At 44.9% G+C, this 144,179-nt stretch overlaps 1 protein-coding gene and 1 long non-coding RNA gene across 4 annotated transcripts; both read right to left on the reverse strand.

The window, feature by feature from the left end:
- Positions 1–7,866: 7,866 nt before the first annotated feature.
- On the reverse strand, positions 7,867–88,579 carry LOC150005647 (uncharacterized). Of its 3 annotated transcripts, none has more exons than XR_016511693.1 (5): positions 88,499–88,579; positions 85,675–85,775; positions 42,814–42,914; positions 40,587–40,784; positions 7,867–7,923 (listed from the first exon to the last, which is right to left on the reverse strand). It is a non-coding gene; the product is annotated as an uncharacterized LOC150005647 (long non-coding RNA). The 3 variants fall into 3 exon arrangements; XR_016511691.1 differs by lacking the exon at positions 7,867–7,923 and adding an exon at positions 37,905–38,702; XR_016511692.1 differs by lacking the exons at positions 7,867–7,923; positions 85,675–85,775; positions 88,499–88,579 and adding exons at positions 37,905–38,702; positions 44,114–45,027.
- A 5,079-nt stretch (positions 88,580–93,658) lies between these two features.
- Positions 93,659–100,023, reverse strand: OSR1 (odd-skipped related transcription factor 1). Its single transcript, XM_090280171.1, has 3 exons — positions 99,753–100,023; positions 94,641–95,340; positions 93,659–93,875 (listed from the first exon to the last, which is right to left on the reverse strand). Exons 2-3 carry the CDS (start codon positions 95,306–95,308, stop codon positions 93,740–93,742), a joined length of 804 nt encoding a protein of 267 aa, XP_090136297.1. The 5' UTR covers positions 95,309–95,340; positions 99,753–100,023; the 3' UTR covers positions 93,659–93,739.
- Between the last annotated feature and the right edge of the window lie 44,156 nt (positions 100,024–144,179).

The following is a 144,179-nucleotide window of genomic DNA, read 5'->3' on the forward strand; positions in this document are numbered from 1 at the left end:
TCCTGAACTCTGTGAACAATCATCATTCCTCTGAGGAAAAAACATCTGTATCCTCTTTACCCGGAAACGGAACCACCAAGATGTTGCAAATACCCTGCAGAACCATCTTCACCTAGGAAGCTCCGCATGCCGAGAAGCAGCCCTGAGCCGCAGAAGTGAGGTCCCCGCCCCTGTGTGTGATGCTGCTGCTGCCCTCACCCCAGCCGGAAGCTTGTTAAGGCCGGGCGCTCCATGCTGTGTCTGTCCCCTTCAGTTCTGACGGTGCCACTGGGTCTTCAACACTGACTCCCTGAAAGGTGGGCTCAGAGCCTCCCCTGAGCCGTATGCCTTTCCCTGCCCCTACGGGTGTTCTGTCTGACCCCTGTGGAACCTGGGATGTGACCCTTCCCTTAGTCCCCGGCCTGGTCCTAGTGGGGCTAAGACAACACGTCTTTTCCAAGCCCAGCTCTGAGGACCCCGTGTGGCTTTGCCCCCTCTGTGCACCAGCCATGCTCTGCACCACGGGGCCCAGGCCAGCCCTGCTCAAGCCTCAAGCTTCCGGGAAGAGAAGCGAGAGAAGCAAGAGAAAAGCAGCAAAGTATGTCTTTCTTTTTTCACTTTCAGCTTCACAATAGTTACAAGGGCCGTCCCTGGTCTCAAGGGATGAAGCACAGAGCTGGCCTGTGGCAGCCAGGAGTCGGTCAAGATGATACACGACTCTCGATGCTTTTCAGAATAATTACTGAAAGGCCCAATTTAAAATAACACTTAAGATACATACAAAAATCAATAAAACAGTAACACATGAAAACCTAATTCCATTAATGTAGTTTCTAGTTTCTATCCTTAAAGAAGAAGTTCAGCTCTTCAGTTCTGGGTACTTCCATGACGTCTCCCGTCCTGGAAGAACTTAAGAAAGAGGGAACAACGTTTAACAGAAGTCGTTCCTGAAGCCAGGCCGGCAGGGTAAACACCCTGGTGACGGAGAGCTGTGCGGCGTGAGCTCAGCTACGGGAACTGGGGGGGCACAGTCTCTCCGGACACATCCTGGTCTGCGGCACGGAGGGCTTTTGTCGCTGCCCCCACACAGGTGGCAGCGCACACCCATGAAGTGCTCTCTAAGGGCCTCTGCCATGATGAGTGTGGCACATACTATCTCACTTAACCCTCAGTGACAACCCTATGAGAAGGTTCTTATTCTCTTTTTACAAAAAAGGACTCTGAGACTTTAGAGGCTAACCATTTGTAGGCGACAGACCTGGAATGAAAATTCAAGTCTGTGTCTATCACTCAAAATCTTTCCCCACTTAAGTACTGTATCCTCTTAACTGCTCCTTACGAAGTGCAGAGCTAGATCCTTAGGTTTCTCTATTGCATTTCCCAATATAATGTGTTGCACTTACCACAAAGCATGTTTTGGCTGTGTTTATTATTGTCCTCGTGATTTATGAAAAACATCATAAACAATTATTACTACTATTGTTAAAACCAACATGTATTTATATGTCACTTATAGATTATACTGTCCTTTTACAAAGGTTATACGACTAAGTTTCCAACAACTCTATGATGCAGGCATGTCCTTGTTTCATAGATGGGCAACAACTTCAGAGCTTAAATGCTGTGTACAGTCTGTCACCCAGGCAGCCCCCACAGTAGCGCCAGCCTGACAGTGATGCCTGCATAAATTCTGAGCCATCAGTGCTTGCTTGTCTCACCCTGAGCCCTGCCCTCTACCTCAGTTCACTTCTCTTATGCAGAGTATACAATTTCCATCATTAGCCCTGGCTGGTTTAGCTCAGTGGATTGAGCGTCGGCCTGCGAGCTAAGTGTCGCTGGTTCGATCTTCCAGTCAGGGCACATCAGAGAAGGAAAACTCTGACTCCAAAAAACCTCCGCTGCCTTGCGGCATACCTCTTCAGGGGAAAGGCTAAGGGAGTAAACCCCGACAGAAAATCCGGTGCCGGAGTCCCTAAGGCGGTTTGACGTTGTAGTCAACACCGGCAACTCCTGCGGCGCACCTGAAGCCAAGCTGTATTGACTCCGTCTTTCCCTTGGACCCTTCAGCTGTGAAGAGAGGGAGGGTCTGCTGCATGGGCAACAGCAGACCCTCCATATTACCCTGCCCAGGCTCTGTAGCTTCAGCGTCATCGCAAGATGTCGATTCAACACGGGAGGAGACAGATACCGTGTCACTCCCGAGTCGGACTGCACAGCCATTCTCGGAGGTGCAGATAGACTCTTAAGAAGCTACACCATCGTCTCTCGAGACGGACGGCTGCCGACGACGACAATTTCCATCATAATAAGATATTGATGTTCCCAATTCCTTACAAAAGATGGATGCAGAAGCAGCTGTGCACCACTCATCTCTGTACCCCCAGCCTTGGCCATGGGCTTGATGCACAGTGAATACTTAATACTTTCTGAACGATGAATGAATAAATCCATCAACAAACACGTCTGAGCAGAGAGCTCTTCAGTCCCTTCCTACCCTAGTGCTTCATCTTTCGACTTGTTCCTACCATTAGGAGGAGATGGAAGGAAAGCAGGCAGCCTTGCGGAGTCCCACGCCAGGCAGGACGTGAGTAAAAGACATTCAGCTCAAGCTTCCATTCCCAACCCTCTTTGCCTGCCATGTCTGCCTGCTCCTTGCTGACTCAGATCCCTGACCCCCAGGTGCTTCTCTCTGTCCTCTTGGAGGTCACTGGGCAGAAGTTCTTGCAGTTACAGAGGAGCCCATTCACCTCCGCTTTCCTGTCCCCAATTATTCTCAGAGAAAACTGGGCACTTTTCATCTGCAATCCAGGGGCTTCCACCCCTTTGGAGAATATTAAGATCCAATTTTACATAAAGAAGGGCTTCTTTTATTTCTTTTTTCTATTTTAGGGAGAAAGAGAAGCAAGATTGATCCCAGTTTGTAACATGGATTGAAAATGGAGTTTTGCCAGTTTTCTATATTTTTACCCTGCCGTGCTCTGCCAGCCAAGGCAGGGGAGGAACAAGCAGCCTGTGTTCCTGGAGCGTTTTTCTGAGAACAGGAAAATGTCAGTGATTTGGATAATTGAATGTCTGGATTAAAATTTACCTATGCCACATCTCTGAAGAAAAAGGGTTTTGATTAAATAATATCAGCAAAGCAAACAGGATGATAAAGTAGAATTTCTGTCTGATTTAATGAATTTTTTGTATTGATTGTATATGTAAGTAATGTTAATTGTGATCCAATTGAAACTCCTTATTAAAAACATATCCCATAAGGCCCTGTACTAAACATTTATTAGTCTAGTCTGGGTATAGAAATGGCTTCCTTGCCTTCTGTTACTTTCAACAATTCAGAGATTGTCAGGTCAGTGAGATTTCACTGGCAAAGGGCTCCCAGGAAGGACTGGGGACAGTTGTTCTGCCAGAGAGTGTTTGTCAAGACCAACGCTGGCCTGAGAAAGATGAAGCTGCCTGGCTGCTCCGATGTATGGGGTAGGGACACTAAGGGCGGTGAAAGAACACGGACTACATACAGAAAGGTCTTTGGACAGAATTCCCAAAGCAGACAAAGCTACATACTTTGGTTATGCAATCTTCAGTAGCATTGAGATCTTTCAGCATGCTGCTTCATGTGATAAAATGTTTAAAAGAGGGGAAGAAATTGGCCTGTGATGCAAATAATTCCATCTGTGCCCAAATATCTTGTAAACAAGAGAAGATTCTGAGTGCAGAGTGACTCTGCACTTGGGGGCTTCCAGGGCAAGGCAGAGCTGACAGAAGGAGCTGACGGAAGGAGCTGACGAAGAGCAGAGGGAGTGTGATGAGGGCCCTTTTCCTTCCTGGCCCAGAGGATCCTGCCAACCATCTGTGGGCACCCTGACTCCCCTCACAAAATAAGTCTGGCCTCAGAGCTGAAAGGATCTCCAGATATTACCTGGCAACAGCATTACCACTGGCTTAAATATAAATATCTCCTTAAGACACCTCAGTTCCCTGATGAGACCAACTGAAAATTAGTGATACTAGGAAAGGAGAAACTCAGATTTTCTGCCACTTCAGCTGAAGGAAATTGTGTAACTCTACTCTGCTTTCCATGGCCCTAAGTGTTTGCAGAGGAAACATCAGTTTATAATATCAAAATCAATCATGCATTTTCAAGCATCACAAATAGAGTTGTACCATGATTTACCAAATAAGTAGCCTCCAGTGCCTGTGGACTCCCCTCTCTTCTGTCCTCCTCTTACACACACACACACACACACACACACACACACACACACACACACAGCTTTATATTGTCCAAGCTCCTCTTCAACACTTTCCTGGGCCATGCCTACCACAGTGGTTTCTCCATTATATGGACACCCAAGGAACTCAATATTCTCTTTGCCAGAGATTTCTTGTCACTCCCAATAAAATTGTAAGTTCTCAATCAAACACTTCAATCTCTCACAATGCCTCACACTTAGCTGGCACTTAGTTGAGACTTTCTGGTTGACTGAATAATTTCAGAAGAGTAAATGAGCAAACTGAAGTTACTTCTCCTTCCCTCTCACCTCCTTGTGTATCCCATCCCATACCTTCCAGGACCCTGGGTGGTTCCAGGTCTGTCCAGTCTTTGTGTGATTGGGGATTAGTCCTGTTCCCTCTCAGTTTCCTCAGTATAAACTAATGGGGTTGGGCTTACGGTCTGCAAGAATCTTTTCTGGTTTAACCATATGGTTTTATGTGATACTAGACTTTACAAATGGTCATTCAGTTAGTTTCTCAGGCAGCAGTTTCATAATTTCATTTCCAACATTTTAATGCAGATTTAAAAGGAAGTGTTTTGGTTTTTTGGGGGGGGCTCATTCGTCCTCCTGGATTCTTGTTTTCCTCTTGATTATCCCTGGAAAAATGTGAAACACTGTCCTGAGTGTTATCCTCTGACCTACTAAGCACCACTCCCCACTACTCACCCCTGCCCTGACCCTTCCTGCAGCGATTCATGCAGAATGCCCTCCTCCTATGCCTGGGTTGTACCGCTGCCCCCACCCAAGCTCTCTGCCCCTTTGTCTTCTCCTGACCTTCTCTTGGGCAGTCCCACCTGCCCACCACACTGTCACCTGAATGATGAAGGCTCTGAGCACTCTGCCTCAAACAGGCCCTGCTGCCCAACCTGTCCAGACTGCCACCTCCTATTTGAAAGTTGTGTTGTTGTTGATGTTCACGTGTTTTCTATTTGCAGGCCCCTCTTACTTTCCTCTCCATCCATACTCTGCCTTCCCCGACATGTCCCTTTCCTCTGGATCTTGGATGAACCTCATGTCAAGGTGACCACAACTACTCTCCAGGCTTCTGCTCTCCACTCACCTACAACCCCAATCAACCAAGCATGCAATCATAACAGCATCCTCAATCCCCAAAATAGCTTCTTTCCAACTGAGAGATGCAAAGTCAACTGGCATGTCAACGTGAACCCTGTCAACCTACACAAGGCCTGGTGTCCTCCAAAGGGGAGTCACACCTGCCCAGACACACTTGTCCTGCTCCTACCCCAGGCCACCGGAATGCTCCCATGAAGTCTACAACCATCCTTGTTACAAAATCCAGAGTGTTATAATTACATGCCCCTGCTTCCTAGACTGTAACTCGCAGGAAACTGAAACTATATCTCAGTCATTTCACAGTCCCCACCCATTCAGGACTAGCGCATAGTCATGATCGGCAAATTTCGTTGAATGAATGAGTAGCCATTTGGGCCATACTCCTTTCTCACACACGGATTTCTTATTTCCTCGACCTTACAAGTCCTTCAAACTCATGCCCTGCAAACTACGACTGGCTTCTTGTCCTACCCCCTCCCCATTCTGTTCTCACTGCCTACTGCAATAATACTTGTGAACGACAAGTTACCCCTCTAGGATTTAAACTAAGCAGTATCAATTCTTTTGCCTTTCTTCACAAAACTTGCCTTTTCACCATTATCTTCCTTCTCTTTGGACTCTCTCCAAATGGTCCGCCTCCCTTCTGAGTTGTAAAGCTGAGAAAGAGGTTAGGTTTGTAAAGCCAAACCATTAGGTTTTATCTACTCAGATGGAAGCCCCTGAGAGTTTGGCTTCTTGCTCCCAGATGCTTTCATAAGTTTCAATTAGCCGGAATGACAAAATGACTTCAAGAGCAGCCAGTCACTTCTATGCACTGGTCATAGCTGCAGTGGGGTGTGAGCACTGCTCATCATTTTATGAGCATGACCTAGGACGGCTTTGTCACAGTGAGGGCTGCATCTTTACAACCAAGGTAGGAATTAATTGACAAGAGTGTGCTTATCCAGGATACTATTGTGGTCTCTGCACTTCCACTGGGAGGCTTATCATCCTCTTCTGTTTACCAAGGCTTTTTAAAAATTATTATTATTAAACACCTAGGATTGTAGGGTTCATGAGCTGCATGATAGGAAGGCTTAAGCTCAAGTTGTCTGAGTTGCTTTTGGAAGAGGATCAAAACCCAGGCTGAAGCTCCTTCCCGCCTGACTCACAAGGCCATTGTTATTGTGTTTAGCTTTGGATAAACTTTCCTAGGGAAGGTGATTGCTCACAGCAGTTCATTTTAAATGTGCAGGCTTAGATCTGGCTTCATGTGTGAGCGCAGGCCTGTCATCGTGCATTCCAGGTCACTCTCCGAAATGAATTTGTCTTTCCTCAATGTTCCTCAGAGCCGGGGAGCAGACATTCCTTCGGCTCTGCATTAATCCAATTACTAAACACCTGCAGACATGCAATAACAGTTTGGGTGCCAAGAGCCTTAGAAATGGTTTTATAGACGAATGTAATCGGCTGTCCTGCTATCAGGAGTCACGTTACACACCTGCCAAGATCCAAGCAGAAAAAATAACATTCACGCTTCTCACTCCGGGCAGGAATGTTTGGTGCACATTAGAGAGACAAAGTGACAGGCATGTTAGCCTGACTGCCACAGAGCCCATTAAACATTCTGAACTTTAGTAATTGTATTCAAAGTCATTTTAGTACTAAAATATTTACCAAAAAAAAAAAAAAAAAGGTATGACAAAACCGGATTCTTTTTCTCCCGGCGACAGCGAAGGCAGACTCCTCCCCGACCCACAAGCATTCAACGAGACCAACAGCTAATGCTGATCCCCGGTGCTTCGCAGCATGTCAGAGGTGGCTTCTCCGGGGATCATCCCCAGGATGCCCCGTGGCCACAAGGATGCCTGAAATGAGAAAATAATCCCATCCCACCTCCTCATTCTACCTCACTGCAAAGCTTCTCCGTGATTGAGATATTCAGAAACCACGGAGGCCTGGTTTTCCTGAAGACCCTGAGCTGAAGCCTAAAATAGTGCTGCGCGGGGAGGCATAGGGACACCTGCCTCCGACACACCTACCTCTAATGAAACAAAGACCGGAGAGCTGTCTTTTTCCCCCCGTAAGATTAGAGCAGGAAGCATGTTTATTTTTTCATTGTTGTTTTTTTTTATTTTTTTCCCATTACAGTTTACATTCAATGTTATTTTGTATTAGTTTCAGGTGCACAGCACAGTGGTTAGATAATCATCTCCAAGAGCTCTTTTTGAGAGTTTGTCAGAACAACCCAAATCGATCGGAGCCCTGACTGAGAATTACTTTTTTCCCCTGAACGTGCATTAAAGAAATCCTATGGCTGCCTAGCGCAACTCCCGTAGTCGAGTGCCTTTTCACAGGAAATAAATGGCTTTACAACCGGAGCGGCCATGTTATTTAATTTCCACCCACCTGCGCTCTTGGAGGGTAGAGACGTGCCCCTCCTTCCTGTTCAGCAGGATCGCTGGAGACTCCGCCACCGGAAATGCGCGGGCCGACCGGAAGGTTGGCGGAATTCATTCCTGGGTGAAGGGTCATTTCCCATGAGGCGCCGCGCTCGGCTAAGCGCACATCCAAGTACTTGGGAGCGGTCCTTTCCCTCTTCCGCGTTACTGGTCTGCAAAGCAAAAAACAAACAAAAAACACTGGAAACATTAGTACCAGGACGTGAGCACTGAGTGTCCCGGGGAAGAACGCAGAAAAGAGCGTTGACCTTTCCACGGCCTCCTTTGCGTTAACCCCGTCGCCTTTGAACTAAGCCTCACTTCGAACCTGGGCTCCCCAAACACCCCGGACAGCCCGCTGCTTTCCCCACCGGAGCACTTGGGGTGTGCACCCCTCGCCGGCACTGCGGCAGCGATGAGCAACGAGGCGTAGGCGGCTAGCTGCATGGGTGTGAGCCCCGTCTTCCCAGGGCAGGACGTGGCGGGACGCTTCTCACCTCCTTCGGGTTTTGTGCCGCACGGCGCCAGCCGCCCAGACGCTCAGCAAATGGGGCCCCTGGGAGTTTAATCTCCGTGGGTTTTCTTTCTAAAAATTTCTACAGCTGAGAGGACGCATCGAACTTGGTTTGCAGCTATGTCCTGGGTCCTTGCTAAGCAAAAGGTGGTCCCTGGACCAACGGCACTGGCATCACCTGGGAGCCTGTGAAAACGGCAGAATGTGAAGCCCCAAACTAAACCCACTGAGTCAGGAGCTGCACTTCAGGGAGAGTCCCCAGGACATTCAGATGCATCGCAACGGCCGGGGGCCTAGTTAAACTACAGCCCTCCTACGAAGGAAACCCTGCAGCGCCCTGAGGGTCCTCCCGCTTTGGCAGAGAAGGGCTCAAAGCGGAGTTGTCTGTGTGACCCACAAGCCACCCAGCGCAGTGCAGCCCCCATAATGGACCAAGAGGTCTGAGCCCGAAGAGAAGAGACAGACGGCAGCATCACCACGACGTGCTGGAGAGGACAGATTGCGGTCCAGAGCCAGGGATCGCACAGCCAGACACCAGGCGGCCAGAGGCTGGCTCCCGGGCAGCATTCTGAGGCTGGGGCTCAGTCCGCCAACCCCTCCCACGCAGCCCCGCGTTTCCAGCCCACATGTAACCTTCAGCCCCTGCCCAGAGTAGTCAGCGTGACTGTAATAATAGTAGTCACAAGAAAATGCAACCTCGATCACGCTAACAACTTTTGAAAAGTAAAATGCTGGGGATATGATTTCAATTAAAACTCACATTGTCTGACTTGTCTCTCGCATAGCAAAAGTTCACTTCCTTTCGCTCTCTTAGCTCCTCTTTTCAAAACTAAGGCAGACAGGAGGAGGTGTATAAATGCCTGCTCCCACCTAAGGTGCCGGGGTCTGTGTGCCTGGCATCACTTCCCATGCCCAGGCCTGCTGAGCTCCCTCGGCAAAAAATGGCCTTCATGTTGACCTCACCCCGAATAAATCCCAGGGGTTCCAAACAAAGTCTGAGTCTCTCTCTCTCTCTCTCTCTCTCTCTCTCTCTCTCTCTCTCTCTCTCTCTCTCTCTCTCTCTCTCTGTCTCTCTCTCTCTCTCTCTCTGTCTCTCTCTCTCTGTCTCTCTCTCGGAATAAACAACTCGCAAAAGGAAACTGTTCCTACACAAATAGAGTCTAAATTCTTTACCAGGGATTGTCTCATTCAGACAACCTAAATGATCTACCTAACTTGTGCTGAAGGTGGCTTTTCTGAATCAATTCTGATCATCTAGCAGGTGAGTGCCAGAGAGCCAAGTGGGGATGGGGAGACACTGGCCTAGTCAGAATCCTGGAGCGTAATTTCCCCAAGGAAACAGAACTGCTGTCATCCTGGAGATCTCCAGTGTTCCCTTTCAACAAGACCTAAATAGAATTCAACAAACAAGGCCAGCATCTGAGCTACTTGGTGACAAGAAGACAATCAAACTTAGGCTTCCTACGAAATTCATGAACAAATATTTGTTGAATGTTTGACCCTCTTTCTGAATGTCTATTCATTTCTTATAATTAGCTCAAATGCTATCTACACTAAAATTTTTCCAAATCCTACCCAAATTTCCCCAAAGCTCTCCCATTCTGCTTAGGGCTAGTATCTTCCTCTGATGAGGTTTTTCAGGAAAAACAAAATGAGCCATTGTTGCTGAGATGGTATCTGTCTATTGCTGTGAAGCTTTGAAATTCAAATGAAGGAATTTCTGTTATAATGTCATATATATGTTCCTGATAAACCTCACATTTTATAAAACCATACATTAAAAGCAGCAGGAAAATAAGGTTAAGGGAAGACCACTTAAAACACATGAAATTTTAACCAGAGCACTGACAGAAACAGTAATAATTAGTAATACAAACAACAGAGTCATTAAATTGCCACTGATATTTGCTGCTGGTGTCAAAACATTCCATCCTTTCCATGTTTAATTTAATTTTTAATTTAATTTATTTAATTTCTGCTTTTGAGACATAGGTCTTGAAAGGCATTTGCATCTAACAAAGACCTAACAGAGTTTCATTAAAATAAAATGTATGATCCAAGGTGTAAACCCTCTTCATCAGTTATTAATTTTTTTTTTTTAACATGAGGAGCAATCTATTTGCAGGTTGGCTATTTTACCTTACAGTTCAGCAAATAGCTTAAAACAAAAGAGAGTGTACTGGTACTTACAGCCCTCATATCAGTCACATTTTGCTCTAAAATAAAGCCTTCTGGGGAACTTTCATCTTTTTAATTAAGGTCTTCATATATCACAGAGGCTTTCTCTTTACTTGAGAACAAAGTTGCCCCTTTTTAAAAACCATAAAATGTTCAGTTAAAAATCACCATTATTTCTGAAACCATTTTTCTTATTCAAAGAAACATGTTACAGCAAAACAGACTATATAAACATTTGCAACTAATATTATGTGAGACTAATGTCCCTTAAATAGCAAGAGGCTTGACTTTGTAATTAAGTTAATGATTGTATAATGAGAAGATTTTCTTGGGTTATCTCGGTTGGCCCAAGGTAATAACAAGGGTGTAGAAGGGGGCAATGTGATGACAGCAGCAAATGTTCAGGTGATGTGCGACCACAAACCAAGGAATGCAGGCAGCCTCTACCAGCCAGCAAAGTCAAAGAGATGGTGTCTTCTCTGGGGCTTCCATTGGAACACAGTCCTGCTGACCCAGTTTATACTTCTGACCTCTAGAACTGTAAGAGAATAGATTTGTGCTGTTTTCAGCCACTACATTAATGATAATCTGTTATAGCGGCAATTGGAAACTAACGAAGATAGAAAAACCAACACAGTAAAGTCAATATTAGTCATTATTCCTTCATCTATCTTATTTACAATCATCACCTCCACAATTTTTCAGCTGGGGAACCATTATAAAATTGTTACTGTGGGTATACCACCTTAAGAATTTTGAAAGTATTGTTTCATAACAGATCTTCATGTACTCAAAGACTGAGAGAATAAAGTGATTATAATCAAAAAGTCCTTTGTCAGATATTCAATATAAACCAAACAAATCCTTATACTTACTTTTTAAAGTCCCTAATTAAAAAATCCCTCAAGGTACTGCCCTGAACAATATTTAGACCAAAGGAGTCCATCTAGCTACTGATTTCAAGGTCTTAGAACCAATTATGTGAATAATAGGTATAATGGGGCCTGAACTTGATGATATCCAGTCTGGGAGAACTATGCATTATACTTGCACGGCACATTGCTACTACCCAAGAGACTGCAAATCAGGAATAAGCTGGAGCCTCATTCCCAGACTGCATAAACAGGAGACCCCATGGCTTGAGCCACCACCCAGGGGTTAGTGCCTCAACCTCACCTCCTTACTCCAAGCTAAGCCCACATCTTCAGATTACCCCCCCCACCATTTTTTAACAAAAGTATATAAAATCCAATGCACACTACAAAATATCATTCTCAAATCAACTCCATCAATTTTCTATTGAACCTCTTCTCAATGAAAAAAGAGAAAAGAGACATGGCCAGAGACCTTTAGCACCTCCTCAAGGAAGCTCCAAGGCCATTCTGACTGATCTCAGATTTCCCAGCATTCACAGACTGTACCACTCAGAGTTTCCGCTCATCTTTCTACCACTCTTTCCAGTCCGCGTATCATGTTCATAGCTTTACTTCTTGGTGTGGGACAAAAAAGCCTCAGTCCTTCACTTTCCCTGTGCTGATTCAATACCCTTTCAGATGAAAAACTGACTTAGTGAGATGTAGTAACCAATTGTCAGTCAACAAGCATAAAAAGCAGCCCTGGGGTTCTATCAAAGTCCAAATAGAAACATGAACCTGGCTTATTGGATAGATCTGAGTAGTGCCTGGCAGACCTCAAAATATACATCCCTCTTCCATCTCACCCCAGTTCTCACCATTACTGATCCCCTCTCATTCCCTAATATTTTCAGATTGGTCTAAAAGGGAACTTCAATTTCTTCCACAAAACCAGGAAAAATTAGTTCTTTTCTTCTGGAACTCAGGAGTCCCAAGCATGCTGCCGATTCATCTGGTCACCCATTGTTGCAGGAGCCCAATCCATGGCGAGGGGCTAATCGTCCACGTGATATTTCCAAACACACCCCCATTCCTGCAACCTCACACCACCCTTCCTGCCAAGAGGCGTAGTCTGCTTTCTGCCCTCGAAATATCCAGCTGCCCTGTGATTTTCTTTAAGCAACAGAACGTGATGGAAGGCAGTTCTGGGCCAGGCCTACGAGGCCAGGCAGCTTCTGCTCTCTGTCTCCCAGAAGTCAGCCTCCACACAGAGATGCTCAGGTTGACAATGGGATGGTGAGTGACCACACAGAGAGAATGGCCACATGGGAGGAAACAAGGCTCCCAGCCAAAGCCACCTGACACAGAAAGCAACATCTCGTCATGTCCCACCCACATCATACAGTCATGAGCAAATATATGGTGGTGGTTATTTAGCCAATACATTTTGGGGAGATTTGTTACGTAGCAATAGAAAACTGATAGGAAGGCTGGCATGGGTGAAAACTAAGATCTCTTCTTGTCCTAAAATCCTTTGCTGTTCATTATTTCTCAACACAAAGTCATCACCTGAAATTGCCCAAACTAAGATGTGATATGTTGAGAGGACATTATTTGAGGAGACATCCTCCTACGTCCACCCCAGAGGGGCTCTGCTGTTATCGCCCAGTGACAACTGAGAGGTAAGAGGCTGAGCTGGCTGCCACCGAGCATTGGCCCCAGGCTTCTTACCAGAAAGAGGTGTCAGGGGATGGGATGCCCAGAGCCCCAGACAGCGAAAGGAAGGAAGAAGTGAAACCGTTACAGAAAAGCTGGGTGGATAACTGGAGGAGGATTATGCTAGGATAACAACGAGGATTGGATTTCATAAAATCCTCAGTTCACAAGTTCACGGCTAGAAACAAGGCCTCCCCCGGCCCCCCGAAGCAGTTAGTTCAGCAGTCTTGAAAAGCCAGCCCAGCTTTTACATCTCTGCTTTCTCTGCTCTGCTAATAAGACCAAGTCTGCAACTACAGTCCAGCAGGACAGCAAGTGAGAAAACACAGCTTGGTCCAGTGAGGTGGAAAAGCAGCTGCCCACCTGGTGTGACTTAGAAACGCCATCCAGAGAGAGAGGGCAGAGGCTGCGACCCATCCCGGGTGCCTGTGACTAAGGAAAAGAGGGAGGGAGACCAGTCAGATCCTGGGGGAAAATAAAAACACAATGAGCCTCGACAAAAGGAGGTCGGAAGAGCGATCCAGAAAACACCTCCCGACACACGTTTACAGTTTAGGGATTTCTGCGTTTAATGATGTCAGAGGTTGTTTCGAGGGTTACCTGGCAGAGGTGGAAAGCGTGTGATTTGGGTAATAACAACCACATTGCTCAGACTTGCCTCACAGAGGAGCAGAGCCTGGCTGCCCAGGAGTCCCCGGGGAGCAGCCAGCCTCAGCTCTGTGAGGCCAGTGAGCACACACAGTCACTCCAATCTGGAACCGAGCCCATGACTCACGCATGCAGTGTAGGCCCCAGGTCCTGCCTGAGGATAAACTTGAAGAGAGGCAGAAAGGCACAGGGCCGTGACCCTACCAGGACACCCGGGCCCCAGCTGCGTGGCCCGGGACAAATCCTCAGCAATTCTTACTGCACATGGTTTGGTCTCCAAGATCTGTTTCTCTAGTCTCGAGTCCCTCCACTGTACGTGGAGAGAGTTGAGCAGAATGATGGCTTAAGAATCTTTTCTAACTCTGTGGTTCTTTTTCTTGTTTTAATCATTTGATTGATTTCTTTCTAAAAAATAACATGAAGTTGCCGCATAAATTTCTATGCTCCCCTGCTGGGGAATATTATTATATTTCATATTGTTCCCCTTGTTCTGAAAATTATAACAGCAGAGAACAGGAAAATGCTTGTCTTCAAAGACAAGGCCATGCTGGTCTGAGTGGAAGGAGTGGGAGTTCACATAGGGCCTCATCTAATGACTGATCACTTTATTAGTTACTTTTTATTAAAGCCTTTTGGTCGGACATTGTGGTCAGTACAATGTTTTTGTTGTTGTTCTTGTTTTGTTGTTTTGTTTTACTGAGATGTTCTTTGGGCCACAGAACAGGAATAACTCAATGTTGTAAGTGTCCCAAAGACACTTACAAAGGAGAAACTTTACCTGTAAGGACATAAAGTGACTTGCTAATGTAGACAATTCAGCCTTGTTATTTAACCCAGACATCTCGGTCCTTATTCACGCTTTCCTGTTCTGTTTATTCCCTAAACCTATTAGACACTGATAGCGCTATGTTAAAATCTAGCACAACGATCTTGTTGTTGATGTTTCCTCAGGTGTATTAATATTAGCACTGCCTATGTGGGTGCTGTTATTCATAACATGCAAATTCATGAATATGAATTAATTATCTGACCAATATAGAATGACCCTTTGTGATCCCCTCTACCACCCTAAATGCTTTTTGCCTTAATTTCTACTTTATCTGATATCAATGTCAGCCATCTGATTTCTTTTGGTTTGTTTCCCTGATACACTGTTGTTTTTTCTTTTTTAATCTTTTTTTTTTGTTGTTGTTGTTATTTTGCCTTGAATGGTCTCTTAACATCTAACTTCATTTAAACCAATATGTGATTTTTTCCCCCTGGTAATATAAATCTGTTATATTTGTCCTTGTTTTTGCTATTTAATCTTTTTTTTCTTTTTCTTGCCATCTCTTTCAACCAGGGAGTTTCTTTTATTATTTAGTTATTTTTATCCCTGCTTCACCTTCACTGTTTTCTCCTTTAGGAATTCTTACTGTGCAGAGTTTTGTATCCAAGATCTATTTCCCACATCTTTTCATCAATCTCATATCATTTTCATTTCAATTTTTTTTTTTTTTTTTTAGTATTCCAGAAGACTTTTTCAAGCTCTTGTCTTCTCATTAGTTGTTTTCTAGAGTATCAAGCTACCTATTCACCATTGCAAAATTAACTTTAAATTTTTGATGAAGTACTTCATCCAGAGAGGGTACATATCTTCGTTTGTTCCCTTTTACCGATGTGCTCCACAGCCTCTGCTCCCTATTGAGTTTAAGAATATTCAACAAGCACTTTCTCAACTGTTCTTGTTTTCTTGCAGCAGAGTTATTTCAGAGCAAGAACTTCTGAATCGCCTCCTGACATGCAGGAAGCTCTCGAAGGTCTGAAGTGTTGTCCTGTCTCATGACCTCACAGAAATTTCCCACTTTTCATGGTGGCTGGTGCTCACTTCTCTACCCAAAGTACTCAGGGAGATCTTCCAAGGTCTCCTCCTACTTGCTCCTTAGTCAAGACTTACCAGTTCAAAGTGGAAAGTGGCCATAAAGTTAGTACAAACTAGATGAAATAGGGTTGTGGGGAATACACAATAATACTTCCCTCATACACCGTCATCTCAGCTGGCAAGTCAACAGCACTGACATTCTCAATAATTAACAAGTAATACAGCTCGGGCTATCGCAATGGCCACTGAAGCCAAATTCTGGGGACCTCTGCATTATGCCAAGCATTATCCTGTTATTTGCTCAGTTGTGGGGAAACTGAAGGGTCCCCAGGGGAGGAATCCACCTGGATGCCAAGGCCAGCATCAGAGCACACAGAGGCTCCAGGAAGTGGCTGTCTACCAATCAATATGGAAGCACCTCAACATTTTCACAGTTGGTTTGGTCATTCCACGATATACGGGCTGCATTTGGTCCCATGAACCTGGACTCTAACAAAATTCCCCAAGTGTCTAGCATATGGATGATACCCTTCACTGTTCATCATGACAAGGAAGATTTCTTTTCCATTTTTAACATATTCCATTGATTGTTTCAAGATGAATTTGAGAGGGAATAGTTAAACATCAGTTCTCATGTTAACAGCTTGCCTAGAAATCTCTGGAATTTTTAAGATAACATTTTTCATTAAAAACCAAACCTCATGGAAGCCTGGAAACTCAGGGAATGGCTCTGGTCCCTGCAGCTGAATGTGTCTCTGCTTCCAGGATGCCCAGGGACACCAGGGAGAAATATGAATTCAACATTTGAGAGCAAATGTTCTTTGCATCATGAGCCAGAAAAGTGAGTCCCAAATATTTGATGTTGTTGCCTCTAAAAATCTAGTAAAAACACAGATGTGGGTCTTTTAAGGTTTTGTTGTGTTTATTTTGTCATTGTTATTTCATGATTTTGCTTAAGGTTTACCGAAACTGAAAACCAGAATGAAATATTCCTCACAACCCACTAACTGCTCTACAGACGAACCTTTCTGTTCCTTCCTAATCTCAGCTGGACTCAGCCCAACTGGACGAACGTAGTGAGCTCTGTCAAGCCTATTACCCCCTCTACCCCACACATATGTTCCCTCCTCATTCCCCAAATGACCACATACTTTAAAGAAAAAGACTACAACTGATATCTCTAAGATATTTCAACTCGTTTAAATATATATATAATATCCTTTCCTAGAGTCATTGCATTTCTGTTTCTCTGTCTCTCTCAGAGCTAACAGAATTCTCTGAATTTTTTTCCCATAAAAACACCTTCAGCATGAATAGCACCCCACCCCCCAACACTGGGCCATATACTGTAGAATCAGTCAATTTTTAAAGTAATAAAAAGTATTCTTTATTAGCAAAACATTGAGGTGCTTTTAGGTTATTTCCGACATATGTGGAATTCCTATTTTAAAATAGAAGAAGTCCAGATGCTTTAGGAAACATGTGTACTAAAGTGGAAAAGAATACCACGTCTTCTGAGAAAGCATCACCCACCTCTTCCTTTGTCCATGCTGCGTTGGCCATCCTTGGTTAGTGATGCCTGCTGGGCCTGTGCCAGGTTTATCTTTCCTGCTTCCTGGAGTCATTTACCTTTCCTGCTTCCTAGGTTCCAGGCCTCTCCTTCATAAACCTCAGGTTTTGTTGTAGACCATGCAATTCCAGAGTATGTTCCAGGTTTTGGAGGACAGACGCACAAACCACAAGCCCATCCTGCTAAGCCTAATGGGGTCAGCTTCCTGCACAAGTATCCAGAGAGCTCTAGGTAGGACTCAGAGTACATGGAGCTCTTTGCTGATCTGGTCCCTACTCTCTTTCAATCTTCTCTCATACTGCAACCCTCATGTACCCTGGACCTTGAATGCATCAAATGATTCTCTATTCTACACACACACACACACACACAAGATAATTCTTCTCATGTTCTCGTCATCTGAAATCCTCTCCTTCCACTTCACCTATTGAAACATTAACACCGAATCCATACGGTAAATAATATAGAGCCAGGTAAACTGTGAGCATTCATTGACTACCAACTGCTCTTCTTCTTCTTCTTCCTCTCTCTTACTTCCTCTCCCCTTTTTCTTCCTCCCTCTTCCTCCCTCCTCTTCTTCTTGATCATCATCCATCATCAATTGTCATCACAACTACCCACCATTATGCTTACAATTATCATCCTCAGAGATGTATTTCAAATCCACCTCTTCTGAAAAAGGCCTTTGTGATCCTGTCATCAGAATTAAACCACTTCTTCATACTCAGTGCTTCTTCGTGTTAGCTCATTACTTATTCCATTTTACTTTGCATTATAGTCAGTCTGTTGTTGTCATTGCGACTGTTGTTATTTTTGTAAGTAAGCTCACCCATTAATGTCCGCTGTCCCTGAAAACAGGAATCACCTCTGATTTTTCAGAATATTATATCTACCTGCATCCCAATCATGCTTGATGCTTTCCCGTAATAGCCACTTAGTAAACATTAGTTGAAATAAGTTGTCAGTAAGATTATCTTTTTTTGTTGATGTTTTAATACTTGATCTGGGTTCTTAATTTTGCTGTACTGCATCAGATATTCTGTAACTTTTTTACAAAGGCAAACATGCTTATTGTCGCAAATATTTATTTTATAAATAGATTCTGAGACTGGTACATTAATGTTCTCAATAATATAATTTGGATACTCTAAAATGAACTTTATGCTGTGCAAAAGTGATTTCCTTTTGGATCTATATAGAAATAAAAGATTAGGTTGCTCTTAATATTTTCACAGGATATCCTCTGACCCCTAAATTAATTTAAGAGTGCTGTAGGAAGCAGCAAAAGTTTTGTTTGGGTTTCAATTCCCAAAACCTGACCCCTCTAATGCTCAGCACCAAACTACACAGGAAATTTCTAACAGTAAATCAGAGGCAAAAGTGCATTTATGACAGAGCCAAAGAAAAGGAGAGCGAAGACAGGGAATGACCAATACGATCGTATTTATTACAGTTTAAAGATAACCTGTCAGCATAGCAGAAATCTAGTCATTGGCTGCAGAGTGTAATGGTGTCATTCTTTACAAGAAGACTCAGTCGCCCCATCTTCATCCTCAGCCACTGCAACAAGGGCTTATACTCCCTGGAAATGGAGGTCTGGAGAATTCACAGGCAATGTGTGCTATTCCCTAACCAAAGAATTCATTATTCAAGGTCCAGACATCAGTTCTTGGCTTTTATCTAGTCTATCTCTGTCCAATCCCTGTATTTAGATCTTACTTCTATGCAACAGATTCTTAAATTTATAATTTAAATCCAGCCTCATCAAATTTAAGTTCATATACCAACTCAACACCTCCAACTGCATAATCCACAAGGATTCACAATCAAATGTCTGAAGCTACTGTCCAAAACTCAGTCTTCAAAATAGACCCCCCACCCCAGACTGACCCTATTAACATCATGCCACGTCTCCTGGAATGGATGTTGCTGAGCTCCTTCTGAGACACATTTTCTTCCTCACATCCAATTAATTGTCATAGTTTATGATTCCTAGGCTACACTTCTCATTCAAATGCTGTGGCAGTTCCCTAAGTGCCTTGTCAAATTACCGCATGTGTGGTACCCCTTGAAACATAGCTCTGGCCATGTTTCTCCCCTCCTGAAAAACTTCCCATGGCTCCTCATTTTCTCTTCAGTCTAGCATCCTAGGCTGGCCAGTCATCCTGATCTCCATCCTAATCTCCATCCTAATCTCCATGCACACTAACCACAGATGTCTTACGTTATAGTTACATATATTCTCTACAAAGGCATGTTTTCTTCATCTCTGCACCCCTCATATCCTTGCACTGAGCACATAGTAGATGTCATTACATATTTATGAACTGAATCTCACATGCCCATCTTGATTCCAGAGCCCTATGTTGGGAGCCCCCTCAAACAAAACCTTCCATTTTTCATACACTATTCTGTACCTGACCCAGATGTCCCTAATTGGAATTGCTGATAATTTGGGCATAAGTCAGGCTAGATAATATCTCTGTAATAGCTACTTGAAAAATAAATTAAGCATGTTAATTAGCTAGCATGACATATTTCACCTACTTAAAAATAAACATTTTAAAGCATTGGGAAGGACTTTTATAGACCCAGTTAGTAAGCTTTTAATAGCTTTTTAAATATATACTTATACCTCTCTAACTCTGAATGCACTTAAATATATCAAGATGCACTTCTCACTAAATGTGTTATAATCAGACCAATCTCACTCCAATGACTCAAATCAGTGAGACTTTACTGTGTGTATAACGATTATACAACTGTCTCTCTTCCTTGATGGCCTACTTTTTAGTGATAAATGCAAAGGGAATATCATCGGCATAACATCAATCTTGACTACCCTTTTCTACCTTAAATTCACGTCAAACTCTCACTGCAAGACTCAGATATCCTACTGGAGGCCAGAGCAGCAGCTGCACGATGTGGAGCCCCCTGCCTGGGACAGCTGGTGTGATGTCCTTGTGCTCTGTGGGTTCCTCATCTGAAAAGGATAATGATGATTGCTGCTCTTGTGTCTAGGCTCCAGCATGGCCTGGCCTTGTGAACCCAGAAGCATCCCCCTTTGTCCAAGCCATGAGGACTGGTTGGCTGAGTTGCAAAGAATAAATTCTTACTCCTGGTTACTGCCAGGTGGGCATATCTGGCTCTGGAACTAGCCTGGGATCAGATTTTACCTTTTTACCCTAATCTGCTGTCCACGCCTCCTCCGCAGACTGATGAAAGTTCTATTATTCCAATTGCCCCCAGAAAATAGTAGTCAATCATTGCTGCCTCTAGCACAACATGGGAGTCATTGGGAACATTCTAGGTTACAATGCCTACATACATCATCGAACCGAGAGAAAATGCTGTGGTGGGATGCTTCATATGGCATTAATTAAAAACAACCTGAATTTTTACAATGCAGTTCTACTGCCCACTTCCCTCCTCCGCAGTTTCCGGTTCGCAACTGTAAAAAGTCTCTGTCCCTTTAACTTCACAGAAACCGCCCGTAACTCGCTCCAAGTCACAGAATTCCAAAGGATCGGTTCTTAATTAATCTGTGTAGGGGAGACATTTTCCCATGCAAGTTACCATGTGAATGATAACCTCGTGTTGCAATATCCCACCCCATTTGCCTTTGCATTCACACAAGCAAGAAACTTGAGACCTAAGGAAACCGGCAACTCCTTGGAAGAATGCCATCTACTATCAAGTTACTTCAGCCCCGAGGCTGCCCTTCAGGATATATCACATTAGGAAAGACTTTCCTGGGAAAGGGGAGCTTCAGGCCAAATTATCCAGTGTGGGCTCATGTCTACACACACAGATATTTAGGCAAGACCTTGATGTGTTCATTTAACTCTCTAGGCCTTTGTCTTCTCATCTGTTCAATAGAGAGAATGAATCATTTCCACTCGCTTTTCAAGATCATTTAAAAATAAATGGCCCTCATTAGTAAACAGCAACTCAACATGCAACGCCAGTCAGGAGAAGCTAGCCCAGCGCCTTCTTTGCAAATGTGAGCACCTCGCTGATCTTATCTGCCACCAGGCCCAAAGTCTCCTTTCTCCCTTCCTCAGACACAAGCAGGCAACACCAACGACAGGGGAATTGCGCCAGACGCTTACGTAAAAGGAAAAGGACAGATTTAAAGTAAGTGTTTTTCACGCACCCAGTATGTTTAGTGTATTTTAATAGAGGGATAAAGTGGGGCAGCCCATGGGTAGCAAGAATATTCTGCGTTCTAAATCAAACCGTTAAGATGGCAAGGGTCATATACTCGAACAAACATGATTCAACGTTGCCAAGAAGAACAGATGTACAATAGATATAGTAGGACACAGGCACACACTGTGTCAAATGGTTTAACTAGGTAAAAACTGGCTACAGTGACCATTAAGGACAGGTATGGAAGGCAAAACAATCAGAACATGGCAGAATGGCAACCTGAATGCTGGGCGTGGAAGCACACAGAGCTCAACCGTTGTGGTTTGCAATGGGAGTTGTTAAGTGTCTCTAGGATTGTTGTAGGTAGTTTCTGTTCTTTTCAATGCCTTAGAGGGCCACCTCTTTTGCTCACCATCAGAAGCATCTCTGTGTCCCTTCCCTTACTGTCACTTTGGTGGTTTAGGCACTAGTGTTTCATGATTTAAAATGATCTTTGGCTGGTAGAAATAACAGAAGAGAATGTGGCCAACAAAGTTATGTCTTAGGTGAGTGTTTGGGGGGACTGATGGTGCATAGTGGTGTTTGAGCTCAGAAATGGTAAGCATTATAAAGGTCCCTACAGAACACATGGTCCAAATATCTCATTTCTCGTTGTCAGGTGGAGGCATTAACACTTAAAGAGACCTACCCAAGGTTAAGGCCAGTGAAGGAGAAAGATCATAGGCATCCATTGAGTAAGGCTGGCCTCCCATCACACGTGAACAGAAGGAATCACCTCTGTTTTCCAAAGGATTGATGCTCAGGCCACCTAAAGCCATTGTTACTCCATTGAGTAACAGATCATTTAATTGACAATAGGTAGTTGAAAATGAAAATTGGTAGCAATAAAAATCTTTATCACTAGTTTTCCTCAGAAATTTTGGGGCATGATATGAGCAATTTCTCAAAATTTTAGCTTTTACATCATAATCATATATTTCATAAAATTCTTGGTTTTTTTTCCTTTTATTTTATGATATTTTACAGGCGAATATTTTGCCTTCCATTAGGTGTATATATATTTAATTTAGCTTCTCTCTCCAAATGAATCATCTAAAACAAATTTGTCAAAAATGAATGTTTGCAATCACCACTTCACATTAAATCTGTGTACAATGAACACTAATGTGCCCATTTTTTCTTAAATTCTAGCAATTCTACTCCCTCGGTAATTTTGCCTTTTTCCTAAATTTAAATTAATTTCTGCCAGCATTTCCTACTTTATATCGTTAGTGATTTTCCCACCAGGCTTTCATGCTTTAGACACTCTTACATAACCCTTCTGCAACAGTATGTTTATTTTCTAAAACTGGAGGCTATAAGGAAAAGCAGGAAAAGCCTCAGCAAAGATTCAAGACTAGCTGAGCCTGCACTTTTGGATGCATTGGCATTAAAGGTACAAACAAATGCAGAGAGAGAGATGTGACCAGCAAGCCATCTTCTGAGGGAAGGAAGGGCAGGCTAGCAGCTGGGTATCCCGAAGGGTCCCATTGCTGCCAGTCTGAGCCCAGAAATCTACACGGCACATTTGTTGAAGAGTTGGAAACTGAAAACTGAGTATCAATATTGAGAAATATTGCCCAATATGATACAGCAGAGGTAAATTCCACAGATTATACATTTAATGTAATGAAAATAGGCCTCTCTACAAAAAAAACCCACACACAGATATTTATAGCAGCTTTATTCATAATTACCACAAGCTGGAAGTGACCAAGATTTTCTTTAGTAGGTGAATAAATAAGCAGACTATGGTGTACCCAGACAATGAAATATTATTCAGCAATAAAAAGAAATGAGCCATCAAGCCATGAAGAGACCTGGGGGAACTTAAATGCATCTCACTAAGTGGGAGATGTCAATACACAAAGGCTACGTACTGTATGATTCCAACCATCTGACATTCCTGAAAAGGCAAAACTATAGACACAGTAAAAACATCGGCAGCCGCCGGGGGTTCGCGGAGAGGAGGAGTGAACAGGCAGAGCACAGAGCGTTTTCAGGGCAGTGAAATGACTTTGTATGATCCCATACTGGTGGGCAATGTCCTTATATACTTGTCCAAACCCACAGAGTGAACACCACCAAGAGTGAACCACGATGTAAACCACAGACTTTGGGTAATAATGACATCAATGTAGGTGTATTAATTTTAACCAAGGTACCACCATGGCGCAGAATGTTGCTAATGGAGGAGGTTGTGCATGGGTAGGGGCAGGGGTGTATGGGAAACTTCCGTACCTTCCCCTCAATTTTGCTGTGAACCAAAAACTGCTCTTAAAAATAAAGTTTAGTCCTGGCTGGTGTGGCTCACTGTATTGAGCACTGGCCTGTGAACCAAAAGGCTGCCAGTTTGATTCCCAGTCAGGGTACATGTCTGGGTTGTGGGCCAGGTCCTGGTCTGGGGGTGTGCAAGAGGCAGCCAATCAATATTTCTCTTTCTCACTCCCTTTCCCTCTCTCTGAAAATAACTAAATAATCCTTTTTAAAAAGTTTATTACAAAAAATAACCCACCTTGATTACCTTTATTAATAATAATAACAGCTGACACTGTTTACTTAGTGCCAGACATCACTCTTAATCCTTTACATATATCAATTCATTTAATCCTCAAAAGAGCCCTGCAAGGTACGTACTGGTGGGACCTGCATTTCGCTGGTCGAGAAGCTTAGTAACATGCACAAGGTCCCATGGCTACAGTGCTCACATGCAGGGCGTCGTGCTCCCGATTGGTGTCAGGCTGCAGGTTTTAGTTTCTTCCCTTGTCTCCGAGGCTTTATACTGAACTTCACATCTGAATAGCCATTGTCATATGAAGGGGAAGGAATGAATCATTCAAAACCTGGATTGTCAGGAGTCTTTCCAAAGCAAAGACAAAGAGACCCCCCCAGTTGTAGCTGCACCGTGGCCTTTGCTGAGGGGCTCCCAAGCCCTTGCCCACATCAGCATGGCTATGGCCGGAGGCCTATACAAGCACACTGCCTGCGGGACTCTGCCTCACAGCCCAGGGTGAACTCTGGGGCTCATGTGCAGGTCCTCACCCCTACAGAAGGACCTGATTGAAGCCATGGCATGCACTGGAAGCTCATGGCGACTTCGCAGCTGCCTCTTCTGACTTGGGCAAAGGGCACCCTTGTTTGTTTTCATGAGAACTGAGCTGGAGGAGCAAAAGGTGTTTCCAATGAAGGCCCACCTGCATCATGTTAAGGAACACACAGGAACCACGGCTTTGAACTTCAGCACCAATGAACGAGTATTTGTTTTTCATGTGAGAAATGGAAGAGCAGCCTGTGGGTATCCACAGGGTCCAGAGTGGGCTGAGGATCACTGCGGCCCGCAGACACAGCAGACCTACCCATCACGTTGGCTCCAGACTGACCTTGCCATGATGGGGATCCATCACTTCGGCACAGGAGGCTGCTCTGTTTCCAAAACCAAGTAAACACACACCACTCAGCCTAGCATCCCTCTGTCAGAACATCCCTAGGCTGGACAGTCTCTCCTCAAGAAGGTCAACATGCAGGAAGCCCTCATTCCGCTTTGCTTCCTCCCTGAACAACCTCAGAAATATGGAGGTGATGTCTGAGTTATCCAAGATCAGATGGGCCTCAAAGCCTGCGAGCCAGGAGCACCAGTTGTAGAGGCAAAGCTTCTCCACGCCCCCCCAGCATCCCCTTACGCAGCCTCCCCACAGTGTGGCCGACTGGTCTACTGTCCTGAAACACACAGCAGGCACCAAAGTCCTACAACAGTAGCAAACAAGCAAGCAAAACTTACATCACCTTAGAGTTGGATTCTTTCCCCAAGCCCTCAAAGGAGAGTAATTGATAACCCAGCCAATACAGCAGCAATATTAATTGGCAGCTCCCAATTTATGTCTTCCTCCCTACAGGCATCCTGGGCTTAAACAGAGAACTGAAACAGGCAATGTTTAACCCAAAAGATGATTTTGCCAACAGTGGGGTTTCTGGGATTGTGATCTTGGACTGGTTTTTGGCAACATGGAAGCCCCTCTAAGGCCCTGTGGGTGCCCTTCCATCATCCACATTTTCAATTTCCCACTCAAACTACAGCGAAGGTTAGCCCCTGAGCCCACAGGCTGAGTGGCTGCAAACTGAAGGCACTGCACGAATTCAGGGCCACGAGAGCTGTCTCATTCTCTGAACCACGTCTGTGTCATTTAGCAAGTCGCAGTGGACAACGCGGGTTTGAGTTCTAGGCCTTCCCAGGGGACAGCTCTGCTGTGTTGGGGGACTAAATGCATAAGCCTGAAGGGTAGCTGCACTAACACAAAACTGTGATATAACAAAGGTATATGCCTCCGAAGTTCACCGTGAAGACCCAGTGAAGCACTAGGAAATGTTTTGTGAACTATAAATACTGCAGAGGTAAGAATGCCTAAGATGTTAAAACATATTAAAAAGTCCCTTGGGAATGTAGCTTCAGGTGTAAATGCCCATTCGTAATTTTAGTTTTATTCTTCCAGGCGGCAGCACTGCACGCGGATGAATTCCTCCATGCCCAGCATCATGTTCTGTGCCACAGGAAAAGCATAGCAGACGTGAGACACAGTTCCTGCCCTCCCTGCTCCTACAGTCTGGTTGGGAGGCCAAAACACACAAGCAGTATAGCACGGACAGCCTCAGGGCTGGTACCTCGTTTACAAACGCAGACTTCAAAGCAGTTCACACTCAGCAGCCGTTGACCATCTGAGCTCTTTCACCAGCACAGCTGTCCAGGACTCTTGGGCAGGACCCCCCACCATTGACCCAATTTCTATTCTACCCCCACTGTTCCTGCCTCCATGCCAGAGGCTCTCCCTACCCTGAGTCTGGGGCAGAAACATGGGTTTTGAATCATCCCAAATTGGGGCTTGGAACTGTTCTTCCAGAGGAGCAATGAGCCCAGTGGTATTAACAGGGCCTGCCCCTCTGGGCTGGTCCAGATGCCCTTTGTCTGGGATCCCAGGAGCCCTCCCTCACTGCACTAGGTACACATACTTGTAACTCCCTGAGACCAGGATCGGAATCCAGTTCATCTTTGTATCTACAATGGCTTTCACAGGACCTGGTACAAAATATTTATAGAGAAAACAAATGAAGAATAAACCATGTCACGGACTAAATGAGTTTGGGGAGGCTAGCTTGAGAACCAACCCCATATACTAGCCTGAGAATTTGTGTCCAACTAGAAGCATAAAGAAAGGAGGGTTAAAATGACACAAAATAGTAAAAATATATCTGGGTATATGTGTTTTTATGTAAGTACACAAGCATAGAAAAAACTGGGGGAAAAACATTGAGGGGCAGGAATAAGAGAAAGAGGAAGTCAAAGATAAAAAATAATTAAGGATGTCAGGTATTGTGATTCCTCTTCCTTTGTTCTTCTTAAGACTGCTGAGGCTACCTGGGGTCTTTTTTGGTTCCATATAAATTTTGGAAGTATTTGCACCCCTATATTTATAGCAATGCTATTTACAGTAGCCAAGTGCTGGAAACAGCCTAAGTGTTCATCTGTGGATGAATGGATAAAAAATCTGTGGTACATTTACACAATAGAACACTACACAGCAGAGAGAAAGAAGGAACTCCTATCTTTTGCGACAGCATGGATAGAACCGGAGAGAATTACGCTTAGTGAAATAAGCCAGGTGGTGAAAGACAAATACCATATGATCTCACCTAATACAGGAGTCTAATGAACAAAACAAAAAAATGAGCAAAACAGAACCAGAGGCATGGGAACAAGGAACAGACTGACAGTGACTATAGGGGAGTGGGGAAGAGGAGAAGTGGGGGAAGAAGGGGAAGGGTCTAGTCAAGGAACTAATATAATGACCCATGGATATGGACAACGGGGTGGAGACTGACTGTGGGGGAGGGGCAGGGGTGGGCAGGGCAGGGGAAAGCAACTGGGGGAAAATGGCACACCTGTAACAGAAGGACAATCGGAAAAGAAAAAGAATTAAAGAAATTCCTGTAGAATGTATCATGGAAAATAAGGGAAATGACAATTCTCTGGTAGGAGCCAATGAAGTAAGACTCAACCCAAGTAAGGAGTTGAGATGAAAACTCCCCAACATGTATGGGAAGAAATGAGAACCGAGGCCAGGAACCCAACGGGCACCTTCATAACAGCAATGCTTGGACTAGGGTGCTCCCCAAAAGATGCAGGGCCCCCAGATTATTGGCTATGGAGGCTCCAAGTTTTCCCACTAGCATGTCCAACTCAAGCCAAGGACGGGTCCAAATAAAATGGTTCACACAGCTATGCCTGCATCATATGAGCTCAGCTAATATCAACAATTACATCAGAAAAAATGTGTTTACCTTGGTTTCCCGCCATTGAAAATGGGTCCAAAATGATGTTGAACATACGCCTTTCATTCCTGCTTCTATTAGAAGGACAAATAATTTAACAGGTGGGACTCAGAATTCCATGGTTCTGTTTTTCTTTTATTCTTTCTTTCTTTCTTTCTTTCTTTTTTTTTTTTTTACTGTGGAGTATTAAACATTCCATTTTTGGTCAGTGGAATCTGGAACCCTTCTTAACAGACCTTGGCAAGCTCTGTTTATTTTGCAAAAGCCCTCCTAATGCTCACATGAGCAGTGAATTGGAAAAGCCTGGTGAGTCCAATCAGACTATAACTTTCACATGTTATCAGTACAATATGTTGCTTCAATTGAGAGACCAAAGTCTCCAACTCCTCCAAGAATTGATCCAGACAGCAAAAAGAGAGGAAATCCATTCTGTTTTAACAAGGCAATTGGTCCAGACTTCATACAATATCATTTCAGTCTAGAATTTTCATCATCACTGCCAAAAACATCAAACAGAAACCTTCCAGGACGCACTCCATTTTCATTCTCCTAAGAAGAGCCATCTTGTTCTAGGCCTGAGCAGGAAGAAAGGACTTCAAGGGAGATGGGGTGGGGATAGTCACATGCAGCACTTAACTTTGGCAGTGACTGATTTTTAAGCTTCACAATTATTCATGAGAAGTTAATAAAGTTTTGCAACTAAGGACAACCAGAAGTTTCCCCATATATCAAATGCTCTCCTCTTAAGGACTTTCCAACCATATCCAGATTATCTGATGCATCTTTCTCTTTCACTTATCTGTCCTGTATAATCCTTTAATAGATTACTCAAAGAATTCCAATGTTGATGCTAGATATCAGTTGGAAAGTATCCCAATGATACATCCATACAAATTATCACATCAGTGATACACCCATACATAATGGTACAATGAACAAGCCCAAAAACATTCAATTGTCCAACACAACATGATTGAATAACTTACATAAAGTCCAAAAAAGGGAGTAGAGATTCGTGGTGGGCCTTCCGCATGGGACTCAGAGGCCTGTGGTCTTTTTATCGCATGCTAGGTTCTCTGCTTTGACCATGGAGTCCTCTGTGTTCAGCCAGCAGACAGGGGGTCAGAGAGCAGAAAATCTAAATCCACTACTTGAAAACCTCAGCCCAGAATGATACCCATGGCTCCCACTCAGGATCCATTGGTTAGAACTCAATTACCTAACTACAAAGAAGGCTAAGGAATATTGTCTAGCTGTGTGTTCTGAAAGAACAGGAAACACTTTTAATAAAAAGCTAGCCACGGTCTGCCATAGACAACTAACTGGAATAATCCATGCTCTAAATTCTACTCATGCTATACTTAACATAGCAATTTGGGAATATTTTGGCTCTGTGTATTTGTGTGTGTGTGTGTGTGTGTGTGTGAGAGAGAGAGAGAGAGAGAGAGAGAGAGAGATAGAGAGAGAGAGAGAGATCCAGATAGCTGGACTATAATGACCTAGCTTCAGAATCAGACACAAAGTTCAACACCTGCCACCTTCCATTGATAAACATTCATGGAATCCTGAAGTGGTACCTTACTATAAAATTGAAGCCCAAAGTGACTCAGATACACTATGACAATCCAAACTCTGGGGTGGAGAGATTGTCTGAGTAAGAATTTGGGAAACAATATGCCAAGCACTCTGCCTTGACATGGCCAGACCGGATGCTCATGTGCTCCAGGCCTGCTGTACAGACTCCCACAGGTGTTGCATGGACAGGTACAATAGCTACTGTGCTCTAGCTTGTTACAGGTCACAAAGCATATCAATAATTCTCCTTTGACCTAAAAACAAAAAACAAACAAGTAAAAAACCTTTGAGTAATAATCAGAGCAGGAATTACTGTCTTATTTATTATTATTATTATTATCATTATTATTATCAAGCTGGAAACTGAAAGTCTAAATGGCCTAAAGGTAAATCAGAGGTGGGACTTAAACTAAAAAAAAAAAAAAAAAAGACTGTTGTCCCCCAACACCAGCCATATCAGTTCCCTAGAAAGACTTTGACTCCAGTTATCCCAACGGAACAACTGGCTTCTTATTTCCACACTTTCATCAGATCATTCCTATTGCTTTTATTTAACAAAAGAAAAATCTACCACACACTGTTACTCTAGCATGATGGAATCCTGTCAAACAAAAATACATCCTAAACTTCGTTACTCCGAGTATGGTGCATGGACCAGCAGCACTGGAAGCTCTGCGAGTTTGTTAGAAAGGTAGGTTCTTGGGCCCGTTCCATGATCCCCCCATTGAACTGGATTATCTGTTCAAACAAGATCCCCAAGTGCTACTTAGGCACATTAAAGTCTGAGTAACATTGCTCTAGGATACCCTTTATTATACTAACTTGAATGCTTAGAAGAAGGGAAATGACCTAATATAAAAAGAGTTCCTATAATCAATAAGACAAAGAAAAACAAATAGAAAATAGACAAAATATAAGAACAGTTAATTCAATATGCAGAAGAAATGCAAATGAACAATAAACATAAATATAAAATGCTCATCTTCAGAAATTTGGGAAATGCAAATTTAAAAAATATGGTATCATTTTTACCAACTGGATTTTCAACACTTAAAAAGTTTGATAATCTCCAAATTGAAAACTCATTGGGTAAAGGGCATGTTGTCATACTTTGGAAGCTTAAATTGTTATCATCTCTTTGGAAGACAACTTTTCAACATCTTTTTGTTGTTGTTGGTTTCAAAGATTTTCACAAAAAAACTCCATTTTTAGAAATACCTGTTAAAGTGTCAAAGACAAATGTAAAGAACCTTTGTTACTCTATTTGAATTGTGAAATATAATTGAAATCTAAATATGCATCTAGAAGGAAATAGTGCAGTAAATTAGTGGCATCAATACCAGGAAACTATGCGATAAATAAAAAGTGTAGTGTCATAAGAAATGTCCGTGGCATAACACTGAATGCATGAACACACCATAGTACAGTATATGCATTCTTCCTCTATTTTAAAACCATACAGGACAGAGGTATGTATATTTGTTACAACTTAGCAAACACTAAACTCAAAGGCAGCGCATTTTATTTTAGGGAAATCGTGCCTCAATAAAGTTGACAAACAGAACTGTATGGACATATGTTAGTGGGTGTTGTGTACACACTTGCAGACCTCCAGACCGACGAAAACAAACTGGAAGGGAACAGCACACTTTACAAGTGGCAGAAGCCTGGGGGAGGAGAACATGAGTGGAAATTTTCTGTAGTGTTAGTATTTTGCCACATCCACGTACACTGCTTTCATGTTAAAAAGCACACGTTAAAAATCTGAATGAAATAATGGAGTCTTTTGTGGTAAGCCTGAATCAATATGGAAATCCATTCCAGCTTGGCCTTATTATTTGCGTCCACTGGCTAAGGTTAGTCTCTTGGTGTCTGGTATGAGACATTCATATGGGTTGTCAATGTGACACACACCATCGCCGGACTGGCCCTTTCTAAACACCTGTTGATTACTTCATACATAACTATACCTACTGCACACCCTTAAACATCAAGCTCTATGACAAAAACCTGTATGGAAATTTGACATCAAAATGAAGACACAGCTCCAATCCCTACTTTATCGCTCTTCTACTGAAAAAGCTTAAAAGTAGTCTGTACAAGATAGTGTAATAAACTCTAAATTTGCTAATTCAGCTTTAAAGACCCTTCTCCCTGCCTCACCCATTAAGCATTGGTAATAGTTATTTCTCTTTGTTGCCTGTCTACTCTGCTAAGACTGACCTTTATGCTGTCCTAAAAATAACCCAGCTTTTTCTTCTGCCAGTCCTCTTGCTTGGAACCCCTGTCTCCCCCATTACACATGCTCCCATCCACCCAACAAGCTCCATCCCCATCCCTCAAGGAAGCTGTGGCTAATCCCCTGAACCCTCAGTCCCTGCGCCTCCCCTCCCCACAAGCTGCTTTATGCGTTGGATAGTCTTGTCTCTGTCAACAGGGAGAAAGGGAGCCATGTTTCTCTCTTCCCTATCCTTCCCCTTGTCTTGTACAATGCCAAGGACATGAACTGACAGCTAACAATGATTTATCGCTTTATATTGATAATTTTTAAATGTTGGATGAAAGAGAGAAAATTAAGAGGAAATAGGTGCTTTTCCAAAAACCTGGAGAGGTAGGTATTTTTCCCATTTTATAGATGGTAAATTTAGGCTAGGTGGGGCCAGGAGAGTTGGTGGGGCTCATACAGCTCATAAATATTAATAATAGGGCCCATCTCCAAACCAGTTTCCAAATATCTCTAAAGCCCAGTCTTTCCTCTGCACCATGCTGCCTTCCTAACTTGTCACTTAGGTGATCTTGTTGAATTCTCACATTGCTGTCTCAAGAAATAGTTGTTGACTGACTGGTGACATTTTCAGCAGCAATGTGGTCCAGCTGAGGGGTTTCCCACAGCAGAATTTGATGAAAAGCCCCTGCTATGCTCAGAGACATTTCACCTGCTTCAAGCTCTGGCTTTCCCACAGCATCGTCAGTCTCAATCCCAAGACCTGTGCAATACACACCGTGAAGTTTTATATACTCTCAGGGCTAAGAAACAACATCTGTGATGAGCCCAGGGCAAGGGTTCCGTGCTGGGGAGCCCACCACCCCTCTGCTGCCTGCAGTTCCCTCTGGCAGTTGCTCGGCCATGCGTGGGTTGAGCTGTCTGGAACAAGCTTCTTGGACTTCATCTCCTGAGAAGTAGATTTGGGGCACATCAGCACAGAATGCTGGAGTCCCCAGGAGCCTGGGGTCACAGTGACAGCACAAGGCCATCACTGGACACTCCAGAGTCAACACACTGGGCTTCAGGGACAGTTCTCCATTAACCAGCAGTGTGCTCTTGGGCAAAACAGTCAACATTTCTGGGCCAGTTCACTCAGTATACTATGAGAATCATAGCACATTTCCTGTCTACCCTTTAAGAGATTAAGAGAATCAGAGAGATTCTATTTATAGAAAAATTATACAAACACAAATCCCTGCCTGAATAACATATGCTGAAGAATAATTGTCATTAGAGGAGGTGGCATGCTGCCATGGACAAAGCACCGTGCAAAAAAAAAAAAAAAAAAATCAAGAGATCAGGTGTGTCCACTCCTAAATGAGCTGCCAAATCTCTTCATATTATAATAGCCAGGATGCTCTGGACTCAGAAACCCTGTAGGTCAGAAAGATATATTTCCAAGTCTGCTTTACTGGAAAAAACATATTCTTACTAGCAGAGTATTGCAGAGGACAACCTTAAGAAGCTGGAATGCATGTGGATAAGTCACAGTCTCTCAGGTTAATTTTAGCTGCAACATCCTGGGATTCTGGGACACCAGACATAACATCAACCATCTACCTCCATCTTGGTGCCTAAACCCTCTCTTTTGTGTCAGTTTCATTATTTTCAATTCTGTTGTTATCTTAGCCATCTTGATTTAAGTGCATTTTAATCCTGTAAGCCATCTCAAATCCTTTTTTGAACCATGTCATCTGTAAAACACATCAATTAACAAGCAACTTGCTTTCATCTTAGTAAGTCACAGCTTTCAGAGCTGGAAAGAACTCAGAAATCAAATTCAGCCTCATGTGTTATAAGTGGAAAGATAGAGACCCAGAGAGAGAAAAGGATGTGTCCAAAATCACACATCTAGTTAGAGGCAGAGCCAGGGTGCAACCTCAGGGCTCCCGGTTCACAGTTCATTCCTCCCTTTCTCATTATATAGTAGGAGCCTGGGTCTCTGTTCCTCCAGCTATAAAATGGAAATAATAATATTGTGGTCTTGCAACATTGTACATCAATGCTATATAAAGAAAACCCTTAATTATTACATGTGATTTCCCAAAACTTTAATAATACCTAAATAATGTTCTTCCTGAAAACTCAGGGACAGATTCTTGGGAACATGAGAACACTGAGTAAACTTGACTTGTCTCCTGAACCAGTACACTCTGAACTGGGCTCTTCAGACTTGTCATTTGGACGCTGCATAAAGCTGCCCCTTCCTGGCTGCTGTGCCTCAGTGAATTGAGTGTCGGCCTGCGAGCCAAATGTCGCTGGTTCGATTCCCAGTCAGGGCACATGACTAGGTTGCAGGTCAGGTCCCCAGTTGGGGGAGCGAGTGAGAGGCAACCACACAGTGATGTTTCTCTCCCTCTCTTTCTCCTTTCCCCTCTCTCTAAAAATAAGTAAATAAATAAACAAATAAATAAATAATTTTTTTAAAGATGGAAAATATTTTTTTAAAAAATGCTGCACCTTGAAGGGGCCTGTGAAAACCTGTGCAGACCAGTTGCAGACTGACAGTGGAGACCAGTGTGGCATGGAGAAAACTCACTCACAGGTAACTCAAAAAAATTCCTGTTATTTTTGAAACAGACAGAAATACTTGGGGCTTTGCATTGGAGGGTCTTCAGAAAACACGCTGCCCCTCCCTGACCCAGCAGCGACACAGGCCCCAGAGCTCCCTGATCAAGAACAGGGATGAGCAGTCAAAACACAGACTGAAATGCTAATGTGGCCACTTACTCACTCTGTGTCAAGAACAAGTCACATGTCATCTTTGCTCAGGTTCCTCATTTATAAAATAAGAATAAAAATAATACCTACCGCATGGATGTTCAAGAAAACTAGATAAGTTAATCATGTCAACTGCTTAAAACAATGACTAGTGCATGGTAAGTATCCACTAAATGGCAGCTCTTATCCGTTATTGCAGGTAAAGTATGCTAAACGTCACAGTAGCCTGAGTCACTAGACATGAATCTCAGGCCCTCATGTCCCAGGTTCTTCATGGACTTGATGGTTGACAGGTTTAAAAGATCCATTTCCAGTGCCAATTTCAGAACTACATGACTGGGACTTTCTGTTCTACGTTGCTACTCACAGGAAAGAATTGGGCAAAGGAGAGCATCCCGAACGTGTGAGGAGGGCACATGCACCTATTTGGTGGTTTGTATTCAGGGACGTCTCCCTGCCCATGAAAACGCCTCGTGAGGAAGAGCATAAGCACCGAGACAACACTCCTGGGCCTTTTGGCAATGGCCAGCCTGCTTTTTGGCCACACAAACCCTCATGACATCCCTCGCTCTGCCTGTGACTTCATGGTGGACCCTGGATAAATCCCCAGCCCTCCAGGGTCCTCAGTTTCCTCCATTTGTGAAAGGAGAACGTGGTCTAAATAATCTCTATGTTTCTTCTGGCTTAACTTTTTCTTTTTCAATTACTCTACTTGCTACTCTTTTCCAATGAGAAGAAATCCTGACTAATTGCCACAGAAACGTATTGTGGAGCAATTGAGAGGTGTGAAGCAGTTTCTATAAAATACCTAGGAATTGCAATTGTTCTTTAACAAAAGGACAGAGGCCCAATGCACACTCATACAGTGCTGGAAATGAAATCTTTAAAACTCTCAGTCAGTGCCTTGGAACTGGTCAAGCAGGTCCATGCAGGCCACGGGTGGGCTTAGGAACATTCCAGCCAGGGAAACAAACCTCTCCCTACCTCTCCATTCTCCTAATGTTTGTATCACAAAAATTGTTCACGGTTCTCCACTTAGAGAGCTGAGGTTCTGTTTCTGCAGGTCTCTACAGAATACGAAAGACCGGCTGAATCAAGTGCAAACAAAGCAGTACTCAAGGCCCAGTTGGGTGTGGCAAGACTTTGGTCACTCACCAAAACAGCACAGACCTGGCCAACCTGGGGTACACAAAGACACTTAAAAGGTCCTCAAAGCTGGAGCCAGACCTTTTTTTAAAGCAATTCCAGAAGACTCAACATTATTTATCCAGGGTGGCTCTGCAGGGAAATACCTCATTTTTTAAAAACCCAAAGTAAAATCCAACAGCAGCAAATATAGAGCTTAACAATAGAAGGCTCTTGCAAGTCACTGGAATAAATACATTCATTTATTTAGACTTCTAGGTCTGTGGCAGAAACATGGAGGCAATATATCCTTCTTTGTAGTCTTGAGTGTGCGGAGTAGACCAGTGCTTCTCTGCAGAAACCTGAGAGGCACGGCCCTCCATTCCATCATTCTCCAGTACATGGGGAACATGTTCCGTTTCCCAACCCCAGAGGACTTTGCGGCAAAGAAGGTGAACCTTCCTTCTTCCACCCACAATAGACTCAGGAAGTTGGCGTGTCTCTCAGGGCCTCTCCATTAGACAGGGTCTATGATGCAGGCCGCTGGTCATTCCGTCTTCACATGAGTATCATCCTCTGCTGTGTGAACAAATATGGTTATGTCTACTTTATGCCAGCAACACGTGTACACACTGAGAACACCGTAATTAAGAAGCCATTTAATTTACTTTAAATGTGCAGCTTTAAAGTGGACAAGTCATTTCAGGTAGTGAGACCTGGTCTGAAGAAAAGAAAGCAGAGGCATGGGCTAGAGCGTGACTGGTGGCTGGGGAACCGCTGGTTAGGAGAGAGGCTGCGGAGCAGAAACTTGTCCCATCCAGAGTGACATGCCTCACTGCACGATGTGACACTTGTCAGCCCACCCTCCCTTTTCACCCAGCCCCCCTCACATGCGCATGCCACACGCTTCAGTCAGGCCCGGTTGTGCATTCACTTGAGCCCCTGGGTTGGCCCCAAACTTCTATACCTTGGGCTGGCAGAATCTCTTTAGATTGCCCGTCCATGCTTCCCTGATTGGCGGCCCCTCACTAGGTCTGTCCTGATCTGTCATCTGTCCCCGCTGCACTTTTCTCTCTCCTTTCACTGAACCCTGCACATATACGCACCCACCCCGTCTCTTCTGACACTTGGTCACATCCCCCACGCTGCATTAGAATGATTGCGTCAGTCGTCTATGTTATTAGGCAACAGACCCCACTTCACGGGTCTGGCATCTCTCCCTGCACTTGGCCCTCCGCACCCTGTGGCACAGCCAACTGTGAGCCTCGCAAAGGTTCAGACGGCATCAATCCCGACTACACGTGAGGACACGAAGGCGCAGAGAGGTGAGCTCGTTTCCAGAAGGTCACGCGGCTACTCAATGGCTGAAGCTGGGATTTCAAACGAGGTTTTCTAAAGCCAACTCCTACACATAGAGGGGTCAGTATCCAGGGAAGCAGGGCCAGCGAGGGAGAGGCCGGCCCCACTGGCGGCCCCAGCACAGGTGTCACTTTGAGCCTCCGCAGGTCTCTGCCTGAGCCCCTTTCCGCCGCCGGCCAGAAACTGAAGCTTATCTGTGGCATTTAAAGGGCCGAGGAACTGGGCAAAGTTTCGTGATAGGGGTGGAAATGTTGTCTGCTTCTGTCAAATTTCAAAATCTTGCTGTAGTTGTCTTTTTTTTTTTTTTTTTTAATGTCCTTCATTCTAAAAATATTCTCCGCACTCCCCCTCCAAGAAATTCCATTTTGTCATGTACAAGTTCAGAGAAAATGCTGAAGAGACCAAGAAGTGGCAATTCGGGGGGAGCCGACCAGAGCAGCCCCCGTCTCGGAGGCCTGAGCAGTCCCTGAGGCCAGGGGCAGAGGTCCCGCTGGAGGAGCTGGTGTTTCCTTGAAGAGCCATTCATTCTCCCACCGCTGCAGGGAACACAGGCTTCAGGAGCATGCTCTCCCTGAGATCCAGGTCCCTGTGGGGATCTCAGGTGATAACCCCAGTCCCTTCCATGTCCCACCATCACCTGTCCGCCCCAGAAGGCAGGACCCTCCTCTCTTAGTTCATATCTTTACCACCCCCAGGCCCAGTTTTCCCGGAAGTCTTCTGCTGTCTCCGCTGGCCCTTCCTGTCTTTGGCCACTTACACTGCTGTTCTCTTTTCGGACGGACCCATTTGAGGGCAGGCCTGTGCCTGAACCCCTTTGCGTTGTGGGGACGCAATGTCACACACACTCCACTGTGGCCAGGCAGCGCTGGACGCTGTCCGTCACTCACTTTAGCCTCTGGAAAGCCTGGCCCATGCTAAGTCGAGGTGCATCCCGTTGCTGTCAACTCCCGTCCAGCCTCCTGCTCCGGGGCACGCAGCGACGGACTGGAGAGCTGTATTGGTGAGGAACATGGGCCCCATCAGCCTCTCGTCAGTCCCCCATTTCCTTCTCCAGTGCCAAAACCACCTGCCTCCTTCTGCGGATCTCTAATACCTGGACCTACTAGTTATGTCCACCTCAGCCATTAGACCACAACCCTATCTCCTATCTTCCTGAAAAAACTGGGCCTTCAGTGACTACTGCATCAACAAGAAAGACCAAATAAACATGTTTCATCTCTAAAATGCTGCTTTATTATGCATTTTATGGAACATCTTGGCAAGAAGCTGGTGTGGCTGGTTACTGTCATTTTCTCAACCTAAGACAACTATAAAAAACTGAGCGGTCTTAAGAAAACGGATGCCTGAGGGCATGTCCACACTGTGAGTAACATTTAGGAAAGCAGACACTAGAGGCCTGCTTCTTGGGCAGGCTTCCTTTCGGTTCTCCATATAAAGGGGCCTAATTCACACAGGATACCTAGGATTAGAGAATTAAATATTAACCAGCACCATATTCTGCAGAAGAATGAATTCCTTCTGGCAGTATAAGCACTGGGGCTCCTTATCTTAGGAAACAATCAAGGCAGAGTTAGGCCTGGGGGCCAGCCTTGCTCTCCTTCACTGACGGAAAGTGCGCATGGACCTGGCTGCCATTTCAGTTGGAATTACTCTGCATTGCTCCCAAGATTTACTTCACAGAAACCTTGGCAACTAGACTAGCAAAGTCACCATATAAAGTATGTTGAGTTATTCCTTTGAGAGAGATGACTGGAGAAACCGAGTCTTCACGCCCTCCCTATGTCTCCTGAGGGCCATACGATGTAGTTACGGTGGCTGGCATTATGTGGCATCCACAGGCAGAGGACAACCCCCCTTTCTCTTCTGTGAAGGTGGCTGATGTCTAATTGGAAATAAGAAATGCAGTGAAGTCCATTGGCCCTGACTCCCAGCAACTGAGTTCATCTTCCCCAGATCACAGACGGCCCTACTGCAGACTGAAGTCCTACCAGGCTTCGCTTTTTTCATCTTGCCAAAAGAACGGTATGATAAGTTATGTTGCCAATGGCACCATCTGCAATATGATAGTAAAATACAGATCAGTGCCTCTTGGTCCTAGATATAACCACAGTGCTTTTATAGATCCAAATTCTGAAAGCTACGATAGTGAACATCTTGTTCACATTGATTTTGGCAACTCCCAAAGATGTTGTATATATCTTTCTGCCACTCACTAAATCTCCCTCCCTTGCCACTTCATCAGTGACTCCAAATATATAAAGAAAATCTGCATAAGAAAAATCCCCACTCCTCATAAAAGCAAGATCTCTATACACAAGAATGTTTTATAGGAAAAGTAATTTCAAATGAAAGTTCTAAAAAATATTTAAACAAGGATTGTCTCATTGTTTGGGTACCAAATAAAGAATAAATGTATATCATAATGAATAATTTTCAAGCTCTGTTCTTCATACAAAACAGTGAAAGAGATCCAACTCCAATGTAAGCACCTTGAGGAACCAGGGTTTAATTAACTGTGTAGCCCTAGAAACAATCAGACTTCCCAGAACATGGCAGAAAATAAATATTTGTTTAAAGAATATCAGACATAACCACATTGGGGGCCACATAATAAACCCGCTGTACCAACGTTTGAATAGAACTAACCCCACACCCATTCTCTCCCTCCCTCCTCTAATATCTATACACACCATCAGCTTATCTAGGTTATGACATGTATAGAAAAAAGAAATGAAAGGTATGGTTTTACATCTGAATATTACAATTTAGAAAGGTCAGGGCAGACCCAAGATTCTCATTCACTCATCCAGAGAGAGTATACAAAGGGGGGGGGGGCGGTGAAAGGACACAGTGCTGTCAAGCACCCTTTGGTTACAGCCCAAAACTTCAAATAAACTGAAAGAATTGGAGGTTGGTAACATATATTGAATTCTCTGCTATTGTTCTACCTGTTTTTGGTTTAATTGTTGTTGTTTAGCATTTTAAGATATTAAATAAACCTGTTTAAACTCTCATGGTTGTCCACAGAGAGAAGATAGTAAAAGGCAGGATAACTTCAGGAGAAATCCTATTCACCAACAGACACCACACTCTCAAACCCAAAACCCTAGTTTCTGATATTTATTCCCCAAACTGATTAGTGACACTGGCATATTGAAGACTAGACCCAAGGATCATTTTTACGTATATGGATCAGTGCTTTTATGAGTTCTCATTGACCATTTGAAGGTCCTGATTTCCTTTGCAAAGAGCAAAAGCATATTTCCTCTCTGTTGAGTACCAAGAGTTTGTACCAAAGGCTACTGGGAGATGTTCTTGGTCTGTGCCCCTGAGTAACTGAAGACAACCACTCCACTGACATAAAGACAACCCAACATTAATAAAAGTAAAGTTTCTCTTATAAAGAGAAAGATACACGTGGTTTGCTAACCAGCTGCCTCAATGACCACAAATCCCAATCAATATCCACTAAAGATACAACAGATTTGTTTTAAAGGCTGGAAACATGACTTATGTATACAGTGAGATTTTTTGATTTCCATGATGTTAAGAAGAATGCCCAATACTTCTATACAATGCTAGAGTTTGCAAAGCTTCTTTCCTTCCCTGACCCCTTTTTAAATCCCCTACATCTATCCTGCTAGGCATACAAGGCAGGCTCTAAGGTGATTTGTCTGTACCTCAGATGGACCGGTAACAGGAGTTAAAATGGTATTCTCCCTAATCGCACATTATAAAATGAGCTTCCCCCCAGTGAAGGACTTGCAAAGAAAATCTTTCAGAAATCAGATTTGCAACCTTTAGTCCAACGTCCATTCTAAAAAATTCTGATGTTGAAGAGGTCTAGAAGAAAAGATTTCTTAGGCAAAAATGGTAAGCATTACAGCACCCCTCCACATGCTCCATGAGAAAAGGAGAGTGGATGCATCCCTTTTACCTGTGGGGAGGCTGCAGGACTACCGTTGGAGTGCTTGATCTTTGGTCTGAAGGCACGGAGCCTGGGGTCGGTCCCAAGCTTGAAGAAACCCAGAAGACAGAGGCAGTGATGCCTGACTACCCTAAAAGCAGAGGAAGGAGAGGTGGCTGCCTGGGACATGGCTTGGGTTTGGAGTTTGCCTTGGTTTCCACATGGACCCTGTAGAAAGATAACAAAATATATTGTGTTATGAAATATTCTGCCCAACAGCTCCTCCTGGGAGTTGGGCGGCAGGATAACTCCAAGACAGGAGCTAAGCACTGATATTTGGAGTAGTAAGTGGCCCATTTTGAGGGACATCATCTGTGATAAGGAAACAGCACCCGACCCCCAGTATAAATACGAAGCTCCCAACAAACCCATTGGGCTATATTTGGTCATGACAGGCCCCATAAAGTGGCACCTTTCTCACTCCCTCACTGTCCCTCACAAGCCCTCTTCACCCCCAGAAGATCCAGAGCAGACCAGAGGCAGGTATTGAGGAGGAAGAGTAGCATAGCATGGGCAACAGAGAAGACCACCATAGCCTCCCACCTCCAATTGCAGATTCCAGCCTGAGGCATTATTGAGTTGGGGGTTGGGGGGAGATTCAATAAAATGAAATTCCAAGCATCAACCATTCAAAATATTTAGCAACTACCCCATAAAAGCTCAAAAATCAGCCGCTGCTATTTCCATTTCATGGCGCAGTCTCTGGGATGCCTGAATCTGGGACTCTCGGGCTGGGGCTGGGCTACTCCACAAATCCATTATGGAAACCCAGATCTGGGATAAACAGAAAACTGTCCCAGCTCTGCTCTACAGAGCCCTTCCTAGTAATGACAAAGGGCACACAATGTACACGGAGCCCTCCTAGACCAGGACCCTCACCTGAAAGCCAGTTCTTCCTCACGGGCTGGTTTGATCTCAGTTATGCTCTCCTCCTCCAAATGGGGGGATAAGGTGTGGATCTGTCCATAAGTGACCAGGTGACTGACTACTCAATGCACTGTGTGCTGAGAATGCCCAACTTCATAGCCATGTGTTAGTTCGGGAGATGGAGACAGGAAATGTGAACGGTGAGCCTCCCTAAGGGGACGGGGCTTACACCATCTAGAAAGTCAGCAGATGTCAGGCTAAGCCAAGCAAGCCCAGATGGCCCCACAATCGTCTTTTTTTGACTCCATCACCTGATTCCCCTTGACTTCCACTGTTTCCTACCCCCTGCAGCTGTTTCATCTGAACTCAGTCATTACTAACGAGGTGACTTCTCTGTATACGACATTGAATAAAAGCACCTATGGGAAGTGAGATGTTCCACCTCCAGCCCTGGCCCTCACATGCCATACTGGTGGGCAAGACCCTTCTCTTCTCTGCCTCTCTCCCTCCGTTTCCATCTATAAAGCCAGAGCTCTGGACGACATGACCTCTGAGTCCATCATTGCTCTAGCGCATGATACCTTGGGTGTTGTCTTAAAGGACTTTAATGGGACTAAATTATGTAGAATAAAGTAGCCCTTGAGTTTGTATAGCATTTTGTAATTTTTGCTAAATTCTTTCACATCCGTTACCTCAGTGGTTTGCTCTCCACCTGGGATTCTAAGGCATTGGTATCATTATCCTCACTAAACAAACGAGGAACCAGACTCAGAGAAGTTAAATGAATTATCTTGGGTCACACAAACAGCAGAAGTTGGACCAGGAGCTGGGCATCTTGATTCCCAGCCTGGCCCCCTTTTCTTGCCCCACAAATTCTGGTGCTTGTCATTAATAATGACGCAGGCAGCTCCAGTCAGGGTCCCTTCTCACGAATGTCAGGTAATGACATTACACTGGTTTTTCTCAAAGTCCCAGTGGCTGGTCTGATTAAGTAGGTTCTTCCCAGAGGGTCTTGTGAACCCCCAATAACCTTCTTTCCAAGCTTCTTTCACTAACTCTGACCATTTGGAGAGAAAACAAATCCATACACAGAGGAGTTTAAGGTGTTATTTTAACTTTGTATACCATGCATAAAAAGTTGCCCTTTAACTTGAATTTTTTAATGTAAGTTGGGAAAAAGAAAAGTTTGGGGCACATGTTCTCCAGGTGAATGCCCCAGAGCCTGAAGTTTAACTCCAGGATCCCAAACAAAACTTCTGAGTAACCTTTTCTCTATCGCCTGCCCCTCTCCATAAATTCTGGGTCCCTTCTGCTCACCGCTTGAACTCACCAGCCACCTGTGAGGTTCCAGACTGTCTTTCAGGCAATAGGGACTTAAAGCAAGAACTTTGCTCCACCACTCAGAATTTCTCCTTGACTTTGTCTTATTCACTGAAAGAAAAGAATTATTACTATATTGTTTACAGAGAAATAAAAATCAAGCATGTACTTTCATCACAAGAGCATGGTATATCCTCATGGCACAAAATCCAAACACACACACCCACAAATGGCTGCGTAAATTATTCAACAGTTATCTGGAGGGTTAGGATGTTAATTTGTATTCATATCTGATGATAAATTAGAGCAAGTTTTTTTTAATTTCTACTAAAATAATTAAAATACAAAAAAAATTGGTTCATTGAGAAGTAATCACCATTACGTGGCAAAAAAAAAAAATCACTTATAAGGAAGAGCTCACCCTTTGACCATGTGTATATCCTTAGATCTCTTTTCTCACATACACAGATTCCACTCTGATTTTTGTTCATTAAGCTTTTATACAGATAGTTCTACCTATTCCACTTGACATACAAGAACTGGTTATAGCCACACAAAGAGAGCGGAGAATTATACAGAAGCATGAATAAGATCATGTTTCCTAAAACGTTATTAAGAGAAACTCATCTGAGGATTCCCAAATGTGTTGCCACAATCAGACCCACCGGCTCTCTGCTTAGAATTAACTTCCACGTTGCCTAGTCCTATAACCCTGGCTTCTGGGGAGAAAAAAGAAGTCAGCTAGCTACCTAGAAACAAACGCAGGTCTTCTGGGAGCTCTGACCACCACTGCACGTAACCCTTAGGTGACCTGCAAATGGCACTAATGACATTTGATAACTCTATCACTACTCAGTTCCCCACATTTGCCACTGCAGTAAGAGGGAGCGTTACTGGCAAGTGAGTAGTATCCTGCAGGGATGAGGGTGTGCCCTGCTCTATGTCAGCCTTTTCAGCTGAGTGGACAATCTGTTTTAACAGTGGGATGCTGGGAGCAGGGACACTGGACGCCAAAGCTCTCCTGGTCCTGTTGGTAACTTCATTTCCCAAACGTTCATAATTAAACAGCTTTTATTGAAGTAATCAGCATGAGCCCCTTAGCTTTGTTTTTGCAACCAGTATCGTGTTTATGGAGCCAAATATGAGAGACTTTGATACTGAATACCTCCTCGGATGTGTTAACGTTGGCAGGGTCCCTAGATTCTGAAGATGCCGGGCTGCCTCAGCACACCGTCCCCCCCATCCAACCTCCAGCTCATCAGCTCCCCCCCAAACCACAAAGCACCAGTTCTCCTGTAAGACTCACTTACGCTATTTCTCCTGAAAGTCCCAGGGAATGGTGTGCAATTGAAACAGGGTGAAATACGATCTCAAAGTGTCTGTCGGACCAGAAGTTTTCAAAGAAAACATTTCTTAAATCTTGTGTTCACTGCTGTTTCAGCAGGCCAATTAGATTGGATGGGACTTGGGGGGAGCTGTCGCCAGTCACTGCAGCAGGAATAGCAAACAAGACTTAAAGCAAATAAACGAGCCCAAAACTGGCATCCCAGGGGCCCCTGGCCAACGACCTCTTTCATTCCCCAGGCGGGATAGCCGGCCCACCCTCTGGGACCGAGGGCCAAACTACAGGTTAATCAGATGAGACATTAGTTAGCAGCCTCGATTACTAGAAAGTAATTAATCAGGGAAAGTCTCCAAACAGGAGGAGAATAAATAAACAGGCAGGCACATGCAGTCCCATTTTGGCCCTAGATAAGGCTGCCATCCAGGTGTCCTGCTGGGGTAGAGCCCATCTGTCTTGTTCAGTTCCTCTTGGGAAATGTGGTGACATTTCTCACATCTGCCTAGAAAATGCAAAGCCAAGAGGGCGCTGAATGGAAAGAAGATGAGAGACTTTGGAAAAGCTATTTAAGGACCCACTGAAGGTTTGTGGAGAGCTTTGCTCTATCCGGGACATTCTTTCACATTGAATGTTAACTCTGCCTCATTCTGGCATGACAATTAAAAAAAAAAAAAAAAACAGGTTCTGCATGGGTCTCCAAACTCCTCCCATTTGAAGAGAACCAGAGGCTCAGGTGGTAGTCTTGGGTCCACGCATAAGGAACCTCCTGGTTCATTAGCCCTTTGAGAGCCTGTCTTCAGAGACTCACAGTGCATGCTACCAAGGATTCAGCCCGACTAAAGTAGCCAGTTTCCTCTTCAACATTGACTTGGGGTGAGAAAAATTGGAAAGGAAGGAAAGAAAATGTAGTTAATGCAAGTGGAAAGTATCAACCATTGGTCCAGCTTAACCTGACATATCACATCAAATACGGTCATCCGTCTATGTTGTCTTTTTCCTTCTGGAACAAAAAAAAAAAAAAAAATGTTAGCCACTAGAGAATGCGTGTAATGTAAACACGGCTGTGTTAGCTCAGCGGCAGGGAAAGCTCACCCCAAACGTAAGTCAGCGCAAGACGTCCTCTGCTTAGAGGACAAGCGCAATGATTTTAACCTAATGACCCGCTCTTAAACAGCTCTACAGCAAATCACAATTAAATAAATAACACTTAATAGCACAGATTTGTTTTACAGCCAGATTATTTGTGGGGAGAGAAAGAGAAGGTTGGATGAGTCACTTAAATCTTTAATTATAAAATTAAGGTGGTTTCCAAATATTGTTATGAATTTAACCTCAAGCTAAATTCACAAAATGCCATAGAAATGAGGTACAGGCATTCCGGAACGCAACAGAGAGGTGGGGATGACAGGTGTGGCAGTAAACCAGAAACTGAGGTTGCTTTGTTTTGTTGTCTTTAACTAAAGTTGAGTCTAGGGCCTTCCATCAACCCAATGATGATGAATTGCTGACCAGAGTTGTATAAAATCATGGCACATACACTAGTGAACACGTGAAAAATGCACCCACACGTTTCTCCATGGAAAAATACAGAACTTGGGGTCAGGAGAACAGAAGTCAATGCCTGGATCTGCCAAGTTCTGGGGCACCAAGAAGGAATTAGCTGTAGTGAAGGTGGAGGAGCTATTACAGCTTATAGTTGACAACAAGAAATCACAAACACACTCATAGAACTAGTGACCTGGTCAGTCTTCCCCAAAGAGGGCACACAGGAAAAACTGACACCCCTTCAGTTGAGAGCTTATTCACCCTCCCCCACTCATCCTTCTTCTGGCGAGCTTCACTCTCCTTATTTTTTTCTATCTCATTATTTAACTCTGATTTTTCCAATGTGTCTGATTTTTTCACATAGGTCCCCACATATATATCTTTGAGTAGGTGGCCTTGTGATGGCTTTCTGACCTCCAGGAGAGTCCAATAACATTTTTATCTTCCCCCCTACACATTTACAGCCTTGAAAAATGGTGATTGTGTCCACAGAGAATATTGAGACTCAATCAAAAGCTAAGTCCTGTAAAACCTTTTCCTCTTAGTGCCTCAGATGATGATTAGAAATCTAGACTTCCCAAAAACAGCTCCAAGTTGATCTTCTCTGCTGTGCATCATTGCTGAGATCATAAAAGGCACTCGTGCTGCTGGTAGGACCACTGGGGTACAGCCACTCAGGAGCACTGCCTCCCCAAAATTCACTGATTATGTCATGAGAAATCCAGGCCACAGTCTCTGTGACAGCAGGTGTTAAGTTTTCTCCATTACAACGCCTCCACCCCAAACTCTTAGAATGAGGCATGACCTTAAGTAGGTGTCATTTGTTTCACATTTACCAAGCAGCTACCTGGGTTGGACACTCTGCTATCTATGAGGGTACATAAAAATAAAATTCAGCCCCTCCTATAAAGAAGCTAACAAGGAACACAAATACACAAATGGATATTTATAATCCAGAAGGGTACCTGTTATGCTCGATGTAGCCAGACCCATGTCAGAGGTGGCCAAGAGGTAGCAATCTCTTTCCCTTAACGACCCGTGACAAATCATCTCCGAGTCTTACTGACCCCTAGAGATCACTCACTAAAGCAAAACCTTAGCAAATGGCCCTTCCTGAGGGCAACATTGACAGGAGCTCAAAATCCAGACTGGATATGCGAGTCCTAAATGACACAGGTGTAGTCAGGCCGGAGTTGGAGGGCCCATGGTTGCAGAGGGACCCTGATGCCCAAGAACACATTCAGGGGAGGACGAACGAGAAGATGAGTAAATGCAAAGCCGTGACTAAAAAGGACTCATTGAAAGAGATCCAAAAAGGGTTAGCTGGGCAAGGAAGACTCAGAATATACCTGAGTAGCCTGGGAGGGCCTCAGGGCCAAGCACAGTGCTGGGCTCATGCAGGACGGCCCTGGTTATGGTCTATGTGAACGGAGCTGCCTAGCTTGGGAGGCGCACAACAAAAGTCACACACAGTGACCCTGTGCTCACCTCTTGCATCTACTGTGCCCAGAAGAGCTGCCTCTTGGGAAATGTTTCTTGAATGGGACCCACTGCCATATTCAAACATATAAAAAATGTGGTGGGAAAGACAGAGTGGACTTTCATTGTTTTAGCTTTTGCCCACGGTGGCAAAAGTAAGGCCAGTAGATCCAAAAGCAAGAGGGAGGTAAAACAATTTCTTAAGTTTTGAAGAACTTTCTGTGAAGCAATGCGGTCTAATAATGAAAGAGGGGACGGGAGGGCAGCTGGGAGCTCCCTCTCACAGACACTAACAAGTGGAGAGGGGATGAGTGGCTTTCAGGGTCTGGGGAAAATATTCCGTTCTTAGAAGAGAAAGAGAAGGTTTGGCTCAAGCCCAAGGCCGCCTTTGAGTCCCGATAAAGAGCAGCACTGCTGTGAGCAGACCCTTGGAAGGTCCCAAAGCCTGGCAGGAAGAGGCACAAAGGGGCGCCCGAAGGAGTTAAATTTCTGTTCAGCTCCAGAACACTTCTAAAGTTATTTCTTGTCAAATCAAAATGTTTCCAAATGACGCCAGGTCGGAAAATGCCAGGCATTACCACGTGGGCTTGCTCAGCAGGCAGAGGGGCCTGCAATGTGGTCCGACTGCATTCTGTACACAGTGGAAGAAGGACCGTGTCATCCTTCCTAATCTGATGAATCCTTGTCGTAAATCCTGCCCGGGCCGACGGCAGGGCGGCTGCTGGCACAGGGTGAGCGGTGGGGGTGCCTTTTACGAGGGCCAGAGGAGACAGCAGGCCGCCGAGCCTCTGCGAGAAGCTAGTAAATCAGCAGTTGGTGGAAGCTCTGTGCAGGAGAGGCAGCCCGCCCCCAGGATCTCACAGGGACCCCGGGCACAGGTGAACATGGCCGGACAGGAGGAGAGCGGTCTGAGCTGAGCTGGAGCTGTGGGATCACGAGGCACAGGACAGTGAGGGGGGAACGAGGCAAAGTTCCATTCCACAGGCTTCCCGAGCACCTCACTTCCCATCCGCAGGCGAGCACCGAGCGGGGTGTTAGGAATACGGGGCCACTGACAGGCTCGCTGCCAATTAGGAGCTCACATTCCAGAAAGGGAGACCCCATCAGGAAAGAAAGCGCTTTTATTAGTCTACTCGAGCTGCCATAACAAAATACCATGGACTGGGTGGCTTAGACAACAGAAATGTATTTCTCACAGTTCTGGAGCCTGGAAGTCTCAGATTCATCCCACAGAGTCACTTTCCGTTCGGGGCGCTTGGGGGCCGCTGAGCTAAGCGACTCCGTGGCACTGCCGCCCTGGCACCCATTTCATTTGGCCAAGCAGTCTGCAGAGACCTTACACTGGCCCTAGCCCACCCCTGGTGGGAGCTTCACAACAATCCTGTGGTCAACAGACCCGCGCCGTGCAGTGCCTGTTGGCCTTATGCACCCCTTACGTAACACCTCCATGGGGCTTACCAGAGCCCCGCTCTTTGGGTTTGAGTTGACCAATCTGGCCCTAGCATGGGAACCCCAAAGCCCTCCAGCAGGGACCTTAATAAAGGCATGAGCCCCTCGTCCTCCCTCTTTCTGTCTGCACTCTGCCTTGCTTGACCTCCCTCAGGTAGCCCTGCAAGGCATTTTGGGTACTTCCTCTAGGACCTCTGAGTAATAAACTTCTCTATTTCAATTGTGGCCCATTATTGAACTTGGACTCACCATCCACACCGTGGGCGCTAATTAGCAAATGTAAATTTAACAATGGCATGCAGATACTGTCGCCTTCTGGCTGGGTCCTCATACGGCAGAGAGAGAGAGAGCTCTCTGGTGTCTCTTCCTATAGGGACACTGATCCTATCGGAGCAGGGCCCCAAACTTATGACCTCACTTCATATTAATTACCTCCATAAAGATCCAATCTCTAAATACAGTCGCATTGAGGACTGGGGCTCCAATGCAACATAGGAATTTGGGAAGGGACACAAACATTCAAGACCTAACACAGCACAGGAAAACAACTCTAATTTAAAGAGGTGATACATTCCATTATAGAATTAAGCAAAGCCCTAGGGAGTGATTTATCTGACTGAGGGGCTTGGGGGTGAGAAAACTGTCAAAGAAAATTCCATAAAAGAGGCATCTGATAGGACCGTGTAAGACAGGAAAATACCCACCCAGTGCAAAAATAAAGAGAGACCGCATAAGATGCTGGTGGAAAGTACAGGCCTTGGAGTCAAGCTGTCTGGATTGAAATCCTGCCTCTGATTCTATTAGTTCTGTGATGCTGAACAAGCATCTTAACGTCTCTGAACCTTGGTTCACTTATCTATAAAATGGAAATAAAAGAGTCTGCTTGACAGGGTCATTGTGGAGGCTAACAAATTAGTTTCTGAAAGGGACTGAAGCAACAGCGCTAGCTCGTACACTCCAGGCGCAATGGGGTAAGAGCCTGTCCGTCACCTGGAGTCTCAAACACGGACGGCCTGTTCAGGGACGGGCGAGTAGCTCAAGAACAGCAAGGGGAAGACAAGAACGTGGGATGCACGCAGATTGGAAGTGTATATACTGCTGCACTGAGGAGATCGGACTTGTTCTGAGACGGCTAGACAGCTGTCGGAGGCCTTGCAGCAGAAGAGTGAAGGAGAAGGCTGAGATTTGAAGAAGATCCTCTGATGTCTGTGTGAGCAGGAGCTAACGAGAGATGAGGAGGTGGGCCGAGAACAAGGCCTGAGTATCCAAGATGGCAGCCAAGAAAATGTCCCCAGAACCACTCTGCCTAGCAGCGAAATCCCTTTTCACTTCCAAAAGCATCTGCTGAACTTTCACAACATGCGAGGCCCAGGGCCAAGGGCTGTAACTGAGACTCTGGTCCCGCCCCCAATCTACTCAGCATCCAAGACCCTCCAGAGTCTTTTCCCAACACACCTTTCCAGTCTCTCCCCCAACGCTCCTCGGTAGGCATGCTGGGCTCCAGCCAAACAGACCAAAGAGCCTTTCCAGATGGAATGAGCTCAAACTATTGCTTCCCTTCGTGCCCTTGCTCTTGTCGTGGGAACTTTCACCCCTGGGTTTGAACCACCCGTTCCCTCCTTGCCAGCACTGAGTGACCCATCGCACACCAACCTTTCTGAGCACTGTTCCTTCGTACGTGTGATTTAGAGAGTGATAAGTACTTACCTCATAGGCTTACTGTCAGAAATAATGAAAGCATTTAGCGCAAAATATGGCACATTGGCTGTTATTTGCCTGCAAGGTCCTTCCCCGGGATCCCTTTGTCCATGAGCCTTTGCTCCAGATGCATCAGACTTTGCGACCGGCCACTGACCTCTACAGCCTGTCCCCTCACCCCGCTCTCAGAAGCTAACAGACCTTCCAGTCTCTGCGCAGTTTGCTTCCTTCGTCCCCAAGCAACTCCCTGATGGTGAGGTCTTACGAGGACCATCTTTTTTTCACCTACGAGTCCTCTCGGCACTGGGAAAACGTGATTGCGCATAGATCTGAGTTGGGCAGGTACCTGCACTAAGGTGGGCTCTGAGAGGTAGGCAGCACAACGCCACGACACACTGTCAGTACGCCAGGCCCACATTCCCTGGTAAGCATGGTTGTTTTCCTCCAATAGCCCCTGATGATTGGGTCAGACCGAATGAAGCCTATTAATAAAAAGGTCAGTTACATATGACATGGCCCAACCAAAAACATGAGTTAAGACAACCAGACTCTCTGTTAAGAACATTGTTGGAAACAAGAAGAAAATCAGGCAACTGAAAGGAGTTTGAAAGCCCTGAAGTCAAGACAGAAACATGGAGGGGAATTTAGAGTTCACGTCACAGGAGCCCACAGTAAGTAAAAATTATGAGAAACCAGAAATTATTGGTAAAAATAGAAATTACATGTATTAAAGATCTACTGTGTGCCACTCACTAAGCTAAGCAATATACCAATTATCTTATTTTTTCCCAAGAACTCTGAGTGGGTACTATTACTAGTCCCATTAGAAGAAGAACTTGAGTCACAGAATCACGGAATGGTAAGTACCATGAGCACCCCATTGCCCTTACTGCCCCCTCAGTTTTTTACAATCAACCCTCAATTCTTCCCCTATACTCATGACTCATTACTTAAGTAAATGGGTAAATCTCTTCTCCTTGTAAGTAACAGGGGCAGAAAGTTCTGTGGAGACAAGGACTGAGCACAAGACATGGAAAATGTGTAAGAAGGAGAGGACATGAACAAGTGCCCCATTAGACATGGCGCAAGACCAGCCCCGGTGTCCCGAGTGGCTTCCCAGTCCCCCAGCTTGTAGGCATCACTCATTCTCCTGGGCCCTGGTGCTCTGTGCCCTGCATGACTAGACACACTGTCTAGTGTCTTTAATGATCTTGTACATGTCATGCCTTTTCTCCCAAGCCAGCTCATGAGCTCCTCAAAAACAGAGATCGTGCTGCCTTCTCCTGTTGTTTGTTCTTTGGCAAATGAACATTTACAAAAATCATCCCCCTGGCTCTGTTCGAAGTGCCAGTGATCCCACCCATGTACACAGAATCCTTCAGGGCTCTCCAAAAGCATCAGAGCCCTTAGGTGTAATCTGAGAACCACCAGCAGAATAAATAAATCCCTGCCCTAGTGGCAAATACTTCCCTTTACTTCTTCCCCTATAAAAGCAAATTCTCCAACCCGGTCTCACAAGTGCTCTCTAATGGGTTCTTTGTTTTGTTTATTCCACTTAGTTCAAGCCAGAAGCAAACAAGAGAAAAGGCACAGGGAACCACCTAGCACACTGCATGGCATAGCATCGGGAATTGTGTTTCCTCCAGTACGGCCGTATTTGAAGAGTGCAAACCGTGTTTCAAATGGCTGCAAACATGGCTGGGCAGTGGGTGGTAGGTGCCATTGCCAAGAAGCCTGCTTCTCAGCACACGTTCGGAGTTGCCACACGTGAGCAAGAACAATATAAACTTCAGGTGCTCGTCTCTGGGACTTCCAGATGCCCACTCAGATAGTAGGCACTGGAGAGTTGATGAGTACACGCTTCCCAAGTGGGGATCCAGCCCGGGACCCAGCCCAGGACCCAGCCCGGGACCCAGCTGCAGGCTCGGCCTCAGAACAAGTTACTTCTGCAGGGCTGCACTAGAGAGGTTAAGTCCTAACCTCAGAAAATGGCAGTTGCCACAACTTGCAAACCTGAAAACCTCATGCAAGGTTCAAAATAGCGAGAAGGGTCTTAAAGAAATCCCTCAACCCAGCGCTCCAAGCCCAGCTATGAAGACTGGAGCACAGCAAGCAGGTAGGGGGGTCTGCAAAGCTGGGGATCAGGAGAGTAAGGCAGAGACAAAGGCTTTCACAGTGATCACCTCTATGGTGTTTTTCAAACATTTTCAGTAAATGAACTCTCTTTATAAACAAAAAGTAGGCAACCCTAAAACTACAGATTTTTTAAATCAGTTATTAGTAAATCAATGCATTTACCAATTATAAAAACAAATGATAAGAACAATAGTTAATTTTATGAAGGTGAAAATTTGATGTGGAGGATGAGAGTTGCCATTTTATATCACCCTCAGCATCCAATTTATTGTCTTCGTTCTACAATTTCAAAAGAAAAATAAATCCTGGTTACAGAGACAAATTGTTGCAAATAACAATAGTTCTTTTCAACCAACTGTGTTTCGATAAAAATAATCTTCAATGAGATGACAATGGTACAAAAACTTTATTCTGAAATCTTTCTTTAAAAACTGAGCAGCTATGTTGAAGAATAAGTCAGATTTGCATACTCACAAAAGGAGAGATTCCTTTGGTTTTAAAAATCCCCAGCCAAGAAGATCTAACATTTGCTACCTGGTTTCATAGGCTGGCATGGGCCAGGAGCACGGACCAGCTGGCCTGTCTTAAAAGTTTCCTTCTGTGTGAAGGGGACGTAAGTGCCAAAGAGGCCTCTGGTGGGGAACTGGTGAACAACCCCAGAATTCAAGTACAGAAGAAAGAAACTACCAAATCCATATCATAAAATACCTTAAAGGGATAACAGAAGGAAGCAAAAAATGTAACGTTTGACAGACTCCAGACAATATCCCAGATGTATCGTTGATTAGCTCTGTGACCTCGGGCAAATTATTTAAACTTTCTGAGTCTAAGTGTACTTATCTATAAAATCAAGGTACTAATTTCTTTCACTGGCTTGTTACAAATATTTAATGAGGCGCTGTGCGTACAGGCCTAGTCATTCAGTAACTAGGAACAGGATGGAGCAACAGTGGCCTGAGGGAAGGACCACAAGAGCCTGGTGGTGATGTCCGGGAATCTGATCCTGACCTGGAGGGTATGGAGCAGGCAGTCTCAGGAGAAGAATGTCATCAGGTGGAGAGCAGAGGGGTCCCCTGGTTTCCCCTGCCTCCCTGGGGATTGAGATGGGGGCAGAGGCCAAAAGAAATACCGGAGAAGCAAGAGGCTGAGAGTCACAAAGACTAGAAGATGCCACCGGTGAACACTGCAAGTCCAAGGAGGACCAGGGCTTTTGTGCCCCAGTGATCACTCTTCCTGGATGGTTCTGCATGCTGACTTCTGCAGATACCATCTCCTATTCACCCACCTCCCAAGTCTGCGGAGGACAGATGGCAGCAGACCCGGCAGAAAGGGGGCACACAGGGCAACGCTGCTCAGAGGTGTCAACCCCAGCCCTGCATCCCAAACACGCATACCCCACGAAGTCACACCTTCATTGATGGAATTCTGGGCACCTCTCCCTGTTCAAGATCAAAGTGCTATGTTCTCTGGGTTTTTCCCCAATGACAAGGGCTGCCTTCTCCCATTTACATATATGATTCTTACAGAACTTTCTTCCTGTATTCAACCCCTCTGGAATCTCTTGCTTAGACAGAGTCCTGTTTTCCTTTGCCCTAGTCTAGCTATCACTACTGCAGCTGGCTGACGCAGTCCACCCTGAAGCTCTGCCAGTCTATCTAATCCCTGGTTAGAGACGAGCCGAGATGAGATGAAAGAGCAGATTCTCCAGGGAGAGGAAGAAAGCAAAGCCCCAAACGCTGAGCCTTCCCCACAAGGTACAGGAAGGAAACAGCCTTCAACTCATTCTGATACCTCTTCTCGGGCAGAATTTGCTGAATCCTCTTGACTTCCACACTGCAAGGCTATGACTCAAAGCTTTCAAGCCCTGTGAGCAAAGGGCCTCATAGGCATGTGGCTTCTTGTTGGAACAATATATCAAAGGAAAGAAAGAGTCCACACCCTCTCCTAATGGCTCTTAACATGCTCACATAAAGATTGCCAATTTACAGAGATCATTGTTCTAGTGACAGGGAGCTGTAATTGATTATTGTGACTTACATGCTTAGAAAGTGATTCATTTGGGCCCCATGATCTCTGTTGTGTCTTTTACGCACAACATTTATGTACATTATCATGCATGGTATACAGATAAGCAAGCCCAATTTGAAAGTAGTAAGTTACCTGTCATTTCAGTAGAACTATTGTTGTTTATATTGTTGGTGCTCACATTAGAATGAAACTATGAAGAGAGACAACTATTGTGCATAGAAAGTGATTCATCTGGGTCTCATCGGTCCTGTTGTTTTTCATGGCAAGGGCTGGGTGGATCGCAAACCCGGTTGGCACAGGCAAGGAGAGGACAAACAGAGCAGAGGGAGAGAGAAGCACAGAGGCCCCTGCAAGGTGAGGCTTCCTTCCCCAGCAGGAGGAAACCGTCCTGGCAGACACACTCTTCCCGCAACTGTCCTGACCCCGTGCTACAGCAGGGCCTGCGCAGCGCAAGGCCACCCCACCTTCCCTGGCACCTCAGAACATCAGGCACGGAGCCCTGCAACAGACGCCATTAAATGAGTCCCTTGGGAAGTACAGTTGTACTATTTCTACAGTGTATTTGACCTACCCACAGGATATCCACAGAGGAATTTATGGTCACACTAGTCTCCACTGAGGGTGCACTCCAGGTCAATTACCAGCACATGACAGTCCTCATCTTCACTTTGGAAATAAGATTGTCATGAACCCCAAAGAACTTGACTCCTTGTTACATAAAAAAAAAATCATTTCATTGTGATCTCTAGGAGGAAGGTAGGCCTTAGCCATCTTGAATCCATCTCAGGTTCTAGCATAATGCCTGGGACACAATGGGTCCTCGCCACTATTTATACAAGCACTGGATGTGGGCTGTGTAACTGGCAGTACCCACTTGGCCAAAACACTGTCACTTTTCTTTTTAACATTCAAATTAACCACTGAAGTCTCTATCATAACCAAATTATCAGGATGTTTCTCCTTCTTGGGACTTCCTTGGCCTAGAATTGTCAATGAATGCGGTGTTTATTCAAACCAAAGGGGTTATGCCAACTTTCAAACTCCAAGTAGTGCAAAAACTAGAGAATTTAATTTGTCCACAACCAAAACCCCACTTTTCAGCTGCTACAGCTTTTGTTGTTGTCACATAGATCTCTGTCACAGATTGATCTTGGCACACTGAAGCCCTTTAGGGATTTTCTCTATTGAATTGGTTATTCATATCCTTGGTGCATTTTTCCAGCGAGGTTCCTCTCTTTTACATATTAATTTGTCAAAGTTCTTCTTATGTCCTAGACATTAATATCTTGTCCATATTAGACATTGCAATAGTATCCCAATAGTTGCTAACTTTATTCATAATGTTCTTAAATTTGACATGATGAAATTCATCAATGATTCTTACACATACCACATGTTTTAATATTTTAAGAATTTCTTCTTCCCTCCTAGGCCTTTAAAGTATTCTCCTTCATTTCCTTCAACTAACATTATAGTATTTCCTTCAACAACTAAGTCTTCAATCCATCTGAGATTCACTTTTGCAGGTTATCATGTTTACTTCTCTTCATATTGTGAGGCAGTTTTTTCAGATGCAACTTTTAAACTACTCAATTCCTTCAAACCCCTTCAGTGATTTGTTGTGCCAGTTTTCTTGAATATTAAAAATGTAGATATCGTCGTCGGCAGCCGTCCGTCTCGAGAGACGATGGTGTAGCTTCTTAAGAGTCTATCTGCACCGCCGAGAATGGCTGTGCAGTCCGACTCGGGAGTGACATCGTATCTGTCTCCTCCCGTGTTGAATCGACATCTTGCGATGACGCTGAAGCTACAGAGCCTGGGCAGGGTGATATGGAGGGTCTGCTGTTGCCCATGCAGCAGACCCCCCCTCTCTTCGCAGCTGAAGGGTCCAAGGGAAAGACGGAGTCAATACAGCTTGGCTTCAGGTGCGCCGCAGGAGTTGCCGGTGTTGACTACAACGTCAAACCGCCTTAGGGACTCCGGCTCCGGATTTTCTGTCAGGGTTTACTCCCTTAGCCTTTCCCCTGAAGAGGTATGCCGCAAGGCAGCGGAGGTTTTTTGGAGTCAGAGTTTTCCTTCTCTGATGTACCCTGACTGGAAGATCGAACCAGCGACACTTAGCTCGCAGGCCGACGCTCAATCCACTGAGCTAAACCAGCCAGGGCTCAAAAAATGTAGATATAAATATACATGAAGATATACATACATAATGCACACAAGGTAGATATCCATACAAAATGCACACACATACAGATAATAGATATTTATATAATGCATAAGATAATACAGATATAGATGTTTTAGATATAGATATATACATAGACACATGTCTGTCTCTGAGTCTCTATTCTGCTCAATTAGATAATTTGTCTCTTTTACATGAATATCATGTCTTAATACCTGGCAAGAGAATATTCCTTCTTTTCTATATATTTTTAATGTTCACTTAATGTTCACTTACCTATACACAGACCTTAATTCTTCTATATAATTTTTAGAATACAGTTATCAAGTCCTGCAAAATATCCCACTGGAATTTTATTTTATTTATTTATTTATTTTTAATTTTATTTTTTGGTTTTTCAATTATAGTTGTCCCATTTTTCCCCCATTGCTCCCCCCATCCAGCCCACCCCTTCTCCCACAATCATATTTTTTTAAATGAAATTGTGTTGCATTTGGAAATTAATCCCAGAAGAATACAGTTTGATAATATCGACTCATTCTATACAAGAATAAGGAATGTCTCTCCATTTAAATAAATCTTCTTCTATGGGTGTTTCGTTGGCTCTGACTCCTGGTGACTCTGTGAGTGAGTGATGTCCCCCATGTCCTGTCCTCAACAGCCCTGTGCAGCTTCTGTGCCGTCATGCCTATTTGGTCTTCCTCTTTTCCTGCTGCCTTTTACTTTTTCCCGCACTGTTGTCTTTTCCAAAGACTCCTGCCTTCTCATGATGTCCCCAAGTAGGTGGTACTCTAATAACATTTCAGGTTTTTTCTATAGAAATCTTGTGTGCTCTTGATTAAGTTAATTCCTAAGTAATTCATAGTTTTATTAATATTATGAAGGATACCTTTTATTTTATTTTTAGTTGATGGTTGATTATTGCTGATAAAAATAATATTAAATATATTTAAACTGACGTGGGATCCAACAAACTTGTTGAACTTTCTTATTCTAATAGTTTGTCTGGGTTTTTTGTTTTGCTTTGTTTTTATGGAAGTTTCTTTTAATTTTATCTTACCAATTACCTCCCTGAGTTACAGCAAATATTCCTTCTTGGAATCTTTTTTTTCTTTCTGTATATAAAGATTATAGATTCAAGAAAATGAATAAGCGCCCTGGCAGGGTAGCTCAGTTGGTTGGAGCACCATCCGGACACCAAAAGGTTGAGAGTTCGGTTCCCAGTCAGGGCAACCGATCGATGTTTCCCTCCCCTGCTCCCCGCTGCTTCTCTCAAATCATAGACCTATCCTCAGGCAAGAATTTTTTAAAAGATGAATAAGATAAATATAAGCTAAAGCTGAAAATATATATTCCTTTTGGTTCTTAGAAGATTTGTGAATACTGTTTAGGGTAAATCTGTTTGATAGTTGTATAGATATCACACGTTGGTGACAAAATTAAGACATCACGGTTATACCAGGGTTTATAAAAACAGGTCTTTCAGCAGCTTGTGTTAAGAAAATTGGGAAAATAAGAGGGAGAACAACATTTGTTATACAGTAACACTGGCCATTGTAAGCACGAGGACAGTCACTCAGCCAGGTCAGGACCCTGACTGCAGCATGTGGCCCTGCCATGATGTGCCTGAGGCCACACTGTCCCCCCTTCCCAGGTCTCAGTTCTGCATCCTTCACCCCTAACCTCTTGACTCTGTTGGCTACAATCGGCACAGGTTCAAGTCGTCCCAACTGGAAACGTTTGTGAGAACTGTCCCCTGTTCACTGAACTCTTGTCAGTTTTGCTGTGTACATTTCAGGCCACAGCAGATGTTTCCCCTGTGCTATTCCTGGCCTTCCTCGTGTTTCCAAAAGCAGGAAGAGCCCTGGAGTACATGGGCGCTATCCCCAGGTAAGGGCAGGGACAGCGCCTGCCAAAGGCAAACCCAGTCACAAGTTTCGAAATCCTCCTTTGGGTTTTCAAACGACAGTAGCGACCCTGATCACACAGAGCGCCCTTGGAATAATCGGGTTCTTTCACAGCACCCAAGCCTTTCCTGATTCTTTTCCCCGTACAGCCTATCAGAGAGCAGCTGGAAGCCTCCATGGCTTCGCCCCACAGCAAACAACGGACTGCAGCCCCATCTCTGACACGGGGCCAAAAGGGAGCAGAGGGGGCCGCCATCACCAAAGCCAGCCCCCCAGGAAGGAGCTGGGTCAGGAGGGAAGGAGTGACTGGGACTGGAGCATGAAGCTTGCTCAGCTCTTTTAAAACAGACACATGCTGCCACCTGGTTCCCATTACAGCCTCGATGCAGCGAGCCTTGCCCACGGAGGCACCCAGGTGGAAGAGCGGGGCTGAGGCCCTGTGTACTTGGAGCCCGGAGAATGTTCCCAGCGTATCACAATTACAGAAACATCTGTGCCCAACAGCTTCAGTGGAACTGCTGTGAAAATTTACAGCGTTCGATTGCTTTCAGAGTTTCTCACTTCTCAGCCTGAGGCAGGGTGGTCTCCAGGCTGCCAGGGAGTTGCTGCAGGAAGTGAGAGGGATCACAATTTCCAGGATTTGGATGAAATGTGGCATAAGGGTGTGAGGGGTGAGCTGGAGCCCTGCGTGCTGTGGGCTTCCATTAACTGATCATTTTTTCTTCCCTTTTTATTCAATCAAAACGTACATGTTGAGCATGGTGACAACTGACTTCACAATGGATCAAAACTGGAGTAAGAGCTGGTCCTCGAAAAGCCAACTACTTAGTGAGCAATAACCAATTGCTGAAAATAATTCAGATAACATAAAATAATGTTTATTTGGAAAATATAGACAATATTACACAAGCTATCGTGTATTATACTAACTGTCAACAGCGCCATCTAGGGCAGCACTACCCTGGTTAAGGTCCCCAAGCAAGTACCAAATAGCATCCTCAGGCAGCTTGCTAGAAATCTAATTCTCTGACCTCCAGCCCAGACCCACAATCTGGGAATAAGATCCAGGTATCTGTGTATTAAGGAACTCTTCAGATGATACCAAACCTTCAGAAACAATGATCTGGAACATGGACAGAAACAAAAACTAATCCTAGGCAAACAGATCAGCCCAATCAACCCAATCTGATTTTTCCAGGGGGCCAAGAGAGACAGGCAAAAAGAACAGATGGGCCAGTGCAGTGTCACACAGGGTTACGACAGTCATTGGTGGCACTGGATTAGGATTTACCAGAGTAGTAGTAACCACCAGCGAAGGAAGGAATTGTTAAAGTCTTGGAAAATCAGAGAGACTATGCATGAGGATAGTAGCACACTCAGACATTCTTCATACATAGTGTCATGCAAAGACCACGCGACAACTAGAGGATAAGCTATGGCTGTGCACGATTGAGAAATTTGGCTAACAAGGCCTCTGTCTCAATTTATACAACATGCCCATAACCATCACTACCACCTTACAGTGCTAAAATGTTGAAACCCTTCTGTGATGGTTAATTTACTTTAATTATTTATTTATTTTTATTAAGTATAGTTGACATGCAATATTATGTTAGGTTCAGGTGTACAACATAGTGACTCAACATTTATCTACCTTATGATGTTATCACAACAATAAGCCTAGTAGCGTGATGCTTCATTTGATATGTTAACTTGATTGGGCCACAGGGTGCCCAGATATTTCAGGTAAGTCTGTCAGGACAGTTCTGGATGCAATTAACATTTGTCTCCGTAGACTGAGGAAAGCACATTGCCCTCCCCAGTGTGAGTGGGCCTCCTTCAATCCATTGAAGGCCTGAATAGGACAAAAAGGCAGAGTAAGAGAATTCTCTCCCTGCCCGTCTTTGAGCTGAGACATGAACATCTTCTGCTGCTTTCAGATTCAGACTCAGACTAGAACTTAAACCATCACCTCTCCGGGGTCTCCAGCTTGCTGGCTGCTGTCCTGGGGACTTCTGAGCCTCCATAATCACTTGAGCCAGTTGTTTACAATAAATCTCTCTCTATATATATATAAATATATAACATATACACATACACTCATACACACATATGTGTGTATATGTGTATTTGTGTGTATGTATATATCCTATTTGCTCCATTTCCCTGAGAACCTATACTATAACACACCTTTATTAAAATGACATTTTACCTGGAATCAAGTGCATATTAGACAGGTAAGCCAGCTACTCCAGTTGAGAAGTGCACTGTACCTCCAAACCTTTCTGTGTGCAGCTTTGTCAAAATTCAACAAAATTCCCAGGGATTTTAAACCATGAAGTTCAAACATTCTAATTTTTCAACCAGCCCACACATACTCCCTGCCCATCCCAGCTCCATCCTGGTCAGCTTTGTAGAAATCAAACAGCAGCTACCGATTGCACAGTCATTTCGACCGTCTCTCATAACCTCCCTAGGAAAGCACGTGCTGCCACTTTCAGGATATTCACACGCCCCCTTGGAGAGACAGTTCAATAATCCAGTCTTCTGAAGACTGGGTCGGGTTTTCTGATCTGACCTGATCCTGAGCTCCGTTCTAAGGCTGGCTGGAGACCCCACATCACTGAACACTTTCTGCAGGATGGAAAGTCAATGAAGGCAATGCACTTTCAAGAGACTTCAACCACCACCACCCCATTCAGCCATTACTCAGCCCCCATGACTCAAAAGTTCAGCACAGCCACTTAGTAATTTTATACTGAGCTGAGCCTCTGATAACATGAGAGCATTGCTGGATGCTTAATAAGTGGCCAAACCTTGAACCTTCTGACTTTCTATTACATCATATTTTTCCTGTTGTTTTTTCCCCGGCTTTATTGACGTATAATTGACAAATAAAAACAGTACGTATTTAAGGTAACTAGTATGATATTTGTTATATGTATACATTGTGAAATGTCTGCTAACACTTGACATTGTTTTGTTTGTGGTGAGAACACTCAAGATCTAGTCTCTTAGTAAATTTCAAATATACAACAGAGAATTATTAACTATCCTCACCATGCCAATTTAAAATAATGTGTTTTCTTTCTTCTACATGATTAAGTCTGTTGCTAAAACTGAGTTTTTTCAGTTCAGTCACTATATTCCTCAACTTCAGAATTTCTGTTCGATTCTTTTTTTACGGTTTCTATTTCTTTATATTGTTGTCTTGCTGCTTTAAGATGATTATTTTGAATTCTTTGTCAGGAAACGTACACACTGCAGCCCCATTTCTTTGAGGTTGGTTACCAGAGCCTTATTCATTTCCTTTGATGGCATCATGTTTACTTGATTTTTCATGACCCATGTATCCTTGCATTGGTGTCTTCATCTGTGCATTTGAAGTGGCAAATACCTCTTCAAGTCTTTAAAGACTGGTTCTATCAGGTAAAGATTTTCTCCTGTCTTATTTCCAGGTAATGGAGTTGTCTCTAGTACAGCTGGGCAGGGTTAAAGCCAAGTTAACCCTGGATTAACTGCTGCCAGGTCCACAGTGGGGTCCACAGTTGGCAAGCCTGGTGTCAGAAGCTTAGGTGGGTGTGGATCCTGCCTAATCCCTAGGAAGATAGGACTGCCTTCAGGATCTTGATCAGTAGGACTGGTGCTGAGACAGAAATCCACTTCAGAGGCTGCAGTTGGATCGCTGGGAAGATCCCTGGCCATGACTGGGTTTTGCTTGAACCAAGTCACAGAGTTCCTTCAGGGTCCACAGCCAGGCCCAAGGTCAGCGGGCCTGCCTCGAGGAATACAGAGGAGCATGTATGTCCTGCTGGGTCTCTGGGTAGGCAGGACTGCTCCCGGAGCATGGGTGAGGGGAGCTGGGGCCAGATCATGGGCTGACAGATGGCATTGGCAGGACCGAGGACACCTGAGGCTGTAGTCAAGTCAGCAGGAGAATGGAGCTGTTTCCAAGTCTGTAACCAGGACCACGGCAGGTGAGCCTGCCGTGTGAATGTGCAACTGTCCCCTAAATGCCCCTTCTAGGTCTTGGGCTCCACTGGGGTGTCACAGCCTCCTATGTGGATCCCAACACTTCCACAGAGGCATGTTTGTCCATTGGTGGCTGCCAAATTATTTTTGTTATGGGGGGGTAGGAGTGAGGACTCTCCAATGCACCGCCTCTCTGACACTCCATTTTTCTGCTTTGGTTCAGGGATCCCTATTCTGATCAAAGAGAAGGTGAGACAGGAGCAGACACTGGCAATTGTGCAGGAAATTTGAGCTCCTCCTGCGCAGTTTCTGATCTAAATCAAAGGGTAATATTAGATTTGATAATGCTGCTTGGGGATTTTTGTGCTGGGTTGGATTTGGGTTTTTGTTGGTTAGTTGGTTTATTGTTTTGGGGAAATGGTGTTTTGTTTTGATTTGTTGTTCCTTTTGAAATCATTGATCTGAAGGCAAACATGAGTTAGAAATGGAGCAATGAAGAGGCAGGTAATAAATTATCCTAAAAATAAACTACGATCATGTAGCTAACTTTGTAGAAACAGGAAGAATTAATCTCCTAGGCTTTAAATGTTTTTCTTGATTCTACCAGTGAGCAGCACCAGAAAAAGAGAAGAGATTTTTCCTTTGACAGAAAAATCTGGATTCTGGCCAGTCATAAATATGTGCTCAACTTGTAAATATTTAACAGAATATAAACAAGAGAAAGGAGATCTTATATTTAGTTGTCAATGGAAATTTTAAAATAATCACTGAAAGCCAGAAAATTCTCTTGGGCTATTCTATGGGAGACTTTTTCTATACTGTCCTTGATCTGGGAGCCAGGGCCATGGGCTGGCATCAATTCCTAAGGCACGCAAGCGCGTTTCAGAGAGAGGAATACAACGTGTGAAAGCCGAGAGGGAGCTGCATGAGAATATCAGTCTCTGAGTCACGGAGCATAGAGCTATCAGGGCCATTGGAGAGCTTCCAGAACAGTCCCCCATTTAATAAATAACATAATATGAGACTGTAAGAGGAGAAATGGGCAAAAACCAAACAAACATAAAGAGTCACTTTACCAAAGAGAAAATGCAAATAACTATAAATCATGTAAAGTTGCTCAGTTTCCTTGGGAATGAAAGTTGCTAGTCAAAATGATAAGATTTATTCTGCACTCACCGTATTTTAAGTCTGATAATACCAAGTGTTGATGAAAAGGTAGAGAAACGGAAACTGTCTACCCTACCAGTCAGAGAGTAAATGGGTTACCACAGATTTAGGAAACAGCTGGGCACAGATCTGCGCGTTCACAGCTATGAACATCCCAAACTTGTGTATGCACCCTAGAGAAACTTCAGCAGATGTGCCCCAGGAGAAAAATCTAATCATGTGCATTACCAAGTTGTTTCCAATATCTAAAAGTTGTAACAACTGAAATGTCCATGGAGAAGAGACTAAATAAATAGAGATAAAGTCATATAATTGCATTTCATTTAGCACTGAAAATAAATGAATTAAAATTACATGGCTAATTTCACAAATATAGTTGAAAGTTTTTTTAAAGTCAAATAAAAATGCATTATAGAGTTTCTCAATTTAATAAAATATAAAAAGCAAGCAACATTGATCAATATCTTGTTTAGGAATGGGATGTTTGTGTATATAGTGCATTTACATAAAAATAAAAATAATAACATAAAAAAATTCAAGATAATGGTTAGTTTAGGGGGCTTAGTGACAACCAGGGTTGTCACAAGAGAGGAACATATAGAAGACTCCCAAATTTTGGGAAATGTTCTAATTTTAATCTGGTTGAAAGGTATCCGGGCATTCATTTCATTAGTCTATACAGGTTATATATACCCTTTTGCATGTATGACCATCATCATTAAAAATAAAATTAAACTAAAATTTTAAGACAATCAGCATAGATGAGTGAGTGATCAAAATATTAAGTAATTCTCTTAGGTCATCCACAAATAAATGACCAAACCTGGACTTGAACCCAGATGATCTAGTCTCAGTACCCAACCTTGTAATGACTATGTTACTCAGCTTATCATTGCACTGCACAATTTATATGACACTCCTTACGTAGCGTTGCCTTGTCTGTAAAAAGGAAATGAAATATATGTTTGTAGAGCTTCAAGCACATTGCTTAGCCCATGTTCTGTGCTCAATCAAAGATAACCCTACGGAGGAGGAGGAGGAGCAGAGGAAGAGAGGAAGGGAGAGAGGAAGAAAGAGGAAGACAGAGAGAAATGGAGAGAGTGAGGAAAGAAGGAGAAGACACACCAATGAGGAATGGCAACCTTAAAGGAACTGCACATGCTTGATTTAGAAAAGGCACAACGTGGAAGTGTAAACTAGAAAATCTGTTTTCTCTTCATTGCTGTAGGCCCCAGAGCATCTGGTCTCATTAAAGGTGCAAAAGTCGAATATCCTATTGAAAATTCTCTTTGGTGTAGGAAATTAAGTTAAATTAAAAACATGACCTTTCTCTCAAACTGGCAAAAGTGATCTCGTTCTGTAAGCATGATCGCATCCATCAGCAATACATCAAAACCAGACGTCGCTGTGGGACTTCTATGGCTGAGCCATCAACCTCCTCGGAGACTCCCGTTTATTTGGCTGCATTCAGGCAAAGAGGATCAGGTTCTTTATAAAATCCAAAGGAAGAAGGTGATATCCACCCAGGGAGGAGGGTTGCAGGTCTTCCCTAACGTTTCACAGGCCACTCGCTTGAAGCCAGAGCTGCTAGCAGCCTGGAGGGGTGCTACCCAGCTCTCCACTTCGGATACAACGTGGGGCGGTGGGGGCGGGCAGCAGTGCAGACAGAACCGCTCTCTCCGGCAGAGACTGAGCTGTGAACTCAAATGTAATCCTATAAGGCCCAGCTGGGGAGAGCCCTGGGGACCTCCACAGGGACTCCAGGCAAGAACATGTATAAAACATGCCCTCCCTTTTCCTTGTCTGTTTTGCCTATCCCATCCCTGGGCAGAGCCTATTCTTTTCCTAAAAAGCTGCCCCATAGCAAAGGGGCATTATTGTCCAGTTCACCACCCAATAAACAACCACGAAAGCCATTCTCTTACAGCCCCACTCATACCCAGACCTTTCTGGAGGTCCTCATGGAGCCCAGAAGGAATGCAAGGGGAAAGGAACTCTCCAGAGACCAGAGCAGCAACACTAACAAGACAGGGGCCCAGAGTAATGGCAGCCCTGACAGAAAGGGACTAGCCTTCCGGAACCAAACTCCAAAAAGACACTCAGAAATGAAGACACATTATTTATGCACGAGCGTGTCAGCTGAAGTGTTCTTTATAGGCCCAAATAGTCTAAAGCTTTGTAGTTGCCCAGTATAGAAGAAGGTTACATAAATCATGGCCTAACTACACCATATCACTTAAAATAGTCTGTGTCATGTGAAAAACTCTAGTCCACAACAGGAGCATTTTTTCAAATGAAATTATTATCATTAAAATTTATATATTAATATGAAATATTAATATACAATTTACAATGAGCTTTTCTTCTATCAAATTTATCCCATTTAATCAGCACAAATATATAAGCCAGGTATTATTATCTATATTTTATAGCTAAGGAAACAGATGCCCAGAAAGATTAAATGATTTGCCCAAAGCCATACACATAATAAGTGGCTGAGAGATTCACATGCAGGTTCACAAATTCTACCCCCAGAGCTCCAACCTCAACGGGAGGTGAGGAGAGTAGAGACACACAAATAAATTAATGGTAAGCCTCACTTGAAGGGGCATCAGGTAATTGTTAAATGCACCAAGAAAATGTCTGATGAGTATCAAGGGCCAAAAAAGACTTTTGACATGATGGCGTTGAAAGAGCACACATTTACAGTTCTGGCAAGGCTTTCACGCAAGATCACGTACCCTTAGGGATCTGCTGAATAGATCCAAGAGGAGGGGGTAGCTGTATCTAAAATAAATAAATTAATGATAGTAATAAGGAATAAGAAGAGGAAAAAAGAAAGGAAGGGGAGAAAATAATGGTGCTAAAATCATTTATTTTGTAGTTTTCATAACAAGCATCTAAGAACTCCTGAAAATCCCTTCAAGAATTACATAAGGGGAAACCAGAATCACACAGAACACTTTTCTTTCCTTGGTGATTTTCATTGTTTTCCTCTCCATAAACTTTTCTGAGTTTAGGTGCAAAAAAACCCTCCTTAAATATTTCAGTTATCTTCTGATCTTGACCCTACTGGGCTTAGCAGAGGATGAAAAATTGAGGCCGTCTCTTGGAGGAGCATTAAGAATCACACAATAGCACTGTCCCAGCCAGTGTGGCTCAGTTGGTCAGAGCATCATTTCATATACTGAAAGGTTGAGGGTTCAATTCCCAGTCAGGGCACATACCAAGGTTGCAGGTTCAATCCCCAACCTCTATCAGGGTGCATATGAGAGGCAATCAATTATCGATATTTCTCTCTCACACTGATGTTTCTCTCTCTCCCTTCCTCTCTTTCTAAAATCAATAAACATATATATATTTTAAAAATCACACAATGGCATTATGCACAACAGCCAAGATATGGAAAAAACCTAAGGGCCCATCAATGGATGAATGGATAAAGAGGATGTGGTTTACATACGCAATGGAATATTAGCCCACCGTAAAAAAGAAGGAAACCTTGTCATTTGCAACAACATGGATGAAACTGGAGGGCATTATAGTTAATGAAATAAGCCCAACACAAAACGACAAATACTGAATGATCTCACTTATATGTGGAATCTAACAAAGTCACACTCACAGAACCAGAGAGTAGAATGGTGGTTGCCAGGAGCTGGGAAGTGGAGAAAATGTGATGTTGGCCAGAGGTACAAACTTCCAGTTAGATGATGAATACATCCTGAGGATCTGATGTACAATGTGGCCGCTATAGTTATGCATGCTTGAAATTTCCCAAGAGAGTGAGTCTTAAGTATTCTTACCACACATACACACAAATGGTAACTAAGTGAAGTCATAGATATGTTAATTAGCTTGAATGTGGTCATTGATATGTATATCAAATCATCATTCTGTATGACTTAAATATACATACTTATTTCTCTATTATACCTTAATGAAGCTGGGGGGAAAGCACGCAATACCTACAGATGCATTTCCACTCAGAATATGATAGTAAAATTATTATTATTATTATATTATTATTACAGGATAAAAAATAAACAAGAACACACACTGAAATATAAGTAAAGAGAAAATCATACCATGGCAATAGATATGAAATTGTGAAGAGGGTAGTAAGAAAGAAAAAAGGAAAAAATGAGCACTTAATTCCATCCAGAAAGAAAAAGATTAAAGCTACTGTACAAAATACTGTTATACTAACAGGCTTCAAACAGACCCCTAATTTCTGGAGGTCATGGTCAATTCATATTTGTTCATCCGGCCCTTTCAATGGATCCAGCTGCTATTCATGGAAACCTACAATTGTTGTTAATGAATCCAATATTCTCCAAGTTTTCCATAAAAGGCTCTTTTAAATAAATGGAACTTGAGTAGCTAAACTGTTTTTAAATGAATAGACCATGGATTGTGCAGTGTTACTTTCCCCACACTCCACCATGCACTGAAGTCTTAATTAGAACCGTAGCTATCTGAACTATTTTGGCCTTTGACTTTATAGCACAACATGCAATTCCTATTGGTATAGTAAACCAGTAACTTCGGTATTTGTTAAAACTAAATAAAGTTTATAAGCCTATCAAAATACCTCTTGTTTCTTGTAAATGTTTAGGAAACATTTCTGAAATGTTTCTGAACGTTAAGGTATTAAGAGTTAGCAGGAACCAGTGACCTCACATTGCACTTTGCTTCCTTCCGAATGAAGCAAATCCTTCACTCGACTAGGGCCAAGGAGCCCCAGAGGCATGGAACAGGGATGTCAAACAGGAGCTGGACCACAACAAAGGCAGACCTCTTCCACACCACACAAGGCCTCAGAAGATGGCATGCTTTGTCTATTAATGGCCCAGCAGCATCCATTAAAAATGGCACCTGTGTTCCCAAGAGAAATGAGTGGGGAATAAAGTAGGAAGGAAGAGTGAGGTCGCAGGCCACACAGTAGCCCTTGGGGAAAAAACTACCTTTACTTACTCTCTACATCGATTCTGAAATATCATTTCACATCCTTGCTCCTTAGCAGGGTCTTGAAATAATGCCTCCACGGAAAAAGTAATAAAAGTCAGGGTCTTACCAAATACTCCAAAGGATTAATTACACCTCCATCTATGTGCTTCTAAGTCTGTAAGAAATAACAGCAATATCAGCCTCATTGGGTTGTGAGCATAGAGCGAGAACTCTAATGTCCTGTTATTAGTTGCTGCTGCTATTGTTCTTGCCATTACTGTTATTTTTGCTGTTACCTTCTTTATCTTATTTTAAGATACTCTGTAGGACAAGCCGTGGGTTGCTTCTAGAGAAGCTAATGGGTGGGACATCCATTTGCTGACTCCTTCCTAGCCAGTGTTGGGACACACTCACAACTTGGTGCTTATCTCTCTTTAGGCCAATGCAGAATTTGGAAATGTTAGAACGACAGAGCAATAGCAAAGTGATCCTTCAAGTTACCTTAAAAGAGCTGCCATTACTCTATCTCATTTCCTCTCTTCTTAGTCTCTTTAGAATACAATCTGCTCAGGTTTTTAACTCCACTACTCCACCAAAAAAGCTTTTATCAAGACTTCCTGTGACTGCAAAAGTCCATTTTTAGCCTTCAACCACCATTTTTATTGAAATACATTTTCCTTTGATATAACTCACTTGGTTCACTTCAAAATTCTTCACCTTTTCCTATTCAGTCTCCTTCCCAAGACTTTCCTGTCTTCCCACCTTCTAAATGATGAATGCTTCATAATCGTGTCCTGTGAACATTTCTTCTGAATTGTCAGTCTCATACAGACTCGTGGCTTTAAATACCCTTTACTGACTTCAGAATCGGTATCTCCAGACATAACTTCAGACTTGTATCTCTACCTACATGCTCAGCTTCTCCACTGAAATGCCAAATAGGTACCTCAAATTTGTCATGTCTCAAACAAGATTTGGCATTTTCACCTCCAAACCTGCTCTTGTTGGTCTCCACCAACTCAGTAATTGGCAACTCTATCTTTCCAGTTGCTAACGATAAGTCCCATGGAGATATTATCAACTCCTCTCTCACTCATACCCAATGTCTGACCTGTGAGTCCTATGGGCTATGCCTTCAAAATATAAAGAGAACACAATTTCTTCTCATCGCCTTCACCACTACCCACTGACTCAAGGAAGTGGAAAACTACTAGGAGAAGAGAAATGACATGCCATGACATGACATAGGTTTAAAAGGACTTCTGGTTCTACTAATAAGGAACTATAGGAAGTCAATGGCGAAAACAGGGAACCAACCAGCCTCTCAGTAATCTAGACACCGGATATTAGTATTTACTGCTGTATCCCCACTGCCTAGAACAGTATATGCCTTATAGTAAGTGCTTAATGAATGTTGTTGAATGAAGGAACAGCACCAGCAGATATGGGAGGAACTGGGTCAAAGATTGGGGTTTATCATGATAGCAAGTAGATTAGACAAGATACTTTCTTGGTGTAAAACACAATACAGAATACCAAAGAATATAATATGCAATAGATCAATAGATACTGAATAATCACGTTCTTGATAATGGTTAATTGCTTGCTGGCAGGAAGGCAGGAAGGAAGGCAGGAAGGAAGGAAGGAAGGAAGGAAGGAAGGAAGGAAGGAAGGAAGGAAGGAAGGAAGGGTTGACTAATAGGTAGACATTAATAGGCAGAATGGCCAAGCTGCTTCAGAAGCTTGGTCCTTTGTGAGAAGAAGAGGGGAATAGAGAAAGGGGACCCAGAGAAAGTAATGAACCCAGAATCATCACTGGAGTACCCAGTAAGAGGAATAGGGGGCACACTTGCCCCTCAAAACTTCCAACTATCAAAAAACTTACTACATTCAGAAGTGTGCTTAAACTTTCAATTTACTTAAAATATACCACATACATTATAAAGTAATAGTTTTATTTGTTCTGTGACATTGTGAAAACTCATATATTTTATTGAACCAAAAATTCAAATATCTATTAAAACATTGTTTTAACCCAACTGACAATGATAACTCACCCAATCCCTAACCCTCTAGGGTTTTGCTAACTACCCAAACTCATGATTCATATTTACACTTGCATAGCCCTTCATCACATAACACACATGTCTTACTTTTATTAGCAATTTCAGCCATGCTTGGATTTATTCTTTGCTAATATAAATAGCTGAGACCAAGATGTCTTAGTGACTTATCTAAAAGCCTCTGCTAGTTGGTTTCTCTTCATTCAGCATTCCTACAATGCTGGCTCAGAAGCTCAGGGAGAGACTGAGCAGCCACCAAAGGTGGCCTGGGGTTAGAAGTAACAGCCATGACCTGTGCAATGATAATTCAGCACTATGGACAGCAATGTGAGTGCTTGTGTGTCTCAACACCCCCCACAAGATTTTAAGTATGCTTTAATTATACCCAGAATGCACCCATATTACATCAGTGTGTGGAAGAAAGAAAATATAAAAACAGCAATAACAGGTGAGATATAGGGAATATCTAATACATGTCAAACATTGTACTAATCTATTTTATGTGTTAATATACTATGTTTAGTCCTCTCAAGGACTCTGCAAGATAGGTATTATTGTTTCCACTTATGGATGAAGAACCTAAAGTTCAGAATGACTGAGGAGCTTGCCAAATGTCAACAACTAATACACCTCCAGAGTGAGTCCTTGATCCCTTTGCTATGCCATCTGCACTCCCACATACACACATGAGTTTTCCTCCCAAGAGTCTGATGAAACCCGAGTTTAGGAGCCACCAGGTCATTCCCTGATAACAGCCAATGAGAGAAAGGCCCTACCTCAGAAAAGAAAACATGATGACCATCAGGTGCCATCCAAAGAAAGCCATCATTGTACAGGGAAGCTAAAAGGGACCTCCAAACACATGCTGCCCCCAGCCATAGCTACAGGTTGCTCACAAGGCGTCCTGGGCACTTAAACCACAATGACAGGCACAGTCCATTTACAAACACTTACCTGTTTTCAATTTCATGTCTCTGACGTCTCCATGTTTTCCCCAAGCGTAGCAGTATTCTAATCAGTCCTGCACGTCTGTTTTCACCCGTGCTGCTGAGAGCCAGCCAAACTGCCAAGTCCTTGGCCACATAAGCGCCTGGCTCCCCAAGGATTGTGCCTCATTGTCTTAAATCTAGTGAAGGCCCTTTGATCTCCCAGCTTAGACAAGATTACAGCCAAGGCTTTTTACAGTGTCCTTCCAGACTCAGCATTTCCCCTTCTCCCTGCTCCCTCCCTGTGCTCCTCTCTGGCTCTAAGCTCTCCCACCCCTTCTTCAACCCCCACTCCTGTGAGCAGCCGTATCTCTCTCTGGGCCCTCCTCTTCCCTCTGTAACACATCCCATAGAGTGCACTCTTTTTTATCCAAGCATATGTATGTGAATATTTCTCTGACTAGACTGTAAACTTACTGAAGAACAAGAACTACTTTTTAAGGAGGCAGCCTTGATTCTTAGGACTACCCCAATTTTAAGCATCTTTCTTTTGACTTTCTATACACCTACGTTCTTATTAGTCAATGGATTCTAATTTTGATACATAAATCATGGTTACCACACTCACAACTTTGGATCTCTCACACTGAGTATCTCCCATTACTCTAGGACACTACCTCCCAAAACACACACACACACACATGTCAGCACATAGGTATATGTATGCATGAGTGTGTGCATTTGGATCTGTGTCTATATGGTACTATTTCTGATGCTCAATTGTTAACTTACTAAAGGTAGGGGATGTGTCTACTTCTTCCCTGAATTTCTAAACTCTGGTGTTGTTCCAGGCACATAGAATGTGGCCAGGTATCTGAAAGGTAGATCTAAAACCAGAACATAGATACTATCTATAATTTTCTTGTTTTGTAGTATCTTGATCTAGTTTTGGTATCAGAGTAGTCCTGGCCTGGTAGAATGAGTCTGGAAGTGTTCCTACCTCTTCAATTCTTTGGAATAGTTTGAGAAGATCAAGTATTAATTTTTCTTTGACACTGGTCTTAGCAATATCTTTTTAGATATGTCTCCTTGAGTAAAAGCCACAAAAGCAAAAATCAACAAATGGGACTTCATCAAACTATAAAGCTTTTGCACAGCAAAAGAAACCATCAACAAAATGAAAATGCACCCTACTGAATGGGAAAAGATATTTGAAAATAATATATCTAATAAGGGGTTAATACTTAAAATATATAAAGAACTCACACAGCTCAACATCAAAAAAAAAAAAAAGCAAACAATTCAATTAACAAATGGACCAAGGACCTGAATAGACAGTTTTCCAAAGAAGACATACAGGTGGCCAACAGATATATAAAAAGATGCTCAACATCACTAGTCATTAGGAAAATGCAAGTCAAAACCACAATGACATATCACCCTATGCCTGTAAGAATGGCTGTTATCAAAAAGACAGTAAATAACAACTGTTGGCAAGCATATGGAGAAAAAGAGAACGCCTGTAGTTTGGTTTGTTAATTGGTGCAGCCACTATGAAAACAGTATGGAGGCTCCTCAAAAAATTAAAAATAAAACTACCATATAATAAAGCAATTCCATTTGTGGGTATTTATCCAAAGATAATGAAACCCTGCCTCAAAACGATATATGCACTCTTATGTTCATTGCAGCATTTTTACAATAGTCAAGGAATGAAATCAACCTATCAGCTTAGTATCCATCAGTAGGTGAATGGATATATATAGAGATAAAGATATATATTCTTTATACACATACACATACACATACAATGGAATATTACTCAGCCACAAAAAAGAACAAAATATTTCCATTTGCAATAACATGGATAAACCTAGAGGATATTATGCTACATGAAATAAGTCAGAGAGAGAAAGACAAACACCATTAGATTTCACTTATATGTGGAATCTAAAAATTAAAACAAATAATCAAAACAGAAACAGACTCATAGATACAGAGAACAAACTGAGGGTTGCCAGAGGAAAAAAGAATGGGGGGGATGGGCAAAAAGGGTGAAGAGGGTTAAGAGGTACAAACTTCCCATTGTAAAATATTAAGTACAGCATAGGAAATGGAGTCAATATCATAATAACTTTTTATGATGACAGATGGTGATTCCTTTGCAAACTATATAAATACTGAATCACTGTGTTGTGCATAATATAATATTGTATGTCAACCCTCCTTTAATTTTTAAATGCCAGAAGAAATATTAATAAACAAATAAAGGCATAACATTGTATCGGATTATTTAAGTACGGAAATGAGAATAACTGTCACATGAGCCTATCTGAGGGGAGCATATCCAGCTAAGTCCAGCCTTTCTGTGTTTGCTGCTACAGAGCTGGGAGACAGCGCCAAATCACCAAACCCACTCCCTCTCCTGCCAAGAAGGGTCTTGGATAGGAAAGACCTTTACACCGAGCACCGCAAACGACTCACCCACAGACTCCCACTGATCACCTTCTTCTACATGCCAGACCCTCCAGAATAAGAAAGTAATGAGGTTTAATTTATAGCTGCTCTTAAAAAATACTGAAGAAAGGAGAACTCATATGTAGGAGATGAAAAAAGAGGGTAAACTGTTTTTGCTGAATACCTACTGTGTGCCAGGTTTATTGTACGTGATATCTCATATAAGCATCAGAATGACTGTGAGAGAAAGAAATCGTTTTCTGCATCCCAGGGAGCGCTAGAAAGATCTGAGCCCTGGTCTGAGGGTCTAACAAGCAGCTTCAGGCTTGTAACCCTGTGCGATGCAAGACTGGTCATACTAGCATCCCTGCTCCACTCACTGGAAGTTTTCCTTTCTTCTACAGGCCTTCAGAGCTAGTAAGCCCATTTGAACACATAGCACAGTATCATCTAGTTATGTTTCTTTATGATAGTAAAGATTTCCTCATAACATTAAATGCCACTTAAAGGAGTACGGAGGCTGAGGCTGAGCAGATTAGCCAAATTAGGGTGTAAACGCCAACTCTCAGCGCTGTATCCCCAAGGCGAAGTAAAATGCGTGGTAGTGGCTATCCCAATCCTCAATGAAACGCAGCTTTCTAAAACGTGACCCATATAAAAAAATACTACACTGCTTAAATTATGTTGGCTTGGGGCTGGTTGTATGTTTTCTATTGGAGTTAATACCATACTCGGAAGTGCAGGAGCTTAAGCCAGGTATCTAATACAGGGGACCGCTTGGGTGAACCAAAACTGACAACAGCAATGCACGCCACACAGTGTGACTCACATTACATTGTTTTGGGTCCTCACTGGGTCTTTGCTTTGCAGTGTGGACTCCTTCACCGCTGGCCTCGGATCTGGGTGACCAGAGCAGAGAAGCAGAAGTTGGAGGAGTAGACGGAGCTAGTGTGTGTCCTCCAGACTTTGCTCTTCGGGAGGCCCTGCCACTACCTTCACGACACTGTCATATCCCAGCCCTGTGTTTCAATTCCAGGCCTGGAAAAGGCAGCCTCCCAAGGCTCCAGGCTCCCACCTTCTGCTGCACGATTCAGCATGCCCGCCCTATGTCGGAGAATTGCGGTTCTAAAAGAGACAAGAGCTAGGCTCACCTTCCGCTGTGTATGATCTCTATACAAATAGCTGATACTTATCAAACATGATGATGTGCCTTGCACTGGACCAAGCTTATTATGTGAATGATTTTACTTACTCTGCACAGCTTAATTAGGCATATACTTTTCTTACTCCCACTTTACAAATAATGAACCTGACACAATTCTAGAAGACAAATTCCACAAGGATGTCGTCTTATGTGGCTGTAACTCCAGGGCCTAGAATAGTGCCTGGCATATAAGCATGCAAGAAATAATCGTTGAGAAGGGTGATGTCATTGACATGGCGGAATAAAGATTTTCTACCATCCCCTCCTCCAAAGAAGACCGATTTAGACAATCAGTCACGGACGACAGTGCCTCTGTGGAAGTCCAAGAGCCCACTGGAGGAGTTCCAGCACACCATTGGGACAAAATAAAATCTGAGATTAGATGCACTAAAGAGGGTTACAGGAACAGTGTCACTGTACCTATGTCACCCCTTCCCCAAGGCAGCACAGCTCAGTGCCAAGAGAAACCTTGGCCCGTGATTTCTCCCGCAAGGGACAGTAAGATTATGTGAGCGGATGCTCAGCACCTCCAGCTGTGTGGGGCACCATCAAAAAGACCCGGGTCTTCCTCGCCCCACTCAGAACACTGGAGTGTGCTGCGTGACTGCAGAGTGGGAAGCAGCTGGGAAAACAGCTGCCTGGGCTCTTGGAGGACACCAAAGAGACACGGATCCTACATACCACGCTGCAGACTGCAACAGGAGCGCACCCGGGAGTCACTGGGAAACCCGCCGAGGCCTCCCCCAACCGGTCTGAAGGCAAACCCAAGGTTCCCTGACCTCAAGCACACACACCCCGCCCTCTGGCCAGCTCCCTGAGCACGCCCTCTACGGTGGCAGAACAGTGAGTACAAGCCTCTGCGGACAGTGAGTGAGTGCCTGCAGAAAGCTAGCCCAGCCCTGAGGGACTGCGGGGAAGCCACATATCTGAGCATTCAGCCCAGGCCTAGCAAAAGCAAACGGGAGGCTGTCGGCACCAAGGCTGGCTGTGCAGGATTGAGAGGAGGTGTACAGTCTTCAGAATTTACCTCCAAGAGGGAACAAAAAGTGTGGGGCCGAAGCACCAACAGAAGAGACCTGAGAAAGTCTCGGAATTCCCAATGAGGACGGAAGTCAGTTCTCCCCCAAAGTCAGTCAGTAGCGACTAGAGGAGTGACTGCTTCTTCAAATGTGAAGAGAGCAATACTAAACTTCATTTTTAAAAATGAAACCACCAAAGGAACACAATAATTTTTCCATAGCCAACCTCAAAGATATGGAGATCTGCAATTTGCCCAGTAAAAAATACAAAATAGTCATTTTAAGGAAGCTCGGGGAACTACAAGATAACATAGAAAGATAACACAATCAGAAAAACAATAAAATTAGAAGTTAAACAAAGAGCTAGAAGTAACTAAAAATAACAAACAAATTCTGGAGCTAAAGAACAAAAAATAAAATGAAAAATGCAATGCAGAGCATCGGCAGCAAACGGGATTGGACGGAAGGCATCATCTCTGAGATCTTCTGAAATTACTCAGTAAGAGGACAACAAAGACAGAAAGAGTGAAAGTGACTGAAGAAAGCCTGCGTGAACGGTGCAGTAAAAGAAACAACCACGCATTTTTGGAGTTCCAGAAGAAGAGAGACAGAAAAGCGCAGGAAGCTTATTTAAAGAAATAATGGCTAAAAATTTCCCCAAACTGGGGAAAGGTTGGACATCCAAGTTCATGAAGCTGGTCTCCAAACAACAGCAACACAAAAAGATTTTCTCAAAGACACGTTATAATGAAACCGTCTAAAATCGGAGGCATAATGGTGGAAAGAAGGGGAAGGGGCCAGTCAGACCACCTGTATGAACGACCCGTGGATATGAGGGCTGATTGTGGGAGCAGGGTTGTAGACTGGGTGGAGGAGGGCAAAGGGGGGAAATTTGGGACACCTGTAATAGAGTAACTAAAAAATGTGTGTTTGTAAAAAAATAAATAAATAAAAGACAAAGAGATCATTTTAAAACAAGAGAAAAAAGAATCCCTCACATACAAGGGAATGCCCACAGGGTTACCAGGGAATATCTCAGCAGAAACCTAGCAGGTCAGGAACAAGTGTGATAATATATTCAAAGTGCTGGGAGAAAACCTGGCCAACCAAAAATACTTTCCTTGGCAAGTTTGTCCTTCAGAAATAAAGGGTAGATGTCAGCTATGCCCACGCTGACCTTGACTAGGAGGTCCAAGTTAGTGGTCAATTTGATAGCATAGTGCCAGGGACAATGCACAGAATCGGGAAGGATACAGACCTGAGTCCTGGTCCCAGGTCGACAGCTTACAAAGTGCCATTAGACAAATCACTTAACCCTTCTTAGCTTCAATTTCCTCATCTGTAAAGTGGAAATACATGACAGTATCTACTTTTTAGTGTGTTGACAGTTATTCTAATACTTAATAATAATACTGAACTTCACCATACCTAAAAGAAAACAGTAGTCTCAAGTTCACAGAGTTCAGGCAAAAATTAAGGGAAACCATAAACTGTGGAATCACTCTCCAAACTCAAGAGAACTATGCAAATGTAAGTCAACAGCAACAGCAATTATCTCCCTTACCCTCACACAATACAGAAGGGTTGAGAGAGGCAGGACAGATTTCCCAACATTAGTTCTTGACACGGCTTCCATGACCTCTTGCCAGGGTAGGTTTAGGTCTATCTGCCCTTTGTCTGTGGCACCGAGCTCACTGAGCCTTGGGGCCACTAGCCAATGCTCACACGAAAGATTTTAGATCAGGACGTTTCTGGCATGGCCTTAACACCAGGTTATTTGTGTCCCTGTACCCCTATCTGCAGGAGTTAGCAGGAGTTATAGTGAAACTGGCATCGTGCCCCTGCCCCACAGCCCAGCCAGATTTTCCAGTCTTTGCTGAAATAACCACACCTGTGTCATCTGCTTTGGTTCAGGGCCCACAACCAAGGGATCTTATTCAAGTGGGCCTGACCTAATCACATGAGCCCTTCAGAAGAAGAAAGTGTTTCTCCTGTTGATCACGGAAGAAGCCGCCAGAGATTCCACACACAACAAGGGGTCAGTGCCTCAGTGCTGGCTTGCAGATTGAGGGACCGCATGTCAGGGAAGACAGGCAGCTGCAAATGCTAAGAGGAGTTCCCAGCTAACCCCCAGCAAACACAAGGACCTCAGCCCGATGACCTTGGAAAACCGAATTCTGCCAACATGAATGAGCTGGGAAGTGATTCTTCCCACAGTTCCCGGAGCAGGACCTAGATGCGCTGACACTTTGTTTTTGGCCTTGTGAGTCCTCAGCAGAGATACCACCATGCTGTGCAAGGCTTCTGACCTAGAGAGCTGGGAACTCAAAAATAAGTTGTTTTTAAGTTGCTGAGTTGGTGGGAACATCTTAAACATTGATAGAAAAATAACACAAATTTATTTACCTGAAGTATTTCATAGATGTTTTCATTAAAAGGACAAGAAAATTGGGAAATTTTTGTGTTTCATTTTTTTAAGCACTAATTGTTTGTTTTATGAAAGAGAAAACAAAACAAAATATATACTATAATCACAATTTTGTTTTGTATGCATAGAAGAAAGACTGCATGAAAATATATCAAAATGCCATCAGAGGTAATATCTGGTAAAAGGATTATTTTAAATTTCTCCCTTATACTTTTCTGATCCAATATTTCCAAAATGAGGGTATATTACTTTAACAAGCAGAAATAAAATCAGCAATACTTCAACAAATGCCAAGAACAGAGCATCTGGTTTTGAGGAGCTGCTAAAGTATTTCAGCTAGTTTATCAATAAGATGGGAGAGAACACTTAGACAGCATCTTTATACGAATATTATAAATTAAGCTCTGTTGTGGAATAAAAATCCATAAACACAAGGCAAACACAATGGGACTGTTGTGCCTCCAACCACTTCGGGGCCGGTCCCAGACGGGACATTAATTCTGGAGGCTGCGTGCGCCTGCCCCATTTGGCAACCGAGCAGCCCAGCCTCAGCTGCCGCGACCAAGCCTTGGAAATGCTGCAATATTAGCCTGCGCTGCTAATCCTGCTAATGCACTCACAATCTATTTGACAGGCTGCCGATCACATCCCCGCTGTCAGGGCCAGCAGCCTTCGGAGGTGGCTGTGACGAGGGGATTACTGGAAGGACCCGCGGGACAGCCCGGCCGGCCCTCCCTCTGCTGCGTGGGGACCAGCTCTGCAGATAGGCCGCATACCACAGAGGGCGCGGGACAGAAGCGCCTCTTCAATAGGGACCCCTTGGCACAGAGGTACCAGAGGGAGATGGTCACCGACCCTGAGGGAAGTGTTTCTGACAGCCTGTCGTTCCCCGTGTCTCATCAGGGAGAAAGGAAAGAAGGCAAGGTGAAGGGACAGCTCCCAGGGATTAGGTTTCTGGATCGCTCCTTGATAGCGAGCTCCCCTCCCCTGCAGAGACCCTGTGTGCTATAGAAAGCTAGGAAAGTTCTGGCCTCTGGGGCTGAGTCAGAGCGCAGCCCTGCCCCGCCTTCCCCTGTCCCCACCAGGCGCCTCAGCCAGTGGTTGACACTTCATAAAAGCCACATTTACAGCTTCATCTTCATTAAATTAGCAGGATTGCTTTATTTGCCTTCTAAATGTTCAGGGGGTTCCTTTGAAATGTTTCATTTTATATACAAGGTAAAATGAAAATAAAAGGTACAGTCTTCATGCTAGATTATAATTATTTGAAGAAGAAAAAAAAGCAATATAGGATTTTCCCTAGAGCAAGGCTGCTGTTCCCTTTTCTGAAAAAGTCCCCTCTAGTGGCCCCGCGGACTTGCTGGAGCAGGGCCCAGGCGGCTGTGGACAGCCCCTTGTCCTCCAGGTCACACACGTTCACCACCCAAGTGACCGGAAGGCTTATCCCAGAAGGACGGTTAAGCAGTCACCTTCTTTCCCCATTTCCTGGGAAGTTTTCCTTATTCCTGTAACGGGGCCAAGGCTGTTCCCGGGGGTCCAGCTTAGCTAGGAACGTCTCCTCAGGCTTGGGGGCCACAGAAGACACTGGGAACGCTGACATATGCAGAATTGGCCCATGTCCCCAAGGAGCCTGCAATCTACCAGTAAACAGACAGTGTAATACCGCATTAGAAGTGCAATGACTGAAGTTTCTGCAAAAGCACACGGGAGAGGTCTCCAGTCCAGAATGCAAGGGCGAGAGCGTCTGATCTGGGTGACCTTGCTCAGGCTGCCTTCTTCAGCTGGATGTCATGGGCACCTCAACTGCAAGATGACCCTCTGAAGGGCAGTGGGAAGTCTCAGCCATGCCACATCACATCACTGACAGCACCCGGAGACCGCACTCCCCACGCTGCCACCAGCCCTGACAACGTGCCCAGCTTAGGTACTGCAATGTCATTCAGGCTCACAGGCTTATACCCTAGCTGGCAGGAGGTACAGAAATGCGGAGGAACTTCTTAGAGATCACACTGCCGGGTCACACAGACTATCCTCTTCTGATGGAAGAGAGGCGTGAGAAGCCTAGTGCAGACAGGCGGGGGTCAGCCACGGAACCCTGCTCCCCTGCTCCCGGAGGGCCCTCCCTCCTGCATGACACACCTTGGCAGGTGGCCCCATGGAGCAGGAGGACATCTCTGCCTTGCGCTTACAGGTGCGGACTAGGCCCCAGCCTCCCTCACTCCTGTTCTATGCTCAGCAACCCTCAGGAGGCCCATCGCTTTTCCAGCCCACCAGACTCAGCTGCTCCCTCCCTCCCCAGGAAGGGTTAAAGCCCAGCGCTGCTCCTGCTTCTGCTTCAGGGCAGGGCCTCCTCGGATGACTCTCTAGAGGTTACAGAGAGGCAGTTCAGGGCCCTGTGAGTCAGAGACTTTGGATTCTGAAGAATCTGGATTTGAAGGCTGGTCCTACGACATATTTTGTCACCTTGTGCAAATGTGCACTTCTGAGCCTCCATTTCCTCAAATAAAAAAAAATATGAATAGCATCTGTAATGTCAATCTCTCAGTACAGTGTTCTGTATATGGAAATAACTCAATAAATGGTAGCTATAGGGTACCTCCTCCCACCAGGCCTGCATTCTAAACCTCAGCTCCCACCAAGGAATGAAGGGCTCTCATGAGACAGTGAGAAAGTCCAGGCCCTTGGGGAGCAGGTAGGGATTTGTCTGTTTGCAGAGGGAGGGGGACTCTTGTAGGTGTCTCTGAAATCACCCTGCCAACAGCAGTACTTTCAAGTAAGGCAGTTTCTGTTCGGCACCTACAGACATGCCTGCCAGGCCAGAAGGAACCATGCCCCGGGGGCCCCGTGCGGCACACGGCCAGCTTTGCGCCCAGCTTTCTGAGTGCACAGTTATACAGGGGTTTTCTGGGCACCTCAGAGGGCCTGGTGGCAGCCAAGCCGCCGAGGACAATTGCCCCATTGTGGAAAACAATGACACCAGCAAGCTGGAAAAGGCAGAAAGCCTTCACCTGGCTTCCTCAGAGGCTGCAGTAACAGATCCTCACTGATCCTTCCATGCCCTCCTGGCTCATACTTAGTGTGCTGCTCTGAGTCATTTATATGGCAGGGAAGTAAACTGGTAATAGACACACAAAGGACACTCTGAACATGGCTTTACACTTCCTCTGCCAGTCAGAATGGTGCTTTGCAGCCAGTTGGGAAATGACCTTACCATCCTATCCACAGCTACAGTCCATGTCATCCCCAGCTCTGGCTCACTCCCTGAAGAGTATGAATAGAAGATAAAATCTGCAGGGCGTCTTTGTGAGTTACTCGCCACATCTAAGAACCAGTTCAAAGCCAGAGGGAGGGATCCTGCCCACCACGACAGCGGCCAGTGGCGGAAGGGTTTCTTGTCTCCCACCAACAGCTTTATGCAGAAATCCCCATTTTAGCACAGCAACGCATCGGTGTGTTCCATCCAGCACCATGACCCTCTTCCTCTGAAACCTGAAATGTGTTTGCTGTAATCATTTCTCTAGAAATAACCATTTATGATTCAAACCTTTGTGTTCATGATCTTGAAATTTGTGCTTTTGTAATTGTTCTCATTTTGAGGGCAGGTGGTTTACTTTTATTGTGCTTCTGGGACAAGTCCGAGTATTCACATGCTTCAGCATGTTTCCTAAACGTGAGATTGATTTTCTAATTACTGCTCTTTCGATCCACGGATGTCTGCCACACAGCCCTGTAAACCATATGCAAGGCTTCTGCCTGCATCCGCAGGGAGACATCACCAGCCGCCTGGGAACTAGAGTTGGAGCATCCCGGAGGGAAACATGAATTTTGTTCTTACTCAGAGCAAAAATGGAGGTAGCCAACCCTGTAAATGAAGTCTGAAAATTTTTATAGCTGTCCCAAGCAGTCTTTGGTTCTCTTTTTTTGAAGACATTTTTGAGACCAGAAGGAGCCGAAAAGCTAGGAGCCTCTGCAGATACTTTTTAAAGACTAGATAAAAAAGACGTGAGTAATATTTAGCAATATTATCTACATTTATGGCACACATTTAATTTTTTAATTTAAAAAAAAAACTGTACCCAGTCAGGGCACATGACTAGGTTGCACGTCAGGTCCCCAGTTAGGGCCATGTGAGAGGCAACCACACAGTGATGTTTCTCTCCCTCTCTTTCTCCTTTCCCCTCTCTCTAATAAATAAATAAATAAATAAATAAATAAATAGAATTGTTTGGAAAATAAATAAATAAATCCTAAAAAATAAATAAATAAAACTGTAGAAGTTAGAAGAGATAAGTATTTTTGGTCTAATTGGCAGGTAAGGAAGTTGACTCCCTAAGGTGCTCTGGGACTTGACTGAGGTGACCCAGCAAAGCTCAGCAATAAACCTTGTGCTGAGACAAATGTCTCCTGCTTCACAGTCCCTCTTGTCCCAGGGATCCACTTAAGTCCACCCAGACTTACAGAAGTAAATGTTGAATTGTATCTGGAGAAAACAAGAACTGTCTCTCAATTTGTATGATATCCGCACTTAGCCGATACTCTGGCATGAGTCAGATCGTAACCAATAACTAATATTAATTGGAGAGAAGTTTTTGCTTTAATAATTATATCTCATTCTAAGATAATGCTGAGAAATCTACAAGGCACGATTTTAGAAGAGAAAAACATCCTACCCATTTAGGAGAAACACTTTGACAGTGAAGGAAACTAACCTAATACTTTAGGAAATTTGGGGTAGATTCCTGAAATTCCATTGCCAAAAATTTAATGAGGCTTAAAATTCTAAAGACAAATTTATATTAAAATTATGATCTGAAAACCAGACAAGAGAGTAGGGTGAAAAAGAAAACCATGCTCCCAACCACCAGATATACTAGATTTTTTCTTTTCTTAAACAAAATAATAAAAGACTCAACGTTATTTGGTCAAAACTCAAAAAGTTGCAGCTAATATAAAAATATCAATGGCTCTTTTTTGTCCACAGGGACCCTACCTGCCAACTTTTGGGAGCGGATAAAAGTTTTCTAACTTTATAATAAAAGAACACTCCAAAGCATTTTATGTCAGAACAGGAAGTGATCATTTTCCCTTACAAATTGAAAGGTAAGACAATGCATCAGAGTGGCAGCCCAGGACCACCTTAGAAAAACAAAATGGGAAGTGATCTCAGAAAGTAGGAATTTGTGGAAAAATTTGTCACTTGGTGTATACTTTTGTAAGACAACTACTGGTTCACTTACACAACAAAATAGATTCAAAAAGCCTCAAATTACCAGTCGGCAAAGACTGAATGGGAAGCCTGAGCTGCTGTCCTTGTCTGGCTTTAAAAAGCTGTTCCTCCGGTCCTTGTGAGAAAAGTTAGTGGGGAACCAAACGCATATTATGACCCAGGGTAATAAGGCCTTCTATCCACCCACCAGTAGAAGCCATGTAGAGCAATAACAAGAACAACACAAAGACTCTGCGTGTCCCAGTCTGGGAGGTGTCAGCGGAGGCAGAGGAGGGGCAGGGGCAGGGAGAGTCTGAAATCTCGAGTAGCAAAGCAGCAATTTCTTTTTTCCTACCCATCACAGCAAGTCATAGGAGACTTACTAAAACAGGTTTAAATAAGATCCAGAGTCTCATAACATAACACCAAAAACTTCAGGGATACAATAGGAAATCAAATGTCACCGAGAACTGGGAAAATCTCCACTTGAAAGAGAAAAGATAATCAACAGACATCAACATCAAGATGACACAGATGTTGGAATTATCCACAAGAATTTTAAAGCTGCCATCATAAAAATGCTTCAGCGAACAATTAGGAAACCCTGAAACAACAAAAAGTAGAAAAATCTTAGCAAAGAAATGGAATATAGAAAGAAAAGCCATATGCAGATTTTAGAATTCAAAAAAAATACAATTACTGAGATTTTTTAAAGCCTCAAAAGAAGAATGGGGGGGGGTATAGGAAAGAATGACTAAACTGGAAGACAGAACAATAGAAATTATCCAAACTAAACAGCAAAGAGAAAACAGACTGAAAAAAATTAATAAACAGAATCTCAAATACCTGTGGGACTGTAACAACAGTTGTAATACTTATGTCATTGGAGTCAAAGAAATAGAGAAGAAAAAGAGTGGAGTTAAAAATATTTTAGGACAGATTATGGGTAAACTTCTTCCAAATATGGAAAAGAAATAACGGCTTAAAATTTTTCAAGTATGGAAAGAGAAATAAACCTATAGATTTAAAAATCTTAGCAAACCCCCAAAAGAATAAAACCAAAAAAATCCATACCAAAAGTCATCAAATCAAACTTCTGAAAATTGAAGAATTAAAGACAAAGAAAATATCCTGAAAGCAACCAGAGAAATGACACCTTACATGTAAAGGAAAACAATTCAAGTGACAGTAGATTTCTCATCAGACGCCATGAAAGCCAGTGGAGGTAGCACAATATTTTTCAGGTGCTGAAAAGAAAGAACTGTCGACCCAGAATTCTGTGCGGGGTGAACTTGTCCTTCCAGAATGAAGGAAAAATAAAACTATTCTCAGATGAAGAAAAATTAAGAGAAGTTTTACCACCAAACCTGCCCTAAAAAAAAGACTTCAAAAAAGTTGTGAAAACAGAAAGGAAATAATAAAAAAGAAAACCTGGAACAGGAAGAAGGAAAAAACAATGGAAAAAGCAAAAGCATGGCTAATGCAGTAGACTTTCCCTCTTCTCTTGAGTTGTCTAATTTGATGGTCAAAGCAAAGAGTATGGAGTTGTCTGACTTTGGTCTTCAATGTACATAAAGGAAATATATAAGACTATTATGTCACAGGCAGGCAAGATAAAAGGGATTAAAAGAAGCTGTCTTGGCCAGTTCAGGCTGCTGGAACACAATACCATAGACTCATTGGCATAAACAACAGACATTTATTTCTTACATTTCCAGGGGCTGGAAGTCCAAAATCAAGGTGCCAGCAGATCCGGTGTCTGGAGAGGGTTGTCTTCCTGGTTAATAGATGGCTCTCTTCTTGCTATTTCCCTACGTGGTAGAGAGCAGAAAGACAGGAAGCAAGCTCTCTCGTGACTCTCCTTCGAAGGGCACCAATACAATTTATAAGGGGTCCAACCCTCATAAACTAAATAACTCCGAAAGACCCCACCTCCTAAAACTTTCACCTTAGAAGTGAGGGTTTCAACAGAGGGATTTAGTGGGGGCAAACAAATATTTTAGTCCATAACGGGAGGTAAGGTTTCTGCACTTCACTCAAATTTGATGAAATGCTGACAACTGTAGATCTTTGTGGTGATAATATAAATTCTGTACCTCAATTGTGGTAGTGGTTATAAAAATCTGCCTGTTCCTATTGCTATTTACAAAATAGCACAAAACTATACATACATATTGTACTGTATCAATTTTCTGATTATGATACTGGATTATCATTATGCAAAATGTAAACACTATGAAAAATGGTGAAGGGTACCTGGAAACTCTCTGTACTATCTTTGCAACTTCCTTGAAATCTGTAATTATTTCAAAATGGGAATTAAAAAAAAATACAAAGAATAATCTGGATTAAAAAATGATAAAGACACAAATACAATGTGAAAATCTCTGATTATATTCTGATTTTTAAAAAATCAAAATGTTGGCAAGTTTGTAGAAATCTGAATATAGATGGGACATTTGATGATATTAAATAAAATTATTATTAATTTTCTTCAGTGTGCTAATAATCTTGTGGTTATATAGCCTAATGCATTTATTGCTACAAGATATATGCTTAAGTATTTAGGAATGAAATATAGTGAAGTCTGGAACTAACTTTCAAATGCTTAAGGGAGAAAGTAAGAGAGAAACAAACAAAACATTGTCAATTGTTGACCCTAATAATTGTACTATTCGTTCAATTATTCTGTATATTTGGAAGTTTTCATTTTTAAAAAGTTGGGAGGTATGGATTGAGATGGACATATATGTGATAAAGCAAAAATAGTAAAATATTAACTGTAGAATCTAGGTGTTAATTAATTTGGTGTTTACTATAAAATTTTTTTAATTTTTATGTATGTCTGGAAATCCTTAAGTTAAAATAATAGACGGAGAGCTGAGGGAACATATCACAATCCAATGCCCTCCACTAGCATTCCCAATCCTCCCTGGCCCATTGAATACATACTTAGTATTATTAAAATAAACCTTATTTGCCAGGGGAAACTTGCCTGGCTTCCTGGATGGAGAAGACCTAGCAATGCCTCACACTTGTCCCATGTGGTAAAGCCTCAGTCACTGCCACTGTCACCACCAACACACTGAGGAGTCCCCCATTAGTACTGTGGATTGTCAAGGAGGGACAAACGTGAATATGACGAGGCTGGGCTCCTGGGTAATCAGGTTTTCCCAGCAGCTACCTAAAATTCAAAGGAATTGATAATAATAATGCCACTTATATAAGCAGCTGAGGCAAAAGAATGATTAGAAGTGTGGTGTTGGTGGTGACGAGCCAAACAAATATGGAATATATACTTTGGAAAAATATACAGTATATTTTATATGTGTGTATGTATAATAGTAAAACTATCATCATGGTGGGAGTTTTTAACACACTTAAGTACCAACGTTAAGAACAGACCAAGAATTTTAAAAATGTCAAAGAATATAGAAGATATAATAAACCTTATCATTAAAAAGGTAGATCTTATGGTACCCTACCGACCACAGAGCCTCTGCTCACTATTTCGGTGTTGGCTGATCTCTCCGATGACAAGGCCATACAGATTGTTCCTGATAGCTACAGCACCACACAGGCTCTGGTGCTTGGCCTACTGCAGACCTATAGGAGGAGCTATGTATGCTGTGAGATACTAAAGATATTCTGAATTCTGGTTGCACAAAGATGCTCAACTCTTGATCCAAGTTAACAGGAAGTAAACCAATCTCACAAATAAATCTCATTACTTAAGCTAAGGCCCAAATTCTCTGGAAGCTCATACTGCCTCTCTGGTCCTTTCAGAGGTAACGGATCTAGTTTTTAATGCCCTCAGCTCCTCTAGCTTTCTTCCACGTTCCCTGTAAAGTTTCTCATCTCGTGCCCCAATCTACCTACAGGCTTCAAGTGGTACCCACTCCTGCCAATGACAAAAAGCAACCCATCCTTGCCCTTGTCATGACAAAACTGCTTATCTTATCTCACTAGCAAAAGAGTTCAATCTAACCAAACATTGAAAATAAATTAATTACGCTTTATATCTCCCCAGAGATGGCTAAGCTGCTAAGAGCCAGCTCAGTGTTTAGAAAAGAGATACAAAACTCTCAATCCATTCATCCAGTCACTCATCCCACTTTTCAGGGTTAGTTCTTCTATAGTCTCATAGCTGGAACTGGAACTAGCATTGGCCAGGAAAAATTGCCAAGTGTCAGCAGATAGCCAGGGCTGGGGGTGGCTGACTGAGTGAAAGGAACATTCCTGAGGATACATCTATGTAACAGCGTTGCGTGGCCAGATTTTCTTTAGGCTAGGAGATCCTAGCAAAAGGCAAAGTACAACCCAAAGGAGATTATAATGGCGGTCTTTCACTCTGCAGACTGGTGTTTACAGAGTGAAAGCCCCCCCCCCCCACTATCTATGCAGTCATCCTTGCCACAAACATAGGCTTTGCCCTTGCCCTACACCTGCATTAGGTTGGGTTTTTTGTTTGTTTGTTTGTTTGTTTTTTCTCCTTAGGCATATGCCATAGAGGAGTGACAAGCAGAGCACTTACATTTTGTCACCTGACTTCCTCTCTTGACCAAACATAGCAATCCGTGAACTGGTTAATCCATTGGTCCAAATGGAGTTTAAAAAAAAAGCTTCTTTCAAGCTGTCCTGGAGGACTCAAGAAGACCACCAGTCCAGGTGATATCCTTCTTCGTTCCCATTCCAGGATTCCCTGAGTTATGTTAAAGCGAAGATGAGAGGAATTCTCCTAGGAATAAGGCAGCCCGGGAGGCAGGCAACTTCAGGATGCTGAGCAAACATTTCTAATAACACTTTTACACGGCACTTCATAAATACCAAAGTTGCTCAGTAACACATCAGGGCCCAGGTTTTGGTTCAAGGAGAGAATATGATGGAGGAAATATGTATGCCTTTGACCTTTACATCAACTGAATGAGGTAGGTGGGGAGAGTATTATCCACACTACAGAAAGAAAACGGGGGCTCACAGAAGTGCAGGGACTTGCCCAAAGCTTGTTAAGTGGCAGCAAAAGCTAAGACTGGGTCGCCTGGCCCTTCCCCTCGCAGGAAACACAGCTTCTGGTTCTTCCTCTGCCGCCGACAGGAGCTTTGACCCCTACCTATCATCTCCTGCCCCTAGAGAACTTTCCGTCCGAAACCTATGCAAACTGAGCCCAGCAAGTTTGGCTCCATCCGCGGCCCAGAAAACCGGGACGCACAGGAGGCGTAAGTGACCCAGTCTGTGTCTCTAAGAGCTCCGCGCGGCTCGGGCCCGAGGCTGGGGCCTCAATGGGCTTCCTCGTCCGGGGCAAAGCCCAGGAGCACGTCCGGCCGGTCCGAGCTCCAAGGACCACGGTCGGACCCCGGCTGCGCTGGGTTTGAGACGCCAGAGGGTCTCCAGCCCGCCTTCTCCCGAAGCTGGCCTGTTCCTCGTCGGCGTCTCCAGCGCTCAAATACGCCGATGGCTGGATGCGCCCGCCGGGCCAGCGTTACCCTGAGTTTGCGATCCCTGAAAGCGAGACGCAGAAAACCGGCAGCGACTCCCCGAGACTGGCCCGGAGCGGCACGCTACGGCGCCCGCGGCTCTAGGCGGCGGGTTCCTTCTGCGCCTGCGCGCGGAGCGTGCGCAGTGGGCGGGGAGGCCGCGGGTGGGGCGGGGCCAGGTGGGCTGGGAGAGCGTCTCTGCCCCGCGGCTGGTATCCTAAGAGCCCGCGGGCGAGCGGGGCGTTCTGAGCCACCCGCTTTCCCAGAGCGCGGCTGCCAGACACCCTCCCTCACTCGGGGCTACTGCCAACGCTTGGGGTCTGCGGATCCTATGAGTGTGGATTGGACACAGAGTCTTGGCGCCTCTATGGGCAGGATTCTCGCGGGGGCGAGGGGGAATGCGGGACCGTGGGGTCACCCCTCGGGCTCTGGCCCCTCTGTGACGTCGTAGAACTACGTAAATGAGAGACATCGCAAATCTCTCACTTTTGCCAGAGGCTTGTGCAACGTCACTGTGTCGGCGAGAGGATGGCGTGACGTCACAGGGCCGTGGAGCTCTGGGAAGTGGGATGGGACGCCTTTGGGCCACCTGTAGGGACACCTAGATTCGGCCAGGGGAGGAGGAGAGGTTATGCTATGACAGATTCCACGTTCTTGGAGCTGAGGTGTCCAGGAGCCCTAGACCATCCCACTGCGTTTCTCCCTCCTCCTCCCTCGGGTCCTATTGGGTCCCTGAGTCCCGAAGCCACGAGGGTCGCAGGAAAACATCCCCTCGTGCCCCTAGCTACATTCCGGGAAGAGGAGGTGGAACCTGGACCTCTTCCAACTAGGGCGAAGCCCCTTCGGGCTGTTCTTTTCCCGGGTAGCTCCTGATCTTTTCCCAGAGCGAGCCCTAGGATGCTCCAGGTTGCACCTAGGATCTCTCGCGCCTTCCACCCGTTCAGCAGAGAAGTCCAGCCGGTAGCTCCTCCAACCCCAGCCTCGCACAGGAACTGCAGGCCTAGCAGCGTTGGGAAGGAACCCAGCCGAACTCCCTCGGTCCAGACCGCCTTCGCCCCCGAAAACCCGCCCGGAGGCAGAGGAGGCAGGGAGGAGGGTGGTGGAATGGGACTTTCTAGGGTTGTAACGCGGGAAGGAGGAGTGGGGGGAGGGGAGGGAGTTAGCGCTTACAAATGGACAGGCAAAAAAACCCACCCAAAATTTCTGATCCTCTCATTGCCCTTTTCGTGCGATCTACAATGAGTACAAGCGGGAAATGCCTCAACCACGTCGCGGGGTAATTGTAGCCTGTGTGGGGCCTCGTGGCTCGCGGCCTCGCCTGCCCCTTCCACTTGCAGTTGCTGTTTGTGGACAATCTTGCGATCTCTGTCATGAGTATAGAACGCGGAGAGCGACGCTGAGAAGTGACTTCTGGGTCCACCAGCATGACAGCAATCGTTGGTAAAGCAAGCCGAGGCACAGGCGTTGAGAATGGCCTCGAGGTCTCTGAGCAGCACCCAGCCCCCCTCCCTACTGCCACCTGAAAACTCTACATTCGAAATCCACGCTTCCAGGGATGCACACCTGATATTTATTGAAAGTCCCTTGCAAGCCCTAGGTTTGGAGGGGTGAGGATTTGTGGTACCCGAAGTGGGGTAGGCCAGAAGGACCCCCCCCCCCCATCGTCGCAGCCTTTACGACGATGTGCTTGAGACCAGGCGAACCGCAGAGGCAGGCGCTCTGTGTCCCGAGGGGAGTGGGAGGTGGAGGAATGTGGGGGAGGAGTGGGCAGCAGCGGTAGTCAATCCCTGGAAAAGATGCGACGCCAGAAAGACCAAAGGGACGGAGTGGGGATCTCTCTTGGGTCCTCAGTTGTGCCCAAAGCTCGCCGTAGCGGCTGTGTGTGTGTGTGTGTGTGTGTGTGTGTGTGTGTGTGTCCACGCACTTTCGATGTGTCTTGGCAACAACCACGTCCCCCAGTCTGGTGGGATTAGTAAAGGAACTGAGGTGGCTCCTGTCATCAGCCTTATCACAATCCATGGTCAAGAGCAGACCATACATACCACTCACTGCCTTCGCTGGTTGAACCCAAGCCCTGGAAACCCAAATCCAGTGACTAACTCCTTCCATGCACCCCGAGGTCACCGTTCTCTGGGACCTGGGCTCCATTCTTGCCTGGGACGAGTCCTTATGGACCTTGCCCGCCTAGCCGAGCCCCTACAGACCGGTCCATACCCCGCAGCACCCTGGCCCGCATTCGCAAGGGGTCCTGGGACCAGTCCAGAAGATTTTGATCAGTAGGGAGTGACCGAGAGGAGCGGCGGCGGCGAGTCGCTCCGGGCTGTGGGCGGGGCACCGGAGTCCGGGGCCGCCCCTCCAGGCCTGTCCAGCAGGGGGCGGCGCGGCGCCGAACGCGGACGGCAGGGATCTTCCGCGCCGGCCCGACGGCGGCCACGGAGACCAGCTGGGTTCTCGAACCGCGGAGTTCCGTCCCGCACAAGGCCAACATGCAACCCCAGCAGAGGTGCGGGTAGCGCCGTGAAACGCTAGAGCATTTTTAACTCCGACAGCTCCGTCCGGCTCAGGCCGCCAGGCCCTTCCCGAAGCTGGGATTTGGGGGTCTTATTACTAAAAAGCCCGACCCCGCCGTGTCTGCTGCAGCTGAGCGCCGGTCACAGTAGCCCTGGAGGCTGCGCTCGGCCTGGGAAAGGCCGTGGGCGCCCCCGCCTGCGCTGCCCAGCGGCCCCGGCGCTCGAGCTGGGGGAGCCCCGCGCCGCCCCAGTAGGGGAGCCCCCGGCGGCCTGGCCTCTAATTGTGGGAAAACTAGACGCCCCCGGGAAGGTTCAACTTGTAGAGGGCGGACTCAGATTTCTCCTAAACTTCCCTGGCCTCCGAGGGCGCCCGCCCCCGCCATTCCTGACAGGCTTGAAAACTGTAGGGAATCTTCGCGAGCGTGGAACTCTGTCTGGGGAATCCTAAAGGGCGGGGATGTAGGTTTGGGTCTTTGGGAAGACAGCGGTGATTATGTACTTGTAGCCGAGTATTGGGGCCCTGGGGACTGGACCTTACTAGTTTGAGGCTCTGTGTGGGCGCATCCTTCCCCAAAGCAGTAGCAAGAGGCCATGGGGGGGGGGGGGTGGTTAGGGAGGAGGGGGACGTTCTGTAGTTCCCTTAGTGGACCCTAGGCGACCCCGGACCCGCCGGAGATGTTGAGATATCTCACCACCGATACATTGAGGGAAGGCTCTGCTTCTTTATAAAGTCAAAGCCCTTTGGAGACAAGGAGTGGGGAAATTGAGACCCTAAGACCAAAGTGGAGGAGAAAAGTAAGAAAGTAAATGTGGGATGGGGTCCAAGTTAGACCAACACTGGGACAGAGGGGGTTTCTCCACCCATCCCACCCCTATCACCCCAATAAGGTGGAGATTCAGGCAGTGGGGACTGGAGTCTGCAGAGAAACCGGCTCTTCTCAAAAGGCCCCGCCCAGTTTCCTGCGCTTAGGAGGAAATTATCCATCCTGCAGTGCCTGTAAAATAACCGTTTATTTCATATTTTTAAAAACTCCAGTGATAAATGTCCGTTACCGATGGTCAGCATAAAGTGCCAATCGCAATACATCGCCCTGCTCCTAGCCGGCAGCTCTCTCACCGCGACCGGCGACCTAGCAGGGAGAGCCAGAGGCCAGGTCCCCTCCAGTATTAGGGGCCTCGGTCCCCGCCCCGCTGGCCGAGTCGGAGCCCTCGGCGGCTGCGGGGCGGGAGCTGGGAGCGGGCTCTGCCGGGCCCCGCGGTTGGTCCCGGGCCAGGCGGCTGAAGCAGATACATGGATTACACTTTTGCAGGCTCCCGGGAGTGGGGATGGGGCGGGGAGGTGGGGGGGGCTGGAAGCTGCGATCGCGCAGAACTTCTTTTCCTCTCCCCTCTTTCTTCGCAGTCAGAGTTACAAGCTTATATGGTCAAAGAAAAAAATAATAAAGAAAACGTATAAAATAACAATAGGAAAAGTAATACTTCTGGGAGAGGCGCCGCTGCGGCTCCGCGGAGCTTTCGTTCTTCTTTTTTTAAAAAATGCCGTTTCCCTTCTGCCACGTGAGTACCGCCTTTTGGCCAAGAGTTTAGCCTCGTCCTGGGGGAGTCGCCCGGGCGGCCGAGTCATGGCCTCGGGCGGGGCTCCGGAGTTCTGCGTGCGCCCGGGGCCCAAGGGACTTTGTTCGGGGACCAGGGAAGGCCCAGGAGCCCCTCCCGCGGTCTGCAAGAGTCGCCTTCTGGCTTCTGGTAGGAGGGGTCGGCGTGACCCAGGGTCCTGTTGACCGGAGGCTCTGTTTAGCATTTGATCTTGGAGGTTTTGAGCTCCTTCACCTGTGAGTGTAGCGTCTTGTGGACAGCGAGAGTCCTGGACTGGCAGAATCCTTTCCCGCACTCTTGACACTTGAAAGGCTTTTCTTTGGAGTGAATATATCTGAGAGCAAAAACAGAGAGAGAATTAATCCTTGCAAAATGATGCAATGTTAGAGATGTCTGCCCAAGATCCCCTCCCACTGCTATGAGGCGCTTGCCCGCAAGGGAAAGGAGGTTGTGGGATACCCAGTGTGGAGCTGGCAAAATGCTGAGTTTGTGGATGGAGCGGGGAGGTAAAGGAGAGGCTTGGGCAATCTCTGATCCTTAACAGGTTTGGCCAGGCAAACCGCCTGCCTTCCCTAGGAGGAGCCAGCGCAGCCTCCTTATAAGGCCTGGGTCAGCACTGGGGGTGTATGAGGGGATCTTTGCTGAAGCTGCACCGTCCAAGATGGTAGCCACTAGCCATATGCGGTTATTAAAATTAAAATGAAATAAAACCTAAAAGTTAGTTTATCAATCACACTCCTTTCACATTTGAAGTGCTGAATTGTCACATTTGTCACGTGTGTCACTCTTCATTGTCACTGGGACCTCTTGGACAGCACTGCAGATGAAGAGGTAAGGAAGCTATGTGTGCTTGTCCAGAGCCCATGGAGACCTGACTTAGTCTGAGGTTCTATTTTTTCCCTATTCTCTCCACCCATGCTCCAAGAATTGATCGCTGAGCTTTGTATGGTTTCCTTCACGATGTTGGGTTAATTCCCAGAAGCTGGGAAACTTGGACCCGGTTGGGGGGAGGGGCTCAAGAACATTCCCACTAGGGAGGAGGATGGTGAGGACAGAGGCTGAAAGGCAGCTCTCTCTAGGGCCACCCGCAGTGCCACACCTGTGATCCCGTAGGTGGTCTTGCCTCCGGAAGGCTTTGTGGCAGATGTCACAGGTGTAGGGCCGCTCATCCGTGTGCGTCCGCTCATGGATAAGTAGGTTGTAGGACTTAGTGAAATGTCGACCACAAAACTTGCAGACGAACTCCTTCTTGGTCTTGGAAGGCAGGCGTCCTCTCGTGGGCTTCTTTTCTGGGGACAGCTTCGTCACATCCAGGAGGGCGCCCAGCCCACCAGTGGGGGAGCCAGGACCCTCCCCCCGGCCAAGCTTGGACGGATCTTCTTGCGTGGCGGCCAAGGCCAGGTTGGCAAAATCAAAGCGCGGCTTGGTCTTGAGTGCTGAGGGGCCGCTGCCTCCAGCGGTGATCTCGGGCTTGGGCTGGATAACATGGGGGAACCAGGGAAATGCAGGCAGCTGGAAGCGCGCGTCCACCAGGTTAGACATGGCTCCCGGCACTTTGGAGAAAGAGGATCGCGGCAAGTGCATGGCAGGGTAGCCCAGCGTCCACTGGTGCAGGTGCACAGCGTGCAGAGCACTGAAACCATACAGGTTGGGCAGGTGGTCCGAAGGCACCGCGGGAAGGCCGTTTACTGCCTGAAGGAAGGAGTAGTTGGTGAGCTGCAGGGAGGGGTGGATGGGCACTGGCGCTGGCAAGGTTTTGCTGCCCATTGTGGTAATTGCGGTGGGTTCTCTATCGGAATCTGGAAAGAAAAGAAGGGAGCAGGGAGAGGAAAAGTTCAGGGCAGATCAGTTTCCAGCCTAGCCACACCCTTTCTGTTCCCCAGGGCAGGAGCTGGAAGTCTAAGACACCACCCAATGGAACCCACTAACTTAAAAAAAAAAAAGATGGGAACCCTCTCTGATCTGAGGGCTTCCTCCAAATGTCCTTTGGCAGAGACACACAACTTGATACAAAAAACAGCAGAAAACTAAATCCAATGCAAAGCAACCAACTTAAATGAAGGACTATGATATGCATGATCCGGAGAAGGGCAGAAACACAGGGAAACTGGCATGAAGTAGAAACTTCCATCCATGCAAGCCTGAGTCAACACAGAATTGCACTCTTTTGCAAAGGTAACAGGACCGTGGAAGTGTGCTTACGTGTCCGTGTGCAGAGAAACACAGAAATGCACACTGACAGAGCCACACATTCTGAAGCAGAGTTGAGAACAAGGTGCAAAGATTAAGTGGGATGACCCGTGTTCTGCTACACAAAATGTAATGCAGGGAACAACACACACATATACACACAGGATCATGTGGCACCCACGAAGAAACTTCCAGACAGACAGCACGCATACAAACACACAAATCCATACATCTCCCAGCCCCTGTCCGTTAAGATTACCAGCTGACCTTCCATTTGGCCTCTAGAAGCCACATCATCATTCTCGTCAAAACTCTCAATCTGGACTGCAAATTTGCTTCTCTACCTCACTGTTACTGAGCCCTGTTGACAAGGCTCTCTCTGAAGCTGGTTGTGGATGGACGCCCTAGGGGCTCACCTTCATTTTAGGAAGAACACTGACACCGATCTTCATTAACTCAGTCAAACATCTGCAGTTGCATACAAGGGGGCACCAGTGCCTTCCCTACCCCATAAAAAAGGGGGCCGCAATGCCTTTGTGGGCCTCAGGATGTTTGTATGTATGGGGTGAGCCCTGGGCAGGTGAAGATGCCCATGGGCAAGAAAGAGCATTGAGGCCTGCCTCCCCTTCTATGGTCTAGCCACCCTCCAAATGCAATGTCGGAAAGCTTGAGCAAGGCCAGAGGGAAGCTGTGCTGAAGTGAAGGATAAGCTGGCATCGCCTGGTCTTTTTGGTCAAAGTCTCTAGCCTACATGAACAGGTCTGCACTCTGCAGAGAGGCCTTTATCTCTGTCCTTCCCACACACTTAGGTCTGTCTAGCGGAAGCAAAAACAAGAACAAAAGCCGAAAGTACACAGGGAGCTTTGGGACGCTCAACTGTTGGACACCCTCTCCTTCATCTGAGCTGAGGGCTACTCGAGACGTCATTGTGGGAGCAGGGTGCTTGGGATACCCTTCTTTTCCACCCCTCTCAATCCTCTGCTGCCAACCTCCTTCACCTCTTCTTCCTCTTCTCTCCCTTCGATTTCTCCTCTAAAGGGCAGTGAGCCCCTTCCCTGGGATGTGCAGGACGCTGCCCTGCTTCCTTCTTCACTGCACATGCTGACACCTACCCAGGCAGCTTGCGCAGCCTAGCTTACCCTCAGCGCAGGCCCTCAAGGCGCAGGCCTACACTCAGCTGCCTTTCACTGCAGCGAAGCCTGTCAGGACGAGGGAGCGCAGCGCTCCTAGGCGAGAGGACAATCTTGACCCAGGAACCTTCTCCCCTGGAGGCTGGCAGGAAGGTCCCTGGAAGTGTGCTGGGCCGGAAAGAAAGAGGCTCTGCTGGGGGTGGGGGTTGCAAAATTCCAAGAGCCAGCAAAGATTTGCATAAGTCGGGTAAATTAGCAATCGAATGAAAACCTAGTCCGACCGCAGCAACTAATTCAGCCATGGAGGGAGGGGAGACACACACCTGCGGTGGTCGCGCCCCCGGAGCCAGAGCACCGCGGGCAGGCAGAGCCAGGGCCTCCGCACCCATCTTCCGTACTGTCCCCCGGCTAGGGTTGCGCCGGGGACAAACGGAGCCCATCCTAGAACGCTGGGACCACGGCAAAGCAAAATAAGAATCTGGCCAGAGAGAAAGCAGGGGTCGTTTGGGGTTGGGAAGGAGGGCGGAGAAGGTGGGAAACGCTTGCCAACTTCAAAGGTCGGCCCGGGCTTAGGCGAGGTGAGTGCTCTTTGATTTGCTGTCACCTCTGCTTCCCCCCGCTGGCGCTGGAAATCAGATCCTTATCTCTGGCTTTCCTCGGTCCCGGCCGAGCCCCGCTCGGCCCTCCGCTCCCTCCTCTCGGTGCTGGGCCTCCCCGCCGCCAAGTGAGCGGCAGCGGCGGCGGGGCTCTGACGCGGGCCGAGCCCGCTCCGTGCCCAGGCCGGAGAACCCACCGACCTGGCGTGCTCCCCGGGCCTTTCCTCGCCCACCCCAGGAGGGAAGACGTGGAGCTCGGTGGGAGGAGGGGGCGCTTACAGCCACCAGTGCTGGGGGGAGCCAACCTTTCCGGGCTATCTGCCTGATCTTGTTTCCCCCAACACTCAATTTATTTTCCTCCGCGGCGCGGCCAGTTTCTTATTTTCTGCCGCATTCCGAGGCCAGGGCTCCTCAGACTCTCGCCAAAGACTTTCCCGGGGACGAAATTCGTTAGAAACGTAGCTCTTTACACTAGCACCAAGAATGGGCCGAATGCACGATCCGGTTTCTGGATGTCCGCTAAGAGGAGAACACAGACTCACTCACACTCACCGGCCGAAGCAGATGAGCTCCGGTTGCCCTGACCCCGAACCCCAGTATGAACCCTTTAGATCTTTAAATACCAGCGGGAACCCCACTCCCCACTCCGCAAAGAGCTTGGGCCTCCAGACCTCGGAGGTGCGGGTAAGGGTTCCGGCTACGCGCAGCAAAAGCAATTCGCGCTTGGAAGCCCGGGTGCCGGCGCGGTGCAGCGCCAGTCCGGGGTCTGCAGCCAGCCCTAAGCCGGGCATTAATGAAGTGTGCCGAGTCTATTAAAGTGGTTTATTCGGCGCTAATTGAGCGTGTGCGAGTTAACTACTTGCATTAATGAGGATGGAACGAGCTCCACGGGCTTGCGCCTGGAGGAGCCCAGGAGCAGCCCCAGAAAATCATCCTTGACATCGAATCCCCAATACAAGTGACAGGCGTCTGAACCCCAGGCGGCAGGACTGACCAGCCCCGGCTACTCCTGTTGAATTTTCCCAAGGAACGAGATGGAACGAATCCTCCAGCGAGGCGGCCACCCAGCAACATTTAAACGCCCGTTGCGTCCTGAGCGATCTGCTCCCCGATCTTAATGAAACCACAATTACCTCGAGGAGCCTCGGATGCAACATCTACCCACTGGTCTCCCTCCACCCCTACCCCCAATCCGTCCTTGCCCGCCCTTCTCTTCTCAAGGAGGCTGAGAACCTGGGAAACTAGTCTTGCACGTGGTTTCTGTTCTCAGGAGTCAGCCAGCACTCAGCTCTTAGCCCGAGTGAAATTTACCAAATTGTGGCAACAAAGAAACCCTCCTAGCTACTTTACCCCCGCTACTGCCGGAACTGCTGAAAAGGTGCTGGGTGTGGGGTTTCATTCTTACCAGAGACGTTTCTAGGGAGAAATTAGCTCAGCAGGCCAGCCCTAATCTCTTTCCCTCTCATCACCGGCTCCCACCTCTCCTGAAAGCTGGGTTTGCGGATAATCAGAGGAGCAAACAAATCTTTCCCTCCTAAGCCCCAACCTGGAGATACCCGCCGCTCCACAGTATTTCCGCTGCTTTGGCGTGCGGTCTCGAATTGGGAAGTAGTGCTCGCGCCCCCTGCACGCCCCGGGACCGTGGCGGGTTATACTCCAGGCCCTGATCACACAGAGCAATCATCCCATAGAAAACAACTCAAGTCAGAGCAGAAGTGCGAAGCGGCGTCAGGCACGCAGCCCAGCGCTCCCGGTGATATCTGAGCGCAACTCCGCAAAAGAAAATTTCGCACGAAAGCGCGACCCAGGGGGCATGCACCTGTCCCTGGCGCGATCAGCTGCGGCCGTGGCCATCCACCTACTCTCTTCCTTCTTCATCAGCTAAGGTCAGGCAGGCTGAGCTAGGCACGTATTTCAGGAAAGTGTGTTAACGCTGAAGTTGCTTCATTTTCTTAGCGGGGGCCCACAGGCTGACTTCTCATGTCCGTGGGCATCTCGCCCCGGATTCTGCGGAGTCTGGCCCCGCAGGGGCTAGTAGTGGAAGCCCGCCCTCTCGTTCCCCAGAGGTCAGAGGCCGGGGACCCCGCGCGGGAAGTCCCTGAGCCAGCACCCCCAACCACCCTGGGCTGCAGCGACTCTCACTTTCACAAAGGTCCTGCAGCCTTCGTTTGGCTAGAGGAGTTTCCTTCTGGGCTATTGAGAAAGAGAGGAGACACCCGCCGCGCTGTGACAGGGAGCCCGGGAGTCCCGCCCGCTTTCCCCTCGCCGGGCCGGGGAGCCCTGGGCTGCAGTTACCTTGTTCCGCGGCGGTCCGGGGCTGAGCGTGTCTCTGGGGCTCCCGCTGCGGGGGACCCGGGAAGCCAGAGGCACTGGATTCCACAGGCACCCCTGGACCTCTAGAGTCCTGGCCCCTCTCCGGCTGCGGGGACTCCGAGCGCCCGACACGCGGGAAGCGCTCAGCGGCCCCGGAGTCTTGCCCGCCGGGGATGGTGAGCCTTGTTCCCGGCTCCCCGGTTGGGTCTGAACCCGAGCGGCTGAGAACGTGCAGGGAAGAGACCGAGCTCAGACTCACTCATCCCTTAGCACCGAGCCGCCTACTTATTTTAATCCACCACCCTCCCTCCTCCTCACTCCCTCCTCCCCTTGCCTGGCGAATCCACCCCTCCCTGCCCGGCCCCACAACCTTGCCCTGCGCCTGCGCACTGAGGAACAAAGTTTTGCTGACCCGGGCAGCCGACTTTGGCAACTGTGCTCGCTTAGCCCCGGCCCCCAGGGACCTGCGTTCCCAGCTCTGAAGTCCCAGGCGACCCCTTCTGTGCTGTTAGGCTCAAGAGGGCACCCCTATCGAGCTAGAAGAAACAGCCCCTAGCAGATGAGAGCGTGGGTCTCCTCGTGCTTTGAGGTCCCACTTCTGTGCGCCTAGGGACACAGCCTGTGTCCGCAGCCTGTGCAGACTGGAAATGGGGTGTCGCATGGGGATGCAAGCGCAATAGCTTGGGCTCAGCGCACTCTGGCCCCCTAGCAAAGCTGCCTCTTCTAGAATCCCTACCCGGAGTCTGAGGGTCCTGGGTGTGGCGCAGCTCTTGGACATCCAGCACTGTTCAGTTCCAGGTCGGTACCCCAGACCCTGGGTTACAGAGCTCCGTGGAAAGATCAGAGGCAAAGGATAGGGGGGAAGGGGGTAAAGAACGTTATTTTCCTGGGACCCAGAACTTTCAGGGATTCCACCTTAAAGAACAGTCACACCCTCTAATCACGTATTCATTTGTTTTGGAAGGATGGATGGGAGTTTGGAAAGCAGCTCAGGCAAGGGAGATGAGCCACAAAGTTCGTCAGCTGCAGGACCTCGGAGATGAAGGAGCTGGTTCAGGTGGAGTTTGGGATCTAAGAGGGGTCAGGGCCCTGGATGCGAGATGCTCCGTTTTACTGCCCAAGCTGTAGGGAAAATACTAGTGCTACCTCTTGACTGCTCAGTTCTGGAAGCTGAACTTCAGCTGACCCCAGCCTTGATTCCTCCCTGCTACCCTCCCTGGGACACCCAGCCCTGGGTTTGGGAGAAGGTGCTGGTTCCCCAGGGGTCCAGGTGGGTCCAGATTCACACACTGCACTCCTGGAGTTTGCTACAAGGTTGCGGCTGAGTGACTCTTCCTAGCCCTCGGGGCTGGACCCTGGCATTAGTGGGTCTGCAGCACATCGGTACTGTTTCTCCGAAGAGGACTGCCACTATGTTGAGTTTTGATCTGCAAGTCTTCTCTGATGTTTTTAGGGTATCACTCCCTGACCTAGGAAAACGCTAGTGGAAACACCCCCCCCCCCAAGACATAGTTGGAGCAGACCCTTTTCTTATCAGCAGGACTTTAGAACAGAACCTGTCCTCCATGGCCTAGGTAACTTTTGGCTTGAGTGGGAGGAGGAAGAAGGATTAGTGCCAAGAGATTACACTCACCTCCTGACACGGGAGCAAGGGACCCACGACAGTTTGCAGCTGGAATCCTAGGAGCTGCCAGTAAGGGGCGACATTCTGGCCAAGGCAAGGCCCCTTGAGAGCAGAAGGGGTGTGAGATCACTCCCTTCCCTGAGATTGCAAAGCAGCAAGTTCCAAAAGCAGGGGAGGGCCTGGAGGCACAGGGCATTCCCGGACTCTACTGGCTTCCATCTTGAGCGAGGGAATTTGCTTGTACCAGTCTCAGGCTCTCCCAGGAGACAAAGGCTCTGAGAACCTCCATTAGCAGCAGTGGGTGAAAGAATCCCAGGGAGGTCTCCACAATTGGGCACCCTGCTGTCCAGAGAGGTTAGAAGTACCCCAGGAAGATGATACTCAGGTGGGATGGGGCCTCCTGGGGTGTAGGAATCCCACCCCCTGCTTAAAACGTCACACAGGACAACTCTACTTCCTTGGTCTTTCCACTTGCCTCTATCTTCTAAATCAGGACCATTGGCCAACATACTTCAAAGTTGGCCAGAAAACTCCAAGTAGGGATCCTTAAAGAGCCCTTGTAGAGAGTCTTTAGGAATCCAAATGAAAAGACCCATGCAACCTGGTATTTAATGTGGCTTTTGTCAGGTTATCTGTAAAACTAATCTCAATTGAGGCCACCTCAAGGAACTTAGCCCATCAGGGGCAAGATGGGGAAGCAAGGTTGGGATTGGCTCCTCATGGCCCGGCACCTCAGGCTTTACCTTCTTGGTTGCCTTACCTGGAACTCCTCTATGGCATATGACAGTACCGGTGCAACTGTTTCAGACACCTGGCTTTCATGTCACTCCTCCTAGGGGCTTAGAAGTCTGGGATAACAAAATTCAAGATTTGCTAGTTGCTGAGGTGTTCTCCATCCCAATCCAAGTTCCAAAGAGGGTGACCCTCAAACCGTGTCCTCAGCGTCCACTGGAGGCCATCCAGGTTCTGGTTCCTGGGGCGACAGGAAGAAGCCCAGGAAGCTGAGGATCCCTCTGCCCAACAGTGGGGAATCCTCCCCCGCCTATTTGCGGAATTAAGCAGGCCTTAAGCAGCAGGGACTAGGTCGCAGCGCCAAGCCTGGACTGCAGCTTGGACGGATTGAAGAGGGCAGGACCCAGGACACGTTAAGGGCCAGAAAGGTACTTTTTTGGTGAAATTTTATGGGTTTAAGACTCGCAAGAACGTCAGGTTCCTAATTTGGTAAACATGTTGGGCAACCGGGACCCCATGAAAGGGGCGAAACTCCAGTTAGGAGTTCCTGGGTGTCCGGCGCACTCCACCACCCACGCAGCGGGGCTGTAGCCAGCGGCCAGACCTGGCGCAAACTCCCACGGGCTCTTTCTGGCACTCCCGCCTACCGCCCACGAGGCGGGACCTGCGGCGCCAGAGGGGTCCCGGACCTGGCCGGCACCAAGCAGCCTTGGCCAAGGGTCCCCTCAGTAGCGACTAGGCCTCCAGGGCCGGGTTCCGCCTCCCCACCCCCAAGTGCCGGTGGGGCCCGGCAGGGAGCGATCACCGGGCGGGCGCGAGCCTGCGGGTCATCAGCCACGCTGCACCCAGTCCAGAAGCGAGAGCCCTCGCCGCTGCCGTTTCCTGGGCGCACTTGGGATGCTGACAGCTTCTGCTGGTCTCCCCGCGCCACCCCCAGCCCCTCTACTGACTCCTGTTGGCTGGGAAGGACAAGTGCCCCTGCCTGTCTTCGGAGTGAAAATTGAGCAGCTTCCAGAAAATGAGCTAGAATATGGCCTATCGTGCTTTGAGGTCTTGCGGAGTGAAAATGAACCCCACCTCTCCCCACTTTCTAGCCACACAAAAATGGCCTCATTTTTAAAAAGTGGAATTTACTTAGCACTTGTGAGTTTCTTCTTCCAACGAAAGCTTTCCTGTAACTGCATTGCGGACAATTGGTGGGGAGGGGCATCTGCTCATTAGACCCCCTCCCCCTTTACGCTTGTACAGAGGTTTCAAATAGCCCGGAGATTTAGGTATCCCTCTGTAATCATTTAGATGATGGATTGTAATGGCTCAATAGTTCCTCTGGAACCATTACGATCAATCAGGTCGAAATCCAGCTTTGGGGGAAAGTTTTTAAGCACGGGAGGCAGGTAACATGACTTCCACACACACTTGTGCAGATAACACGCTCTGATAACGCACAAGCAACTCCAGGGTCTTAGGAGAATAAATCTCAGGTGAACGCAGGAGCGGTGTTTCTTGTGAGAGCGAGAGACAAGTTACAGTATCAAAACTGAAAGGGAAAGTGAACTGTTTTCTCCAAGCAGTTCCCGTTTCGTAAGTTCTTTATGAGCACTTAAGCATCTCGTAACTATTTCTCACCGTAATAAATGTAACCATACACACACGAATGCATCTAGCCTTGGTCTATAAGAAGAATAGGTCTGAAGCGCGAATATGCATGTGGAATTGTGTGAACCCTGGGCATATTATCATCGGTAAAATGAAATGATAAAGCCTTATGCTGTGAGGAGCAAATGCAAAATGCGTGTAAAAGGCGTGGCGAGTTTTTTTACTTTTTGTACAAATATGAGTTGTCGGAATTATTTTCGACACATAACAGATTTGTATTCTAAGATCACTGAACTTTTCCTCTACCAACGGTGAAAATAAATGTATTAGAAACGACGCCGTGTCTAATTTAACTGAGGATGATAAAGAAAAGTTATTTTTAACTGGATCCTTTGTAGTTAGGATGAAACCCTGAGGATAGAACCTTACCACACCCGCGGCGCTGGGATCTTGAAGGGCTATATTGGCGGCGGCGGGCGCTGGAAAAATGAGCTTTCGCGTAATTAAACATTTCCAGACACTGGAGGGTTATTATCTGCCTAGCGATTTCCGGCTAGAGGAGTCGGGCAAGTCTGGCTGAGATGTTTGATGGAGAGATTGGAAGACGCAATCCTAAAGACAACGCGCCACCTGCTGGCGAGCAGGTGACATCTTCCGTTGCTCCTCTCTCCAGAAGTCTCAAATCCAGTTATCCCTAATGAATATTACCTGAGTGGTTACAAAAAAAAAACAAAAAACAAAAACCCTTTCCTTTTTAAATTACGCAATTCGCCTTTATTTGTGTAAAACTATGCATAGTCTTGCCCTTCCAAAGAGTAAACAAAGGAGAAATTCCCTTTGCCAAGGGATTTTTTTTCCCCTACTCCAACCCAGATTTGTGTTTGGTTTTTCTCCTTTTCTTTAAATCAGATATCCTTAGCAATGATCCACCACCATTATTTCTGGTCCTTGGAATAATGGTGAGCCAGTATCTAATGTGAAACTTTTCTGCACCCTCTGAGTCGGGTTAGAGTCGCCTTCCCCCATAACTCTGAGCAGTGAGCATGGCGAGGCTCCCCTGCCTACTAGCTCCCTCTCAGCTACCTGTGGATTCTTACTGGGCTTTCTGAGGACTCATAAAAATAGAGGGAGTCTCCATCTGTGAATGGATGTCCCTGAAACATGGGATGCTTCCTATCCCACTCCTTCCTCCCAGGCCATTCGATTCCAGGTCTTTTGCTCCTTTCCTTCTTCTAATTCCCCCACCAAATAGTTTAGCTGGACCCTCCCTTCTCTCAGTCATCAAAACTCCATCTTTTTAAATGAATTAATTTTTAAATGGAGATGTAATTGACATATAACACACTGTGAGGTGTGCGATGTGTTGGTCTGACACATTTATATATTGCAATAAGATGGCCACCACAGCACTAGCTAACCCCTCTATCAGTTCATAGAATTATTTTTGTGTGTGTAGTGAGAACATTTAAGACTTCATCGCTTAGCAACTTTGAAGTTTCTGACATAGTATTGTTGACTATAATCACTATGCTGTACATTACATCTCTAGGACTTATCGACTTACCTGCTAGTATGAAGTTTGTACCCTTAACCAACACCTCCCATTCCTTCCACTTCCAGCCCCTGGCACCATTTTAGTATTTGTTTTCATGCATTGGGCAATGCTGCATTTCTGATTCTGTCTTTTCCTTGTTACCAAAGCTCCAGGTTTCCAGACAGGAACCAGAAAAGAGAGGTCCTAAGAATATAGCTGTTAATGGGCTCTTTGGTCTGTCCTCTGCCTACAGAAGGCAACGGGGTGTAGGAGATCCTCAGGAGCTTCAGTTGTGCCTCTATCCACCTTCCTTGCAGTGCTCCCTGCAGGCACACTGGGGAGGGCAGAGCTGCAAATGCACAGTTTCCAGTAAGGATGAAAACAGAGGCTGAGATTGCTCCCAGCCACATCGCATCACCAAGTTTCTGGGCAAAGTGTCATTTGTTGTCCTCGGGCATTCCAAGGCCAATGGTTAGCTCTTATACCACTCAGAGGAGCAAAAGCTTGAGACACACACAGAAAAGACAAGCTAGGGACCAAGGGAGAGACAGACTCACTGCCTCTGCTCCAGGTCATTAGGGGAAGCTTGGCTCACCTGCCACCCATCACTCTCCTTGCCCCAGTAAGAGGAAGGTTCTGCTAGTTTCTCATCCTGAGCTTGCTGTGACAGGTGGAAAGAAAAGGGACCCAGCCTAGACACTCCTAAGGACTACCAAGGCCACCAACCCTCCCTAAGTGATGAGAAGACATGGTTGCCTCACCTTGATGTATGAATCATGATACTGACTAGATGGGAGGGAATCAGGGGCTACCACAGGGGGGCTTCTGAGTTCAGGCTATCACACTGAAGAAGTGCTGTGTCCCAGAAGTGGTGGCCCAACTGGGAGAGAAGTGATTGCCCCTGGGAACTTAGAAGGCATCCTAATGCAACTCTAATATATGGTGTTCCTCTACCAGGTGCAACTGAAATTTAGGCACCAGCTTTGGGGAGATACGGGGTGGAGTCAGAGATTGGGATTAAGAATGTTTCATGAGACTCATGGACATGGACAACGGGGAGGGATATGATTGTGGGAGAATAGGTGGGCTGGGTGGGGGGGAGCAATGGGGAAAAATGGGACAACTGTAATTGAAAAATCAAAAAATAAAATTAAAAAAAAAGAATGTTTCATTATATTTGATGCTTGAAAAAGTTCAGAATGACCAGCAAGCTGGGAGAGAACCACCCCTTCTGCTAGAACAACCCTCCACTCTCTGATTCCTATGAAGCTACACTCAGGAAGAACAAGAGTGATGTTTGTGGATCTGAGCCACATCACAGTGGAGTGGAATGCTTGCACAGAGCAGGAAACCACACTCCCTGTCTTAGCCCACTGCAAGGGCCAGGCGCCCTCCTCCGTGGTCTCCGCTGACCATTGGTGCGGTCACTTAAAAATGCCAACTCCCACCATAGCCCCCTGCATTCCCAGGTGACTCAAAAAAAAGAGGGGGGCATTATTAGCATATGATTTCTCACTTCAAAATGACTATTTATTGGGTTCTTTCTGTGTATTTAGGCATTAGTTTGCCTATCACACATCCACAATAAGGAAATGGAGAGATAACTTAAAAGTAGTATCAATGTATTCCAGGTAAAGAATTTATGGAATTGTGACTGGTTTGGGGGAAAAAAAATAAAGTCTGTTTAAAGATTTCAGAAGCTTTATCAAAGCATAAGCTATGGATTGTAGTGGGACTTGTTCTTTCTTAATTTTCTGGGAGGACAAGCCAGGGGGAGCTGCAAAAGGCCACCAAGCCCATGTAAGTGGAAGACCCTTGCCTCCCAATGCTCCAGTGCTACACGGGCCACTAAGTGATGGGAAGCCTGGAACACCACAGCAGGAGGCCCAGGACAGGGCATTGCAGCCTTAGTCAACCTGGGTCAAGGGCCACCAATGCGGAAAAAGGAAGGACCAAGCAGACAGAGCTGGCCAGCCAGCCAGTTCCTGCTGGGATGGTAGCTAACGTCTAACGTGTTGATGGTTTAAAAAGGTTCTTTTCAAAAGTCCTGTGCCACAGAGTCGCTGTGAGAGCTTGTCACAGGGTAGACTCCCAAGCCCTGCCCTCAGCGTTTCTGATTTAGGAGAACTGCTATGGGCCCTGAGGGTCTGCGTGTTTTAGAAGCTCCACGGATGGTGGGGATGCTGGTGGTCTTTCGAGTACATCTGTGTTGGGAACCACGACTCTGGTCTTGCTCAGGAGAACTCCAAGGATTGAGGTTTTCCAGAGTCAAAGAAACAGTTCTTTATTAAAGCATTTTATACACTTAAGTAGGCTTCTTCTTCAGCCCCCCCCCCCCCCCCGCCGCTTTACTTTAAGAGAAGAGTACTGTACCCGATGATCGTCCAAAGCATTCTCAATTGCTAAACTTTAAGATTCCACTGTGTGCTGTGGTTTTGGGGGGAGATGTCCATCTCAGCCCACAGAGGGAAAAGCCATTTCTGTAGGAGGGTTCCCTTGGGAATACAGAGGACCAGGACAGAACCAAGGAGCAAAGCTGCCCCCTAACGTTAGGTTACACCGAGGCCCATGGGATGTCTGGCTTCAGACAAGTGGGAATTAGCTTTGGTCTTCAGGAGATGATCATGTTTGGGGTAAATGGAGGGAAATGAGGCCTCTAAAGTCATTGGGTGGGCCCTTTTTCCAACCCATAGTGTTTCCTATGAGTATATCAGAAGATGCCAGAAGGAAGATTTGTGGGCTGAATGAGGAATCCTTGGTTTGCTCATTTCCCTCACATGTGGGAATCATAATTGTTCTCCACAGAAGCAGTCTAGCCAGCTGACCAGAGAAAACACCATAGCTGATAATACCCATGTTAACCTGGGGCCAAGGCATGAGGTGCTAGTCAGTAGTTGTGTGTGTGTGTGTTTTCTTCATGCTTTTATTTCGACAGTATTTTCCACTTTTGTTCTGGTAAAAGCTCATTTACATGTGTGTTAATTTTAAAAGCTGTGTAAACTTTTTTCTTTTTAGTACTACCAATTTTAGTGACCTGTCTGTCCTATGTATGCATGAGGTAACACACATATCAAAGTGCCTATATTGATTTTCTTAAGTTACGTGCATACCAGGCACCCGGTTTGATGGGAAGGAGCCATGATTTTCACTCACTAATGCCACTGGAGTGACATTGGTAACAAAGGAGCCAAGTCCATTGAGCAAACATGGCTCTGTTGTGAGGTGCTTCCAGGAGGAGGCATCATTCCTGTTACTCCAGTTTTATTAACAGAGAAGTGGACCCCACTTGTGACGCTCACGAGTGCAATCCTGGAAGCGAGCAGATGAAGCCTCAGAGGGCTGAGCTATCTACTGTGCCCTCCAGGTCTCTCTCCTCTCCTGAGCTGTGGGCCCTGCACACCTGGATGATGTACCTGAATCCTTGTGGCCAACTGAACCAGTGGGTTCGGTGATGATTCTCACTTCCTGTCTAAGGGCATTTGGCTTAGAAATGTCACATGACTTGTCCCAAAGTCACATCGCTGGACCAGTCTGGAGCCAGGACTTAAATCCACGTGTATTTGATTCCAAAGCTCAAGTTCATAACAAAGACTCCCTTGGTACCTTAGGTATGGTCTTCTGGTCACGTCAGCATCACCTGGGAACTTGTTAGACACACAGAAGCTCAGGTCCTGCCTCAGGCCTACTGACTGAAGGAAAACCAGCTCATTTTAGCAAGATCTTCCCCCAGATGCGTGCACGTGAATGTCTGCAACCCACGTCCTCTGACCCCAGACCCAGGCTCCGGCCCCCCTTCGCAGGCTCTTTGCTCGGCACATGGCTTTTCATCTCAGCTTCTAGAACAGAGAAGCCAGCTGCTGCATCTGCAACCTCAAAGCAAAGGCTCACAGCCTAAAGTTTGAGAAAACAGTAACACCACACCACAGGTGGCCTACGGACCCACAGACCCTGCTTTGGCCCAGGGGTGAGCAGTGTGGCCTGACCAGCAGACTGGCTCTGGCCTTTCTACACGGCCACTTTCCCCTCTGGGCTCCAGAGTAGAGGGCTTGAGCAGGGTATCCGCTGACAATGGCGAGCTGGGCACAGCTTCTCGGGAAGAAAAGATAGGCTTCCGAGCTAGTTCTGAAGATGGGGTGGGGGGTGAGGGGTATAGCAAAGGTTGATGGTACTTTGGGAGTAATGAGATCTGCCTTTACCTCCCATTTTCTAGTTGGAGAGAAAATCAGAAGAGGTTCACAGGATCTTCTCTGGCGAAGCATGAACTCACAGAGTAACACATAGATTGATGATATCGACACATTAACAATGCATTGTTTGTGAGTCATTTTAACAGAGGTCGTCGGCAGCCGTCCGTCTCGAGAGACGATGGTGTAGCTTCTTAAGAGTCTATCTGCACCGCTGAGAATGGTTGTGCAGTCCAACTCGGGAGTGACACGGTATCTGTCTCCTCCCGTGCTGAATCGACATCTTGCGATGACGCTGGAGTGTCCTCTCCAGTGAAGCTGAAGCTACAGAGCCTGAGCAGGGTGATATGGAGGGTCTGCTGTTGCTCATGCAGCAGACCCCCCCTCTCTTCGCAGCTGAAGGGTCCAAGGGAAAGACGGAGTCAATACAGCTTGGCTTAAGGTGCGCCGCAGGAGTTGCCGGTGTTGACTACGTCAAACCGCCTTAGGGACTCCGGCTCCGGATTTTCTGTCGGGGTTTACTCCCTTAGCCTTTCCCCTGAAGAGGTATGCCGCAAGGCAGCGGAGGTTAACAGAGGTAATACTTTCAAATTCAAAAGGCCTTCAAAATTAGCCATAGCATGCTAAAATTATGCACAGGGTGGCTCTCTCACAAATCACAAAGTTTTTAACTACGCGCCCTCTCTTAATACTCCCAGTCTCTGCCAAAGTCAGAGTCGCTACCGTATCATCCACATCAATGCTCTGCTAACAAAACGGAGCCCAGTTTCTGCAAGTGTGCTTTGTCTTCCCTTCCACTGCCCTCTTTAAAATCAAAGGTGAGAGCTGCATCAGTCGTGGCTGCATCCAGCTCTGTGGAGGGTTAGCACAGGGACGTCACGGTTGTGTGTTGGCGGCCCTGTCTCCCTCCCTTGGTGTCTTCCCCTGCAGGAGCCCAGGGCTTCCAGCCTGGTCTGGGTTGACACTCAGTCTGAGGTTGGAGGGCTTGAAAGAATCACCACATCCAGGGAGATGTGCATTTTCAGAGCAGAGTCTGGAAAGAATCATGTCTAACCTAGGAGATTGGCATACAAATGGCGGAATTGCCTCTATTCCAAAAAGCACAAAGAATAAACTCTTGGAGGAACCTTAAACATATCATCTTTGACACCTCCATTTCACAGATGAGAAATTTGAACCTTGAAATGTGCTTTTTCCCCAGTACCACGACTGCAACTCAGAGCTGGCTTCCCTGACATCTGGCCAGTGCTCACTGCGTTTTGCTCCCTGCTCCCCATTTTTGTGAGTGAAGTCTTAACAGGAGGGGTCTCAGGAGGGCCTCCCTTTGTTCTGCATCTTCAGAGGACAAAGCCTGGGTTCAGCAGTGATGTTCTGGATAAGAAGCCCTCCACAAAGCCCGCGGGCACACTGCGGTGCCCGGACGCGCCGATGCCTGGGCCTGGAGCTTGGATGATGGCCGCTCAGTGTAGCAGCTTTATGAAAACATTAAATGTCATTACTTATTTCTTCATGTCCAAAATGTATACTTCAACATTTTTTCTCTGTAGACAAGTGTCACTTTTACTGCAATCTTCAGGCCAGATGTTCCTGGTATAAGTGGTAACAGCTGCCACGCTGGCAGCAGCGTGGCTCCAGCCAAGTCACTTTCCAAAAGAGTCCAAGAGCCGTCTGTGCAAAAACACTGGCACGACAGAAGAAACCCATACCTGGCCCTCCCGAGCTGCGCGGGAAACCACGGTGAAGGCTGGAACAAGGGCCTTTGGGCGGGCACGTTGCCAGACCGCGGCCGCGTTTCCCCTCCTTGGTGACGAGCTGGAGTCCCCGGGTAGGGGAGCCGACTCTGCCTGCCTCCTGCCCATCAGGCTTCCTTTCAAAGCAGTGTTTGTAGTGCCATCACCCATTATCCACATCCTCGTTTGTCTTGGGACCAAGTCGTTCTCCTGGCTTTCTGTCACCCTTGCCACAGCCTTCTATGATCTTAGGTTGACGTTCTATTGTTTTTGAATTTCGCTCAAGTTGCAGCCGCCTGGTAGCATTTATCTTCTCAGTTCCCTTGGGTCTTGGTGAATTCCTTAATAAGGTCCCATCTCAGTGTTTCCAGAAAATACAGGCATAATTTGCTTCTATCTTCAGCTAAGACTGGAGACTCGATTCAGCCAAAAAAATAACTCTCGCCTTTGCAATTTTTGGCTCTTTGGATGAAGAGCCTGTCACCCAGGAATGTCATCCTGTTGAGGAAGGTTGAATTTATGAGACACACAAATACACGGACGGACACACGGATACACACTTCGTGGACATGACACAACACTGCTACGGGCGGCTGCAGCATGATGCTTCGTCCAAGAGGTGGCGAGCTCATTCAGAGTTCTGGCTCCTCCAGATGGGAGCAAGGCCAGCACTGGGCAGGAGTAGATTACTTTGGCATTGCTAGAATCTGGCTAGACATGCACTCAAAGAATGGAAGACTTCCTGAGCCTGAGCTTTCAAGAGGCCAGTGGCGGCAGAGGTCATTTGGCCCTGGGCCTCCAGGAGTGGTCCGGCCATGGGATTCCATCCAGGACCCTGGGTCTCAGGCCTGGGAAAAGCAGCTTCCACATAAAAGACCAAGATGTGGTGGAAAGACCTGGACATTTGGGTCACGTAGAACTTGTTTCTAGGCCTGACCTTGCCTCTTACTTGCTACTGGGTCTTGGGCAAACTGCTCAACCACTGGAGACTTCCGTGTTCTCCTCTGCAAAGTGGGATGAACACTTGCTCTTTGGGATTACCGTGATTAATGAGCCAACGTTGGTCAAGCTCCTGACACAGAGGGAAAACTGACAAATGTTATTTCTTTCTTCTAATGGGACCAGAGAACGATTTCATCACTTCTTGAGTTGAGTGGTCTTCTAGGAAAATTCCTCCTTCAAATCAGGCCAAATTCCAAACCCGATGATACAAGTATAGTCAGATTGTGCCACCATGACACCAGTGCATTCGGTCTTCCTGTTAGACTGAGAATAGAGGTCATAAGAAGGAGTCTGGAAGGCAGTTTGCCCTTCACTCAGCATCACCAGGTGGTTTCAGCACTTCTCAGCACCCCTAGATCCAGCCCAGGTTCAGGTCCTAGGAAGGACTGAGAGGACTCAGAGAATCGAGCCTGTTCCATGAATTTCCACCTCCGAGCTCCTGAGCCTTTCAGAAGCAAGAAGGGAAGTGATCCCTCCACGGAGGGCTGAGCCTCAGCCCTGCAGGATCCATCCTCTGAGCTTCTAGGTTCTGATCACCCCAAGCTTTGCCCTTGTTTCCCATCTCTGTTGTGGGACCGCTGTGCTCCCACTGTTTCCTGACTGGTCCAGGGGCCACGTGACCCAGTTTGCCTAGATAACCATCATTTAACTGCTTTCACTGGCATCTTGTCTTGTTTAGCATTTGTCCCAAACAAAATTGTCTTGGTCACCACAAAACATTGTAAGGTCACTTTAGATACAGCTGTCCTTTTTAATAGGCCACAAAGGAAGGACTTTAAACACCTGCACCTGTTAGGCTTTTTGCTACAAATTTTTAAAATTTCTCTTTGGTCCACAGTCATATTTATATTCTCTACTTTGGAACAGTGAGTTCCCATCGATTGTTTACAATTAGTATTAGATTACAGAAACATTGCCTATCTAATCTTTTTCTTGTAATTCTACAAATAAGCCCATAAGTGGCTATCTTCATGCTCCTTCCCAGCCTGATCTACTAGGGAAGTGATTTATTTCTCCTGATTTGAGGGCTCTATGTACAAACGCCTTTAAAAAAAAATTTTTTTTTTTAGAACATGGTCTCACTTTCTATGCAATCCTACAATGACTAAAATCAATGCTAACTCCAAGTCTTTGATTAAAGTATTCCTCTTCTGGAATAACATTCTCCCTCTCTGCAACCTACTCACTGATTATCCTCTCTTCTGCTCGAGTCTCACCATCACCTTGAACCCTTCCTCCTAGCTCATGCCTTTACCCTCTTACAAACCCATTCCAAGTAATTCTCTGACTTTTGGCACTGAACCTCTTCTCACTGGGCTTGGTATCTTTAATCGTGTGATCTTATCTTTCTATAATTTTAAGTGCATCTCTCACTTGTCAACTTGACCAATTGGTAAGTTCCCTGATAAAACTGTCTATTCTTCATTTCTAATCCTTCACAGCACTTATCAATCTTTTATTTCATTAGTAACATTGAACTTCTTCTATGTAGTCCCTTCATGTCCATCCCTCAGTTCTGCTCATGTCTACCAGTTACGTCCATACTATTTACTGTTAATGGTTTTTTCCTCTGCTTGAAACTCTCCTCCCACTTTGTCCTAATCATCCCTCCAGACCTGTCTTGCAGAAGCTTCCTCTGATCCTCCACGCTGAGCCAAGTACCCTTCTTCAATACTACCTTCAGACCCTGTCCCAGCCCTATCACTGCACTTAACACACTGTACTGAAATCCCCTTTTATGTCTGTGTCTTCTGTTGGACTTCTCCATAAGCTCCAAGGATAAATGATGTGTCTTGTGCAACCTCGGTGCTCACAGAATGTAACACAATGCCTGTCCACATAGGAGGCACTTGATAAATGGCTGTTGACCTAAACTTAATACATTTCTGCTGAATGATTGAATGACATCAAGGCGGCAAATCCATGAGCTGCCATTTTTCTCCCCTAGACACATATTTATCTCCTTCTTCCCCTGCCAAAACCCCAATGATTTCTTCACTATGTTGTATAATCTTTCTGTCAGGTCTCTGACACACAAAACACATGTAATCATTCCATTATGAGGCCTGGCACACAGTTTAAGCTGAGTGTGCAGATTTATTAGATCTTGTACCAGGAAACCAGCGAGGCAGAGAGTTTAGGGGGATTTCCAAAGGGGATGTAAAATGGCCATGAACCCTTGGGTTTCAAGGAAATTCCACACTCCTGTGAGGAGCTCCACTGTCCCTGTAGACTGTGCGTCTCCATCTGCCTTTGAGATACACGGGCAGGCGACTGCTGTGGACTGACATGTAGAAAAAAGGAAGGGCCAAGGGCAACGAGCAGCCTGCACACTCAGCTCTGTCGTAGCCTGACTTAATGACTGCAGTGCCCTGCACTGGTGGCCTACAGTTTCTGTGCAAAGCTAAGCTGCACACAGCTCGGACATCTGGTCACTGGAAAGTGTGCTTTGCCCACTGGCTAGTTGGCTCTGCTGATCTGATTGTCGTGAGTTCCTCTTCCTGGAAAGGAAAGATCTTGGGTGCAAATGACAAGAGTGCCCAGTGGGTGTCCTAACATTCCCCAAGTGTTTGCTGTCTCTGCTCTGCCCCAGGAATGTGTCCTTTCCAAATCCTCTCCAGATTCTGTAGCTCAACTGAAATCTCACCTCCTTTAAAGAGCTTCATTACCATTTTGGCTCCTTGGACTCTCTTAAGGCTCTGGAGATGATCGCAGCACAGCACGTGATTGCATTGTCTTAAAAGGACAGTGTAGTGCAGAGTCCTGCACTGGGATTTATAAAGCGCACACACTGGTTCCAGGTCCCTCTGTGATGGTGACTAAGTCACTTCCCATCTGTGAGTTTTTCTCCGCCCCCTCCTCCTCCTTCACCTCTCTTTTTTCCTCCTCCCTTTCCTGCTCCTTCCTCATCTATAATATCAGATGAAATATCCCAGCCATGCTGCCAGTTTTATGGGGGAGGATCTAATGACAGGCATGTGAAAACACTATGAAGACTATAGAGTGTACAAGAGATAAGTCTAGTGATTAGAAGGAAGGCTTGTCGATATTTTTATTTCATAGACCTTGGCGGCCTTCAGGAAGGAGGTGGAAGCAGGGGGGCAGGGGCTGTTTCCAAAAGGCCAAACAAATTTGGGAAGAATGACTTCCACCGATGGAAGTCAAGTTTGAATTGAATGAGTAGTCACAGTCAAAGCATTCAATAAGAGGGCCTGAAATGAAAGGGTGGCCCAACAGTAGGGTGGCTAATTCCTGGGAAAGCCGGGGAACTGCTGATTCTTTCATTCGCCCAAGCATTGCCGAGTATTGGATAGTGTACGGGACACCGGGGATGAATGGTGAAGAAGGCACCGTCCTTCTCCTTCCTAGGGGGAGACAGGCTTGTGGGCAAGCATGGCAATGCAGGGTGCAGTGGTGGGTACCACAAAAGAGGGGAGCACAGGGTGCCAGTGGAGAACACAGGGGGAGCACCTACTTGGTCTTGGGGGTTCAAGGAGGTTCTTCCTGGACAAGGGGATATCAGATTCAGGGATGCGTATTGCAAGTAAGGAGTCAATAATAAAAAGCCTGAAAGCAGGCGTCTGAGGCCTCAGTTCATTGGCCAGTGCCTAGGAAGAAATTGATCATGAAACAGACAAAGCTGGAGCTTCAGTTCTCCTTGCTCATCCAGACCCTTCCTGGGCCCCAGCAGAAGTCTAGCAATGTACACCATTGTCCTACGGTTTGCACATTTTAAAAAAGCAAGATACTTAATGGAGATCAGTTAAAACTACTGTCTCTTTCCACCCTGACTTTCCATCAGTCACACTTTCCTGGAGGGATGCCTTCCAGGAAGACCCACCTTGCAGAATGACCAGGCAGTGTGACACCAGGAAGGTGAGGACCCAGGGTCCTATCAGGGTATGCATCTGTCCTCAGAAAAAGAACGGTATGGATGGCACCAAAGCTGGCTTATGGGAAATTCTTCCAAATCTTACTTGCTCTTATATAGGACACTTGACAGAACTTTTCCTAAATCTTACAGATTTACAGTCTTATTGATAGCAAGTTGTAAAACTGAAATAAAATTGACTAAACTGTAAGTGGCAAAAAACGCATTTTGACCAATCACGCTAGAGGAAAGACTAAGTTGTCTTTTTATTCTTCCTATACCAAAATCTGTCTTATAGGAAAAGTTCATCAAATAGTATGTAGCCAAAAATTAGGCACACTCTTTTATGGAAGTGTGGGAGGCAAATAATTATTAAGAATATTAAGTTATTCTCCTGGATTTTGTGACATGTGCAACATCTTTCACCTCTTAAAAATGTATAATTTTTGTGATTTTTCTCATTCCAATTAAATATTCATTTTCATACCTAATTTTGATTTCGCAATTCTGAATCCTTTTTCTTAGAAAGGGCCCTTCAATTTAGATGAGCCTCAGGATTTTCCATACCTAGATTTATCCTGATTGACTAAATGAGTTATTCGAACTGGTGATACTCATCTCCTTTGTAACTGACAGTTTCTCTATAACTGGGCTTACTTCTTGGTTATTGTGCCAAACCAGTGGCCTGAGGCCTGTGTCCTTCCTGGAGGCTGTGAACCATAGGGCTGAGAGCGACTGGCTGCCTGACCCAAAAGCTGAGCCCAAGGGAGACCCTTCAGGGCCTGATGAACCTAGAGTCCCCAGGAAGGCTGCTGTCTGCTGGGAGGGGATGCTGTTGAAGACACCAAAAGCCTGGGTAGGGGCCCAGCATGGGCGGCTCGGAGAACTGTGTGGGGTATACACTTCCAGGACACCATCCCTCAGTGAAGTTCTGGGCACATGAAGTGAACTGGGGAAAATCAGGATAGAATGGGACAGTAGGAGGCCTCCCTGGGACCTCAGAAGTAAGAGCAAAGCTTGTCAGCGTCAGACAGAGGACTCCTTTGAAGAGCTTCCGACCACCTCCAGAGGCGGAGAAATGAGGTCTGAGCAGTATTTGGTGAGACTACAAACAACACTGGACACCAGCCTGTGGGCTCACAGCAGGAAGGATGGTCAGTCACATTCTATAGGCAATTAAATTTGGCAACTCAAGGCAGCAACAGCTCAGAACAAATGAGGGAGCCATCAGACAAAGCTAGAAAATCCCAGTCCATATTGGGATTGCTTGGCTCCTTGCAAAGAGATAGACCCTTCTGTAGCTCTAATTTTTTTCTTTTGGGGAAAACTAAAGAGTAAGGTCCCTGTATTAGGGTTCTCCAAGACTATCTGTCTATATCTCTCAATCAATAAATCTATCTATCTGTCTCTATATATATCCATAATCTATTATGGAAGCTGAGAAGTCCCAAGATTTGCAGTTGGAAAGCTGGAGGACCAGGGGAGCTGATAGAGTGACTATAGTCTGAGTCTAAATTCCTAAAAACCAGGAGCACAGACAGTGTAATTTCCAGTCTGAAAGCCGGCCAGCTTGAGATGCAGGAAGAGCAGATGTTTCAGTTCCAATTGAAGGCAAGAAAAGATTGATGTCCCAGCTGAAAGTCAGGCAGGAAGAGTTTCTTACTCAGCCTTCAGTTCTAGTGAACCTTCAACTGATAAGGGGAGGCCCACCCACATTAAGGAGGGCAATCTGCTTTACTCAGTTTCCTGATTCAAATGTTAATCTCATCTAGAAACATCCTTGGAGACACACACAGAATAATGTTTGACCAAATGTCTGGGGACTCCATGGCACAGTCAAGTTGACACGTAAAATTAACCATCACAACCCCCCTACCACCTCTGTTTTGTCTCCTGGAAAGGGTTAATTAGTGGGGGAAAAAAAGAGGAACATTGCAAAACTGGTCCTTTAGGGAAGGGGTCCTCAGCTCCCGGGCTGTGGACCGGTTTCCGGGCCTGTCAGAAACCAGGCCAAGTGAAGCTCACTGAAGCTCAGCCTCCTGTCTCCCTCCTTCCCCTTCCGCAGTGGGCCAGTGAGCAAAGCTCACCTGAGCTCCGAGACCTGCCTCCTGCGCCCCTCCCCCTTCCATGAATCCAGTCCCTGGTGCCAAAAAGGTTGGGGACCACTGTTTTAGGGCATGGAGAAACAGAGGTTACCCCACCTCAGCCTTTTGCAGGAATAATATTAGTCAGTGGAGATTGGACAGGATCAGGAATTATTTCTGGGGGTGTTTTACATTCTAAATGTGAGTAATTCCTTGAATGCTTACTGTTTCTTGCTTGAATCTTATTTTCCCAAATGGACTTAAGGTTCTCTGAGGGCAGGAAGTCCCCCTTCTTCCCAGACACATACCATTCCCCCAAGGCCGAGCTTACTAAATGCTGCATAATTCACAGACAAAGCTACTAGGTCTCAGGTAGCATGGTTACCTGAAACACTGATCTCTTTAAGGGCAAATAGTGTCCCTCTTCAGAATAGTTTAGCATGCTATAGAGTGTATAAAACATGTAAAGACCTTAAAACAGCTAATTTCTACAATAAGGAGTAAAATTCAATAAATCCACGAATCTATCACAAAAATCATTCTTTGTTTAAGTGAAGACCGTGTTTCGTCACCAGTGTTCACTTAGAACAGTGTTGTCTAAGCCTGGATCCCTACACCATGAGCAGAAATTCAAACAAACACATAAGGAATTTAAGTACATAATTGATGGAATAAATACTATTTTAAGAAAAGAAGGAGCATCTAACTAAAATAAGTAATTACACTCAATTATATAAACTAAACAAACCCTAATTTTATGGTTTCTTTCTGCCAAAATAAAACTATATATATATATATATATATATAATGTATGACATTAAAAAAAATAACAAAACCATGACCATATATCTTTAAAACATTTTATCTTATTTTTGATGTGGCTAAGTTTTAAAGTCCCCATTTATAACAAGAAAATTGAGATGAGACTTATATTCCATTTCTTCTAGATATTACCAGAAAAAAAAAGAAAAGAAAGAATTGAAGCCACTCTCCAGGTAACTCTGCTCTATATTTAGCATAAAAAAAAAATTATTTGGGAAAAGTTGAGGGCCACAGCATGGAAAATGTTACCAATTCGAATCTTTACGTTTGTGTTCAAAGGAGAAAATCAAAGACTTTGGATTCTGTGCGAAGCATGAGTCTCAGAGTAGCTAAGTGCCTCCAAGATCACATCTGGGCACTTAAATTTTAAGAGCACAAGAAGAAGTTATGTGGAAATTCTTTTAAATGGAATAATAGATACTTGGTTTCCAAGGAGTGATCTCTGTCCAGCGCAGGTAGACACTCAGAACTTGGAATGATGGGGTGTAAGCAACATGTCTGACTCCCTCATGGGAGCTTGCTCATGTCTACACTGTGCCACTGGGGTGAACAGAATGAGCTGCGTGGGAGAAATGGGACTCCAATCCCAAATGGCCAAGGTTAGGAAGCACCCCTCTGTTCTGACGTGGGCTATTCCTTGACCATGAGCGCTGTCGGCTCTTCTGCATTACTGACCTCATTCTCTGTTGGCCACCACCCTCTGGTGAGTCCACCCTGATGCTCGTCTGTCTGCTCTCACAGACTCTGAGAAACTCAGCAGCAGCTCCTCTGCTGGATGGTCCTAGCCCTTCCTGACAGTGCAGTGCCCCTTTGTCAGTGGGAATCTGACATACTGTTTTGTAAGAAAAAGCTGAATTTTAGGCCTTCCTAGAGTCCTGATTTTTCCTGCATAAGAACATGGATACTGCCCTGCAGCAGCCTGCAATGGCCCAAAAACATTTACCTGGGCACCTCCTGATGTAGCCAAGTCTGGAGACACAGGAAAACAAAGAGTAGGGAAGGAAAAAAACCACCCATATTCTGTATGGATAGTTCCCTTCTCAATGCTCAGCCCCAGACAACTTGGCTAAATAAAAATTCCCAGGACAGCAAGCTTTGACAGGACCCTTGAGATTGTATTAAGCCCCTAATTTTATAGTTTAAAATACTGAGACCAAGAGAGATAAATTTTCTAAAGTCAGAATGCCAGAGACTGGCTAGGCAGGCACTGGAACCCTGCCCGGTCTGGGTGACTCCCTGCCCAGCACTCTCTCTGCTCTTCAAGGCTGCCCCGTGAAAGAGTTGTTACCTTAAGAACATCCTCAAGCCAACTCTGAACACTTACATTCTTAATGAGCAAGGTACTGGCTAAAACGTCACGTTGTCCGAGGATCTAAGTACTGTTTTGTGGTCTCTCCACTAGCTAATTTGATGAAACGCATCTTTTGTCTTCAAACAGATGGAGAGATGGGTGACTGATGTTCAGGCCAGTGGACAAGCACCTAGAGGTGTTGCTTATGTAAAATCATAGTAGGAAGGAACCTCGAGCTTATTGGTAACCTCCTCCCCTTTTTAAATAAACTATATTTGCATGTCTAATATGTGAAATGGTTAACTGCAGAAGGAGAGTCAGAGACGGTCCCTAATCCCAGCTTGATGCAATTACTTTAACATGAATTTAAAATAAAATTAAAGTTAACAGTTTAAACTGATGTTTGAGGGGTTTTAAAAGATTTAGTTTCCTTTGGAACCACTGTGTTATTTGATCCAGTACAATCTTTTTGAGTTCCATGCATAACATCTTTACCCAAGTCCCGTTACTACTCGATGATGCCCATAGGTTGAGTTACAAATGTCTAAAAATCTTAAAATTATTAAGCTCAGATTAGAGCGTTCAAAGACTACGGTGTTATTTTAGTCTCCTGCCATATCCTCCATTTACTATAAACTTGTTATATTGGCATTCAAATAAAATGTCATAAAGCAAGTATGTAAGGAGGTGTTTGGGGTTTGTTTCAGGCTCCTGCGAGCCAAGTTTGCATGGCAACCAAGATGTATAACAGAAACACTCAAATGGTCTTCATAAAAAGAAATGCTGAGCAGAGCTCAAGAGCAGGACAGCTTCTAAGTTGGGGCAGGCTATCAAAGCTGGTCAAAACAATGACTGAAAGTCTAGATAGGGACAGTATGTCACCCAACATCATCTGAAGGATACCGTGAGTCTTGTCTTGCTGGAGCCGCCAAGTGCTAATGGATCAGAGGCTAAGCCTCTACAGAGGCAGCTGCATGGAATTTACAGATGTTGCCATTGGAAGAAACCACTGACATCATCTTAACCAAACTTCTTGTTTTATAGGTGAAAGAATGGAGACCCAGAGCTATGATTTGTTCACAGACTCAGAGGTTGGCTTGTATACTCACAGCAGAAGAACATGAATATGTTCTCACCCTTGTTCTCTGTTTTAGTGAATTCTCTTTTGTTTTCCCAGTTCAACATAAATTGCAACTGTTCTGAATTAGAATTAAAGAAAGCAAATGTGGACGCAAAAGGCTTCCATTGGGACATTGCCTAAATAGTACTCACAGTAAAAGTCTTTTGGGGCTTCTCTGATTAATTCGCCCAGTAGGTAGCTCTTTCCCAAGAAAACCTGCCTCATAAAATCAAGCCAATGGTGCTTTGCTTCCACTATGGAGAAGAGATTTGTCAGAACTAAATTAACCCGTCTGCCACCACGAGGGAGGGAGAAGCTCTCCTCTGAAGCCCTTTGTGCTCTGAAACCCAGATGAGGGAGCAGCAACAGTTACCTGGAATGAGGCTGCTCAGAGCAGAGTGAGGCGGGATCCATGAATTTGGAACTTATAAAAGCTTCAGCACAGAGAATTTTTAGGGGAGTAAAACTACCGTTTGATAACACGGTAGTTGATACATGCCATTACACACTTGTCCAAACCCGCAGAAGATACAATGCCAAGAACGACCTCTAATATAAACTATAGACTTTAGGTGACGATGTGTCAATGCCGGTTCATCAACTGCATCAAAAGGACCACTCTGTCTCCATCTTGAATCTGGGAGGTAGAAGGCTCGGAGAATATCCATGTCACTGTGCCAAGGCCTAGGCCCAGCCTTGTATGTAAATCCCCTTAATAAAAAAAAAAAGAAAACACTTCAATCCATCAGTAGCTACAAAGGAGGATGCAGACTATGTGGACAGCGCCAGGGCCGTCCGTCTGTCTCTTCACAGCCTCCATGGTTTCCCCACACAGCCCTGCTAAGGAACGTGGGACCAGCAGAGGTCTGCCTGACCTTTGCAAAGAAGGCTCACGAATATAAACTATGCCAGCAAACTATGCAAGATTGTATAATTGAGGGGAAGTGCTAGGGAGACCAGTTAGACCACTGATGTAAACCACATTCTGTCGATCATATGAGTAATATATATGATATTTCACCTCAGAGAGACTCCTGTCTCTCACTTGATTCTAAGTTTGGAAATCAAAATTCTACCCCTTACAGTTTAAATATAAGTTCTCGTACTTTTCTTTGGAAGGCTACATAGTGAGTAGGAAAAGGCTTTGCAATCATTTCTCTAGTTTAGGTAAAAATTTCAGAGCTCAGAGGAGAGAAAAAGGTTAGAATGGAATTAGGAGTAAGTGGGAATTGTATACAGTGATCCCTCACTTATCGCAGGTATTATGTTCTAGACCCCCCGCGATAGGTGAAAATCCACCAAGGAGGAACCTTACATTTGTTTTAGTATTTACTGTACAGTACCGTAAAATCCTGCGATAGAGCGAAAAATCCACAATAAATAATTAAATATAATATTTTCAAAAATCCCGTGAGGCCACGATAAGTGAATCGCAATATAGAGAGGGACTACTGTATCTCTGGAAAAGGTGGCTTTGTGGGTGGTGTTGGTGGGTGACCTCAATAGTAGAGAGGACCTCTATGCTATGCCCACTCCTTTCCATGGGTAGATTTTGGGAAAGGAATAAGACCTAGGGTGGAAATTATTGGTAGATCTAGGCAGATGAATCTGCGCCAAACTCCTGAGGTCCCCCTCTGTCCAGAGTCGGGAGTTGGCAGCCGTCCGTCTCGAGAGACGATGGTGTAGCTTCTTAAGAGTCTATCTGCACCGCCGAGAATGGCTGTGCAGTCCGACTCGGGAGTGACACGGTATCTGTCTCCTCCCGTGTTGAATCGACATCTTGCGATGACGCTGGAGTGTCCTCTCCAGTGAAGCTGAAGCTACAGAGCCTGGGCAGGGTGATATGGAGGGTCTGCTGTTGCCCATGCAGCAGACCCCGCCTCTCTTCACAGCTGAAGGGTCCAAGGGAAAGACGGAGTCAATACAGCTTGCCTTCAGGTGCGCCGCAGGAGTTGCCGGTGTTGACTACAACGTCAAACCGCCTTAGGGACTCCGGCTCCGGATTTTCTGTCGGGGTTTACTCCCTTAGCCTTTCCCCTGAAGAGGTATGCCGCAAGGCAGCGGAGGTTTTTTGGAGTCAGAGTTTTCCTTCTCTGATGTGTCCTGGCTGGTTTGGCTCAGTGGATTGAGCGTCGGCCTGCGAGCTAAGTGTCGCTGGTTCGATCTTCCAGTCGATCTGTCCAGAGTAGTGTGGTAGTAATATTAGCATATTTTGCATCCTATCACTGAGCTCGGCATGAATTTGGCAGAGAACCAGCAGATTGGAGCAGACCTTGCTGAGGAGGCACGATAAGACCTGCATGGATCTGTGAGGGTGGCTTGGGAACCCCAACATGACAAACAGACAAACCTGGACAGACCACATCCCCATCTTTCTCTTATCTCAATGTGTGTAAATCCCTCAGTTCTGCATAGCCCAGGAGAAAGGAACAGGGGCACTGAATTGATTGACTCTCAGCTTCTACCATCTAGCAAAATGGGGCTCCATAAAAGAAATTACTTAGTTATTGGAAAAATTAAAGCCAGTCACATTTTTGGCACACCTGACTTTACACAATCATTTTGCCATTTTTGTAGACTTACCTGGGATTTCTAAACATCCTAAAACAGTGCATATCTCTACAATGAAGTGATCCTAACACTAAACTAGAATGAGAACCAAGTCATCCAGGGTCGTGGCCATGCTTCTTGCAGAACATCGCATAGCGACAGAGAGGAGTCAGATTCTCAGAAGCCTTGACTAGCTTCAGAGAGAGCAATGGACCACCAACGAGAACATTTCTGAAAGTGTCTACAAATTTCTCTAGGTTGATACAGTCTTGTTAACTGCAGAGGAGAGATGGAACAAAGCTTTGTTAAAAAGAACTCTCAGATCCAGAATCGCTAAAAGCTGAACCTTTCCCTGGAGAGGAAAGGATGGTTTTGGAGACAGTTAGCAGGACCCCTCTACCCACCAATCTGACCTGGCCCTTCATCAGCTGCTCATCACGCTAGTTTCTAAAAGAGTAATCAGTGACATTTTGCCTCCCTCTTTTCCTCTTAACTTGTTAAGAGCCCTGACAAAGCATATTTGTCATGAGGCTAAAAATGGAATGAAAACTGCATTTCCACCAATTGACCAGTTTAATTAACACCCTCCCTTTTGTGTTTTTGCTGGTATTTCCACCAACCTTTTATTAGAGAAGATTTGAAACATATTCATAAGCAAATAGAAAAATATAATGAACCCCCCAGGATTCCAGAAGTTGGATTGCTGAGCCAAAGGATTAGTGCATATACAATTATGCTAGGTATCATCAATTCCTCCTCTCTGCTGGGGTGTATAATCTGCATCCCCGCAACCGACAAATGAGAGCGCCTAGTTCCCCAGAGCCTGAACAGCACGATGTGTTATCAACACTTGGGGTTCCTGCCAGTATAGAAATGGTACCTCTCTGTAATTTGAAAATGTATTTTCTTATCATGAGTGACATTGAACAGTTTCATTACAAGCCATTTGCATTTTTTCTGTGAACTGTGTATTCATATTTTTAGACCATTTTTCTATAGGGTCATTAACATTATTATTCTCTTTTTAGATGTTCTTTATGTGTTTGGCTAAATGCTATAAAACTGCCACTTTTGAACATCAGCAAATGAAGAGTTTTGCATGGTTGAACCCAACATTTGGGTATATTATCCTTATGTGATATAAGTTGCCAATATTTGTTAATTGGCTTTTAACTATTTTTGTCATGCAACTTCTTAAATAAGTAATTTTTTTCTTTATTGCTTATTGCTGTTGGATTTTGGGTCCTAGCTAGCAGGTTTTCCCCATGGACACGGTATGAGAAATTTACCCATCCCTCCTTTTAGTATTTGTTGTGGTTTCATTAATTTTTTTTTCATTTTAAATACTTGTTTATTTTAGACATTACCCTGATAATCTGTCCTAGTACACAGGGTGAGGATTTTATCTAATTTTATCTCTCCATGTGGGCCACCAATCATCTCGCCTCTAACTACTGAAGCATCCATCCATCTCAATGTGAGATGCCACATCTATCGTATGCTAATAAAAAATATTTCTGGAGTTTTTGTGCTTTTCCATTGGTCTGTATATTTATGCACCAGCACTGTACTGCATACCATGCTTTACCTATTTAGTAGGCTAGCTTCCTCATCGTGTTTTTTTTCCCCCAGAGGTTTCCTCAGTATTCTTGCTTATTTATTCCCCCAAATGAATTTTATAATCAATTTTTCTAGCTCCAGAAAAATACTTAATGATTCCTTTCTTTCCAGGTTCATTGAAGAATAATGGACACATAAAATTGTATCTATTTAGGACCTCTGATCAAGATGGCAGCATAAGTAAACACGGCTTGCCTCCTCACACAATCACATCAAAACTACAATTAAAATATAGAACACCCATCACTCAGAACTGTCAGAAATTCAGTTAAATGGAAGTCTGACAACTACAGAATTAAAGAAACCACATCCATTCAGACTGGTAGGAGGGGCAGAGACGCAGAATGGTCTGGCTCCACATCCATGTGTGGTAGATAAAAATTCGGGAGGGATATCTCAGGAGTGAGGAGTCCCAGACTCACACCAAGTCCCCCAACCCAAGGTCCCAGTGCCAAGTAAATAAATCCCCATAACTACTAGCTGAAAACCAGTGGGGACTAAGTCAGTGGAATAAACTTCTGGAGTGCCAAACAGTGCTCCTTAAAGAACCCAAACAAGGACTTAGACTCACTGCCTCTGAGCTCCAGCACTGGGATAGCAGCTTGAAAGGTACCAGTGGCACACAGGGAGGAACTGAAGTGTCTGGCATCAAGGTGGGAGCTGGAGGACCATTTTCTCTCAGACAGAGAGGTAAGCAGAGGCCATTGTCCCTTTTCTAAGCCCTTCCCCCAAAGAGCTGGCAGGTTGGTGCCATAGCTTTTTGCCCCACCGTGAAGATCTCCTGAGATCTTGTCCCACCCAACTTACAGACCCACCCAAATTGTTTACCATGACTTTTCCATACAAATGGCTGGTCTTGGCTTGTGCTTCACAACTTCCTAAATCCTATCAAACAAGCAACAGCTGCCTTCAGTGAGTCCCTAACCCCCATACCTCTTGATAAGTGGCCCCAGGCCTGGAACTAGCAGCAGCCCACCTAGATTCACAGCTTGGCTTCGCCTGGGAATCTCCAAGCCCAGCAAAAGTAGCAGCCCTCTCAGATTGCTTTACAGCTCAGGCAGGGTGGCCCTGGGAAGAACACAGGCGGGGGCTGACCTTGACCTGCACCACCCGGGGAACCCCAGGGTCTACACACTCAGTGGACAGCTACAGACCACATCAATTAAAACAATAAGAAATTCCAATTAGTGAACCTATATTTAATTTAAGAGACTTGGCCTTATATTAAAAGATTGATGATTAAATATACTACATTAGCTTGTATTTTCCAACGATGGCCATAACAATATGTGATGCTCTTTAGTACAATGGAAACTTGTCACTTCTTCCCCAAGAAGTAGAGTCTGTGTCCCCTCCCCTTGAACTTGGGTGGAACTTTGCAGCTACCTCACGTACCTCCACCCCAGGATTTTCATTCTGTAATTGTTCCCTACTTTGTACATAAAGATCAGTAATTTTTTAATTTAAATTTTTTATTTGTTGGTTACAGTTGACATACAATATTATATTAATTTCATGTGTACACCCCAGTGATTAGACATTGAGTGACTTACTAAGTGATCACCCCAGTAAATCTAGTACCCATCTGACACCATCCATAGTTATTGTATTATTGACTACATTTCCTATGCTGTACTTTACATCCCCATGACTATTTTGTAACTACCAATTTGTACTTTTTAATCCCTTTTCTTGAGAAAATATTCTGACAGAGTCATTAGTCACTTTTTGTAAGTTAACTGCATATTTTTTCTCCAACATAATTTTTTTGGCCCGACATACACCAACACTGAGGAAGGTGAAGAGGGTCCATACCAAAAGAGATAAGTGTGGTTAAACCAGGTATTTTCAGGGAATTCAACCCACAATCATAGAAAGGAAAGACTGATGGCCACCGAAAAAAAATAAGACATACATTTCCAAGAGTCTACATGGCTTTCTTCGGTACAGTTAAGAGCCTGACATTTAAAAAATCAAAATCAAAAATAAGTGAAACATTTCCTGGGGTTTGCTATTCTGCTGATGCTTACTTGAAGTGAGGTAGAAAAGTGAAGTCACCATAAATACCTAGAGTAGGTTTGCCAGAAAAAATACAGGACACCAGTTCAATTTGCATTTCAGATAAAAAGAAATGATTTTTAGTCTATTACAACTATTAAATAGGACATACTAATATTTATTATTTATCTGAAGTTCAAATGTGTTAGGTAGGTTACACTTTTTGAAATCCTTATTGAGTAATAATTCATGTATGATGAAACTCACCCAACGAACATACACAATTGAGTGGTTTTTAGTATAGTCACAGAGTTGGACACCATCACCACAATTTCTATTTAGGACATTTTCTTCAGTCCAAAAGGACCCACAGCTATCAGCAGTTGTCACTTCACATGGCTGCCCCTCAGACCCAGGCAACCATGGCTGTTCATTTTGTACCTTTAATCTATATTTCGTCCCTATGCACTCGCTATGGGGACATTTTATGTACTTGAATCATACAGTTCTTGGAGCATCCTGCATGTTTATTTCCTAAATCTGACAGCCTTCGCCCAGAGCCCATGGTCTAGAACAACGAGGAATACTTTTAACTGGAGAGAAAGCGAAGGGGAAACCCATGAGCTGCGGCAGGTGGGAGACAGCCTGAGACCGCCAGGGAGCTGCCCCTCACCACAGCGTGGACTCACTCTCCCAGGCACCAAAGCCTCGTGCAGCCAGGCGCTCTGGCTACTTTAAGGAGAACATTTTTCTCCTAAAGGAAACCCACAGCAACACCAGGAGAGCCAGGGACTGGGACTGACCGAGATGCCGTCAGAACATCAGCCAGCACATCGCGGAACAGCCTGCCAGGGGCATCTCCCCACCCCAGTGCAGGCGCTGGCCCAGGGTCGCTGTCTCCGGGGCCTCTGCTGTCACTGCACGGCCAGCCGGGGGGCGGGGGGCTCCACCACGCTCCGCTGTGCTCCCAGACCAGGAGAAGCAATTGCACATCAGCATGCCTGAGACCGTGGAAAAGCCCGTCTCCAGTTCTTGCAGCAGGGCTGGGGAGGACACTCAGGGGCTGCTGCGGTCACCTTGCTGGGCACTGGAAAGACTAGAAGAACCAGCTCCTAGTCCCCACCTTGGGGAGGCAGGACCCACTAAGCAGGAAAATGCCAAACGATGGGAGAGGCTTTCAAAAGATTCAGGGCCACCATCAATATGACACGGATCCCCCACAGCCACTTTTCCCATCTCGTCCCCTGTTTTGCTTGGGAGGATGTAGAACTGGCTGCTGGCATCAGACTGAGGATGATGCCAGGTAACTCCTGACCGTGGCAGAGGGTCCCAGGCGCACCGGCTGAACTGAGAATGTATCTGCAGCCCAGAACACAGGGACATTTATGATGCTCGTCTTTCCAGCAACTTGGATCTTTGGAACCTCCACTCCAGTGTAACAACGTATTAACATTCACCTACATCCCCCATTAAATAAACTTTTGTCCATCATTTTTGGAAATTCCTATATACAGTGATCCCTCGCTTACCACGGGTATTACATTCTAGACCCCCCTGCAATAGGTGAAAATCCCCAAAGTAGGAACCTTACAATTATTTTAGTATTTACTGTACAGTACCACAAAATCCTGTGATATAGCAAAAAATCTGCGATAAATAATTAAATATAATATTTTTAAAAATCCCGCGATACAGTGAGGCCGTGATAAGTGAACCACGATATAGGACTACTGTAATCTTGCTTTTCCAACTACTTTTGTTTCCAGTGGTATCTGTCACATCTCCTTGTTCTGACTGATGCTTTCGCGTCCCTGTTACAAGGAGCCTTGTGATTACACTGGGCCCACCCAGGTTATCCAGCGTAACCTCCTCCTATCAAGACCCTTAATTTAATTACATCTGCAAAGTCCCTTCCTCATGTAAGAAAACATATTCACAGGTTGTGGGAATTAGAACATGGACGTCTCTGGGGACGGATATTCTGTTCATCACATTTCTCATTTTCTTCTGTAACTTCCTAGTTTCGGAATATCTAGGTGAAGTGTGTTTAGGTGCCTCCTGGAAGCCACCATGTGGAAGAGTTCAGACTGGCATCTGACAATCTAGATTTCAGCCCTGACTCGGCCTGACTAGCTGGGTGGCCTTGTGAAAGTAAATTTTTAAATCATCCTTTTCTTTATCAATAAAATGTCTAGATAATAATAGTGTCTAGTTCTTAATATTGCTGAAAGAAATAAATGAGTTGAAAATGTACCATATTTAAGTCAGTGCCTGGCACTTGCACTGCAATTAAAAAAGCAAAATATATTTTAATGGTGCTGCATTAATAGCCTATTTAACTTAGCTGGGCATTCTTTGATATCAGATATGTAAACCAATGTTTTGGTAACCCCAACAGGTCCCTGGCTTTCCCAGCCAAATAAGGGGACATCATCCAGGAAGTCATTTATCACCACAGGCACACAAACATCCCCTACTGTGTCCCACCCCCGGAAGCACCATAAATTATCCAGCAGAGACACAGAGACAGTGGTGAGCGCTGCTGCCTTAAGGCAGCACAGTAATAGCTACGCTGCAGGGCACTGCCTTCCTGATACTGCTGTACCTGGTGTTTCAAGTATCAGCTATGCACTCTGAACTATACAAGAGTCATCGAATCATCTAATCATCATGTTCAATCTTATTCTAGTCTGTCCTCGCCCTGGTCCCCCTCCCAAAAACTATTCTCCCAGGATAGCATGCTATCAAAGAGGGAGTCTTTTCATGGTCTGGCCCCAGATTTTGTTACTTTCTTTTGCAAGCTGAGCTTGGCAAGTCTGCCTGCCAGTGGCTCCTACGTCTGCAATTACAACTGAATCCACACAGTTAGATTTTATCATTCAATCTCATATAATATATTAGTTATCACAATTTTCTGCTACTTTAAGTGCATTTAGTTTACAAGCTACTGTATTTCTAGTGACTACTTTTGGCAAAGAATTTTATTGGTATCACAACGCTGTCTTCCTTCCACTTTGATCTAGTTGATGGAGGTGCATGTTTACAAACATAAGCAAAAGAAACAAGTTAGAATGGTTCTGTCTTCATAGCACTTAAACTCCTCCTGGGTCAATTTTCCTATTCAATAAGAGATTGTGAAGGGATTACTCATTACCTAATCCTTTCTTGACTTACCTATAAGACAAACGTATTCATTATCCAACTCTTAGTGACTTCGGAATTAAAGACCTTGAAACTTTATTAATAGAGAAGACATATTTGGTGGAAGACGCTCTGTTACTCTATGCCATCATAGTTTTAAATTCTTTTTAGACATAAGTTTCTCTCTTGATCAGCACTTGCCTAGGATATTTTATTTGGGTAGAACTTTGTAATGGAGTAAAAATTAAGCAAATAGTTCTGAGGGTCTTTTCAGGGCATCATGATTCTTTAGTTTGCCTAAGGTTTCCCACCAAAACATCCTGACAATTTTCCTCATTGAGTTAGGTCAGCACATAGCACAGATGCTAGCTTGGTACAACGGACTCAATAAATCAGAAGACCCTGTCACTGTAGCAGCAGAACTAATCCCTAGTGTGCCTCACTCCCTGTCCCGAGCCACCCTCCCTGTTAATTTCATCTGCCTTTCCATTTCCCACACACCATCCAACTTAATGCGTTCAGCCTGTTTCCTGGGTGCACGCTCATTTCTGCAGCCACCTCCTATTCTAATCTCGCGTTCACTTGTTCAATACAAACTTTTCTCCCCCTGGACCGAGAACTGTCAGCTCAGAGGCGGGTACTGTCTGTCCCTTTTCCCTCCCTGCACTGTTTTGCATACACCCAATCAGCAGGTTTGGCAGTGGCATTGATTCTGATGTCACCAGAAAGCCAATAAAACTCAGATGTCCTGTGCAGGCTTTGCTTTCATTGAGGATACAGGAATGCTGGAGAGGCTCTGATGGGCAGTAAGAGGTTTAAAGTGACCTCAGTGTCCCCTAGAGCTCAATACAGGCTTTGGATCAATTCCAAATGTGAAATATTTTATTTTTATCTGGCTTTGCTCTATTCTGCATTTTTACTTGGAGGCAGCAAGATGCCACATCCTTAGTAGGGCTTCATAATCAAGCAGCCTTCCAATGTGACTCAACAGAGGAAATAATGAAGGCATTTGTGTTAAAGATTCCTTGCTAATGATACTAAAAAATAATACTAAAATAAAGAAGATTATATTCACATATAACTTTGATTGAAATGAAAAGCATAAATGTTACTATGGATACCACTTAGGTAAAAAGAGAGGTATAAACATCAGGCCACACACAAATGCAGAACACTGAAAGATGATAAGCATCATTCAAAAGTAACAGCAAATACAATTAAGACAAGACTTTGGAAAGAAAAAGAAAGTTGCTGATTGTATTAAAAACTCGCAGTTAACTCTGTTGCCTCTATGAGATACACTTAAGATCCTGAGACCTAAGAAGACTCAGTGAATCGTTGGCCTGAAGTCAGAGCTCGGCTGGAACTATGCATATGCAGATGAGGTCAATCTACTAAATGTGGAAGCAGATCTAGCTGTTGATACAGACAAAGAAGTTGATCTTTTCCTCTGCAAATGAATAAAATCCATTGCAAAGTACTTACAGAGAGACTATCATGGTGAAAGACATGGTAAGAAGACTTGTATTAGATGCTTGCCCCTTAGTGCCCCTGGAAAGGAAGCCGAGAAGGACACTTAGGAATAAAGCCTCCTGGAGCTTGCTGTCAGGCAGGGGTAAGGCATGCTTACTAGCCACTACTGCCCTCGTCTATATACTTATGGGTTAACACAGGTAATAAGGAGCAGAGACCTGCCAGTTATTTTCTAGGGGGTTGGATTCGAGCATTTTCTGTGACAGAAAGAGGTATTTGGTGGTCTGGATGTGTTTACCAAGCAGACTCTCTCTGGCCTGCATGGGCAGCCTCTGATCCAAAGGTGTGCCCACCAGAGCTTCCACAAATTGTCACTAAACAGTACTTTAAAGATTTCACAGAAAACACTGTAGAGCCCATCCCTGACTTCTGTGAGTTACCATGACCACACTGTCAAATAACAGAATTGTTTTTCCACCCAGTGATAAATCACCAAAAAAATGTATAAAACTTTCACTGTTCGTTTTGGTTTGACAAAACAATTAGTGTTCTTTCAGAAGTTGAGATGAACATGTGAAAATGCTGTCCGGTTCTGTAAACCAAGATGACAGATTGCGTATACTGTGCGTGCCTCACAAAACCCTAACAGGGGAGAGGGCACGTGCTGTGAGCTGCTCAGAGTTTGTTTAGAGTGGCCTGCCAGCCTCTATTGTCACCGAAGGTAGGGATTTTTTTTTTTTTTTCAAAGGAGTTAAAGGATGCTTTGCTGACATGGCTATCTTCTTCAATATATTTAACTGGAGACGCTTTCTTATAGGTCTAGACACATGACTATTGTCTTCATCATCTGCTCAACCCGGCCTTGTTTTAGTGCATCTAGGATGTTGAGGAGGAGTCTTTGAATCAATAAAAGTGTCTTAAAATGAGAACGGGGAAAATGAAACCATTTGCGCCAGTTCACAAAAATACTTTCTGCAACTGCCAACCTCTCACTTAGCATTAAGCACTTGGACCACAAAGACTCTGCCTATTGTTCCTTTCTCCCGGCGTTCCTCTCTGAGGGTCGCAGGGGCCCTGTGATGTGTGGCGGCAAGCCTGTGCAGGGCCCTGGAGGAGCTAACATGAGACACTTGGGGTCTGGGTACAAAGCGGGCAAGGGCCACACGTCCGTCAGCTGAGGGAGACCCCGAGTGATGATCTGTCACTTTCCCACATGTTGAACTCTCAGCCTTCGTGGCAGCTGAAGAACCCTTGGTACCTGTACAAGTGTAATATCCTAGCAATTCCGTAATGAAACTCACATGGAATCTCCCAACCCGGCCAGCTTTGTGTCAGCTTTCTTAACATGTTCCAGTTGCATGAAATACTAATTAAAGGCACTCATTGTTAACTGATATAAATAGTCCCCACTTAGCCCATTATAGGTACGGGCTGTAAAACAAACAATTACGTGACAGATGATACATGCGAACATAGAGAAATTCAGTAATGACATTTCTGTAACACTGTAACCTCTTCAACCACCATGTGTTCCGCATTAGGAACTAAAAGGGGTGCTGATTGCGAAGGTGACGCACCCTCCAGCTTGTGACTTTTCTTCTAAGACTAGAAAGCACCTCTGAAGGATTTGCATTACGAATGGAGTGGAGGCAATGAAATCGTTCATGGGGGATGGTTTTTAACTGTTCCATGTGTTTGGGATTCTGCAGCCCAGTGCTAAGCAACGGCATCTGGCTACCTACAAAATGCTCCACTCGGAGGAGAGGGCAGCCATCAAGGGGTACAACCGTGCACAATAGAGCGCGTCCCTGTGCACCCAGGTTTAAGAGATTTTGACACAGTGGTAAGTTAAGTTTGAAATGTATTATTTTTCTTCAAGAGATAAGTCAACTACATGTCAAAATAATCAATAAATACAATCACTGATGATTGCCACAGCAATCAAATAAACACACCAATTAATGAAATTATGAAATGGAGAAGCCTTTCCTACTCCCTCGTCCCTATCTTATTCTCAACACAAGTTACAGGTGTTTCTTCTGAAACACTGGCTAAACAGAGATCATGTGACAGCCAAGAGACATTGAAATACACATTTTAGTTGAACAGCAACTTTGAGTAAGAGCTTGCAAACATTCTATTAAACTACAATTTTTTTAAAATACTTTACTTATTTACTTTTAGAGAGGGGGAAGGGAGGGAGAGAGAGAGGGAGAGAAACATAATTATGTGGTTGCCTCTTGTGCACCCCCAACTAGGGACCTGGCCCAAAACCCACGCATGTGCCCTGACTGGGAATTGAACCAGTGACCCTTTGGTTTGCAGGCCAGCGCTCAATTCACTGAGTCACACCAGCCGGGGCTAAACTACAATTTTTTATGTACAAATGGCAACTATCTACATATCCAACCTCTAGTAATTCAGAGAAACAGTATTTTTTTTTTCAGAATTAGTAAATTCATTACCATGCATTTCTATTCTTGGCCTCTTTCTCTTTGCCAGGTCCTATGTGAAAGACTTCCTAGGGATTATCTTATTCACTTAAAGCCTGTAAGGTGACTATCATGATTATTATTGACATTTAACAAAGTAATTTAGGTATAGAGAAAGAAGCTATTACAAACTAAGCTCGGTGATAAGTGTGTATATACTAAGGTAACAAGAAGGGAATGGCTCTGATTCTCATGGGATTTACTGCCTGATGAGGGAGGCAGACATGACATCATTAGTAACAACTAATTAAATGAAACCTTACTAAGTGCCATGAGAACATATACATGTTGTATCCCAGAGTATGAACAGGATTCAAGCAGGCAAAGTGGTGGTGTTTCCTAGACAAAGAAATGATGTTTGGTGCCTTGAGAATAGAAGGAGCTGGGCATTTGCAAAAAAAAAAGAGAGAGAGGAGGGAGTGGGGAAGCATGGGGAGGGAGGAGACGGCAGGAGCCAGGTTTCTGTGGGTTTTGCAGACTTTACCAAGTTTTGTGGACTTTATCAGAAGAGCAACTTGGAACCACTGAGTGTTGCAGATCAAAATTGTATGAAAAAATTATCATCTAACCACCACGAGGAAACACACAAATCTAGAATGTGGAACATTTACACTACACAAAATGGCCTACTTTCTCTAGAAATTCAACATCACAAAAAGGTGTAACTTGAGGGGGTGATCGGGGAGGGATGGGAGAGCATGCCAGATTAAAAATATTAAGAGAGACCTGGCTGCTGTGGCTCAGTGGATTGAGCATCGGCCTGGGTGGCAAGAGTTAAAAACAGAGATATGAAATGGTAAGCGGTGGCATTAATATGGGCAAAGAATGAGGGAAGCTTGGACTCAGGTCTTGCAGTAAGGAGGGAGATGTATGGATACATGGGAAAGATAATGAGAAAGTAGAATCAACAGCATTTGGTGACTTGGTGACTTTTGGAAGGAAAGGGGGGTGTCCGGAATAGTAAACATGGTTGATTTTAATACACCTTTTTCAGACCCACACAAAATAACTGGATACAAAATTAGTGAGAACAAAATATGTGAAATATAAAATGAAAAAGTTGATCTGATAGGTACATATGGAATCGTGAACACCAACAAATAAAGAATGGACATTATTTTTAGGAACACTCAAAACATTTCTAAAGATTGACCACATATTGAGTCAAAGCAACTCAAAATACTATAAACTTCTGAAATTATAAATAATCACATTTTCTTATTTAACAACTCCATTAAATTTGAAACTGATAAAGGTTAATTTTAAATTTTATATGCACTAAAATAAAAAAAACTGCTAAATAATTCAGGAGTTTAAGGGGAAAATAATGATGTAAATAATGAAATATTTAGAACTACAATATTAAATGACATTGAAACTTACGGTTGAACTATAGCTGTACTTAGAGGGAAACTTATGCATTCAAATGTCTTATTAATACACAAGAAAATAAAAATTATAGGTACTCAAAAAACTAGAAGCTATAAAAAGAACAGAGAACTTACAAAAACTAGAAATAAAGAAATATTACAATTAGAGAGAATTTAACAAATAGTAAGCAAACTCAGTATTATAGAAATTATCAACAGGAGAAAATAATTTTATATTTAAAGTCACAGAAATGACACATTTCTAACAAAAGGAAATAAGAACAAAAAGAGGAAACAAATACAATTAGGAAAAAATAGAACATTGCTATAGATTTAGGGGAGATATAAGTAATCTTAGCAAATTTCTAGGAAAAAATTATATCAGTAATTTAAAAATTTAGATGAAATGGACAACCTGCTGAAAAATATAGGTAAAAATAATTTACTAAAGGCATAATAAACATTTCAATAGACCGATAACTACTAAAGAAATTGAATCAGTAGTAGAAATCTCTCTTCCATAAAAACATAAAGCTGAGGTTATTTTACAAGTGAGACCACCAAATAATTTAAAAAATAATTATTATATCATACAAATTATTTCAAAATATAGAAAAAGAAAGCTATCTCCTCAAGATCTGTGTTGAGGCTAGCTTAAGCATGGCACAAAAATCTGACAAGAACAGCACATGCAAAAGAAATTACACATGGATCTAACTCATGAATATGAATGTAATGGTCCTGAATTAAGTATTAGCAATGAGCAAAAATAATGTATCATGAACAAGTAGTTTTTCCCAGGAATACATGGATGGTTCAGCTTTAGAAAAATCTACCAATATAAATGATCCCCTTAGGGATTAAAGGAAAAAATTACATGATCATCTCCATAAATACAGACAAATCATTTGATAAAGTTTAATATTTATTCAGATTAGACAGGAAAAATGCTGGTCTAACAATGTGATGGCAGGTCTTTCCTGTTGTCTTAGACCAGCGATTTTCAACCAGTGTGCCACAAGAATTTTTTTATTTTATTTTATTTTTATTGTTTTTCTGTAACAATTGTCCCACTTTTTCCCTCATTGCTACCCCTCACCCAGCCCACCCCTTCTCCCACAGTCCATCCCGACCCCGTTGTCCGTGTTCATGGGTCATTTATACCAGTTCCTTTACTAAACCCTTCCCCTACTTACCCCTCCCCTCCCTCCCCCCTCCCCCCTGCTAACTGTTACTCTGTTTCTCATTTCTATAGTTCGCCACAAGGACACTGACCTCTTTCCCTTATATTGTCAAATTTAAAAAAATCACAACTGCCAATACAATAGCCATCTGCTGTGAATGCCCTGTCTTGAACAATACATAGGTCATATAATAGAGCTGTATCTTATTGGTCACGTCATGTAAGGTTGCGTCTGATTGGTTAATCCTTGGTACCAGAAATTCTTATAAACAAGCATAGACGCCTGATTTTTAAAAAGTCACTTTGGAGCAAAATGGGTAGGTAATTACTATTATTATTATTTTGTGAATCAATCAAAATTAGATCTGTTTTTGTTAGATCAGCAAAACAATATATTTTTTTGATATTCCACAGAACTTTATCATTAGTTTATGTGTACCATGAAATGAAAAAGGTTGAAAATCACTGGCTTAGAACAAAGACTTCAGTTTAAGAACTTCACATTCTGAATAAGTTGCCCCATTGACCGCTCATGAAGGACTTGGAAAAGAGAAAGTCAAATTCCCATTCTGTCAGCATTAGCATCACCCATCTCAAGGCAACCTAAATGAACGTCCAGATTTCACTCAGAAGGCGAAAACATCCGAGCAGTGCTGTGCAATCTCACACGCATGCGTTGGGGGAGACAGAAGGCACTCACCTCTCTCACAAACCAAATGAGATGACCTTTGAATGAGCCACTTGGAAAAATCTAACGTGTCCCTTGATTTGCCACTGCTGATCTCTGGGTATGGTAGATGTTGAAAAGCTGCCTTTCCTTTCTTGGAGTGCTTTTGTGGCTCTTTGGAGGGGCATTGCTGGTGGGATTTCTTGCATTTAGTTTCCTTCACAGAGTGCAGGAAGATATTTCCTACCACTACCTCTTCTTCCTCACACCCTAGACCAGCCCTGGGAAGGCCACCACACCAACTACTGGGTTTGAGAAAAGCAGCAGCGAGGAAATAATGAGGAAGCAGCCACTCCCCTTTCTCTCACTACCCTGTTTGCAGCCTGACATGGGCCCCATGTGGAGCCAGGGAGCTGTAAGTTGGATTAAAGTCTGGAGTTGTAATATTAAACTGGACTTGACTATTTATAACGTTAAGGTAGCTGGAGAACATTTTATTACCTGAGACAACTGGCAAAACTAGGGATTCTGACCATGGTTTTATCCCAGGTAGGAAAGAACAATTCAGCAGAGCTAAATTAATCAAGAGTGATGAGAGGAGAAAAAAGTAAATGTAGTTCTGCCTGTGCAGTGCTAACCCGGGCCTGTTCCATAAGCTGGTTACACTAGAAAAAGACAGTAACTGCCTTGATTTGACAAAGAGTATCTATTCCAAACCACAATGAATACATTAAATGTGACTTCGGGAGTGCCCTTATTAAAGTCAAAGAAAAAGGTCAGCATGATCACATTCACTGGTTCTAGTCATTATTGCCTGGAAAACTGTAGCCAATGCAATAAGGCTAGAAAAATGTTTATATAAGTAATAATAAGTGGGAAGGAAAAGAAGAAACATTTTCAGACAATGTGATGGTCCATTTAAAAATGTGAATAGAAATGTGAACTATTAATTTTACCACACAGAAACAAATAATGGCCCTTGTTATGGGCTGATCCCAGGTTAGCATACTAGTCATTAGATGTATAGCTTCTCCTCTATTCTAGAAAGTACTGCTGTATTTGAATTGTGTTTCCCCCAAGTTCACACATTGAAGTCCTAACCTCCAGTAATCCAGAGTGTGACTGTATTTGAAGACAGGGCCTTTAAAGAGGTGATTCAGTTAAAATGAGGTTGTTAAAATGGGCCCTACTCCAATATGACAGGTGTCTTAGTTAGATGAGGAAATTAGGGCACCTGCAAGGGGACACCGGGGATATGCACACACAGAGCCAAGATGCAATGAGAAGACAGCCATCGGCAAGCCAAGGAGAGAGGCCTCAGCACAAACCAACACTTGGATTTCACGCAGACCTCTAGGCTCCAGAACTGTGAGGAAGTACCATTAAACTTCTGTTGCTTAAGCCACCAGTATGTGGTATTGAGTTATGGCAACCTGAGCACACTAATGCAGTCTTATAAATTAGCAACATGTTATAAAAATGTAACAGGAAATAAAATATCCCACTAAAAGTAGCAACCAAATTACAAAGCACTTATTCAGGAATAAATCTAATGGTACATGTTTAAGAAACTTATGGGGACAATTATAAAGCTTCTTACAGGACATAAATACCTGAATAAATGGAAAAATAGAGTAACTTTATTTGCAGGAAGATAACATTAGAAATATTTCTATTCCCTGCCTGAATTAATCTATACATTTAAGGCAATAATATCAATTTTAACTCAAATAGGGTTTTCATGAAAGAGAAAAAGGACAATAATAACAAAAAACCGATAGAGAACATGGGGAAGGCACATGATTCACTAGGTAGCTGTAATATAAAAGCCTTAGTAACTAAAAGAGTGGTGATTATGCATTTTAAAAGCATTATTTTAGCTTTCGTTATAAAATATAATAATTCCCTTTGTTGTTTTCAAATTTTTGTATGATGCTAAGGAAGTACTCTACCATGCAGTTTTCTATACAATTTTTAATATTTTTATAAAAATATATATTTGACAAATGCCTTTTCAACATCTCAAGAAATGATCGAATGGCTCTTTTTAACCTAATAACCAATTGTATTATATCCATTAGTTTCTTATTTGGAAACATCTTTCCGTTGTTGGAATAAAGTCAACTTTGTGGTGGTATGGAGTCCTTTTAACATGTGGCTGAATTTAATTATCTGATATTATAGTAGGCATTTGTGAGTTTATATTTCCAAGTAAAATTGATCTATAGCTTTTCTGCCTATTTTGTGTTTTAGTATCAAGGTTTTCTGGTTTTAAAATGTATTAGAAACTATTTTTATCCTTGGGGACAGTTTAGGTGATGTGTGAAAAAGAATCTCTATTTCTGAAAACTTGATAGAATTTACTAGAAAAACCAATTGGCTTACGGCCATTTTTCCTTGGGGTGGTACACTTTGTTGACAACTTCTTATGTCAATTGCAATGCTACTGTCTATTTAGGTTTTTTACTTCATCTGGAGTTAGTTTTGATAACTCAATTTAGAAATATTTTCAAGATACTTTTGCAAGGAGATATATGTTAAGATACAACAAAACAAATCTTTGTGTCAGGTTCAAGTAGAGGAAGAGGAGCTGCCCATTAAGTCATTAGTGCAGACCTCAGTCTCTGAGTTTTGGAATAAAGCAAGGTTATAATGAAAACTCTAACTCTTATCAGAAAACATTTCCATGAAGCGACCCGAGAGTACCATGTGCTAAAGTCTGAGTACATTTTCTCTGTCTAGCTTAGGAGACACAAAGAAGCACAGATCTAACCTTTCCTCTAAAGGGCTCCCCTTCTGGTTACAATTTTCTCATATAATGAAGAACAATGCACAAAGGCACCCCATGACTGAGCAGGGTGTACTGTGGTACACGGAGGACCCCCACAAGGATGAATGCTCCAACATCTCTTCTCCACGACTGTGGCCTGTCAGCCATACAGGACCACTCAGTCCTTGAGCTGATGCTGGTGGATCCAGTAAATTTCAGGAGTAGCCAGTTAATTTCCATCTCTCTGCACACCTGTCAGTTCCATCCCCTCCACCCCACCCCAGTCTCCAGCCTGCTGTCGACATCAGAGCTGTATGTCTTAGAAACTCCTAGTCTAGATCCCCAAAGAGAATTCTGTTTCTGCTCATAAAAAGCAGTGCTGAAGGGCTGTTAGGTTTAAATTATTGTGGGGCCCTGAGCTTGGGTGCAGAAACACTTAGGTCAGTGTCACTACAAGACACGTAGCAGCCAAGAACCTGAGCTTCTTGGGGGGCTGGCATCTTAGGGCTAAGATCTAAATGGAGTACTCTTTTTTTTTTCAACTTTGTTCGCTCTGTTTCCATTTCTTCTTCAAAGAATTTCTGATCTCCGAGTGCAGGTAACATTTGAGAAAGGGAGAAGAGAAAAAAATAGGAGAGACAGAGGTAATAGAGATGGAGGAGGAGGGAAGTTCTATCTATGAAAGTAATTATTTTTGCCTTTAAGTGGAAAAAAAATGTGCAAACTTGTATGGCTTTTTGCGTTTAAAAACAGCAGAGAACACTTTTGAAGCTTATGGGAAAAGTTCCAAAGAAGAACTGCTAGCAAACAGCAGTTGTGAGAGGAAAGTTCAAGGGCCACCTGTATGTCACTAGTGCCCTCGGAAAGCCTTCGGAGAGGCCAGAGAGAGGTGGCATCCTGGACAGTTTATTTTATGGTGAGTCTAAAAATGTCAGGGAGAGGACCATGGGGGCCACACTTCATTACACAGCCATCAAGGGCCCTGTGGCCCATTGGCTGCCGGCCACCACGAGGTGAAAGGCCACTGAACAACTGTCATGGCTCTGTCCCATGTCTCGTGTTTGCGGTATTACAATAACTTTATTTTTGGAAACAGCCCTGGAAGTGAAAGAGGCTTTGCCGGTGGGACCCTCATTTCTACCTTGAGTGCAAATAGAAGTCAGACAGAAAGTTGGTCACTGGCCATCTGGGTGGACACAGCCAAGATTGGATGGAGCCAAATATGAGCCTCAAGGGGTTAGTGTGTAAAGATGTAAATGGGCAGCACCTCATGCCGGGGGGGCGGGGGAGACAGGTCCCAGTAAACCCCCCCCATTGACAGAAGAAAGAAACAAGCAACTTCCTAAGTCAAGAAACATGCTGATTAGTTTAAAATTAGCCAACTGTCTTCAGTTGTCTACTGTGAGCAACGGAGATGAAAAGGCCAGGACTAGTGTTACCAGAGTTACGTGGGTGAATCCACTATCACGCTCCAGAGCCTCACCTGAGACAGCAAAGGAAGTGGAACATACAAGGAAAACCGAATGTTGGTCTGGGGGTAAAGGTAGGGTGTGGGGTTAGAAGAGTCACTGGGATCTCAGTCTGAGACCTATAAAGCAGACTGACAACTACCTAGCCTGGCAGCAGAAAGGTTTCTTAGATATTACCTGGGTTTAAAAGAAGAAAGCCCAGAGAGGTGCGGAGGCTGCCTGAGCTCACACAAAAAGCTGATACAGATGAGAGCGGGGCCAGGGCCTCACAGACTTATTGATGGTGGCCATTCTGACAGGTGTGAGGTGGTACCGCATTGTGGTTTTCATTTGCATCTCTCTGATGGCTAGTGATGTTGAGTGTCTTTTTGTGTGTCTTTGGGCCGTCTGTGTGTCCTCTTTGGAGAAGTGTCTATTCAGGTCCTTTGCCCATGTGTTAATTGCATTGTTTCTACTTTTGGTGTTGAGTTTTGTAAGTTCTTTATAAATTTTGGGTAGTAAAACCCTATCAGATGTATTGGCAAATATATTCTCCCATTCTGTGGGTTGTCTTTTTATTTTGTTGGTGATTCCCTTTGCTGTGCAAAAACTTTTTAGTTTGATGTAGCCATGTTTGTAAATTTTTTTCTTTTGTTTCCCTTGCCTGGGGAGATATAGCTGATAAACAGCAAGTGCTGGTGAGGATGCAGAGAAAGGGGAACCCTTTTGCACTGTTGGTGGGAATGCAGACTGGTACAGCCACCGTGGAAGGCAATATGGAGATACCTCAAAAAATTAAAAATGGATCTGCCTTTTGAGCCAGCAATCCCACTTCTGGGAATATATCCAAAGGAACCCAAAACACTAATTTAAAAGAACATAAGGACCACCATGTACGTTGCAGCATTATTTATAATTGCCAAGATGTGGAAGCAGCCCAAGTGTCCATCAGTAAAACAGCGGGTAAAAGAACTATGGAACTTTTACACAATGGAATACAGTATTTCCTCACTTATCGCGGGTATTATGTTCTAGACACCTCCCCCCCTACGAAAGGTCAAAATCCATGAAGTAGGAACCTTACATTTATTTTAGTATTTATATATATTTTAAGGCTTTATAAACCCTTCCCACACACTTATAAACTGTTCCCAGTCCCTTATTAACCTTTCCCACACTTTTATAAACACTGCTTATGTTCTTAAACATATTCTACCCTCTTAAACCTACGTCACTTTAACAACATACATTTACAGTACTGCAAAACCCTGCGATATAGTGAAAAATCCACGATAAATAACTAAATATAATATTTTTTTAAATCCCGCGATACAGTGAGCCCGCGTTAAGTGAACCGTGATATAGAGAGGGACTACTGTACTACTTGGAAATTAAAAAAATAAAAAGAAGAGAGGGGAGCAAAGGGGGAAAATTGAGACTACTGTAACAACATAATCAATAAAATATACTTTTAAAAAAAGAAGAAAATTTTACCTTTTGTGACAGTAGGGACAGACCTGGAGAACATTATGCTCAGTGACATAAGTCAGTCAGAGGAAGACAAATACCATGTGATTTCACTCATATATGGAGTCTAACGAACAAACTGAACTAACAAGGAAAATGGGGACAGACTCATAGATGGAGAGCAGGTGACAGCTGGGTGGGAGCAGGGAGGTGAGGGGGAGGAAGGACTGAGCAAAAAGGAAAAAGGACCCATGGCCATGGACAGCAGTGTGGTGATTGCTGGGGGGAGGGAGGTAGGTAGGCAGCCGTCCGTCTCGAGAGACGATGGTGTAGCTTCTTAAGAGTCTATCTGCACCGCCGAGAATGGCTGTGCAGTCCGACTCGGGAGTGACACGGTATCTGTCTCCTCCCGTGTTGAATTGACATCTTGCGATGACGCTGGAGTGTCCTCTCCAGTGGAGCTGAAGCTACAGAGCCTGGGAGGGAGGTACAAGGGGACTAAATGGTAATGGGGAAAAATACAATAAAGATTACTTAAAAAGCAAAAAATGGCCCGAGCCTCTTATTCTTAGCTGAGTGCTCCCCCAGTCTCATCACAAAGTGCCTAAACAATCCATCAGTACCCACAAAGTTACTGAGC

Source organism: Furipterus horrens, unplaced genomic scaffold (genome assembly GCF_987537825.1).
Source record: "Furipterus horrens unplaced genomic scaffold, mFurHor1.1.pri manual_scaffold_6, whole genome shotgun sequence".
Classification (NCBI taxonomy): domain Eukaryota; kingdom Metazoa; phylum Chordata; class Mammalia; order Chiroptera; family Furipteridae; genus Furipterus; species Furipterus horrens.

Bases quoted from the DNA above. Each gene is read 5' to 3' on its own strand.
- OSR1 (XM_090280171.1), bottom strand. From the start codon at position 95,308: ATGGGCAGCAAAACCTTGCCAGCGCCAGTGCCCATCCACCCCTCCCTG. The intron at 93,876-94,640 runs GTGTGGCACTGC...TTTTGCTCTCAG, and splicing joins GACCACCTACGGGATCACAG to ATATATTCACTCCAAAGAAA.